We start from the raw sequence: 105,047 nt of genomic DNA, 5'->3' as shown, positions 1-105,047 counted from the left end.
GGAATCTTTTTAAAATCCTGATTTTTGGGTCTCTTCCTGAAGTATGGTAGCAATCATCTCAGGTAGAAACTATAGTTTAACTCTAACCCTGCGGTTTGGCTTCTGTACTTACTTGCTTTGTTTAACAATAGAAAAGTTATTTTGAGGGTGGGGTGGGAACTGGGTGGAGGAGAGCTAGAGGGGAAAAAAGAGGAACAACTGTAATAATCTGAACAATAAAGATTTAATTTAAAAAAATCCCCCCAAAAAGAAAAGTTATTTTGATTTTCTGAATTATATGAATCACCCCATTCAATTGAATACCCTATTGCCCTAGCCGGTTTGGCTCAGTGGATAGAGCGTCGGCTTGCGGACTGAGAGTTCCCAGGTTCAAGTCCAGTCAAGGGCATATACCTTGGTTGTGGGCACATCCCCAGTAGGGAGTGTGCAAGAGGCAACTGATCGATGTTTCTCTCTCATTGATGTTTCTAACTCTCTATCCCTCTCCCTTCCTCTCTGTAAAAAAATCAATAAAATATATATTTAAAAAAGAATACCCTATTGATTGTAATGTGAAATCCCATTTGTAGTGGTCATACTAGTCTTAGAAAGCACATTTTCCTTCACCTGGGAAGGACAGCACAGTTATCCCAAGGTCAGAGGGCTCCAGTTAACGTGTCCCTGTTGACTCAGTGTTCCAGAGACCCAAAAACTGTAATTTAGATAACATGCTTAAGTCTGACCAGGTTCCTCATTCCAGACCCAAGGGCTCTAGATAATGTGTTTCTGTCAATTCAGTGATCTGGAGACCCAAAACTGTAATTTAGATAACATGCTGCTTCTGCATCTGTAAACTGCTTTTTTGCAAACCAGGTTCCTCATTCCAAACCTTGAGATATAATCAATACCTTTGTGATCTTTGCCACCATCTTATCACTATGAGATTTGGGAAAGCAAAATGGCCCCTCATAGTCCCAGATTGCAATAAATGTGACTATTTAATTCAACTTCTTGAGGCGTCCTTCTGTGATTCTCGGGGTACATTACAACAATCCTCTGGAAATTCTGTTTCTTTGTTACTAATGTTGTGGCCTCACCCCATAACAAAGAAACAATTTCTGGAGGATGAGGCCCAGAAATCAGGATCTTAAAAAGATTCCCAGGTGATTCTAACGTGCAGCCAAGGTTGAGAACCACTGCGGTAGATGCTTGTGGGCCATCACGTGACGCTCCCAATGCCAGCAGGTCTAATGTGCTTGTTGGAGGAGCTGTGGGTCGTGCCCTGCAGCAAAGGAGGGAGCCCAGTGGCTGCTGCTGGGGGCTGGCCTCCACCGTGGGCACCGTGGCCTCCAGTGCCCAACTGGAGACTGGAGCTTGAATTAGGAAGTAGGAAGAAGAGCTGAGGTTAGAAAGGACATGCAGTGGTTCACAGCTCTGCTCGCTTCGGCTGGTAGACAGGTGGGAGTGTTCTGGGTTAGCTCAGCGAGATAGACCACCGACTCAGAATTTAAATTTAAGAGACTTTATTAAGCTGGCCAGCAGGCCACAGCGCGTACCGTCCCCTCTGGAAGCCTCAGATGGTGTTTTGAGTGGAGACATGAAATGATTAGACTTTCTTTTTTAAAGTCTGGCTGCAATGGGGAAACGTCGCTGTTGGCAGGCAAGGGTGGGATCGGGGAAACCAGTTAGGAAGCGATTGCAAAATCCAGGAGAGATGATAATACATGGACTAAGGTAATTTCCAAATATGCCTTAAAGAGTGAAGGTAGAGCTGTCAGTGTTTTCTGGATTGGTTGAGGGATGAGAGAGAGAGACAGGGAGAGAGAGAGAGAGGCTGGAGTCAAGGAGTATCTGAGGTTTTTGGACTGAGCAACAAAAGCATGGAAGGGCATATACGGAAGTAAGGGAGACTGGGAGGGCTGGAAATCAGAAATGGGGCTTTGCAACACATTAAGTTTATTAGGCACCAAGATGTTGAGCAGACAGTTGGAGATACATAAGCCTGGAGTTTTGGGAGACAATGGAGTTGGAGATATGTGGAGTTTTTTGTTTAGGGGGATGATCAGCGTGTAAATGGTATTTGAAGTCATGGGACTGTTACTGAATCACCTCCCCAAAATTCAGGTTCATGTACCTTCAATCTTTTTAAAAATATATATATTTTTATTGATTTCAGAAAGGAAGGAAGAGATAGAAACATCAATGATGGGAATCATTGATCGGTTGCCTCATGCACGTTCCCTACTGGGTATGGAGCCTGTAACCCGGGCATGTGCCCTTGACTGGAATCGAACCTGGGACCCTACGGTCCACAGGCCGACACTCTATCCACCCAGCCAAACCAACAAGGGCCATGTACCTCAATCTTTAAGGCATATTTGTAAATTACCTTAGTCCATGCACTAGTAGGCCTAAACATTGAGACTTCGGTGCTTGGAGACAGAGGAAGGTTTATTTGATTTGACAAAACTGAGAGGATTGGAGAACAAGATCTCTCAAATCCATCTCTCCCCAAAAGCAAAAAGTAGGGAGTTTTTATGTGGCTAGGGAGTAATGGAGGGGGAGTTTCAGGGAACTGAGAGAAGTCTGTGTTTCTTTAGTCACAGATAACTTTTTCCTGTATCAGACTCCTGGGTACCAGCAGCTGATTATAGCTACCTTGAAGATATTCTTTCCTTCTGCAAAACAAACTCATAAATTATCTTCCTGCCTCTGAAGTGGTCTCCTCCTGCATGGCAAAGAGATACCACATCAGCAACTTATTACTACATTCCTGAGAACTAAAGGGGTTGACCAAGAAGAATGGTTAACATTTGAACAAAGACCCAATTAAGAATTAAATTATTCAAGTCTAGCCACCAAAAATACTATGAGCATTAAAAGGGGCTCAGTTACAGGACTTCTTAGGATTATTAAGCGTATGGATATATGGGGGAGAGTGGTCCCCGTCAGTCTGCCTCATCATCCCAGCACAGTGACCTTGTGAGCACCTGCACATACACACACACACACACACACACACACACACACACACGGGCAAAGAGAACAGGCCCCACGCCTCAGAGCTGCGTGCCACCTTGGCCCTGACCCTTTCCTGGGGCCTCCCTGGATGCTGCCGGGACAGCAGACCCATTTGGGCCAGCAGGGCATGGAGAGGGGTAGGATGGGGTGGCTGAGGCCCCTTCTGGAACCTTCTCCCAGGAGCAGAAGCAGCAGGCAGTCCAGAGGCCCAGAGCAGATCATTACCTGGAGGTAGGGGCAGGTCAGGATGCAGCGCCTCCTTCCCCCAAAGTCCCCTACAAAGCTCCCAGAACCCTGATAGGTGGCCGGGTCCCCCTATTCCCTCTTCCAGGCTCTACAGCCAAGACCCTCCTGGTCTGTCCCCCACTCCCATCCTCTCCAGGGCACCCTGCCCCTTTCCTCTGCCTGCAACCTCCTCATCTAGTTTCTGTCTGTTCACCCTCCTCCACCACCCAACCTGGAGGAAGTTAGAAGGAGATCAGCTCCCCAGCCCTGCAGGCCCTTTCGGTGGCTCCTGCCGCCCTAACTCCTGCTGCCGGGTTCAGGAAGGAGGACAGACCACTGGGCAGAACAGCCAGGTCTGGAGCCTCAGCTAAACCTCCCCGTGAGAGGCAGCGCCTGGCTGGAGGGGCCGCTCCTGCTGAGTTCCTTGAGGGCAGGGGGCGCGGGGAGGGTGAGTGGGGCTGTCTCCTTTTAATTCATTTGGCCTTGTTTCTCTACACATCTGGTTTCCGCATGGGAATACAAGTCCCAGACCTGCTATGAAGACCTCTATACCAGCACTTTCAGGCACGATCTCAATTAATTCTTACTATGACCCATGACATAGGAATCATACCCATTTTACAGATAAGAAAACAGACTCAGAGAAGGTAAAACATTTGCCTGAGGTCCCATGACTAGTGGGGGCGAAGTCACACCCCGGCTTTCTCCCCGTCCAAGCTGCCTAACTCCTACCGCTGCAGATGGGAGCCGCGGACTTGGGGCGCGACCCTGGCCAGCGCTTTCCTCATTCTGGGAGGTTTCCAGGTCGGGGTAACCCGGGCTCACAACACGCCTGCGGCACCAGCCGGCGCAGTGCAGTCCCCCTCCACGCCCCAGAACCCCACCTCCCTGGGCTCGCAAAGGAGAGAGAGGGAGACCGTGGGGACCAGGCCTTTATTTCGGGGCAGCTGGAGACGCGCTGAACTCAGGGCCGCCTGGTTCTCCGGCTCCAGCCTCCGCCTGAGCGCCTTCCGGACCCTCGGCGGGCTTGTCGCCGAACACTGCGCGGTGCATGGCAGCCACATAGCTGCAGCCGCTGGGGTCGGCGAGGCGCAGCCGCACCAGGGGCAGGATGCGCTCGGAAGCGAAGTAGCGCAGGGCTGGCTGCGGGGCGCGCAGCGCGGCGAGGAAGACCTGCGGGGTGCGGAGAGGAAGCTGGGGCTGGGGGCGAGGACTCGAGTGCCGCCCGCTCCCGGAGCCCGGCCTGGCACCCACCTCTGTCACCTCCTCTGGGTCCTGCGCCGCTTCGCGGAAGACCTGCTCGAAGTGGCGCTGGTATTGGGAGAAAAGGTCTCGGGTTTGGGCATCTGCACTGTCCAGCGCCGCGTCGAGGCCGTCCTGGACTTTCCCCTGGAAGGCGGTGCGCACCGGGCCGCACTCGATGAGGCTCACACTGAGACCCGAGAGCGGCGAGTCAGCTGGGAGCCCGTGAGAACAGAGCCCAACCTGGCCCCCAGCCCCAGCCCCCAGTCCCCGCGCACCGCCAGGAGGAGGGTAGGAGGGTCTGCGCACTGGCAGGTGACGGGCGCATAAAGCTAACCAGAGCGCTTGCAAGCGGCTCACTGCCCGAAAAGCGCTCCCACTTCCACCTGAGGGTCTGAGAGCGACTCTTGCGTCAGAATTCCAACTTGGCTGGGATGCATCAGAATTTGAACTTGGCTGGGTCACGTGCTGTGTGACCTTGGGGCAGTCAGCTAATCTCTCTGGGCCTAAGCTTCCCAGTAATAACAGACACCTCACCAGGTAGGTCACCCGCATGGGCCCAGTACAGTGCCTGGCACACACAGATATGGGCCGCAGTAGGGAAGGGCAGGGAGAACGCCTGGGCGAAGCTCCACCCAGACGGGGTATGGGGGTTCCCAAAGTCAGGGTCAGAGGGTTCCATGGGTGGGCGGGGACTCACTGGATCCCGAAAGGGGGCAGCAGCACCGCCAGACTCTCGCATAAACCCTCGATGGCGAACTTGCTGGCACAGTAAACAGCGTTGAAGGGCAGCCCTTTGAGGGGAGATGAGGCTGCTGAGACTCAGATGGGAGCACGTCCCCGGAAAGCCCGCTGGGGCGCCTGGTGCCCGGCTCAGCCCCCCTCCACTCACCCTACTCACCCATCAGGCCTCCCATGCTCCCAGTCACTAATATGCGTCCTGAGCGGCGGCGCTTCATGTCCGGCAGGAAGGCCTGAAGCATCTGCACCATCCCGACCAAGTTCACGTCCAGCACAGAGCCCACGGCCTCCGCCGAGTGCACCTCGATGGGCCCGTGCAGGCCCCGGCCCGCGTTGCACACTGTGGGGAGAGGTTCGACCCCTTGTGCCTCCTGCACTGCCCTCCGTCCCGGCCGGTCCCGTGTTCCCTGAACCTCAGGACACCTTGGTTTGGACACGGGACAGGGAAGGCTCCTGTATGTTTTGGGGAGGCTCACCCAGCACGTCCACGCGGCCCTCAGTCACACGTGCCCTGGCAGCAGCCACGGAATCTGCGTCCTGCACGTCCAGCTGCAACGTCTTCAGGGAGCCGGGCGGGCACCCTTGGGACCCGGCGGCCTCCCACAGCGGGCCCTGCGTGCTCAGGTCCCGTAAAGTGGCATACACTGGCGGTTGGGGACAAGACGAGGACCGGACGTCCTGCTTAACTTACCGAGGTGCCCTGGGACCAGGGCTGCTCCCGTCCCAACCCCCGCAGATACCTTTGAAGCTCCGGGAAGGGTCTGCCGCCAGACGCAGGGCCAGGTGCAGGCCGATGCCCGAGGAGCAGCCGGTGATGAGCACCACTGTGCGGTCCATGGGGAGAGCGTGTGGGGGAGGCTCTGGTCTCGGGACTAGATATCACCCACTTGGCCCCGCCCCTGCCCCAGGGATCCTCACCTCTTGTTGTGTCTGCAGCACCACCTCAAGGCTGAACCTCCAGAGGTCCCTGACCTGCTCTCCCCACTCCGCTCTAGGTCAAGGAGAGATGAGGCCCTGCTTGGAAGGACCTGCTTTAGTTGCTGGTCAGAGGTCGGGCGAAGCTTTGCAAGCAGGAGGTGTGGGCTCCCCGTGGGCACCGAGTGCCCTGCGCGGATCTTTCCCTGGGCATGCCTCTGTCCCACGGGGACAGTGACAGTTTCCAAAGTTTGCTGCTGAGGGTATGAGAGCCCATGCTTTGGGCAGGCATTCTCAGTTCAAAGGTCAGGGGTTAGTATTAACAATGGGGAGACAAAAGCAGGGGACAGGGGGAACGGGCCTCACACCGGTGTCCATGCTGTAGCTCCGAGTCCTCCCAGGCACAGTAGCAGTGACATTCAGACAGACAGGCCCAGGTGATTCACCAGTTTATTAAGTTGTATTAAAACAGTACTTTGGTCCCGAATTTGGGGTGGTGGAGGAGGGCAGCTCACTTCCCCCCAAATCCCCTAACCTCGATCCGACCGGCAGGTCTTAAGTCCCTTCGCCCAGGCTCGGGGACCTCCAGTGACGCTTGCCCAGCTCCAGACCCCCGGAGCCTGCCCAGGCTTGGAGTTTGGGGAGAACATGGCCCAGGGGTGGTTAATCTGTCACAAGGAGCCAGCCACCCACCGGGGGTAATATTTGAGGAAGAGCTTCTTGGCCAGGTCCACAGTGTCGCCTTGGGGGTGGCTGGGATACCTCCGTGTGCTGAGGGCAAAGGTCTGCCCCAGCTGGAGGGCATGCGTCTCAAACTGGTGCTGCTGGAAGGGGATGCCTCGGACCAGGCTGTCGACCAGCGTCTCCAGGAAGAGTCGCCAGCGGGGGGTGTAGTAGTCGGCCACCAGTCCTGCCAGCTGCTTGTTGGCGTAGTCTAGAATGTTGCCCTCTGGCCCCCAAAGGGTTAGCTGGTAGCGGCTGTTCTGTTCATAGAAATGGGCCTCGGCCTCACTGACCGCGGCTGCCCGGGCCTGCGCCAGCCAGCTGCCCAGCAGGAAGTGGCTATCGCTAGCCAGTATGTTGTCCAGCGAGGGCAGAAGCTCGTAGGCCAGGATGCCTGCCGCCCTCAGCAGGGGGACCAGCTCCTTGTTCAGGTAGGCAGTCCTCACCTCCTCGTAGTACAAGCTGACCAGCTCCTGGACTGCCTGGCGAGTGAGGTCCACCAGGTCGTAGCGGAAGGACGGGCTGGTGGCCAGGGTGGGGGTGGCTGTCAGCAGCAGCCGCCAGGCCTCAAACACATCCGATCGGTTGTACCAGACAGTGGTTACCATCTGTAGGGATGGCCGCCTGACCAGCGGGCTGCGATTGTGGCCACTGCAGGCCTCGCCGGAGCAGTTGTAGACACTCCTGAGAAGCAGCCTCCACGCTGCCTCTGTGCCTTCGTGGGAGACCCCATACCGCCGGGCCGCAAAGCTGGTCACCCAGGCCCCCAGATCTGCCACTGGGCCCTTGCGCCAGCCCAGCTCAGCCATGAGGGCATAGACCACTTCGTTCTGGCCAATGCCTTCAGGGGCCATGCCCGTGCCTACCATGGTGGAGTTGGGGAAGAGGCGGGCGGCTGCGGGGCCTCGGTTCACGGCCTCCAGGGCCCCAAACAGGCCGTGGTTGCCCCCAAAGTTATGCAGCATGCACCAGATGAAGGGCTGGCCCTGGAAGGAGGCTGTGCGGACGTACACGGGCTGGCTCTCAGCAAACAGGTCCAGAACGAGGAGGCGGCCGCGGGGCACTGCCCTGAGCACGGCCTCCACCTGGGGTGGGCCCCAGAACTGGGGCTGGTGCTGGAAGAGCCAGCCTTGGAGGAGCCACACGGCGTCAGGGTCCACTGTGGTGGGGGTGAGGGACAGAGAAGGGAGGTGATGAGAAGGGAGGGGGTCAGAGGACCATTCCCCCCCATTCCACAGAGAGGAAACAGGCCCAGAGAAGTCAGCCGACTCTATCACAGGACACTGCCTTCCCCGGACCCCAGCCAGCAGGGCTACTTCATCCCACACACCCTTTCCATCCCCTCCTTCCCCATGGGAATTACCCAGAGGCTGGTTCACACACACATTCATGGGCACCGGCCCTGGGCTTTCTGACTCAGGAGGTGGGGGAGGGCAGGGAAGGTGGGGGAGGAAGGATCTGCAGACCTGACAGGCTCTGGGCTGAATCAGACTTGGAGCAGCACTGCTCACGGAACCCTGAGCCCATCAGTTCCCTTCCTGCTGACACAGAGGCCTCCCCACCACCATTCCTGACCTGGCTCCTCTCCCCCCTCCCCTGTAAGTGGCAGGAAGGAGTACTAGGTTCACATTTGTGCACCAGGAAGGGCACCTACCAGCTTTGGGCACATTCCCTAACCTCTGGCCTGCGTTATGTACCTCAGCATGGAGGTAGGGACCAAATAAAATACGGGGGGAGGGGGCAAAAGTAGGTGTGCAGTTGTAACAAATACTACAATAATAAATAAAGAATACAAGAACAAGCTGTGTTTCATGTACTCACATCTGTAGACCTACTTTTGCCCACCCGTCTTTTTAATACCCAGCACTTAAGGACACTTTCCTCTGGGCCAGGCATCATCTTACTTAGCGGGAGCCCCATTTTACAGATGAAGCCACTGAGGCCCTGGGAGGGAGGTAACTTATTGCAAGTCACACAGGCAGGAAGTGGCAGCTCCAGAGTGTGAGCAGGCTGTCTGCCTCCAGAGCTCACCTCTCACCAGTGGGACTCCATGAGATGATGTGTGTGTACAAGTGCTTGGTAAAGTGTCAAGCGCTAGGTGTCACAGTCAGGTGTTATGATGCCCAGTCCCTCCTCCCCTTCCCCGCCTCCCTGGCACCAAACCTGCGGCCATGGCCTGGTAGACGGCGGCAGTGGCTGCGGCGAGGTAGGAGGGCTCTGAGGACGGGGGCTGCATCTCATTGAACGTGTCGGCCCCGTAGATGTGATCTGTGCCGAACTCCTTGGTCAGCTCCCGCAGGAAGAGGCTCCCCACGACAGGGAACAGCGGGTCTTCGGGAGCCAGAAGGAAGGAGCAGGAGTAGGAGCAGTTGAAGTGTCCCCAGCTGCCCATCTGGGTGACATTGACCTGGGGGAACACCCTAGTTGGGGGTGGGAACAGTCCAGACATTTAGTGGAGGCTGACACAGTCATTGCCAGTTTCGTTAACTTATCTGCGACTCCTGGACCTCATCCTGGTCTCTCACGCCTCTGTGCCTTTGCACATACTGTGTCCCGTGCCTGGAGTCCTTTCCTCCTCTCTCCCAGCTGGTTACTCCTTGACATCCTGTAAGTTTCACCCAGCTTGGAAAACTCTTGCTATCTCCCCTCCCACTGGTTGAAACAAACAACACTCACTTTTCAAGGTCTGGCCCAGTACTGCCTCTCTCTGAGTCCCTGCGGCTCCTCTTACCCAGGCAGAAGTGACCTTGACAGAGAAGTGGGCCCTATCACTGTATTATAACCCCTGCCAACCTATCCCCCACCAGGGACAGGAACTCAGTGCACTGTTGTCGCTGCCTCCCAAGGGCCAGCAGAGCCTGGTCTGCCAGTCCCAGACCTCCGACAAGCGTTCACTGAAGGTGTGCATGAGGCTCCTGCCACCCGGCTAGAGAGACGAGGGGGCGGCCAGTGGGGCCAGCAGCGTGCGCGAAGTATGTGAGTGGTGGAAACCAGGGGCTCACGGGGCTGAAGGAGGTGGCGACCAGTGCTGGGAGCCCAGCAAGGCTTCCTGAAGGAGGGGAGGTCTCAGCTGGCCTTGAAGGATTTTCCCAGCCCCAGGAGAGGATGGGTGGGTGGGTACCACCGAGGAGCAGGGAGGACAGAGACCAGTGCATCGCTACTGCCACACACAAGAGCTGCCTTTGGCTAAGTCTCGGTGCCAAGCCATGTATATTCCGTAAGTGAGGCAACTGAGGCACAGAGCAGTCACATAACCTGCCTGAAGTCACATGGCTAGTGGATAGCAGAGCCAGGAATCAAGCCAGGGCCTGCAGCTCTTTAAATCATGTCTTTCAGGGGAAAATGAATCCCATCTCTGAGCTGAGTGGGAGGTGAGGGCAGGGGAGCCTCACCTGGTTATAGCCTTGGGGACATGCCCTGCGAATGCAGGCAGCACGGGAATCATGCCGAAGGAGCGCATCCGGTCCAGGATCCGATGCTGGGAAGAATGGGAGGGGGAGCTGGTGAGCACAGCCGAGATGGGAGGCCCTCGCTCCCTCAGGGCACACAGAGTCCCCCGGTCTAATTAGGAGCCTTGAGACTGGCCAAATACCACCCTCCCTAGCCTGTGACTGTCCAGGACCAATCCTATCCTTCCCTTCCCCTTTATTTTACCTGCAGGTAAAGCTGCTTGAGGTGCCAGGCGTGGGGCAGGGGGCCACCCCAGGTGTGCAGGTTGCCCATGCGTTCCCAGGCCAGGAAGGCAGGGCCAGTGAAGTACTCATCGATCTCTGACTGGGTCAGGCCCAAGGCCAGGTACACCTGAGGAGGAAGGCAACCCCCGCACATCAGCACATTTATCGCCTTTCCCCGACTCACTGACATTCACTCATCTCCTCTGTGCTGTGCCCTACGGCTACTAAGACAAAATGCAACCTCCGCCTGCAAGGAGCCCGCAGTCCAGGAGGAACAGGTGCGTGAACAGGTGAGTTTACTAACGTCACCCTTGCAGCACAGGTGAGGCGAGGCACAAGGGGGCTCTCCCCAAACAAGGAAGGGGCCTTAGAAGGCTTCAGGGAGCAAGGCTGACTAGAGATCAGCTCTGCGGGAGCTCAAGCAGCCGCAGGTGCAGCCAGCCCTCAGGGCGCAGGGACGCAGCTCCCAGGCCCCATGAAGGCTGGAGGCAATGCTGCGCTCCCGAGTGTGTTAGTGGGAGGGCTTGCCCAGATCTGCATTTCCGAAAGGAGTCCTGCTCAGAGGCTCTTGAGGGGGTGAAGGGCGAGGGCGTGAGAGCCTGAGTCAGGCCATGGCTAAGGATGGAGAGAGTAAGTGAGGTCAAAGACTGCTGATGACAGAGACTCTAGCAGCAGACTGACTGGACTTCTTAAGCGTGTATGGTGGGGCCCTGGGGCCCAGCTCTCAGTCAGCTCTCCTAGGGTTTGTCTCAGCCGTGGAAGCCCGTTTCTGGAGGGCTGGGGCCACTGTGCCCACCACAAACACTCTGGAGCCCTTATTCTGTGTGCCAGACACTGTGCTGATGTGGGCGGGGGACAGGGACACCCGCAGTGGCCCGTGTGGGGGGCACGTACCCGCTGCCAGATGGCCTCCTGGCCGCTCCAGGCCAGTGCCAAGTTGATGCCGTTCAGTGCCATCCAGTCAATCTCCTGTTCCCAGCGGGCCCAGTCCCACCACACGAAGGAGTAGCTGTGGGTGCACACGTTCTGGTAATAGCGGTACCTGTGGGCAGGGGCATGAGCTGGGGTGTGGCCTCCAGCGCAAACAGGATGTCCCTCTCCCTGACATCCATCGTCCTGGAAGAGCTCAGAAGGCCGCCTGACTCCAGATCTAGCCCAGAGGGAGGGGTTCCAAATGTGGTCTCTCTACTGCTTCACCTGGGGATCCCCCCAGGCAGAAGGCAGAGCTAAGAGGTAGGAATGCGAGGTGAGCCCAGCCGGTGGGGCTCGGTGGTTGAGCATCCACATATGAGCCAGGAGGTCGCAGTGTGATTCCCGGTCAGGGCACAGGCCCCGGCTGAACAATGATTCTTTCTCATCATTGATGTTTCTCTCTCTCTCCTTTCCTCTCTGAAATCAGTAAAAATATGTTAAAAAACATTAAAAAAAAAAGAATGCAAGCTGATTCTTTTCAAGAATGTACCTTTTACATCTAGGGCCATACCACCCTGAATGCTTCCGATCTGATTTGATCTCGGAAGAATGTACTTTTTACTCTAAGAACTCAGTTTTTTCCTTCTTGGGAACACTGACTATTGCGTCGCTGTGTTTCCGGTTCTCAGACCCTTGAATAAATCCTTATCATGTCTTTCCAGCCAAAGCCTAGACTTTTTTTGTTAGTCGGACAAGGCAGAGCGGGGATCTGAAGCCAGAGATGCGCGACCCCAGGGCTAGCGCTTCCGACCAGCGCCGCGCCGGGGTGGGGCGGGACTGCAGCCAGGCGAGCGCGGGCTGCGGGCAGGAGGCAGCCGCTGGGGGGCCGACGGGCGGTCCCGCCGGTACCTGTTGGGCGTGGCCTCGGTCAGCGCGTCGGGCACGGCGGGCAGCGGCTGCGGCAGGTGCAGCTGAGAGCCCGACCAGGCCACGTGGCAGCCGCAGAAGTCGCGCAGGTAGCGGTGCAGGCCGGCGGCGGCCGCCACGCCCGTGGAGCCGAGCACCCGCACTGGCGCCCCGCCGCCGCCGCTCAGGCGGTAGGTGTCCAGGCCGGACTCGGCCGCCAGGGCGCGCTGCACCGACACCGAGAAGGCGGCCGCCGGCCCGGGTCCCAGCAGTCGGGCCAGCAGCGCCCGCACGGCCTCCGCCTCTCGGGCCTCGTCCCCGGCCGAGGCCCCGGCCAGGAGCAGGAGCAGGAACGCCAGCGCCGCGGCCGCTGCCACCGCCTGCATGGTGCGCGGTCTCACCCCGGCCGCGGCCCCGCGGGGAACCTATCCGGGACTCGGGCCCAGGGGGCGGGGCGCCGCGGGCCCAATCCGTGGCGAGTCTTAGGTCACGTGGAAGCGAAAGCAAAACACCGCGGGCAGCCGGGAGAGCGGCTTCCGGGTCCCAGACGCCGCCCGAGGGTGTCTGCTGACCGCTCGTGGTGCCGGCGCGCGTGACCCCGGTAACCTGGGGAGCCTGGAGCCGGTGTGACCCGCGATCCTTCACGGGCGTCTTCAGCTCCGACGCGCTTTCACACGCGAATCGCTTTCCTCCCGTTCATCCAAACACCCAGTAAATATGCGGAGTTTGTTTAGTGCCGGGCACGCCACCCCTCTCCGGGGAGACCTAGAACCCATGGACAGCACTTACGGGAAGACTTACATTATGGCTGTGATGGTGTGAAGAAATGTAAGGGCGCCCAGCCTAAGGCTTCTTCCCAATGGAAGTGATGTTGAATCCGAGACAGATTGGTTGCCTCCCACACGTCCCCGACTGGGGCCAAGGAACAAGCCTGAAACCGAGGTATATGCCCTTAATCAGAATTGAACCCACAACCCTTCAGTTTATGGGCCAATGCTCTAACCACTGAGCAACCTGCTAGGGTTGTGTGCATCTTTTTTTAAAGGCTATGAAAACAGTGGTTGCCTCCCATGGAGTACTAGGATGCTGGGGGTGGGAGGACTTTACTTTTTCAATTAATGTGTGTGAAACAAGTAGGCCTGGCTCTCCTCTCTCCATCTCATCATGTCCTCTTCTGTTCCTGGCCCCTCTGCCTATGTGCCCCAGAATAGTGCCCAGCCAATGCAGTTGCCTGTCACAGCCCAGCTAGGATCATGCTCACGTTGCCAGTGAGGAGGAATGAGTCCTTCCCGGTCTGGCCACCAGGGAGCAGCCAGTGCCTAGGACATGCCTTGGGTAGGCCAGGGAGCTGGGAAGGCAGCCAGGTCTCTTGGATCTGAGGGGAGCTCCAATGCCCCTTCTGTCCAGGGCTCCTGGGACAGAAAGAGGCACAGCCCACCCAGGTCCCCAATGAATCGGACAGAGAGTGGGTCCTGAAGGTGGTGATGGAATTGTCCCATCTTTATAGCACTGAGCAGGCCCAAAGCCACCCTTTCCATGCTGGTTCTAGGACCGCAAGATGAGGGGCATTCACTGGACAGAGCACAGACTCACTCAGCAGATGTCGGGTCCAGGGATTCCACGAGAAGGGGATCTCCTATTTTAATCCTGCCCCCAAATGCATCCAGCCGCCAGTCCTAGGCAATTACCCATCTGCTTTCTGTCTCTATAGATTTGCCTACTTCACAGAAATGGAATCATATTATGTGGTCTTGTGTCCTGTTTCTTAGCATCATGTTTCTGAGGTCCATTCATAGTGTTGCAAGTAGCAGTACTTTATTCCTTTTTATTGTAGATTAATACCTATTATATGGATAGACTGCCTTTTGTTATCCAACAGATGGACATGTGGGTTGTTTCCATTGGGGGGCTACCATGAAAAATGCTACTATGAACACTGTGTACAAGTCTGCGTGCGCATCTTTTCATTTTTCTTCAGTGGATACCTAGAAGTCAACTTGCTGGGTCTTATATTACTTCTGTTTAACGTTTTGAGGAACTGCCAGACTGCTTTCCATTTTACATTCCTACCAGCAGGGACTAGGAGTTCCAATTACTCCACATCCTTGCTGGCATTTGTCATTAACATTTTTATAAACCTTTTTAGTGGATGTGAGGTGGTATCTCCTCACGGTTTTGATTTGCATTTCTCTAATGACTAGTTATGTTGAGCATCTTTTCATGGGCTTACTGGCCATTCAGCCTGGGGACATAGAGAGCTGACTGCATATTTACTGAAAAACAAACAAACAAACAAACAAAAAAACCCCAGTATAAGTGGACCCCTGCAGTTCACACACATCATCCAAGGGCCAACTGTATGATTTGCAGATATTGTCTCCTGGTGTGAATGTCTTTATTTTTCCTTTTGAACCAAAACATTTTTTAATTTTCCTAAAGCCCAACTTATCTTCATCATTTGTTATTTTTGCTGTCATATCTAAAAATCATTGCCTAGCCCAAGGTCAGCATGAAGACTCGTGATTTCCTCTTACGAGTTTTAGTTTTAACTCTTACATTTAGGTCCGTGATTCACGTTGAGTTAACTTTTGTACACAGTGTGGGGTCCTGGCCCAAATTTGTTTTTCACATGTGGATACCCAGTTGTACTAGGGCTATTCGTTGAAAAGACTGTTCTTTCCCCGTTCTTTTGGATTTTCTTGGCCCCTTTGTTGAAAATCAATTGATGCCCTACCTGGTTTGGCTCAGTGGATAGAGGGCTGGCCTGCAGACTGAAGAGTCCCAGGTTTGATTCTGGTCAAGGGCAAGTGCCCAGGTTGCGGGCTCAATCCCCAGTATGGGGCGTGCAGGAGGCAGCTGATCAGTGATTCTCTCTCATCATTGATGTTTCTGTCTTTCTCTCCCTATCCCTCCCTCTCTGAAATTAAAAAAAAAAAAAGTAAAAGTTCTAAAAGAAAAAAAAAATCAATTGACCATAAATATTAAGGTTTATTTCTGGACTCTCAATTTCAATTCTATTTCATTGATTCCAAGTATCTATTTTACTTATTTATAAAAAGTTATTTGTTGATTTTAGAGGAAGAGAGAGAAACATCAATTTGTTGTTCCATTTATTGATGCATTCATTGATTGATTCTTGTATGTGTCCTGACCTGGGACCAAACCCATAACCTTAGTGTATCAGGACGATGCTCTAACCAATTGAGCTACCCAGCCAGCACCCAAATATCTATTTCAGTTAGGCCTCCCTTTTTGAGTCAGTAACAGAGCAGAGGCTAAAAGCGCTCATTTACCTGAATTTCCACTCCGGACTTTCGGAGGAGACGGGTGGAGGTGCTGCACCCAGGGCCTATTCCAGGGCAGCTGGCCTGTTAGGGAGGAGAGGGTTTGAGGCTGGGGGGACAGGAACATGAAATGAACAGGGGTTTCCTGCCCCTCCCGGAGCCGCAGTTGTCAGCCTGCTGCTTGAATTCCTGCGCAGCCCCTGCTCCGGAGGCCCCGGGAGGGAGGGCCCTGGGAAAGAATGTGGATGCCTTACATGGCAGTGAGGAGGGCGAGGTGCCCTCCCTGCCCATGCCGCCTGCCTGGACAGTCTGCAGGCTCTTCAGCCACCTGCCTACCTCAGCACCTCACATTCTCCAGCTGCCCCAAACCACATGCTGAGCCTCCATTTACACCAAGGCCAAGGGCATCAGGGCTCAAAACAGCCAGGCTGCTGAGCCCCGAAGAGCACAATTGGAAAAGAGGGAGGGGCAGATGCCCAGACCCCCACAAGCCCCTGCTGTTTGGGGGTGTAGTGTGTGAAGGGGAGGCGAAGCCGGGTTCCTAAGACCCCTCCCCATCATGGGTAGTGCCTGCAAAGCCGCCTTGGCTCATGCGAGGGGGGAGGTGCCTGTGAAACTTGAGATAAGGCGAGAATTTCAAACGTACTGCCTGGTCAGGGCCCGGTAGCTGTGGCCTTTGATCAGAAAAGCTGGAGGCGGGCGGGGGAGAGGGTGCGGAGCAGGGGCTGTGGGTACAGAGACAGCCAGCCTCCCTCTGTAGACTCAAACACACTTTATTCAGCACGGGAATGTCTGAACAGAGGGGCCTTGGGCAGGGTTCCTTACACAGAGAACTCTACTTCAAGCCCTGCTGTAAACGGAACAAGGATCATCACATCATGTAAACCGCGGGGACCACAGGGGAGGGCTCTGCACATGGTGCGGCGGGGCAGCTGGGGCAGGCGGCCCACACCCAGGCCAGCCGCGCCTGGAAGGGTTGAGTGAGCAGCTCTAAGTAGCTCCCTCAGGAAAGTCAGGGTGGAAGAGGGCGAGGGCCTGGCCAACTCAGGGGATTATCTCGGCCACTGAAAGTGACTGGATCAATTTAGCTGAAGCAGCCAGGGCTGCTGCGTCAACACATGCTTAAAAGGCCTGAAGATCAGCTGGTGTGGGGGTGACAGCGGAGCCGGCCCTCGGGGCTGCTCGTCATCAGCTCACAGGCAGGGCAGTGCAGCTCTCACAGCCACAGGCCTGGCAGCCCTGCCAGTCGCCTCCAATCAGCAGTCGGTAAATGACATTGACCCTCCCTGCCCAGGACCTCACTCCCCCCACTTGGGCTCACTGTGGAAGTGGGAAGGGGCACTAGTGGCAGAGCACGGCTGGCCTGCCAGAGAACCAGCCTTGACAATCACCGCCATTCACTCAAGAGTCATGATTTGGGGGTAGGGGAAGGTCCTGGTCTGCACCAGGAAGAGCATCAATTTAATCCCTCTGCCCAGAGGACGTGTCAGTGCCAGGGCCCTCGAATGGGCTGAGAAGCAGCTAGCCAGGCCCTCTGTTTTGGGTCTCTCCCAGCTGTGCTATCATGCAGGATGCAAATGAGGGAGCGGAAGAAGGGGATTCTGGGAGGGAGGAGGAGAGGTCTGAGTATAGAGTGGAGGTTAGGGAGGTGGTGTTGGGAGCCCTGGGACCCTTGGGGGTGACAAGAAGCCATGCATGATGGCACAGTGTGGCCCAGCTGGATTCGTGATTAACAAATGTCTTTGCTCTGAAGACCGGAGGTGGGAGGCAGAGGAGATAAGTATCATCTTCCTGGATCTGCTCCTACTAACCCCTGGGAAGGGTGCCAAGAGCACCCCCACCGCAACCAGTAACTAGAGTGGCAGGAGCAGAAACTCAGAATCTGGGTGTGGATGGCGACGGTGCTCCTGGGCGTCGGGCTCATATGGAAATGCACACAGTCACCACCAGGTGACAGAGAGGAGGGTCTGGCTCGGAGGAGATGGGGGGCAGGCTGGTGCCCAGTGGTGTGAGTGACGGCCAGAGTCCAGCTTCTCTAGATCACTACACTACAATATGCACAGCTGAGGAGGCAGGAGACCCAAGGGGGGGCCGGATCTCACAAGCAGCTGGGGGAGGGTGGCAAGGATGACACAAATGCCCCCGAATCCAGGGATCACAACCAACACGCGAGAGGAGCACAGCTATCACCATGGAGTGGGTGGGGGAGGGCAGTGGGCACACGTCCCCATGCGGGCTCACTCGTCTAACTTCCCTTCCAGGATGTGCTCAAAGGAGAAGGGTAGGAACTTGAAACCGGTCCCGCTGTAGAATTTATTCTGGAACTCGACCCTGGGGAAAAGGAAGAGGGAAGTCATCATCCCACAGAAACTTTTTGGGATTTCACAGCTGGCCAGAAAGATGCCTGACGCACGCTCCCCGAAGCCTTACTCTCCTAGGTGAGCGTGGGAAAGCCGCTCTGCCTCCTGCTGCCTCTGCCAACCCAAGCCCAGAACTCGGCCTCCCCCCAGGGCACACAGCCCTGCCGCTGAAGCCCAGGGCCTGCCCTCAGCAAGCAGTGCACCAGTGCACCAGTGCACCTGCGGGTCCTCAGTCCTGCTCTGACCTGCTGAGCAGCAGAGAAGAGGAGCCCCCCAAACAGCGGTCGCCTGGCAGGGCTCACAGCGACCTGTGAGGGAAGCCCCAAGAAGCCCAAAGAGGCTGTGAATTCAGCACCGGGAGCCCTGCGAGCACCACTGTTTTCTTGCTTATTGTTCCCTTGTGGGGAGGAAGGAGAAGGGAGGCTTGGGAGTGAACATTCAAGGCTTTTGAGTTAGGGGAGGAAATTCTCAGGAAAGGGGGGAAGTCAGGAGGGGAAGTCTCCTCAAAGCCATGGCAAAAATATGCTCCAACTACAAAAACATTTGAGAAAGAATTCTTCTCTTGGGGACTGAAAGGAAAAACAGAGCTTCAACTCCCTTCCCAGGCAGCTCGGCGTCCATCCCTGCCCGTCTCCCTGGGGCCCTATCGGACGGACTCGAGGGAAGAGGAGCTCGCTCCTGTGAGCACTTGGCCGGGCTTCCCCCTGCAAACTCGCCCTGGATGGCTGCCCAGCAACCAAATCAGCACCAAATATGGGCAGAAAAATGCATGATTCAGAGGCTAGAAAAGCCAAGGAGAGCTGCCCTGAGGAATAGTTTCCACTGGGGCTGAGTGACCCTGGGGGCACCAGAACCGGCCAAGAACAGGCGGGGGAGGCAGGCTGCAGGCGATAGTTTACACACACGGCTTCCTCCTCCCCAAACCCAGAGGGGAGCAATTAGCAGAGAGGAAAGCTGGGGCGTGGCCTGGGCAGGCAAACCAGGAGGACTGTCTGCAGGTGGCACTGAGAGGCCCTCAGAGCCCCTTCAGCCTCGGGGTGCTGGCTGGGGACACTGACTGCAGAGCTTTCAGCTCCACACCTGGGGAGAAGAGGTGAACAATGTTCAGTGAGGCCATCTCTCCCCCAGCCCCACATTGCAGGGCCTGGGCCTAGGTCCCCAAGCATCCCAGACTCTGGCCAAGCCCCAGGTAAAACAGGATCCAGGACTCAAGTCAGTCATACCAGGACTGGATCCGCCCCACATCCTGACACCCCTGAGAAGCCCTTCTGCCAGTTGCAGCTACTGGGGAAGGTGGCGGGGAGGGAGCTAGGTTCCTGCTGGGCGCCCACTGCTGTCAGGTCTGCATTCTTCATGTTGGGTGGGCTGTGTCTGCACATGGCAAGGGATTGCTGGACAACTGAAAACAGATGGACTCGTCCCATTTTCATTCAAGAATATGTAGCCAGACAGTGGGTAAGTCCCCTTCAGGCCCATGAGGGATCAGAATTCTGACCTCCTGGCTGGCTAATCACACAAACAATTCCGATTCCAAACTGGGTGGAGGGAGACGTTTTCCGAGACCCGTGGGGTCACCACCCTTCTCTTGCCACCCCTCTGTGTGACTTAAAGACACCCTGGGCACCTCTGGGTTAGCCTGACTTCACCCTCCTTCTCAGTTGAGCTCACCCAACCTCCTGGCACAGAGCTGGAAAGCAGTTTCCCTGTCGGTCTCCCCCCCCCCTCCCTGTAAACCAGGGAAACGTGTGCTTCCTGAGAAAGTACAAACATGAAGTTCTCTGTGTGAGGGTGCAAGGGGGCCCCAGGGGCCGCCCTGCGAGTTCTTCCTTCCTTAGGGCTCTGCTCAAGCCATGCTCCAAGCCACTAAAACGCACCTCAGAATCCCAGTTGGGAGGAAGCCCCAGGCAGGCAGTGGGCTGAGCTTCTCTATCACCCCTTCCAGCTCAGCACCTGGCAAAGGCCACCTGTGACCCAGAGGACAACTGGGCGTCCAGAGAGAGATGGCTCCTGCTGTGTAACTGGAAACCTGTTTCCTGGAGTGAGTGAAGGGACTGGTTCCGGGGCCTCTTCCCTTTCCTGGCAGGGTGTGACTGAGGGGAGGCAGTTTCCGAAAGATGATTCTAGGCCCAGCTGCTGCTCTGGCCCTTTCTGTCGCTCTGAGCAGTTCAGGGCCAGGAGCACATGCCTGTCTGATGGTCCCAGTGTCCGGACAGTGATGTCAGCCTGGGACACATTTCAGGTCTCTGACTTCTGGGGCAGCCAGCCATTCACCCAGCTCTCCCAAGGTGTCCTGCTGTGGCACCACTGTATCCCTCACAACAAACTGGTCCCGGTCCCGTCCCGTTAGCCATCAAGCAGTCAGCGAGTGTGCAAGTGTGCACACCTACACACAGGTGGATACTGTTAGAGAAGAAGGTAGGCCATGGGCAACAGTCTTTCTGCTAAAAGCAGTTCAGTGGCCACAGTTATAACAACCAATCATATCCCCGCCTTTGCCTTTCCTGAGGAAGAAAAGACATCGAATTAGGGTGACAGGAAGGCCCACCCACTTTATAGGGTTGGGCGAAAAGAGAGGGACAGACGACTCAGGAGATGGAACTGGCAGGCTGGCACATTAACCTGCTCACTGTTGTTTTCAAATGTCACCCACATTCTTCTGACCCTGCACGGACCTCAGACTAGTGGTTTATATTTGTTATCAAATCGTGTGCTTTTCTTCTTGTCCCCATGGAAGAGACCCAGAGCTTGTCTAATGGGGCAGTCCTTGCATCAGAATCAGGAACCCAGCTGAATACCAGGGGTAGAGTGACAGATATGACGACGTCCAGGCTGGACACCAGCAAAAACAGCAACCATGTCCCTGCACCATTCTCAGCAGGACCAGCTGTTGCCCCCTCAGGAGTGGCCACAACCCACGACTGCTGCCCAGGCATCCTGGAAGCACATCCACATTCGGCCAGCAGGGGGTGCACCTGCACCAATTCCATTCCCTGGGCAGGGATGAGCTCCAAACAGGCCTTCAGTAAGATGGGATTTGAAACGTTGCTGCACAAGAGTTTTCGCTGTTTTTTCTCTTCTGCCCAATATTTCCACTACCAAACCCCACACGTGCAATGTGGTGGACCAGCCTATTCCTTGCAAACCACACCGGAGAGGCATTCAGATGGTATCACCTATCCGCCCACCCAGTGGTCTCCCCTCTCTCTAAACAGACTAAAAGCAGTTTCTTTACAAGCTACCACAAGGAGGTGCCCTTTCCACAGGGCACCCCACTTTTAAGCAGGGCAGCCATGATCTGCACCCGAACAACAGTTTAGATGTGCCAGGGCACCGTGAGTCCCTTGGTGTGCACATTCCTTCACGTTTAATCATGGCAGCCTCATCCTCTCTCTCCGCATGAGAGACAAGGAGGTTCAGAGAGGTAAGTGCTTCCCTCGGGGTCGGCCAGCCAGTGTGGGCAGAGCTGGACTTTAGACCAGGAAGGCGTGATTCTGGAGCCTGCTCTCTTGTCATCTGTCACTGCCTCGGGCTCATTTGTGTGGGGAGACAGAGGCACTCGAAGGCCACCGCTGAGCCTGAGAAAGAAGTAGCTCTCTGGCAATAACACACAACTTCACCAACTGGGGGCTCACTCTGGAGACAGGCCCAAGCCCAGGCGACCTTCCTTGACTAGAGTCGTGGTGCGCCTGCTCACTGCTCCAACTAACAGTGCTGGCCCAGCACCGCGGGCCCCATCCCGCCCGGGAGGAGGCAGCAGGCTCCCCACCTGGGAATCGCGGTGGGGTGGTAACTGTTCCCTCAAGGCCAGGGCTCAGGAGACAGGAGTTACTAGGAAAAGAAGGAAGCCAAGAGCGCAAGAAAAAGTGAGTCACCACCAGCTGGCTACACAGACGTTCCCTCACACCGTGAGGCTGAGGAAGTGTGCTGGGGAGAGGGGACGCTGATAAGCTAGGAACAGGGGAGCGGTCCGCAGTCTGAATCATGGGGAGCTCCTAACCTCCTGGCTCCACAGTAAACAGCTGGGCGGGGGCGGGGGTGGTAGGCAGGAGGGAAGCCCTGGTGCTTCTCAGCGGTGCACTGAGAAAGCATGTGCACCCACCAGCAGGACAGACTCCTCCAAAGGAGCTGGTGAGGGAAGGTAAGTCCCAGCCCATCTCCCCTCACGCGCCTCACTTTTCTCCTCTGCAATTTAGAACAACCAACAGTGGCATCCTTGAGGAGGCTCAACTACAACAAAAACAGGAGGAAAGTCAAAGATAAGGGTGGGAAGAGAAGAGGTTTCAGGTTCAGATTCTGGGTTTTCTTCAGGTTTGGATTAGTGATGAAAAGAGACATTCCAAGCCCCCTTCTGACTGTGAGATCATGAACACCACAGATGATGTCATCTAGGGGTTCTTAAGGTCAGGTCAGTGGATCTGTGACCCCTAAACTGGTAAAACTGTGTGCTCACATGGGGGGAGGTGTTGCTGTGGAGAGAGGGTCCAGAGCTTCCACAGCCACTGGGGTTTGAGACCCAAAACGGGAGAACCACATCCTAATGGAGGAAATGGAGACTCAAAGGGGCAGGGTAGCCAGAAGTAGCACAGGCTACACAGTTTTAGTGTAAGTATGTCCCATGCACATTTGGAAAATACTTACACTATAAGACAAAATCCCACCCAACTATTCACTGTTGATCTGAAATTCAAATTTGACAGGTGTTCTGAAATGTTTGCTGAATCTGGCAACCCTACTTCGAGGTCACAGAGTCGCAGTCCAGGCCAGACTCCAGCTCTCCCACTCCTGAGGCTGAGCTCCCTCCCCATGCAGGGCCATGAAGAGCCACAAACTACGGCAAAGAAAACAAACCCACCTCAAACCGGCCCTTCTGAAGCTGCTCCTTCGTGCACTGACATACACGCTAGGGAAGAAGGACCCCCCCCTGCCCCCCACGAGCTGTCAGGGGTCCTCCTCAAAGATGCCGGCACAAGGCCAGAACCAGGGGACAAAGCTGGGGTACACTGTGCTCCAGCATCTTCCTGGGCTTAGAACCTTCCAGAGCTGTTCTTGTTGCTCTGCACACAGGAGAAAGTTCTATGTCAGAGCAAACACCCCAAGCAAACAAAAAATAAAACCCCAGCAGATCTTTTAAGCTACGATCAGGACCACTGCAGAGTGAGAGGCAGGGAGAGGGCGCCTGACAACACCCACCGAGAATTCTCCCCGGAGGCTCTGAAAGTGAGCTGTGCTTATCGGTGGGCATTTCCGGGAGCTCACTCACTCCTAAGATAGGTCCTGGGTGTGATGATGTGAAAGCAGACACTTCCTAGTGCTCTGGATGCTGCACAGGAGCAAAGCTGCCCTCGGTGCAGCCAAGGACACGTCCCCAGATCGCCTCCCCCCGCCGCTGCCCTCACCAGTGTAACCGCAGTGCGTGGAGGAAGGCGGAGAGGCCCTCCATGATCAGGAGGATGGCCACGGTCAGGGTGGCAAAGGCGATGAAGATGAAGAACAGCGCCAGACTTCCTGCCAAACTCTTCACCTTCAGGCCCATGTGGATCACCATGGTCCAAAGCACCTCCGACAGCTCTGGGGACGGGAGAGATACGACCTCTGGTTTATTTTGGGGAGCAGCGCTGTGGGCCTGGCATTTTGCTCTGCTACCCCTCCCCTGGAGTGTTCCTTGCATTCTGGCTTCCCACGACCTGAGTGGGACCACTGTGCATTGCTAACCTGGGAAAGCGCTGATCCTCCCATCTGGACATCATTCTCTCTGGACTCTGGAGTCTGAATAATCCCAGAAACTTTTTGTAACTCCCACTCTCTTTAAGGCCCCACCTGAGAGAGTGCCCAGAGAAGGGGAAAGCCACCATTTTTGATCTGAGAGAAATACACTCACGTGCGTGGGCGAGGCTGAGGGCCCAGAGCCGCAGGTACGAGGCAGTGTTGGAGATGCAGCCCAGGCAGTACTCGATGGTGTGGATGGCCTGGTGCACCATCGTGTCTCCAAAGTCAAACTGCGGTGGGGAAGCCAGAGAGAAGACGTAAGGCTGGGGGATGTGTGGAGTCTGGGCTGTCCCACATGGCCCTTGGCGCTCCATGGGCCAGGAGCCCCCAGTGTTGAACTCCAGTGGTGACTTCAGCTATGCCGTCCCCTGAAATCCTGCCTGGCTTAGTCCCCAACGGGGACACCCCCATTTCCCTCAATACACTACATTTTAATGAACTACGTCTTCATGAGATTCTTCTCAACACATCTGTTTTTCTCTCCTGGCTAGTCTGTGAGCTTAAGTGGAGTGTCTGTGAAGTTGAGAGCGCTCGGAGAAAATGGTGTTCCGGACTTTAAGGACCTTCCCTAGCCCACTCCCACCTGCTGGTGTGTGAAGTCCCCAAGTGGGAACACCGCTGTGAATAATCCAGGGGAGCAGGAAGCCCCCCTGGCTCTCAGCTGTCAGGCCCTAAACCTCCAGTCACTTCACTTAATTAGCTTAACAAACAACTGCACTCAAGATAACGAACCTCCTTTGATTGTTGACTTCTGCAAAGATGACATGGAAATTTTAGCAAAAGTTTTACCAATTCCACCCAGCTGGTGTGGTTCAGTGATTGAGTGTGACCCATGAACTAGAGGTCATGGTTCGATTCCGGGGCAGGGCACATGCCCGGGCTGTGGGCTTGATCCGCAGTAAGGGGCCTGCAGGAGGCAGCCGATGGATGATTCTCTCTCATCATTGATGTTTCTCTCTCTCTCTCTCTCCTCCTCTCCCTTCCTCTCTCTGAAATCAATAAAAACATATTTAAAAAAAAAGTTTTACCAATTCCTACTTGGACAGTTGATTAAGACCAGATAGAATATCGTTTGGTTTTTGTTTCTGTTTTCATCACACTCCCTTTCTCCCTTTTCCTTCAACATCCAAAATCATTTCCAGGATAAAGGGGTGGGGCTGGAACAAGCTTCCAGGAGTTCACATGTAGGACGTTGCATGCTCCGGAGAAGCAAGCATTTTCAGGGGGAAGAACACAGATCCTCTGGAAGCACCCGGTGCATTGCGTGGCCTCCCACTCTCCCAGGTGGAGAAACCAACAGTCACTCTAGAACAGGAGGTCGCTCCATCCTGGGGCCTCTCCCCACAGCCCAGCCCAGAACTCTAGGAGCAGAGGGACTCCCCAGCCTTCCCTGCCCTGGGTCAGGGTCTACTTTTCACTAGTTTCTTTCAGGACGTACAGGACTCCACACCCAGAGTACACCAGAACTGCCCTGCAAACACATGAGGGCAGGGAGAGAGGGGGCTGGCCCCACCAAGATGCACTTCCAGGCCAAGTCTCATGTCTAACGGTGTCACTACTCGTCCCCCAGGAACCAAACCTGCCAATCAATCTTGACTGCCAATCTTCGCTAAGGGACTGGAACCTGTAGCTTTTACATTCTTAGCCTCTATTGGCCCTTCCTTTCTAACTCCCCCTGAAAATGCTTGCTTCTCCCAGGCCTCCCAATTTTTTCCTGACTCATAGCAGACTAGCTGGTCCCCATGCCTCTAGACTGTGCCCCCTCCCCAGTCCAGTATGTCCTCTAACATCTACACTTCAGCAATCACATTTGTTGTGTCACTTTCAGCTTTACCACCCCCTGATGGCCCCTTGTTGTCCAAACAATCTGTGGCTCATTTCTGCCAACCTCTAGTCTTACCTCTCATGAGTCCCCCAACTCCTGACTCTGAGCTTCAGCCAAGCTGAATACCCGTTTAATCCCTAAGCGTGATGGGCTTGCAGGCCTCTGTGTCTATGATAACTGTTCACACTGATGGTTCTGCATCTCCCTCTCCCTCCACAGTTATCTAAGCTTAGCAATAATTTCCTTAGGGAGCCCTCTCCTGGTCTCCTCTTCCCATTCCCACTCTGTTTTTCAGGTGCCCCTTTCTGTGTTCCCACAGCATCCTGGGCACACTATGATCACAGCATCTACCGCCCAGACTGTTTCCTCAGTTAGTTTGGGAACTCCTTGAAGGCAAGGACTGTGTTTTCCTTCTCTCAGTTCCTGTAGCATTGAACAGAGGCTTGACACGTGGAGGGTGAATGGATGGATGGATGGGTTGGATGAGCACACCTGGTGAGATGACACAGTAGGGAGAGGTGCCACTGACCCTTGCTGAATGGCTACAGTCTTCAAAGGTTTCCTAGACAATCACATGACCTGGCCCTGGTCTGCAACTGTACTGAGTGCCCCCCCCCCCCCCCGGGAGAGGGACCGCTGCTCCCACTGGGCTGGAGCAATGACCTGTATGCGGCAAACAGGTTTTCACAGCCAAGCAATATGGGAAAGTTCTAGGAGAAGTAGGCTGGATTTTTTAAGAATTCTGTTTTGTTTGAAATCTTTAGATAACTGTGACAGTTATCCAAATTTGTCTGTAGCAAACTAAACTGTGTATGTGTTTGATAAAGTGTTATGACTACTTAGGAAGCTATGAAAACCAGAACCCTTAGGGATCTGGGGGGCCAGAGACTAGGGCAGCTGAATTACAGTCCATCTTGTTTCAATGTTCAACTCCCGTGGGACATGGCTACAAATAAGGACTTTTCTGGCAATGACCATGGCATTTGGGTGCTCAGTTAGTATGACATTTAGAAAGAGCAGTGTTGTCGAGGAGATGTTACTGGGAGGGGCTGGCTCCTCACTAACATGGAACACACTCCCACATCCCTTCCAGGCGGCCCAGCCAGAGACTGCACAGGTGAGCGGTCCAGAGGAACACGCAGCTCCTGGGTGCCGCAGCCTCTCCGCCTTTAGGAAGGCTGAGCACTGTCTGTTTTTACACAACACAGCAAAGATTTTTCCCATTCCTATCAGCTGCCCCCTTACAGAGACCAGGAGAGCCAGGGAAGGGAAGGTCTTATGGGTCTAAGGATTTCAGAGAGAAATTTGGGGGGAAGATGCAAACAGTGCAGCATGGCCTTTAAAAACCCGATTCCAAACTTGTATATCGCTAAGTGAGTTCTTGCTGAGCCACAAGGCCTTCTCCAGATGCAGCCTGAACATGTCGCCAACTTTCTTTCTATTCCGTTACGATGCTCTGTGTGTGGCTAATATCGCAGACGGGTTGTTTTTTACTGGGATACATCTAAGAGGCAAAGCCTCCTTTTGAACGCTACTTCCCACCTGGGTCACACAGAGGTAGAGCTGACCCCAAGGTGAGGGCCCAGCAACTGTCACTTCAAGCACCATCAAGCTGATGAGGGCAGCAGGAAGAGGCTGGCTGCATCTCAGACAGGGAGGAAGGGGAAGCTTTACTCATAAGCACTCAGAGGACCAGGGAGGAAACAGCTACTCCCAGTGGCAGAGCGACCATACATAACATCACAGGAGAGGCAGGCAGAAGCCAATGGGATTTAACCCCCAAGGGGAGTCACTTCAAGAATGCCAATGTAGACATTACTTGTAGCTCCTTACAAAGCCATTCTCAGAGGTATTAGATCAGCGAAGTCAATGAAACAAAGACAGAGGTGGCCCACATGAGATGCAGTTAATGGAGATGAGCTTTTCAGAACACAGATTCACGGACTGGTTAGAAATGCCAGTGAGATGCAGGATACGCGGGTGTCATGTGTGGCCCCCGGATGCAGCAGGGTCAGCAAAGTGATCACAAGGACGGGAAGACAAGCCCCAGATAAACAGGAAGGCAAAGCAGCTTGTTTCTTACCGCTTCATCCTCGGTAGGCTTGAAAACACAAAGTTACACTTAGTGGGAAGCCGTGGCACACACAAGGTCAAGTCACGAGCACAAGACTACCATTGCTTCGTGGGGAGGACGGGTAATGTTAAGTGGGTCTAACATGTCGGAGGCAGCCTCCTCAGCATACAGGAAAGCAACATCAGCAGGATTCAGAGCAGTAAGACATATTTTTAAAAGGCACCCCAACCCCTTGCAATTTCTTTTTAAAAATGTTATACACATAGTGAAAGTGGTCAGTCAGACTAAAAAGTCCAGTCACCTGGGGTCCTCAACTCCTATTTGCTTTAAAAAGAATATAATGAATAGATGAGATCCAAAAGTTCAGAGGCTTTGTGCTATGAGTGGTTAGGCAAAGACTGTGAGTTTAAAAAACTGAGCTTGGCGGTGGTGGTGTAGGAAAAGTCTAGCTTAGCCTTCCATTTTTCACTCTCCCTATAAAAAGTAGGCATTTTTAAAAGGCTCAAATGAAACATCTGCAACAAGAGCACTTCGGTGGGACGGGACTTCCAAAGCATCAGGGGTTACAGTTCCAACTGGAAGCATCCTTGGAAGGCGCAAGGGATGCGGATGCCTGCGTGGGCTGTGTTCCTGGTAATAAGAGCTGGGAAGCTGGGGCCGACTCTGCCTCGGTGCCCAGGAGAGAGAGCAGTGGGTAATAGAGATCGGCATGCAACGCAGAAGTTAAGAAGTGGAACAACAGAAAAAACTGCTGCGGGCTCTGCCGGCAACACCTGGAGTTTACGGGGGCCCCTCGGAAAAAGCTGAGGTGCCCTGAGAGGTCCAGAAGGCAGGCTGATCATTAGGTTAGATTTTCATTTTTCAAGGAGAAGACTGGAGCGAAGCCACTTAGGGACACAGACTAGGGCTGACCCAAAGTGGAAGGAGAGGAAGCCCACACCGCTGGATCTTACCTCTTCTGCATCTTCTGAATGGGTGGAGAGCTGGTCATGCTGAATAATCTCAGCATCCTCCTCTGTCGGTCCGTTGCCCACCCTGATCCCACCAAAGTTGACAGTTCCCTACACACATGAACAGAAAGAGTAGAATTTGCCTGGGCTTTAATATGACATTTTGTGAGGTGGGGAAGGGCGATGGTTAGTACATACAAACCTCAGAAAAGTACATATTCTAACAACAAAAGCAAAACCAGCTGGTCAAACAGCTAAGTAAAAACAAACCACTGTTCCCACCCCAGCCACCACCGCCCTAGCCCCAGCCCCAACTGCATTTACCAACTCATCCTGATGGGAGGAAATATGCAGTTTTGCCTGCTGCACCCAGAGACACCAACCTTGCCTCGGTCAATGCTAATTAAGAATCCTGCTTGAATGGAAAAGCTTAATACGAACAGACTCTCACAGCAAGTGTAGCTCTATCTGCAAAGCTTTCAATGGCCTAAGTTTTCTTGAAACTGAACTAAAGAGTAGACTTTCTAAGAGGGAGGGGCACGGAATGACATGACGATTGTAACCTGGTCTGTCTGATAAGCTTTCAACAGGAGCCCCGAGAGTTCCAGCCACCTCTCCCAGAAATGTGCTAGTGCTGGCCTCTGCTCCGGAACTAAGGGAAGGGAAAGAAGCTTCATGTACGTCAGCTTCCTGCTAGAGAATACTGAGTTTACAAAAAGAAAGAGGCTCCTTTCCTTCCGTGGAGGACTCTGGAGTGAAAACAACTCTTTCCGGGCCTGTGGGCAGATGCTGATGGGTGTGGCTTCTCACTTCCCAGGCATAGTTTTTAGTAGGGTCTCCAGAACCTGAATTTCTTACGTCAACCTGATTTGGAAAAGCTTAGGTTTATTGAGGCAAAAGGACTCTGTGGCTACAAAAACTAGGCAGTACTGGGATTAAGTCTGACCGATATTAATTAGTGCTAACCTGCCACAGAGTGAAAGGAGCTGAAGAAACAGCCCCTGGCCCTGGCCGGTGTTGCTCAGTTGGTTGAGCCTAGTCCCACGCACCAAAAGGTCGCTGGTTCGATTCCCAATCCGGGCACATGTCTGGATTGCAGGCTCAATCCCCAGTAGAGGGCATGCTGGAGGCAGCTGATCAATGTTTCTCTTTCCCTCTCCCTCCCTCTCTAAAGCCAATAAAAACATATTTTTAAAAAAAGAAATAGCCCCTAGGCCCACTTCGTATGGTTTCTGTCTGGAGAACCAAACAAGGCAAGAGTTGGAAGATTGCTCTCCTGCAAAACAGCCTGGGCAAGCAGCACAAACAATGTGTAAGCAGGTTTGGACAACTGCTTGGAGGTCCCCACGCACACCTTCACCTGTTCTCAGTTACTGACCACCAGATCCCCCTGTGTGGACAAATGCTCTCTCTCCTAGCAGCGGTTCTCACGTGCTGGGTAGAGAACCATTGCATCAGAGTCACCTTACAAGCTGCACTTCAGTACACAGAGACTCTCAAATACTATTCCCAGAAAGTGCAAATTCAGTAGGTCTGGGGTGGAACCTAGGAAATCTATATTAAAAATATATACCCTCAAGTACAAACTGTATAATCATTTTGATTGTTTATCAAAACTGAAAATGCATGCACCCTTTGAGACTCAGCAATCCAATCCCACCCACTATTGGGAACTTGCGTGTGAAATTTTATCAAGGATGTTCCCTGAATTGCTACTTGTAATAGCAAAGAACTAGGAACAATGAACACATCCATTAGTAAGAAAGTGATCACATAATTTTAGCAGATTCAGTAGAATGACCTATGGAATGCTGGGCAACTATAAAAAAGAGTAAGAATAACTATGACACAATCTCCAAGATACACTAAATTTTTAATAACTTAATCAAGGGAAAAAATAGTGCTACAGTTTAAACACAATTCTGCTGTGTCTCAAAAAATATATGTACATCCACATATGCACTTATCTCAGAAGATAATAAACATACACAGAAAAAAATCTGGAGGTAAAATGCTGTTAATAATACCCTTAAGGAGGAGAAGGGTTCTGGGGACAGGCAGGCTTTCGCTTTCAGTATTATTTGCATTTTCTTCCCCCCCCCCCAAATTTTTATTGGAGCCAAACTGACAACATATGCCGGGGAGCAAGATCTCAAATGTTCCCTTATTTGCATTTTCTAACCAAGGTCACCTATTGCTTTAATTGTATTTTTTAATGTCAGTAGGGGATTCTCTGAGTCATAGGATTATAGACCATTTTTATTTTTTCTTCCACTTAACTGTTTTAATACCCTAAAAAATAGATGTCAAGTTCACCAGGTAATTCTGATATGAAGTCAGATTCAGGAACCACTGAGGCCCTGGGCACCTCCAGGTCACACAAGTATTAACCTGACAACCCTCAAAAGATGAACTGAAAGGGCAACGAAGGGCATGGGTGACAGGAGAGGACTCCTGGGATGGGCCCTAGGGTACAGGAGGCAGGCTTCAAGGCACCAAAGCAGAAGGCCAGTTCTGAAGCTTCCCCCCACTAGAGGATAGAGTGAGGGGCAGACAGGTTAAGCCTCCCAGCTAGACACTAGCGACTGTCCTTTGAGAACACAGGGTATGAGAGTTTTAGGAAGCGGGATGAGACACACACACACCAGCAGGAAAAAAAACAAAAACTAAACTGTGACACAGGCTTACAGGCAACCAAGAGGACACAGAACAGAACAAAAACAGATCTGTGTCATATCTTCAGCACTTGGGGTCAAGAATCCAGAGTCCTTGTTAGAGAGTTATCATCCTGATGCCTTTAGGCTGCTCTCCAGATGTGGGCTAAGAAGACCCTATGAATGTGGAGGTTTCTAGACTGGGGACTTTTAACTTGCATAGTATGAAAGAAGAGGATGCCAGATTTAAAAGCATCAAGATTGATGCATCAGAAGCACACCTTAAAAACATTAAGACTAGCAGAAAGAGAGCCCATAGAAAGAATGTAAATACATGGATAGTTTGTATTCTAAGGGTTTTTAATATTTTTTTCTTATAGGAAAAGAGAAAGTTCCTACTTGATAATAATTTAAGTAGCAATATTAAAATATCTTCTTATTCAAAATATCAGCCCTCTTAGACTAGTTCTAGAAGGATGATCATAGTTTTCAAAGTTTAAAGTGATCAGAAACACCTAATGAAGGAAATGGTTATCCATCTAAATATTTCATTTTCTTTTAAAGGAGTACGATGCTACTAGAACACAACAGTACATGAGTGATCACTACTGGTGAGACTTAAAAATCCGATAGATTCATTACATAGAATAGACTGTACTAGTTTAATATTAGGGCATTATAAGATTTTGGTTAAGTGATGTTTTTAAGGACAGATATTGAAATGCTTAACATTCAAATTGCTGATACTGAATTATAAGCTAGTATTGGAAGAAGGAAAGATCAAAACAGAGATGACTCTGGTCATTACCCCAGATGTACAAGACACACAAGACACACGGCAGAGCAGAGTTCTCACTGGAGCAGCTGAGGACATGAGGGTAGACATGTATAAGCTTCCAATGGAAGGAGACTAAGTCACAGCTAAAATGGGCCAAATGTCCAAGCATCTTTGGAAGCAGACCTTTAAGTGTCGGGAAATCAAGAATCACAGAGATGTTTTTGCTCGGGGCTGAAAAATCACTCAATACATGGTCACAAAATACAGACATGAAAGTGAATGGGTCCAAGAGCGCCATCTTGGATTAAGACGATGGGACCCGGAGAGGGTACAACAGCCACGCTGCTTCCATGACCATGACGGTGCTTACATATCTGAATAGAAACTTAGTAGACCAAGGGTAAAGATGATATCAGAATCTACTCATAAGAGGTGGAACTCTCTTCTATCATCTCAGTGAGTAACAAGAGCACACATGTCCCACACTCTCAATATAGTTAACAAGAATTCTGCTGCACTGTTTGCCAACTCTTTACACAAAATGTGATGGTTTGTTGGTTTAAATTCACTCACTGTTGCAGCCGCTGCTGCCTCTAGTCCCTGTTGGCTCGGGGTTGGGCTGACTGGGGCCTCCACAGGTTGCCCTTCCTGATAGTGAAGGGAAGAAAAGAGGAAGGGAGAAGAAAACAAAAGAGGGAGGGAGTGAAGGGGGAGACGAATGCAGGGGACATGGAAGGGTGAAGATGGTCAGAAAAGGGAGAAGGAGGGTCTTGTAACTCAGCTGCTCTCCAACAGGAATAATAATCTAACAGCCATATGAGAGTCATGCAAAAAGATCTTTTGGATTTTACCACAGCGTAATAAGTAAGCATTACTGCATAGCTAGACGTGAACATTTGGCAACTTAAGCGTGTGTGTGTGTGTGTGTGTGTGTGTGTATGTGTGTGTAGAATTCACATGCACACATACATTAAGTAAACACAAGTATGTATGCTGCTTTTTAAAAAGAAAAAACAACATGCTTCAAGCCAAATCTTTCCCCCGGATGTTTTGGTTGGTGAGAGCATCACGGTCTTATTTCAAAAGAAAATGTCTCAGTGTCAGCCCTGTGGTTGCCCAGGCAAACCACATGAGTGGGTTCACACGGCTGCAGCTCTTGCTGCTTTGTTGTGTCTGATGCTGCATCTAGACAGGCCCAGACCTGGATTTTGCTGAGCACAGCATGAGCAAAACATGACCAGGAAAGGTAAACACTTATGACTTATTCTCTATACCCGAGCTACTCAAAGCTGAATCCAGATGTCCAGGCAACAAAAACACTTTTTGATTTCAGCAGGTCCAGTGCTCATGCTGGGATATGACACAAATGCACTTAAAGAGTATATAGACTTATGCACAATTCATTAGATCCAATGAGGAATTATCTTGATCTTAAAAAAATATATAGTAACTTTCAGCAACAGAAATATACCCACCAAATGCTTCCTCCTCAAATACTGATGGCGAAGGACCAGAGGTTTAAACAGTAGCATCCATGGTACACACAGCAATGCGACCACAACTAGGAAACACTGAACTCCTTTCTGCAAAGAAGGACAAGGCACATCACATTAATCAAACATGCAGTTTCCAATTCCAGCACAAATTACCCCCCAAACAGTACTCTCTTACTGACTTGTGAACAATGCTATCCAGATTCTCAAAATAATTAGCAGATGTGGCAAAGCCCAGGAATTGTCCCATAGGACGAGTTATTATTCTATCCTTTCTGTTACAAAAATTATAGTAGACCCTCCCAAGTAAGGAGGACAGGCTGAATTTAGATCTGGATGCATGAATTGAAAACCAAATCCTACAGAAAGGGATTTAAGTTTTTTTTAGGGTAATAGAAACATCTAACTTCCTGACCTAGGATAACCACCTAAGACAGTCCACTTCTGGGCTGACGCACCTGCCCAGAATATAGCATTGAATTATGAATGTCCTCGTAGTTAAAGACGAACATGTTTATGAAATGGATCAGAAGGCTTGGTGCTTTCTCAGATGTAAAAGCATCATAAGCCGTCCACTTGTAAAAAATAAGGATAACCAAGTAGCCAAACAAAGAGGTCATGAAGATTATTTCAGGAATAAACCCAAAGTAGATATTCAGGGGCTTCTTGAAATAGCTAAAAAGGAAGAGAGAAAAAAAAACGTGAGAAGTGAACAGACCCAGGGCCACCCCTACACCAAGTGGAGCCCTCACTAAATTTTCTCCTACGGCTCCCTCAATTGTGTCTTTATTACTTTAAGAAGCAAGAGCCAGAAGCACTGGAGGCAACAGAGACAAACAGGATTAACGCTGACTTCCAAACTTTTGGACCTTGAACAGTTCCAGTACCATCCTCTCCATTCTCCCATGAGAGAGAGATTGGAAAATCTAGTACATTCCAAGACACAGTTCAAAATTTCATGCGAGTTACACATCAAGAAAAAATAATAATTCACTCATTTTGATGAAAATTACACTAGGTTCTCTCAAAGATCTTCACTGCAATTGTAAATTTTTAAGGGACTAATATTAAGTAAGCCCCATTTCTTAAAAGCACTTTTTTTTTTTTAAACACAGAACAGGGTTCTGAGTTACTAATCCCTCCCCAAAAATGCCATGAATTTCTTAGGCAAAAGCATTACCTAAACTAGGCACATTCTTATGACAGAAACAGAGCGACTCACATATGGTTGAAAAGGCTCAGACCTACTCCAAACATCATGTGGATGATACCAAGGATAACGGACATCTTCATCTTAAAGGAGTTGAGGAAGGTCAGTTTATTAGTAGCAATGTTCCAAATCTGTCACAACCCAAGGAAACAAAAGGATATTACAAAGAGTGCTCCAATGGAAAAATAGTCACCCATTTAAAAAATAGGGTTGTTTTTTAATTATGGAAAATTCTAAACACATTCTTAAGTAGAGAGAATAGTATAACAGACAACTCCCACATGGACATCACATCATATTTTCAACAATTATTATTCACCTATGCACTCTTGGTCAATCTGGCTCCATCATACCCCCAACCCACTCCCCACCTCCATATTATTCTGAAGCAAAATCCAGGTACCATATAATTTTACTGTAAATATTTCAGTGCAGATCTCTAAAAAGGATTCATTTTAAGAACATGACCACAATACTATTGTCACACCCTAAAACAGTAACAATGATTCCTTAATATCATGAAATATATAGTCAGCATTCAAACTTCCCTGGATTGTGTCCAAATACTTTTTGATAACTTATTTATTCAAAGTAAGGTCCAGACAAGGCCTATACACCGTGACTGTTGATATAGCATTAAAGTCTTAATCTACAGGTTTTCCCTCCAGCTCTCATTTTTTATTCCTTACAAAATATTTGTTGAAGAAATTGGGTCAGTTACCCGGTTATGTGTAGATGTTTCCACAATCTTGTGTTTTACTGATCATGTCCCTGCGGTGCTGTCGGTCCATCTACCTTTTTTTTTTTTTTTTTTAAAGAAGCTTTATTTGTTTATTTTTAAATATATTTTTATGATTTCAGAGAAGAAGGGAGAGGGAGAGAGAAACCATCAATGATGAGAGAGAATTATTGATCAGCCTGCACTCCCCCTACTGGGGATCGAGCCCGCAACCCAGGCATGTGCCCTTGACTGGAATCAACCGGGCCCATTTAGTCCCCAGGCGGACACTCTATCCACTGAGCCAAACTGGCTAGGGCAGTCCATCTACTTTTAAAATATGAATTGCCTTAAGCTTTATCCCCTAAGGCCTGGATGTCTGTAATACTTTCCTGACAGTTCTGCTGCCAGATAACATGGCCATCAGATAACATTTCCTAAATTGTGACTCTGACGCAGTCATTTCCCTGAGCCGAAACCTCCCCCTGAATCCCCACCATCATCTCTAGGCTAAAGTGCAAAATCTGTAGCCTGACAAGCAGGATCTTCTACCATCTAGCCTGGCATCATTTTTTTCTGAACTGGCCTCTTCGTGAAGCTGATTCTCAGTGACCTCTAACCTGAAAAGTTGTGACTCGTTCTCTCTCCAGCCCCAATCTCACCTGAAATTCAGCTCTACAACTCCAGCTGCCTGACAGACATTTTTCTGAGTGTCCCCCACAGTCACTTCAAACCCAATATCTACCCTGTAAGTATCCAATGGAATATCTACAAAAAAATTTTTGTAACTACAGAAACTATATAAATGTGAAGAAATATTATTAGACTCTAAACTACTTGAGGGGAGGAATTATGTCTTAAAGCTCTGTGTTTCCCCCGGAAGGCACTATGCCTTGCAGACAATAGAGATTCATAAACATTTGTTAAATGCATATGTAACATGCTATTAAACTTCTCCAAGCCTGTTTCCTTATCTGTATAATAGAGATAGCATCATCTACCCGATAAATTAAGGATAAATCAGATATGCTGAGGGCTCAGGACATATTTCTGGCTCATAGTAAGCATTTCAGTAACATTAACTTCTCTAATAATTAAAATAATCAACTCTGTATCTCCCCACTTTTTTTTTTTTTTTGCAAACACTTCTCCTCACCTAACAATCTAAAGTATTTTTAAAGGAAGATTATTTCCCATTTTATTTTATTATTATTATTAATCCTCATCTGAAAATATTTCTCCATTGAATTTTAAAAAAATATGCGTGTGTGTGTATATAAAATATTATATTATATATATAATATTTATTGGTTATATATATATTGATTTAAATATATCTTTGTTGATTTCAGAGAGGAAGGGAGAGGGAGAGATAGAAACATCAATGATGAGAGAGAATCATGGATCGGCTGCCTCCAGCACCCCCCACCCCACTAGGGATCAAACCCGCAACCCGGGCATGTGCCCTTGACCGGAATTGAACCTGGGACCCTTCAGTCTGCAGGCTGACGCTCTATCCACTGAGACAAACCAGGCAGGGCTCCATTGATTTTTAGGGAGAGTAAAAGAGAGAGGGGAAGGCAGAGAGAAACATGGATGTAAGAGAAACACATCGATTGGTTGCCTCCTACAGAAGCCCTGACCAGGGCCTGCCTGGGTTGGGGAGGAGCCTGCAACCAAGGTATGTGCCCTTTACTGGAATTGAACCCTTTGGTCTGCAGGCCAGTTGCTCTAGCCACTCAGCCAAACAAGGTAGGAACAATTTATTTCCCATTTTAATAAGAAACCTTAATCTCTCTGGGCCATAATGTTTCCCACCTGAAATTTTATAATCATTACTGTCTAACATTTATTCTTCAGTTCCTCTACCCCCTTTCTTAGGCACACAAAACAAAAGATTTAATCACACTTATTTGCCTAAGTATTTGAAAAAATAATTAAATTCTGGGATAAGTTCTTATAGTATGTAAAGATAAGAATAGAAGTTGAAACCCAGAGGAAGAGCTATTTCTGTTCTGTGAAAAAGACAAACAAATTAAGTTAAATAAATTAAACTGGGAAGAAGTCTTGAAAATCAATCTTCCCAGAGTAAATATTACTAACCACCTCTGAAATTAGCAATGCAGGAAAAATTATTTTGGCTTCCCAAGGCACTTGGGTCTTTTATGGCTTTGAAGTACACTGAACAGATAAACCAAGGTTTTCCAAAAATATATATGTCAACTAAAAACCAAATAACTATTTATCTTCACTTTATTCTCTCACTTTAGGGTCACAATTTAACATTTTAGTGTTAGACATATAGGAAAGAAGTGCTCTTACTGGATCGATGCCAAAAGGGTATGGTCCACCAAAAACTCCAGGGACAGCTGGGTCCAACTGGAGCACAGGGTTCCCCCGAAGCGTCTCCTCCCTGAATTAGGAGGAAAGTTGCATTTATTTTTTTATCAACAGAAACTGACCCCAAACTATCTCTTCAATAAAAAGAATAGGGATGAGCATCTGAGATGAGAGGGGATCAGAGATAACAACAACAACAAACTTAAACACATACACACAACCAGGTAGGGAATTTGGAGAATCTGCTTTTAATGTATAAAAGAACCAATGTGCCTATTTTAGCCTCAGCTCCTTGATACTGCTGAGCAAACCACAAAGTTTGTGGAGGATAAATAAGAGGAGACGCTGCATTCTTCTGAAACAGAGACGTCGCCAACCAGCTCCTGAAGAAGTGTTAGTTTACCACCTGTCTGGAAAATCAGAGGTGAATATGAAAGGAATAAGCTTTGACTTTTAGCTTCTTTTGCAACTTACGTCCAATTAGATATGAACATTGGCCGTACGCTCCAGGACGATCCAAAGATATTGAGAGACTTGGAAAAGCAATCATTGTAGATGAGGCCAGTGTAGATGGAGAACACACCCATCAACAGAATAATGTACCGTCCGCTGAACACAGTGCTAAACATCTGGGAACCAGAAGAAAGAAGTCAATGAAATGTACTTGCTGTAGCTCATGTTGGGACAATGTTGTTTAGAAAACACTACACCCTTCCCTTCATACTACTTAACCCCATCCTGGGTCAGAGAGCTTGAAGTAAAGATCAAAATACAATGCAAATAAGAAATTTACTTTCACAGTATGTGGTTCTTTAAGTGTTAAAATGAATATAATGTCTCTATAAATCTCTATAAATTCATGACAGAAGACTTCCAGATCATAATTTTCATAATGAATACTTGAGGAATTATAAAATTTCAGTCTACTGCAAGATATAACTTAAACATTACCTCATTCTCATTCTTCTGGGAGAGGATCCGGCTCTCCCTTAACACCATCCATACAGCAAACAGGGTCATCAAAATGCCATGGCCAAAGTCCCCAAACATCACAGCAAATAGGAAAGGGAAAGTGATGATGGTATATGGAGCTATAAAGAAACCAAAGGATGTCAGATGGGTACCAGACTTACTGGGATGATCACTTTGTAAGGTGTATAAATGTCTAATCACTATGTTGTGCACCTGAAACTAATATGGTGATGTTTGTCAACTGTAACAAAAACTTAATTAATAAAAAAAAAAACAAGGGGGAGAGAATGGGCGATATCTATAATACTATCAACAATAAAAAATATCCTATATAATAAAAGCCTAATATGCTAAGTGTCCGGTCATCCATTCAACCAATCAAAGCATAATATGCTAATGATATGTTAAGGCAGCTCAACCACTCACTATGACATGCACTGACCACCAGGGGGCAGACAGTTGATGGTCGACCAGTTGCTATGCTGCACACTGACCACCAGGGGGCAGATGCTCAATGCAGGAATGCCCTCTGGTGGACAGGGCGCTCCCATGGGGGAAGTGCTGCTCAGCCAGAAGCCAGGCTCATGGCTGGCCAGCGCAGTGGTGGTGGCAGCGCTAAGGATGTCTGAATGACAGCTTAGGCCTGCTCCCCTAAGCTGTCAGTCGGACATCCCTGAGGGCTCCCAGACTCCGAGAGGGCGTAGGCCACGTTGAGGGACACCCCCCACCCCCGCAGTGCATGAATTTTGTGCACTGGGCCTCTAGTATTAAAATAAAGCAAAGAGGGGCAGAATGGGGACATCTGTAATAGTGTCAACAATAAAAATAAAAAAATTTTTAATTAAAAAAAAAAAAAGGAGGAAAAAGACAAAGCACAGAAAACTGTAACAACTCCCAACCCATCACATTCCTCTCTGTAAGCTAAGGTCAATATAAGGTGACTTTGCACTCCCAGAGAAAATCTTCCCTGGCCCTGTGCACCTCACCAAGTAGCTCTGATAACATCTGAGCTACAGCTAGAGTTTGAAACAAAGAACACAGGAAGTGAAAGCTTTGCCTCTAGCATTGGCAACAATGTGGTTTGTTCTCTAATTCCTTTTTTCTTATCCCTGGGACACTGCTCCTGGAGCAGGCAGCTTTCTTCTCTGTGCAGCAACCATTTCCCAGCTGAATAAAGCTACTGGGTGAGCAGGAGAAAGCCCAGCACCCGGGGCAAAGCAGGTCCGGAAGAAGGCTCCAGCTGAAAATGAATTCTGACTCTTGACTTAATAATTAACTCTCCAAACAGAGGAGAAATCTGCTTTGTGCCTAACATGGTCAATAATTGCTATATTTTCTCTAACCTGGAACAGGGAAGCCATTTTAAAATGTCAGATATCTTGGGGAAAAAACTTTTGCTTAAAGCAGTTCCTACAAATGGTGTGCTAGAGAAAGCCAGGTGTTTTATATCTGTAAAACATATACACAGAAAAATCCAATCCACAGAGCTCATGCCTATAAAACCACTTCTTTTTTTAATATGTAAGGTTTTTCTCCTTTTGATGGGAACTTGAATGAGGTAATTTTTATAATTCAAATCAACACTAATAAAAGAGAAAAATGGTAATTGGCGTACGAGCTACCCTTTTCATTGGCTAATCAGGGCTATATGCAAATTAACTGCCAACTGAGATGGCAGTTAACTGCCAACAAGATGGCGGTTAATTTGCATATGTAGGCACAATGCAGGGAGGCCAAAGGGAAAGCAGGAAGAAGCCCCCTGCCACTGACAGTGATCAGAAACCCAGCGGGGAGCTAAGAGGGCCGCCTTTGCCCTGCCCCCCAGCCATGATCGGAGAATCAGGTGCCTTTTCCGCCCTGGCCAGTGATAGCAGGAAGTAGGGGTGGAGCCAGTGATGGGAGCTGGGCACGGTCGAAGCTGGCAGTCCCGGGAGCTAGGGGTCCCTTGCCTGGGCCTAAAGCGAAGCCCACGATCGTGGGGCCGCTGCAGCTGCGGGTCCCCGCTGCCCGGGCCGAACGCCTAGGCCAGAGGCATCAGGCCTGGGCAAGGGGCCGATCCTGCGATTGGAGGGTGATGGGGGTCAACGCCTGAGGGCTCCCAGTATGTGAGAGGGGGCAGGCTGGGCTGAGGGACACTCCCCCCCCACACACACCCAGTGCACGGGGATCAGCGGAGCCGCGAGGCCTCCCGGCACCGGCATCAGTGTGACAGGGGGCAGTGCCCAAACCCCCTGAACCCCCTGATCGCCCTGCGGCTCTGTGTGTGACAGGGGGCGGGGCCACAACCTCCCTATCCGCCCTGCTCTGTTCGGGACAGGGGAAGGCGCCCCAACCCTCTGATCAGACCTGCTCTGTGCCTGATAGGGGGGAGCTCCCCAACCCCCTGATCACTCTGCGGCTCTGTGTGTGACAGGGTGCAGTGCCCCAACCCCCTGATCGGCCCTGCTCTGTGTGTGACAGGGTGTGGTGCCCCAACCCCCTCCCCCCCCCCCCCGACCCCCCAACGGGTCCTGCTCTGTGTGTGACGGGGTAGAGCCATAACCTCCCCTTCGGCCCTGCCCTGAGTGTGAGAGTGGTGGCGCCCCAACCCCTCTGATGGGCTCTGCTCTGTGAGTGACAGGGGCCAGCGCCCCAACCCCCTGATTGGCCCTGCTCTGTGCGTGACGGGGTTGCGCCGCAACCTCCCCATCGACCCTGCCTTGAGTGTGACAGGGGGCGGTGCCCCAACCCCCCAATCGGCCCTACCCTGAGAGTGACTGAGGGTGGCATCGCAACCTCCTGATCCTCCCTGCTCTGTGCATGACATGGGGCGGTGCCCCAACTCCCCAAATGGCCCTGCTCTGAGCCCGACCAGGGGCTGCACCTAGGGATTGGGCCTGCCCTCTGCCACCCGGCAGCAGGTCTAAGCCAGCAGGTCGTTATCTCCCGAGGGGTCCCAGACTGGGAGAGGGCACAGGCCGGGCTGAGGGACCCCCCCTCCCTCCCCGAGTGCACAAATTTTTGTGCACCGGGCCTCTAGTTTTAATAATAAAAATTATGAAAATTTTACACAGTCAAATTTTGCTTCATAATCAACGAAGTTCTCCAAATAACCTGTTCTATAAAAAACAGAGAACAGGAGTTAAATGGGCACCTCTTCACAGGAGTTACACTCGTGCTGAGGTCTTGACATCTTTCGTTTTAAGCCAGTTGTTAACAGCATTTAAAGTGAGGCATTAATATAAGCATAACCAATGGACATAAGACACTGGGTGATAGGGGAGGCTAGGGGACTGTCTAGGGCGGGGGGATAAAATGGATATATATGTAATACCCTTTGTAATACTTTAAGCAATAAAAAAAAAATAAATAAAATAAAATAAAGTGAGGCATTAAAAGATAAAACAAACAGCCAGGCTGGCGTGGCTCTGCGGTTGAGCGTAGACCTATGAACCAGGAAGTCATGGTTCGATTCCTGGTCAGGGCACATGCCCATGAGTTGTGGGCTTGATCCCCAGTGTGAGGTGTGCAGGAGGCAGCCAATCGATGATTCTCTCTCATCACTGATGTTTCTCTCTCTCTCTCCCCATCTCTGAAATAAAAAAATATATATATTTAAAAGTATATATATGACAAGCAAAAAATAAAACCTCTGGAGGGAAACGATGCAAGCTTTTTTTACCTGGATTTATCTCTCGGTAAGTTCCAATTCCATAAGCATCTACTATGTTCTGAAAGCCATATGTGAACTTGTTCGTTTTGTTATAGGTTGGGGGAGTCTGGTTTGTCTGCATCCTGTTCAAAATGGAGGGCACGGTGGACCCACTGTGCTCCTGGCAAACATTAAGCACATATATCAAATTAGGTCATGCTCCTAAATGTGGTGATCTTACACAGGCATGCATATTATCAAAACCCATCCACCTGTATGCATAAAATGTGTGTATTTTATTTTATGTAAATTGTATCTCAATCTTCCCCAGTCTTTGGGGAAACTGAAACTAGGTATAAAATTTACAATGAAAGATTTAAATTAAGTCTTGGGAAGAAAATCCTTACTGTAAAAAAAACATTTAATTCTAAAATGTGTAACCAAAGTAACCATGGAACCTCTTTCTCTGGAGACATCCTCACCTGCCTTCCTAGGACTATCATTGTTCTCTCCTCTGTTTATGGAGGAAGCAACGTACATTCTCTGACTTTCCTCCCTCACCACCTGCTCTAAACTCCTGAATCCTTGCGGTCTAGCTGAGCACGCTTATTCAAAGTGGCTGCTGGTCACCAGATCCAAAGGTCTTTTCTCCCATGTGCAAGCCCCTGACTCTTTCTGGGTGAAACCTCGATTCCACAGGAGTCCCCTCCTGCTCACTAACCACGCTTTTTATGTCTTTGCTGGCTTTTCCTCCTCTGACTATCCCCAAACAGTGCAGGGCCCCCAAGGTCCTGTCTTTAGCTTCCTTACTTTCCTTCTTTGAGGTCTCACTCCCTTCCAGTCTCATGAATCCACACCTTTCATTGTGCCTTTTCTATCAAGAACCTCTCCTACTACCTGCTTGACATTTCCATGTGGACTTCTGTCCAGCCTCTCGATGTGATTGAAACTGAACTTACCATTTTCCCCCTAAGTTTCTCTTGCTGAGCTTTTACTTCCATTAATGGAACCATTATCCTACCAGGCACCCAGCTTTGATGCCTCAGAAACATTTATGTTTATTTCTTCTTGAACTGCTCCCACACGTTGCTAAAAACCAAGTTTACCTAATTGGTTCTTCCTTCAGAATGTCTCACAAATTCATCATTATTTTCTTTTCCTATTGTCAGTTCTTACCTCAGGGGCCCTTACAGTTTACTTCTCTGTGTTTAACATAACTTCCTAATTGACCCCCACCTGTAGACTCTCTACTCCCCAATCCAACCAAGATACTATCAATAGGTTATTCCTTTAAAACTGCTTTGGTCATGTCCTTTCACTGCTAAATAACTTCTACAGCCTCTCCATTCCTTTTGAAATAGAATTTAAAAAGTAATCTGGTATTTTAAAACCTTTCTCAATTAGGTTCTACCTAATTACGTTCACATCCTAGTATTTCAGTTTGCCCATTATAATCCCGTTTTTGCCCAACCATGAATGTCGTACTGTACTTCCTGCCTTTGTCCATATTTTCTTCTCATCATTGTAAATCGACATCTCGCCCATTCTTCAAAGCCCCAGTGCCACCTTCTTGAAGCTTTTGTTCAATCATCTTAGTTGCATATACCACTCTGAGTACAGACTGTCTTCTGTACAGTCTGACTGTATGTTTGCCTGTCAGCCTCTCCAAGGAAATTGTAAGGTAGTTGAGGGCTTATTTTTTACTAGTACATCTCTAACTAGATCAGCGCTTTGAACAGAGCAGTACTTCTAACTACTAAGTGAGTCTGCCAGGGTCATACTACAGGTTATACTAATGGACCGAGAATGTGGATTAGGAAATTGACATTGTGGTCATGAGCTACCCTGAAGAATCATGGATACATGATTAAGTTATTTAGCCTTTTTTTTGAAAAGTACAATTTCCACATTTGGGAAAAAAGGACATATATGCAATATGCATTGTCAGGACACAAGATATGTATATTGAAGAACTCTGAAAGTAAAAATGCCATAAAAATGTGGATAGTTAATGTTACTGTTGATGGGAACCTCTTTTCTTAGCTATAGGCTGCACTGCTTGCTGTGGGGGACTCACCGTGCCCCTTCTGAGTGCAAACTGGATGGAGTCAAGTTCAGTGACAGGGCACCAGACCTCTGCAATCAGACACTTCTGGGTCACGTCTATGTTGCACAGGTTCAGGGTGTGGTAGATGGCCTTCATCTTCCGCACTTTGATGAACCAGACACGGATGTTCTTAGCAGCAGCCTGCAGAACCCTCTGGCGGTGATCCTCCGTTTGATTCAAAACCTTTGAGAGAGAAAGGAACATGGGAGGGATCCTTCTAACACCAGTCTTAAGTCTCAGGATATGAATGGCAAAAGGCACAACTTTCTGAGAAGGGTTGCTGGGAATCTGTTCTGTTTTTGTTTTGTTTTTCTTCCTTTGATTAGAATGACTTTTTTTAAAATATATTTTATTGATTTTTTACAGAGAGGAAGGGAGAGGAATAGAGAGTTAGAAACATCGATGAGAGAGGAACATCGATCAGCTGCCTCCTTGCACACCCGCTACTGGAGATGTGCCTGCAACCAAGGTACATGCCCTTGACCAGAATCGAACCTGGGACCCTTCAGTCCCCAAGCCGACGCTCTATCCAGTGAGCCACACCGGCTCGGGCTAGAATGACTTTTTTTTTAGGGGTCAAATTACAAGAAATTAGAGTTCTAGTTATTAACATTCGTTTTTATTTAGCTCCAAGCTCAAAAGAAGCCTGATAAAATGGTTTCTACCTTTACACTATACCTTTAATCTTACCACCAAATCTATGGCACAACAATGTAGGTCATTGGCTTTTACTTGGCCCATTAAAGAGTGGTGACTTTCCAGGTGGAGCCTGTAACTCAGACTCAAAGAAGTCAGCATCACAGGTCCAGGCATTGACAAAGCAACAGATCCACACTGAAGAAGAGCAAGCTGCCGAATCCCCTGAACGTAAGCCAGCAGCAGGGAATGATGGGAAAGAGGCATTGCTGAACACCACTGTCTGCCTATGCCAAGGGAGACCCCATAACCGGAGACAGGAGACTGGGGTCAGGAGGATCCAGAACCTTTAGAGGGAAGTTAGCCTGCCACATACCACTGTCATCACGGGACAGATAAGGCTTTATGTTCCTGTGAGGCTGGAGGAGTGGAGTGGGGGTGAGGGGCTGTTTCAGTGCTGATTCTCTAGAAACCAGGACAGAGTTCCTCAGAAGAATCACATTTGCCAAGACGACAGTGTGAGAATGGGGCAGGGACACTTTACAGTTACTGCCGTATTTACCAGCAAATATTTAAGATTTTAATAGCAGAAAAGAGGCTAAGCCAAAATTGGACAAGCAACCCGCCACTAACATTTCTGCATGAAAATCTATCTTAAATCTCTACATTATTTTGAAGAGGAAAAAGCTATATACTAATCATTTTAGCACAAGTGTCCATCATAGTCCTTCAAGCCAGTTCAGAAAAAAAGTAGTAACTACTTCTTGACAAACTTTCTTGAGCAGTAGAATGTGACTTACATAGAGAGGTTTTAAAAAAAGCTGGCCTTGCTGGTGGCTCAATAGTTAGATTATCGGCCGTGGTACCAAAGGGTCTCAGGTTTAATTCTCAGTCAAGGGCATGTACCTAGGTTGCAGGTTTGATCCCCAGCCCCAGTTGATGTGTCTCTCACATATTTCTCTCTCCTTCTCCCGTTTTCTCTCCCTCCCTCTCTCCCTTCCACTCTCTAAAAATTAATGGGGAAAAAATATCCTTGGTTAACTCCTAAATCACTTGAGAATAAAGGAACAAAACTACTTTTTCTCCTTCTGGCTGTTGACAATTTCACAATTACTATTACAACTTCTGGGAAGCAATGTTCTATTTGCTTTTTTCTTTCCCTATCTCCCACCCCCCCTGGTATTCAATTTTAAAGTTTCAGTTCAGTTCATGTGGGTTGCACCTGCTCTTTAAAATCTACCCATAATCCTGGGAGGGGATAAGACAGTCCTAGAACCCAGAACATACTAATATGTCCTATGGTCCACCAGCAGTTTGGGTTAAACAGATAGTAATATCTCAAAGGAACTGGAAATAGGTCAAGTCGGTGGGTCACATACAATGGGGGTTAGAGGGAAAGATGAAGTTGAAATGGGAATTACAACATATCTCTGACAATTTTGCCACTGGAAAGAAATGCCTTTGGGATTGGCATGTTTATTAATGTTTCAAGGGGCACTCATCACATTCTTTCAACAGGAAACAACACTCCAGCTGGCCACCCTTTTCCTTCCATGTACTCATAAATCACACACACTGTGATTTTGGGAAAATCCAATGCAGTCTCTTCCTGGGTACAAGGGTTACACCAGGACACTTTGGCTAGACTGTGTGGTTGATATCCAGGTGACCAGAGGGATACACACCAAGCGGTTGAGAGTGGCTGCCTCTAGAGGTAGAGAGTGTGTGGGGGACAGGGCGGAACTGACTTTGTATATACTTCTGTATTATTTGATTTTTTTTTTCTTAACTAAGCATACTTTTGACTCATGATGAGGAGAAATGAATACTCTAAGCAACAGCGATTTCGGATGCATAGCATTCCTGTCTCCTTTGAGAATGATTAATGCTTTTTTGAAGCAGTCATTCCATGAAGCTTTTCCCCAGCTCCCAAGGAGACGTTTCCTTTTTTGGTATCCTGAGCTACTGCAGGTGCCTAATAAACTGTTTGTGCTTCAAGGAAGGAGACTGGCCTTCTATTTCAGTATTGCACAAAAACAAATTCCCGTCAGCCCTCTGCGTACCATTTGGAGATCCTCAATCCTGGTGTTAACTCCAGAAGCCATTTCCTTCCTCTCCTGGGGTGTCTCAGGGCAGGGATAGAGAGAGGCCCGGAACCTGAAACAAACAGACACAGCCTGAGGAACACGGATATTTCTTAACCTATCCAATTTAAATAATCTCAGGAAGTAATCCTAATTTACTAGAAGGACCAAGATACTAGTAGGATTCAGACTAGTGTAATAATCAATAATAATTATTTATGGTAAGTAGCCTACAGATAGAGCAGTAACATTTGAACTATCTTGGTATTCTCTGTAGCTATTAAATTTCCTTAGATTATAAAAACAAAACCAGCCCAGCGGTGTGGCTCAGTGATAGAGCATCCACCAATGAACAGGAGGTCACAGTTTGATTCCAGTTAGGGCAAATGTCCAGGTTGTGGGCTTGATCCCCAGTAGGGGGGGATGTAGGAGGCAGCCAATTGATGACTCTCTCATCATTGATGTCTCTCTCATCATTGATGTTTCTATCTCTCTCTCTCCCCCTCTTCCTTCCTCTCTGAAATCAATCAAGATATTTAAAACAAACAAACAAAAAAACAGTAATACAAATTATATTAGGAAAAATGGCACTGAAGAAAGATCTTATGGGCAGAATTTCAGAAAAGTGTAAGGGTATGGGGCCTGTGGCACACTGCTGGATACACAGAACCACTGTCCTAGAACAATGTAGCATTTATAAATTATGAATCCTAATTACTTTCTTCCAAGAAAAGGAAATTGTGTTGTGTTTAAAAAAATATATGTGTATTGATTTTAGAGAGAGAGGAAGAGGAAGAGAGAGAGAAACATCGATGTAAGAGAGAAATATCCATTGGTTGTGATCAAACTTGCAACCTGGGTATGTGCCCTAATTGGGAGTTGAACCTATGACCTTTTGGTGCACAAGATGACGCTCAAACAACTGAGCCACATTGGCCTGGGTGGAAATTGTGGTTTTGACAGCACTTTAAAAACTGAACTTGGGCCATTTCTAATTGTTTAAAATAGCCCCCACCTTATTAAAAGATATATTCACCAGGTGAAGGTAAAGTAAGGGTTTGTGTTTCACTATTCTATAGTCTAAGACTTAGGAGAGTTAGCCTGCACCCTCAGGGGAGGCACGTTTCTCTTACCCTTCGCAGATTTTCTTGACCCTGTTTTTCAGCTGATCACCTTGGAAGAAAATGATGAACACAGACTTGTGCACGTAGTCGCCCTAGGCCCCAAACCGAAAACCAAGACTTCAGACTTATAACCCAGAAAAAAAGTCTCAAGTAACTTACTTTCTTGGTGATACAGGAACAACAAAAATTCTTTGAGGATACGGCAACCGTGTACTTGAACCACTATCCTCCATCCATTTCTTAAGCTCCACTACAAGAACATTTGCCCTGTAATTACTAAGTCACAAAAAACTTCCTGTATGTGTTTTTACACTCAACCAGGGGCTTGACACAGACTCTAAGATGATTCTTCTCTTAGTACAACTTAGCCCTATTTACCAATTCCACTTTAAATCTTCTATTGTCTGAAAGCTATAAGTACAGAGAAAGAGAAGAAAGACATTCCTGTCTGCTCCCATGCTTAGAAATTCCCAGATAAAGAGAACTGGATAACTACAAGGAACCGAGTAGTTGGGGAGAGTGTTGATGTAGGATTTCATGATTCATTCCGATTTAGACTTTAGGGGGCAAGGCAAAACACAATCTATTCCAAATACCAAGTTTACACTTGAAGTATGGAAGGAATGATGAGAAAAATAAGCTATTCTGAGTGTTAACCAAGATTGTCTCTATTTTCTCATATTCCTATGGAGCTGGTTGAATAAGAAAACAAAACTTTAGAAGATAAAAGGGGATGACGAGTGAAGCAGATAAGGCTTAAGACTTAAATTCCTAAATCCTCTAGAAATAAACTGGTGCACATTCTTGGTGCAGCTGCTCTGCTGTAGCTACGAGATACCCAGGCACCCTTTCCTCAATTTGTTGATAAAATGGTTTCTGTTGCCCAGACACCTGGCCGAACATTCCTGAGAACAGGTCCACATTAGGTGTGATTGCACATCACAATGTCTTCACAACCCGAGGCCAGCCTTCAATAAGACTGTACGACTGCTCCTCTGGGTGAGGGGACTCACCATAACCTAAGTGTCACTACGCTCCTACTCAATACTGAGGATAAAAGTCATATACTGTCACTGGATTATTTTTAGCTGCAGGACCCACCCACTCTGAGAAGTCTCACAGTTCAATCTCTCTTCTTAGGGCAAAGAATACTAATTTAAGAAATCCAAAAGATAATTTAGAACAACAAAGAAACAATAACTCCAGGCTTCTAAGTAATACTAACACAAAAGTGAAGTAAATTTTTTTGCAGAACATTTAATCTTCTTTGCTTGTGATCCCTGAAATCAGAACTCACCATACTTAATATAGGTTTATGTTAAGAACTCTGTCCCACTATGTCAAATGCTACGATGTTACGCTATTCTTACTTTCCAGAGCATTGGGTGGGAAGATCATCCTACCTTGCACAATATGTATTTTTAAACTAAGTTTCTAAATCTCCCAACAAACAAGCAGACAATAAAAAACCTTACCAACTAAAATCTCATCAACTTACAGAGATCCACAATGTAGGAACTCTCCTTTTTACATATGATATTACCAAACTGGGAACCAGATGCCTTACTTTAAGTTAACTTTCATAGAAGGTTACTTTTTTGTTGGTCCCAGATAAGTAACACAAAACATATAAAGCTAAAGGTTAAAATAACTGGGGGAAAAACATGTTTACATTCAAAATAACACACAGGCATAGCTTTAAAATGTACATGCATATGTCATATGTACATCATATGTACACAAATGATGGAAGTTAAGAGGAAAAGAGCCGTCTCTCAAATCCCCAGATCAAAGCCGGGATGAACGGAAGGGCTCCTTTGTGGGAGGTTCAGGGTCAGGGGGCGCGAGGCTGCTCCTGCTCTGAACTCCCTTTACAAGACCTACTCCATGGGACACAATGTCCTTGTCTTACAGTCACAGGATCCTCCAGGGGGTTCTCGATTTCAGCCTGTCGCAGGAACACGTTCCCCCGGCACACCCGCCAAAGCATGCGCTCAAAAGTAGGGATGCGCTCCCGGTTGATCACGCCAGCCACGAAGCTGTGGGAAGAAGAGCCAGGTTGGGAAATCATTCCAAGCCAGGGGCTGGAAGGCTTTAAGACAAAGAAGGAAAGTGAGGAGAGGTACGAGGGTGACAAACATGACTACACATTGTTATGTCAAAAAAACTAAAGTTTTACTTCTGGTCCCAGAAGAGAGTTGAGAGAACACAATCCAAATCAATTGAGGAGCGCCTCTCAACAGGCTCAGAGGAGAGTGCATTCTAGAAGCAAGTAAAGGCCAACCTTTTGCTCTTCTGAACAGTAAAAATGAACTTGACCCCACTGAGTATGGAGGGTTGAAGTGGTACTTACCCGAGTCTTAAAGGTGTGCCTCTTCCTATCTCACTTGGCTCCAAGAGGGATGAGGACTCTTCCAACAGGTCTGGATCCGCCATCTGCTGATGATGCAATTCAGCCTGAATTCACAAATCAATTAATATCTAATGAAAATAGTTAGTGGCATGCAGGGAACGAGGAACCAGGAGATAAGTTCAGAAAATAAAGATGAGAAACAAACCACCAAAAAGAAGATGTACCCACAAAAAGAAGATAAGAACAATAAGGAAAGAAAACAAAGAAAAGAAACAAGAGGGAAAGAAAGCATAATTGTCCCAGTAAATCATCTGGGGAAATGGTTTAAGAAATAAGGAATAAAAAGAACAAAAACAAACATTAAATGATGGTGACATGTATAAATCTTACTTGGTGGAAGCCATTTTTTCTCTTATATTTTCCTAAATGAGCCATGAAAGTACCAGGAAATACCTTTTCATGTGGATAGAAGCTGAAGTGTTTCTTCCTTCTGAGCAAAAAGGAGGCAGCTCAGCAGACTCAACATCCAATTTCCAGGCAGTTACAAACTAGAATTGTCCCTGCGTGAGAATGTGAAAGATGGAGACTCTCTTTCCAAGGAAGAACGCCAGGCAGCGTCACTGTCTTAAACACAGTGTGTGATCTGGAGAAAGGCAGGGGAGGCCTCTCCAGATACCTCGGTTTTCTGTGCTCTTAGAAATGCGGAATGTGAGGACTTTCAGCCATTGCATAAAATGCTCCATGGGATGTAAGGAGTACTTCTTTCTCCAAAAGGATAAGAAGTACACTAGCTGGACAGGCCTGGGCCTCCACCGCATCCATAAAGGGAAGAAAAATTGAAAACATATCAGAATGTCCTAGCTTCTGAGCAGGAATCTAGGAATATTAAAAAGCTCATGTAGGCTTTACAGTTGCAGGATGCTTGAGAACATAGCTAATCCAATAATCTGCATCAAATGCAGTGAAGAGAGTAGAGATATTAAGCCAATATACAGTGTGTGGGCTAGTTTAATTGTTTAGATTTAAAATGATTTCCACCATGACAGTTTATACAATGAAATGAAGGAGGAAAGGGACCTTTTCAGATGTGCTAGGTCTATATTTCCTAGCCTCTCTTTACACAACACTTCTTACCTACCACCTTTTACTCCCATCAGGAAGGGAAACTGCCCTAAAAAATAAAGGCCCATTGATTTCTCCACAGCCTGACCTCTCCAACTTTAATATCCATGCCCTTCTTGTTTGACCAAACAAACAAAGAATCAGTAAAATTGTTCTCCATCATTTTCATTCCAAATTTCAAGATTCTACTCCTGTCAACCCATTATAAACAAAAAAACCTCATGGGAATGTCAAGTGTAAGTCTGAAAGCCTTAATATGTGAAGGCAATTGCTTTGAGAAGTAAAATTTTGAAAGCGGGATCAACTTTGATTTTTTTTTAACAAAGGGAAGGGCAGAGAAATACTGTCATGAGATTTGGAAAAGCTTAAGATGAGATAATGGGCCACAGGTTACCAGCTGCTGTCAAATGGCAGTTTAGAGGTTGTTCTTGTTTCTACTTAAGGTCAAACCAGCTCACTACAAGCCACAGGCAATTTATTTTGAGGATCCAGATGACTTCCACATTTCAATGTGCTCTTGGAATGTCCCTTAGCAAAAACCAGTGAAACTTGCTGCTATTCACAAGATTCCTGCCTACTTCCCTGTACGGTTCATAAGACTTGGTTTAAATAAACCCTAAAGATCAGACTCAAAGCAAACATGTACTCTAAGGGGACAAAGATGAAACAGCAATTAGACTACTCCAAAGACTGTATCTGGGACTCTCTAGGTATAAAAAAACAGAATTAAAGTTAAATAGAAACTTGCAATAAGCTTCTTATTCATAATTACACTATTTCATACTTACAAATCCCAAGTCTTGCCCTGTCTAGGCGGCTCCATTGGTTGGAGCATCGTCCCATGCACCAAAAGTTTGCAGGTGCAGCTCCCAGTCAGGGCATATACTTAGACTGTGGGTTTGATCCCTGGTCAGGGTGCACACAGGAGGCAACCAATCGATGTTTCTCTCTCTCTCTCTCTCTCTCTCTCTCTCTCTCTCTCTCTCTCTCTCTCTCAAATAAAAAACAAAAAACAAGCAAAAAATAAAACACACATATCCTCAGGTGATGATTAAAAAATGGAAAAAAATCCTAAGTCTTAGAGAGGAAAGTAAAAGATTTTTAAATAAAATAATCGTGCCTCGTGAGAAAATAGGATGACCAGAACCACTAACTGAAGGCCTTTAAAGCAATCTCTAAAACCATGTCGTCAAGTAGCAAAATCCTAACCGGGTTCTCTAGTAACAATAACGACACTGCCGATGTTCCTCTAAGTTACTTGCTATGCCCTCTGGTTTACCCCCAATTAGAACACTGAAACCATGCCTTGAAAAAAGAAGTAGCAGAGCTTCAGTAGGTCTATTTCTACTCTTAAGTATAAGCAGCACAAGTCCAGTTCAAGCTACTTTAATTACCAAGAGCAGACACTTTTACTTCCATCTATGTTAAGAAAGAAATTACACTCCCCTCTTCTCTCTCTAAAAATCAATTTAAAAAATAGAGATAGAGAGACAGAGAGAAAGAGAGAGCGAGAGAGAGTGAGAGATTATACTTCATCACCTAAGGTATTTACCCAAACCCCAAAGGAGATGGCAGATGGGAAAGAAAAGTAAAGAAAGCAAATGAATGAAAAACTCAGGAGGAAAAGGAGGCAGGGATCTGCATGCCATTAACCATTACTTTTCCAGTCTTCTTTACGCTCTCATATGTTATGGTGCTTATGGTAAAGATGCAGAGAAATCTCTCCAGCTCTTACAGTTCTTCATAAGCAAGAAGACTGAGAAAAGGATAATCATTAACAAGTCATTTTAAATGCTCTGGATAAGAAATGGCTAAGTCAAATTTGTAATCATCTTAAATCATAAGAATATTCAATGTATTTACCTTTCCCCTTCTACACCCCTCACCAATCAGAACCCCTATACCAAAAGATGAAAAGAATCATTCTCTGATTTAGCCATTTTCTGCTAACTCATTATTACAAATCATTAATCATATTCACCAAAAAGAAGGCTTTGAAATTGGTAGTGTTTTAGGCCATTTGCAAACCTTCTAGTTGTAGGCATGGAAGATAATCTCATGAAAAAAAATCTATGTTTCCAAGATTTGAGGGTCTCAAGTTTCCTTATCTTTTGCATTCTTTAAGTGTGCCCTCCCACGTGCGCATGCACTTATTCTGTGAGGTCTGGTTTCCTGTCATGGCCTGGACACCTGAGGTTGCTGTTTAGTGGCAGCAGGGCAAGGGCTATTGAAAGGGACCTGGCTGAGGTTACGAGCTAGTGGCAAGAACAGGCAAGGCACGGATGGTGCAGTTGGAGAGAAAAGGCAGAGTGGTTCTTGCCAGATTTCCTGCACTGTGGTGAGAGTGCTAAGAATGAGAGGGACTGATAACGAAAGCAGTGGAAGAACCTCTCATAGTCAAGGCCTTGTGTTCAAAAGTGAACAACTCACCATAGATTGGGCATGAAGGTCATGAAGATTTAAGCCTGCCTTCTCAGCATGGGCATTTCATGTTTAGACTTATTAAGCACAAAGAAATTCCAAAATCCATAACTTATGATTTTAAAATCTTATGTCATTTTTCCAAGTAGTTCCTTTTTATATTTTTACTATTTTTAAAAATTATAACATTAAAGTTTGAATAACTATTTCCCTTAAGGGAGTCCATTTGTCAATCTTTATTCAGAATTTCTCCCAGAATGAACTAGACTAAGAAGCCCATTTCAACTCTTAAATTTGGGAGGTTATGGAAGACATTTTCATACTTTTCAGCAACATCTGAGCAGTAAACAAAAGACTATATCAAAAGGAAAAAAGAGGGGGGGGGAATTAAGTCCTAAATGATGCTAAAAGTAGCTGAGCTTTGATCCTGAGACCAGGTTTACATTGCATCTGTGGGAAGCAGCTTGAACACAGTGAGAAAAGCACACATCTGGGAGCACTGGAGGCACTGTGTTCGGGATGTTTCCTCATAACTACGGATACGCTCCTTGAGCATAGGGACCAGGTCTTACTCATCTCATTGTCTCACAAAGAGTAGGTGGTTTATCAATGTTCTGTGAATTAATGAAGATAAATACAATGTGTAGGCAGTGAGCATACTGGAATTCCAGATTACGTGTTCATTAAAACCATATGCCTAAGTGGTCATGCCTGTTGCAAAAGACCTGAAACACTTGTCATGAGTTAATCACACTGTCCCACACCCTCTAATGCGACGATAATTGCAGACTAGTGAAAGAAGTTATCAGTGGTCTCAAAATTCTCTGCTCAGTGAGCAAGCTGAATATTCACACCGAACCTCTCTTGATAAATACTGCCAGATTCTAATCCTTAGGAGGATCAGGCAATTAAATTCATAAGACCTTTCCCCTTTTCCCTCGCCCCAGCAGATCTTTTTAATTAGCATGGCTTCTCTAAGTCAAAGCCTTAGCTATTGAGGAATGTATCACATCTTCAGCTGACTTTCTCTAGCCCAGTGGTTCTCAAGCTAGCCTGCCTCCTGATGATCCTTGAAAACAGATTGCTACGACCACTTTCAGACTGGTAATTTGCATTCTGACAAGTTCCCAGGCAAGGCTGATGCTGCTGGTTGGAGAACCCCTATTCTAGTGTAAGAACAGTGGGAAGTTGTTCTTTCTCCAAAACACAGAAATTAAAAGTGGAACTGAGAACAAGAGCAGATACTAACTAAATTGGGCCTTCTATTTTTTAAAAGTTTTGCCACACAAGAAAGTTTGTTTTGAGCAAAGGAAATAAAGAACTTTATGGGAAGGCACACTGAACGGTGACCAGAACAATCTCTGAAGTGTCTTATGTTGCTAAGCAGGTGGCAAAAACACCTGTAAAAAGAGAATTATCCAGCCTGGCCCGTGTGGCTCAGTTGGTTGGGCATTGTCCCCGTGCAGGTTCGATTTCTGGCGAGGGCACATGCCCTGTTTCAGGCTTGATCCCTGGTAGGGGGCATGCAGGAGGCAGCCAATGAATGTTTCGCTCTCACATTGATTTTCTCTTTCTCTCTCCCTCCCTCCCTCTCTCTCTAAAAATTAATAAAACTATTAAATTAAAAAAGAGAGAATGACCCATATTTTAAGCCATCAGAAAAATCACGTCCAGGCTGAAAGCTAAGGCTCCTTCCCAGATTTAATTAGGAGAAGGAAGCTTTCTGAAAGCCTTGCTCCAAATCCTTTCCACGGGGTCACCTCAGCAAGCTGTTGGCAACTTAGTCACCTACATTTCTAATCCAGGAACTTATTAACATTTTTCCCTACCTGGTAATGCAGTTGAGTTTATATGAAAATCCAGGAATCCCAAACAAGCATCCTACCAATATTTCCATATAGTATTTAAAAAAAAAATTCAAGTGTGATATGTGCTATCTAAAGTAGTTAAAAGTGTGCTTGAAGGTTGATGGGCAAACATAGAAATAAAATTAAAATTTGATGACAAAAGGTTTGGAGATTAAACCTTTGTTATAATTTCACATGTAACTGAATGTTTCTTGTTGCTTTGACTTTAACCTCGAACATTTACTTACCTTAAAATATAATGTAAAAATTTTAACTAACTATGTTAATACAACTATTGTAGGGTTCCTTTCCCCATCTTTAGATGAAAAATTACAGAAAATGCAAAAATATACAAAATTATGTCTGGCTATGTACTGCATGAAAAATGGAACATAATCTGACAGTTCTTCAACTAAAACAGGGTGTGAAGATGGTATTGCTTTCAAACTAGCAAATTAAAATAATTATTGGAATAAAAATATGGCCCACTTGTGCAGGTGTAACATCAGCTGCTCAAATACTAAAAGAAATAATAGTCTGACCTCATCGAAAAACTGCTGAGTTTTGCGAAGTATAAATTTTAATTCAGTCAGTTCCAGGAAGTTTCTCTTCAGAGCTTCCTGGTTGGTGTTGATTTCCTTCAGTTCATTTTCAATCTTCTCAAAATTAGCCTATAAAAAAGAAAAGAAATCAAACTATTAACTCAAACTAAGCTCAATGAGCTTGCTCTGAAAGACATGAATTCATTTATCCAACAGAACTCTAGCTACTATGACAGATATCTTATATCTACCCTGCAAATATGTGATTTTATCAGGGCAATTTTCTTCATTAAAATTTTTGTTTAAAATCGTCTTTGTTTATATATTCTATTATACCCTTGGTTGAATTCTCAGGAGACTTCAGATGGATAAAATAAATATTGAAATCCATTGGCTATTCATTTATTTAGACGATGAGATTAATAAATTAGTAGATAAATTGACATTAATCCAATATAGTTTCAATAAACCAATAAACATTTATTTAGTGGCACATGATACTGTTCAACATGCTGTTCTAGGCCATAAAAAGGAAGCTTCATTTTAATTCCAGCTACAAGAAACTTACATCAATAAATAATGCTGACAAGGACAGCTAGAATTACTCTACTCTCTATCCACTCAGAAATTTCTACATTTAAACAGCAAGACACTTATTTGGCATCCTCAGAATTGTTTACCTCTAAGTCAATCATGTCCCGGGGGAAGGGCACCTCTGGATTTTCGCCAGTGTCCATAATTGGGATATTAGCTTTTCTTATCTCTTTCTCAACAAATCCTAAAATGACAGAATCAAAACATTCATGTATAGCATATGCCTGGAATTGCCAATATTTGAGGGGGTGTGGAGGGGTGGAAAGAGATGCCAAGCCTGGCTAAAAAGCTTCATTCTAAGAAAGATACTTTTATACAAAAGAAGCAGAACATGTAAATCCTTTTTTCTCTACATTCCTCGTCCTCCTACCACACAATCTCTAAAGCACAGCTTCCCCAGAGAGGGTTATCATTCCATCCTGTCTTCATTTCCTCTTCTGGTCTTCAAACTAGTCCAACCTGCTTCAGCTCTGCAACCCCTGTGACTGCTGCCCCAGAGTATGATGTCCTCATCACAAGTACTGCGAGCTGGCAGAGCAGAGCTATGGAAGAGCCAACTCAATAGACTATTTGACAACTGACATACTAGTGAGACAACTCCAGATCAACAGGGTTTCATTACATTTAAAGGAAACAAAACAAATAAGCAAGAGGCAGAATAAGGCTCCAAGACACCAGAAAAGAAAAGTGTTTCAGGTGACAACTACTGACTTTGTTTTTTAGGATGGGAACCAAATTCACCTATCAGCTAACTGAGAGCTGGCATAGTATACTAGCAAGATCTTGGGTTTTAGAACCAGACAGAACAACCTGAATTCAAATACTGATTCCATCACGGCCACTTACATTCTTGGACCATGTCACTTAACCTCTCTGATCTTTGGTTTCCTCACTTATTAAATGAGGTTAACACCCATTTTGAAGGGATGTTGTAAGAAATGAATGAAAGAAAGCATATGAACACCCTAACTCTCAATAGAGCCTTAAGTGTTAGTTTCTTCCCTCATACATAAATAGCACAGATTAAAAGGTGGCTATGCTGACATCTAAAATTGATGGTGGTCTGGGTTCCATCCCTCAGAATTCTATAATGTAATCTATACTAATAAAAGGGTAATATGATAATTAGACCAGGAGACCTTCCAGGAAACCTTCCAGACGTCCTTCCAGACAAAGTGGGGCCGAGGCAGAGGAGGTTAGGGGTGATCAGGCCAGGAGGGAAGGGCAGTTGGGGGCGAGCAGGCCGGCAAGCAGGGGGGCAGTTGGGGGCGAGCAGGCTGGCATGAGGGGGGGCTGTTGGGGCAAGCAGGCCGGCGGGGGGGGGGAGGGGGTTGTGGCGGGGCAGTTGTGGGCGAGCAGGCGGGCAGGCAGAGTGGTTAGGGATGATCAAGCAGGCAGGCAGATGAGTGGTTAGAAGCCAGCGGTACTGGATTACAAGAGGGATGTCCAACTGACAGTTTAGGCCCGATCTCAATGGGCCTAAACTGGCAGTCAGATATCCCCTGAGGGGTCCCAGATTGGAGAGGGTGCAGGCCAGGCTGAGGGACACCCCTCTCCCCCGCATGAATTTCGTGCACCGGGCCACTAGTTCTGCTATAAAACCCTTCCCACACACACACACAAAAAGCAGTGTTTTCAGCTTACAGCTTTGTCATCTCACACAAGGTTTCCATTAAGCATCACCAGGCCCAAACACTACAAAATCTACTTGTATACCAGAAATTCATCTTAACATCAGGATCACAAGATTTTTCCTCCTTTCTTTTTCTCCTGTAGGGTTTCCTCCCTTTATTAAGAGCACTGGTGTCTCTAATTTAAGATAAATGACTCATTATAAGAACACCATCAAGACCAAAATGCACATACGAAGCTTTCGATCCATTTCTTCACATCTTCTAACTTCATTCACAAATTTCCGCTGGAAAACATTCACATCTGGATTTAACTGCAAAATAAGAACACAATACCAAATATTCAAACACTGCGCCTATTTCCTCTGTTTCACAAGCAGCACATCCTGCAAAGTCAAAGCCTAGTATGTCAATGCATGATGCAACACTAATAAAAACGGTCTACTGACCCACGTGGGAGCCAGCTACACCAACTAAAGATAAAAACCGCTTCCTTGCTCTGCAACATATTGAAATGGAGGCATATTAGAGTACAAAATGCTCTTCCTAGGCCACAAGTCTCAGTGAACCCCCTCCTCCACCACCGCCAAATAGTGGGCCCACTAATATAATAGCTGCTCTGCCGGCTTTCCCTCTCTCCTTCTTCCCAATCAGAAGAAACAGAGGCAAACTTCTCTTGTTCTTCTGTTCCTGGTTCTTCACCTTCTAAGTGACAGGCTGGTTCATTCATTAAAGTAATTTTCAAAGCAATGTGAAATATAAAACAAGAATAAAACAAAAGTTCCTACAGATTAAGAAACTTGCAATCTAGTAGAGAGAAAACATGAACATAACCAATAAGATAGCATGTGATAAATTCCATAAAAGTAATAGAAATAAAGAACTACTATAGTTCCTTCTTCGATGTTTATGGAGCAAGCACCAAATATGTGCCATACACTGTATTAGGCACTTGTGTAAATATAAAGAATAAAATATGTCCTAACTTTTAGGAGCTCAATTTCATGTATAATAAATACACTTTGTTGTGACAAATGCTATTAAAAAGTAAGTAAAATATTGTTGGCAGTTTCTTATACAATTAAACATTCCCACCCACCACATGTCTGAGCATCTACTACTAGGTATTTGTGTAAGAAGATGAAAACACATTGACAGAGACCGTACAAGACTGTTCATAGCAGCTCTTGCATAATAGCTCCAAACTAGCAATGATCCAAATGTCCATCAATAGGAGAATGGATAAAGACATTGTGGTATATTCATACAATGGAATATTACTCAGCAGTAAAAAAGAATCACCTATAGCTATCCACAAAACCAGATAAATCTAAAAAACATTAGGCTGAGGAAAAAAAGTAAGACCTAAGAGTTTGAAAGTATGACTATATTTACATGAAGTTCAAGAAAAGGCGAAACTAATTGATGATGCTGGAAACCAAAACAGTGGTTATCTAAGGGAGGGTGGGGGTTGACCAGAAGTGAGCACAAGGTAACTTTCTGGGCTGCTGCAAATATTGTCTTACCTGGGGTGGTACTTACAAAGGTGTATAAATTTACCAACATCATCAACCTGTACTCTTAAGGTCTTTGCATTTCACTGAATACAAATTTTACCTCCATAAAAAAGATGTGTGTGTAGGGAAGAACACTAGTTCCACCTAGGGCAGCAGTTCTCAACCTATGGGTTGCGACCCCTTTGGCGGTCGAACGACCCTTTCACAGGGGTCGCCTAAGACCATCCTGCATATCAGATATTTACATTACGATTCATAACAGTAGCAACATTACAGTTATGAAGTAGCAACGAAGATAATTTTATGGTTGGGTCACAACGTGAGGAACTGTATTTAAAGGGCCAGAAGGTTGAGAACCACTGACCTAGGAGATAAAGAAAAAAAATGTGCAAAGGTAACCACTTGAGCTGGGCTGATGGGGAATGAAGCCAAGTTCACCAAGCAGAAATACACAGAATGGAAGGAGGAAGACCATGACATGCCCAGCCGGTGTGGCTCAGTGGTTGAACCAAGAGGTCACAGATTCAATTCCCCGTCAGGACACATGCCCGGGCTTTGGGCTCGATCCCCAATAGAGGGCATGAAGGAAGCATGATTGATGTTTCTCTCCCATCAATGTTTCTATTTCTCTATCCCTTTCCTTTCCTTTCTCCATAAAATCAGTAAATATATAAGAATACATATATATACAAGACAGACCAAATGATCTGACTTTTTAAATATACTTTTAAAAAATTTATTGTTTTGAAGAATAATATTGTGTGTGAAGAATGAAGTGTAAGAGAGAGATCGATGACAGAGAAACTAGTAAGGAAATTATTGGTATTATTATATTAGAAGGAATCTACAGCAAAAAGCATTATTAGAGATTAAGAGAAATGCTACGTAATGATAATAAGAAAAATTCCCATGAAGGTGCACAATTCTAAACTTGTGGGTCCCTAATAAATTGTTTTTCACCGAGCAGGCAGTACTTCGGCTTCTCATTCAGAAATTTCCACTTCAATAAACATGAAGTGAACTACTGGTTTCATAATCAAAGGCAAAGTTCAACTATGGCCACCTACAACCTGTTTTGGACAAGGCATCCTAACAATATTTCAAACAAAAATGAACAGAAGTACAAGGAGAAACTGACAAGCCTGTCTATGTAGTGGGAAATTTTAGTGTAACTTTTCTATTACTGATACATCAAATCTACTAAATAAGGATAGAGAAAATTTGAACAACATAATTGGCTTAATCTAATACATACACAGAGACATGTACACATCTAATCCCTTCATCCAACAGTTTTCTCTTCAATAATTCATTTACAAAACTGACCACAAAATAGATCATACAGCAAGTCTCAGTAAAAAACTGGTACTATACAGACAATGTTCTTTGATTACAATGCAATTAAATTAGAAAGTCACATAAGAAATACAACTTATGATATTTGGAAATTCTAAAATAGTTCTAAGTAATTCATGACTCAAAGAAGTCATGTTTGTTTGTTTCTAAATTGCTGATTTGAATGGTGATATGACTAGTTCCAAATGTATTCAGTCATGCCCACATTTGAAAGAGTAAAACTTACAACAATCATGTTTGCCATGAAACAGTGTTATACTTATTTTGTATTTAATATAATGAGAAGTGATTTTCATTTTTCTAAGCAACTGAAAAAGTCCAGTTCAATTGATGCTACAGATGAACTAACACATGGCTTTCTCCTCCTCAAATAACTACAAAAGAAAACCAAATTATGTTATTTCATTTAAGTAAATTGTGCTTAATGAGTGACACAGATGTATGTTTAGAGACAATATTGCTTCACATTTGCAAGGCTGAGTAGTTGTTTACCATGGTCTGGGAAAAGCCTAGTAACTGCCTATAAAAGAACCATTTCTGCTAACTCTTGTCCTTAATGAGTAATATGTGAATCTTGATGCAATACTTCATTCATTAGAATAATCCTTCCCTCACAAAATTGCAGCTTATGTATAAGTTTAAGGATTTATTTGTAAATGATGGCAATAATTCCCTATAAAAGATCTTAATAACAGTAAAAAAATTAGTATTTAATGACTGACATATATGAAGCAATTTAAATAATTTATGAAATGATAATGAAAATGCTAAAGATCAAACTTTGTAGCATGCAGCTAAAGTGGTATTTAAAGGAAAATGTATAACTTTAATTGCATATAACAGAAAAGACTAAAAATTAATGTTCAAATTCAAGACATTAGAAAAAGATAATAGAATGTAGAAAACAACAAAAAGGAGAACAAAACAAGTCCTAGAGAAGATGCCCCAGATCAAAAGCTGGGTGTTTTTTTAAATTAGTATTTTATTTTATTATTTTTCTTAGCAGTTGGTTATTTGAAAAACCAAAATGGCCAAAATGTTATAAGACTGAGAGAAGGCATACATAAATATAAGAATAACAAACAGGTAACTACAGCCCTAGCTGGTTTGGCTCAGTGGATAGAGCGTAGGCCTGCAGACTGAAGGGTCCCAGGTTTGATTCCAGTCAAGTCTCTCTCATCATTGATGTTTCTATCTCTCCTCTCCCTTCCTCTCTGAAATCAATAAAAATATTAAACAACAAAAACACTGTGAGAATACCACTTCACACCCATTAGGATGGCTATAAAATTTTTTTAACAGAAAATAACTTGTGAGGATGTGAAGAAATTAGAACCCTCATACATTGCTGGTGTGAGTATAAAATGGTGTGGTTGCTGTGGAGAGAAGTCTGGAGGTTCCTCACAAAGTTAAACATAGAATTACCATATGACCCAGCAATTCCACTGCTAGTTATATATCCAAAAGAAGGAAAAACAAACTACATATTGTATAATTCCATTATATACAGGGTGGGACAAAGTAGGTTTACAGTTGTGAGTACCTGAAACACAGTTTATTCTTATATTATTATTTATTAATTATTGTATTGTTTTCCATACGAACAACTGTAAACCTACTTTTGTCCCACCCTATGTAATGCCCAGAATAGGAAAATTCACCAAAAAAGGCAGATTAAGCGGTTGCCAAGGGCTACGGGGAAAAGGAGTGACTTCTAATGGGTACAAGGTTTCTTTTGGGGGTAATCAAATGTTCTAGGATTAGGCAGTAATGATGGTTTTGTGAATACACTAAAAACCATTGGATCATATATACTGTAAAAGGGTGACTTGTTTGGTATATCTCAATTAAAAAGTAAACAGGCAGTGGAATCAGACAATGCTGGGCACTAATTTGTATGTCCTTCAGGTATTTATTTTCATCTATGCCACAGGTTCCTATTCTGTAAAATGAGAATGGTAGGCTCCACGAACCAAAAGTAGGTTCTACTGTGCAGAGTTGTTGTGAGAAATGCCTGCAATAATAATACAAAATGCTCAACACGGTATCTATTAAAAATGTAAATTATCATTATGATTGTGTTAGACAGTAAGGAATTGAAGAATAGGAAAGAGAGAAGGAATAGATGAAAGAACATACAAAATTTTGAACAAGTTGAGTGAGGGAACATGTCTTACTCAATATCTCTCTAAAACTGAGAGTGGTATCTTTACAGAGTAGATAGAAGATATCAACTACTTCTTATATTGAAACCACTCATTTCAATATGTTGCATATTTTCATATCAAAGAAAAAGTGCAAAAAGACAGAAAAGTACAGATACATGTTACAACACAGATGAACCTTGAAAACATTATTCTAAGTGAAAGAAGCCAGTCCCAAAAGATATGTTGTATAATTTCATTCACATGAAATGTCCAGATAGGCAAATCCACAGAAACAGAAAGTAGATTAGTGGTTGCCAAGGGCTGTGGAGGGAGAGGAGTTGGGGAGTGACTGCGAATGGGTGCAAGGTTTCTTGTTGGAGTAATGAAAATGTTCTAAAATTAATTGTGGTGATGATTGTACAGCTCTGTGAATATACTAAAAATCACTGAATTATACACTTTAAATGAAAAAATAATATGGTAGGTGAATTATATCTCAATAAAGCTATTAAAAAATAGTAGAAAAATAACCTGGACATGTAATTCACCAAATTAATAGATTGAGCAGAAGAAACATAGTAACATCAATAGATGAAAAGGCATTCAATAAAATTCCACAACCATTTGTAACAATAACTTTAGAAAATCAGAAATTGAAAGAATGTGCATAATCTAATTAATAGAATTTTCAAAATATGTAAGAGTAAACATCTTATTTAAATTGTGAAACATTAGCCCTGGCTGGTGTGGCTCAGTTGGTTGTGGCTCAGTTGGTTGTAGCATTGCCCTGTACACTGAAAGGTCTCAGGATTGATTCCTGGTCAGGGTACATACCCAGGTTGTGGGTTCGATCCCTGGTGGGGGTGCATGCAGGAGGCAACCGATTGATGTTTCATTCTCACATCAATGTTTCTCTCGCTAAAATCAATAAAAGCATGCTCTCAGGTAAGGATTTAAAAAAATTGTGAAACATTAAAAAGATACCCCTAAAGTCAGGAGCAAGACAAGAATGTCATTTCATGGACACTTAGCATTTTGCTGTCTTCCCTTAGTAACAAAAATCCCAATTTTGTTCAGGGCAGCAAATGCTCAGTTAAAAAAACACATTTCCCAGATTCCTTTGCAGCTAGTGTATGCCATAATCCTGGCACCAATAATAAATTTTAAAATTCTACTGAGAATTTCTGGGAAAGAAATATGTACCTCTCCTTTCTCCTTGCACTTCCTTCAGTGATATGCCTGGAGATATGGGGCTATCTGTAAGTACAAAAGCCAAATGTTCAAGGATGGTCAAACAGAGATACAGAATGATGACAGCGCGGAGCTGGGCTTCATGTTACATGAGAAAAGTACACCCCTATCATTTGGGCTTTTTGTTACACTCAGCTGAGCACAACCCTAACCAGTATTAGCTTGCTGTTTCTCTTCTTCAACATGTTACTGAAGGTCCCAATGTGTATGGTGAAATGAGAAAAAGAAACAAAAGGATAAGGATTTGAGAAGAAGAAACAGCTTACTCTCTAAAGGTAAAGTGAAAAAGATTATATCAAATGTGATAAAATGTTAACAACTGGTGAATCAACATAGAAGTATTCAGGCTTGAAATTTTTCAAAATAAGAAATTTAGGCAAAAACACACCAATAAGCAAAAAAGAAAAATAAACTTTTTGTATCACCATAAATGAAGGGAAAAGATAAGGGACAGCCTAGAAGAATTTATTAGTAAAGGAGTAGAAAAAGATTAGATTCCAGAAGACGTGAAGAACTTTTACAAATCCTACAACTTAACAAGCCAAAGACCAGCAAACCATTAGTAAACAGGCAGGGGATATGGACAGCCGCTCATGGAAAATGAAACCCATTCTGTCCAATAAACAGATAAAAAGGTATCAAATGTCTTAATACTGAAAATGCAAACTAAAACAACAATAAGATACCACTTTGCACCCATTGTGTTGGTGAATTTCTTTGAGCACAGAGGTGTTGACATTGTTCCTGACACTGTGGCAAGACAGGAACTCTCAACCAGCCATGGGAGCATGCACAGGCACGTGCACTGTGAAGTACACTCTGGCATCCTCCAGCTAGAGATGCACACTACACTCAGCAATGCCCCTCCCACTTATCATCCCTGGAGTAGCAGCAGGTCCATGTGATCAACACCATTTTCGCAGTAACAGTAAGACATTATTTGCCTTTTTCATTCTCATTGTCTCATGAATGTTTCAGTGACATTTTCCAGAGTCTCATGACATACATCACAGCAGACTGACTGCAGAGGCAAATGAGAAGCCAGCTATCTTCTATTAATTCAGACACTAAAAGATTTTCAAAAATGTAAAAGCAATACCATTCTTCTCATTATTTTTTGTTTGTTTTGGAAAATATAGCTATTTTTCACAAATATGCTATTATAACGTAGTGGGTTTATATTATAATTTTTTAATGAGTTAATAAATATTTAAAACATTTCTCAGCTTTAATTTCCAATTTAATAAGTATAAATAGTTGTAACTCACATAAAAGCCCGCTAGGGTTCTCAATTTTATTTTATTTAAGAGTGTAAAGAAGTCTTTAGACCAAAATGTTTGAGAACCACTCCCCTGGAGAAACTGTAAAAGATGCATGCCAGGAGACACAGACAAGACTCTTCATTGCAACTTGTAATAGCAAAGAACTGCAATCATTAGAAGGAAAAAATGATAAATTATATATTTTTACAATAACTATATAGCAATTTAAATAAATGAACTAGGGCCTCCTGTACCAACATGGTCAAATCTCACAAATGTTAAATTTAAAAAATACCTGCTGAAAGATACATACAATATGATACCATGTAAAGCATACAAAATTATACTATAAATTACTTGGTGATTCATACAAACATAGCGAAAGTAAAAAATAAAAACATATGGCAATAATACTGTCAACAATAATAAAAATAAAGAAAAAAACACAGGTAAGGGCAAAAGTCACTATACAAAGTAACCTCTAGGGAGGAGGGGAGAGAAATGAAACTCAGGGAGGAAGGAGAGGCAGGAACCTTCAATTATATGTGGAATGCTTACCCCTGAAGTAGATAATATAAATTACATAGGTATTCATTATACTATTCCCCATAATTTTTTGTATGACTGAAATACATAATAAGTAAAAGTTAAGAATGCTGAATGAACCCAAATGGGTATTAGAAAGGGAGATGCTATATAGGACCAGATGAAGAATTGCAAATTAAGGGTGAGTTAAGTTTGATTTAGGTTTTAAGTCTGAAAAACTGGAAGAATATCAATGCATTAGCTCGAGTTTAGGAAGTGAGGATGAAGAAAAAGGAAAGGTGTTGGGATTTACATGTATTAGCTTGAGACGTATTAGCAGAGATGACAACAAGCTTAGAAATTTGTATATTCAGGGAAGGTATTTGGGAAGTCAAGGCCAGAGATATAGATTTGGGACTCACTGAATAAAGATGAAAATTTTGAGAATGGATGAGATCGCCGAAAAAAAAAGGTGATAAAGGAAGATGTTGGTGTGGACAGGCTTATCCAGGGAGCACAGAGCTTGGGAAACACTGACACTGAGGGCAGAGGTGGAGAAGATAAAAGAGAGGCCGGTGGAAGAGCCTCAGAAAGGTAAAAGAACACTCCAAAAGAGATGGCATACAAAGGTTCAAAGAAAATAAGGAATAAGACTATCACTGGGTTGTATTTGTGCAGTTTCAGCTCAGACTGAGAACTTCCTGAAAGCTTGCCAATTCCAGGAAGTCAGTATTGATAATCCCACACCTTTCTGATTACTCCTCTTTATCCACCCATTCCAACAAATATTGATTATCTTCTATGTGGGCACTAAGGATAAGATAATCACTGTCTCTGTCTTCATGGTACTTGCACTGATGAATGTAAAATCACAACTATAATGAATGTTGTCAATGAGAGGTACATGGACCTTTGAGATTGCCTAATAGGGAATTGTTTACTCCCCACTCCTTTCAGCAGCAAATATCAGACTGTAAGCACCATAGGGCATACTTTTTACTAGTATACGCTTATACTGTCCATTTTGCTTTTATTGATTTTTTTCTTTTTTTTAGAGACGGAAGATGGAAGAGAGAAAGAGAGAGAAACATTGATGTGAGAAAAACACATCAATTGGTTGTCTCCTATATGAGGCCCCTCTGGAGATCAACCTTGCAATCTAGGTATGTGTCCTGACTGGGAATCGAACTTGGGACTTTCTGAAGCATGGGACGATGCTCCAACCAACTGAGCCACATTGGCCAGGGCTGTCCATTTTCTTTTCTTTTTTAAAAAATATATTTTTATTGATATCAGAGAAGAAGGGAGAGGGAGAGAGAGAGATAGAAACACCAATGATGAGAGTGAATCATTGATCGGCTGCCTCCTGCACGCCCCCCATTGGGGATCAAGCTCACAACCCAGGCATGTGACCTTGACCCAAATCTAACCCGGGACCCTTCAGTCCACAGGCTGACACTTTATCCACTGAGCCAAACTGGCTAGGATTGTCCATTTTCTTTTGATATCTTCTCCAACTTCCCAGCATAATGCTTCAGCTTAATAGGTATTCAGTATACGTTTACTTATATACCATATATCCCTAACTGCATGCTTCAGATCTTATAATACATATGACCTGCTGTATGGAAAAGCTATGAAAATATTTTTAAGATCCTGCTATGGGTGTTAAGGAGCCCAAAAGTAAAGTGGAAGCCTTGAACATGTTAGTTTGCTGTCCTCCGTTTGCATCCCAAGCAATTAATTACCTTGAGAATGCTTAGGATTATTCTCAAAGGGGAACCAATAAACACATGAAAGGATTGGCCCACGACAATCTCACCTCTAGAAAGACAACTCAAAAAAGTGTCAACAGTAAGCGTGCTGTCATGTTATTTTTGCAAATAAAAAGCAAAACATTCATCATAAGGCAATTGGCCATGACCAGAAAATGACAGTTCAGTGGTAAAATCAAGAAGCAGCCCCACAATTACTTACATCACGAAACTGAACCTTTCCGAGTTCTCCTAATTCGCTGACACAACAGTAAGCAGCTTCTGACTGTAGGAAAAGCTGGGCCAACGTCATCTCCTCACTCCGGAAAAGCTCCCCCATGGCGGCAGAAAGGACATCCACTGAGTACAGGGATTTCTCTCCAACCTGAGGCAAAAGGGGAAAACTCATGACCTTGGAAATTACTAAGAGGGCTAAGAGCAAACAGCACTCAGTAAGGCTCTTCCGTTTTGCATTCCATGTCTTTCACCTCGTGCTGACAGGTCTTTAACAACTGTTTTGACATCCTCCTTAGAAAGATGGAAAGGAGAAATTGCAAAGGCTGCCACTGAATCCTCTCCCACAGAGTGCCTGATGAAAAGTCTCTTCCTTTGCAGTCAACATCAAGATCAGATGACAATATTTTGGGACATCTCAATACATAAGAATGTGTCCATATTAAAAATAGGAGCTGGGGATCCCAGACAGCTTTTTAATACCCTGGACACAACATTCTGAGGCAGTGACATCCACACTGCTCTATCTTGGTTTCCACTTGTGTCAGGAAACAGAAGAGACCTCACCATTTTCTAACCTGTACTGCCCATTTCTTCTTCATCTTTTTTTTATTCTCACCCGGGGAATATGTTTTTCATTGATTTTAGAGAGAGGAAGGGAGAGGGAGAGAAAAACATTGATCAGTTGCCTCCCAGACCCACTTACCCTGACGGGGGATTAAACCCTAAACCTATGTAAGTGTTCTCATCAGGAATCAAACCACCATTTGGTGTACAGATGGTGTTTCAACCAACTGAGCCACCTGGCTAGGGCTACTGCCCATTTCTAAGAGCCAAACTGCCAGCCTTACCCTCAAGTTATGACTACCTTAAAGGGTTTAACCTTCCAAATTCCTCAGAAAGCACCATCTTCTCACTACAGAATCTAACTACATAATCATTATCTTAAAAAAAAAAAAAAAGGAGCCAGCTTGCTTATTAAGCTCAATATCAAGTCAAGCATGGCAGGAATCCATTGATAATGACAAAGCAGTTTTATCAAGCCACAGAGAATAAGCTTTCCACCTCGGAAGCCTTCTGTTTCTTATCCCCACCTTCAAGATGAACTACATTGTTCCATCCGTTAAAGCTTCTCCTGCACGCCTCCATAAAGGTTTGATTTTAGGGTTGTCTTATCACTGCCCGGTAATAACGACCAGTGGCGCTATCAGTGGTCCTGAAACTGCAATTATTTATTCTCAATCAGCTATTGTGAGGCACAGACGGGGCAGTATCTAAGCTCGAAAAAACATAGGGTATTTTTAGTATCATGAGCGCATCCATAATGATAGGTGAAACTGGCATGGAAGGAAGAGTTGCTCTCGGGGAAGGCTGGGAGACATCTTGAAAAATTTGAATGACAAGCCTTTGTGCCTTTGATGTTCAAAGCAGCAGAACAACACACTCGGATACAAGCAAGGATTTTTCAAGAGATGATGTAGCTTGACTTTATACCACCACCACCCCGCCCCCCAACACACCTCGCTCCTAATTATGGGACAGAGTCCACAATCTCTAAACACATAATATTATGCCTGATCAGCATAGTTCAGGGGCTGCCAATCATGACAGCCTCCAATGAGTTACCTCCCCCCTGTTTTTTAACGATTACAAATCTCCCTAAATGCATCTCTCCGACGAACCAAACAGAAAACCAAACTGGCCAAAGCGATTAGGGGATGCGGGGGAGTGGTGGTGGTGGCGGCGGTGGTTGTCGTGGTGTGTGTCACAAAACAAATTATAAAGAAATAGGAATTCTGCTGCACAAGGTTAATCCAAACAAGGCGTCCCCGCGCACTGCCGCTGTCACCCGGTCCTCGCCTCCTAACGAGGTATTTGGATTCACCTGCTTCGTTCCTGTCCACCCGGCGAGCATCGGCACACCTACCTCCGGGAGGAGGGACTAGAAGGGAGAAATTCTCCCATTGGGACCCCATTTAAGAAGTCTCCCCCCAATTTTTCGGCCATTCCAATAACCTTCAGTTCCTCCGCCGACCCCTTAAGTGGCGGCAGGGATCAGGGCCTCCAAAGGGGAGTGAACCTCCGGTTCTTCTGCCCACAGAAGGGGCGCCCGAAGAGAGGTGAACCCCATTTCCTTTCAGAGACCTCGGATCCCTGCTACTTCCTTGGACAAGTGAAGCGGATGTTAGGGTTCCCGGTGCCCCTTGGAGGCCGCTCCCTGCCGCGCCATCCCCGCTCACCTCCAGCCGCCGGCGGGGCCACTACCAAAGGCGTCGCCGCAGACCCAGCCCGCAGCCTCCCCGGCTCCGGGTGCCGCGGCTCGGACGTGCCTGCGTCCGCAGAGCCACGCCCCCGCGCCGCCGCGGCCTCCGCCCCAAGATGACCTCATTGCAGCCGGCCAATGGGGTGCGGCTCGGGCGGCGCCGCAGTGCGCAGTCGCGGGCCCCGCGAGAGCCGGGGCGCTGGCGCCATCTTGTTCCCCAGCGCCCGGCGGAAGGACGGTCGTGGGCGGGGCTGGCGGGCAGGTGCGGAGCCTTCAGACCCTGCTCTCCGGCGCTGACGGTGAGCGAGGCCGCCTGCCGTCTCTGTTTGTCTGTATGAACCCGAGGATTCACCCACAAGTTCCTCTCGAGGGAAGTAGCAGGAAGGAAGGGAGAAACATGAAATGACCTGAGAGCTGGAGGGGAGCTTGCGAGCGCTTCCAGTACTTTCATACACACACACACACACACAGACACCACACACACAGACACCACAGACACACACACACACAATCATACCCACCACACACACAGACACACACATAATCATACCCACCACACACACACACACAGTCATACACACAGACACCACAGACACACACACACAATCATACCCACCACACACACAGACACACACATAATCATACCCACCACACACACACACACAGTCATACACACAGACACCACAGACACACACACAATCATACCCGCCACACACAGAGACACACACATAATCATACCCACCACACACACACACACACACAGTCATACAGACACCACAGACACACACACACAATCATACCCACCACACACACAGACACACACATAATCATACCCACCACACACACACACAGTCAGACACACACAGACACACACACACCACAGACACACACACACAATCATACCCACCACACACACACACACACAGTCAGACACACACAGACACACACACACACACCACAGACACACACACACAATCATACCCACCACACACACAGACACACACATAATCATACCCACCACACACACACACAGTCATACACACAAAGACACACACACAATCATACCCACCACAGACACACACAGTCATACACACACAGACACCACACACACACACACCACACACACAGACACAATCATACCCACCACACACACAGACACACACATAATCATACCCACCACACACACACACACAGTCATACACACACACACACACACACACACACCACAGACACACAGACACAATCATACCCACCACACACACAGACACACACACAATCATACCCACCACACACACACACAGTCATACACACACACACACCACACACACACACACACCACACACTCAGACACAATCATACCCACCACACACACAGACACACACATAATCATACACACACACACACAGTCATACAGACACCACAGACACACACACACAATCATACCCACCACACACACAGACACACACATAATCATACCCACCACACACACACACAGTCATACACACACAGACACACACACACACCACAGACACACACACACAATCATACCCACCACACACACACATACACACAGTCATACACACACAGACACACACACACACACCACAGACACACAGACACAATCATACCCACCACACACACAGACACACACATAATCATACCCACCACACACACACACAGTCATACACACACAGACACACACACACACACACCACACACACCACAGACACACAGACACAATCATACCCACCACACACACAGACACACACACAATCATACCCACCACACACACACACAGTCATACACACACAGACACACACACACACACCACAGACACACAGACACAATCATACCCACCACACAGAGACACACACATAATCATACCCACCACACACACACACACACACACACACACACACACAGTCATACACACACAGACACACACACGGAAACACAGACACTGAGACACACATAGACACACACCACAGACACACAGACACAATCATACCCACCACACACACACAGACACGGAGACACACACAGACACCACAGACACACAGACACACAGACACAATCATACCCACCACACAACACAGACACGGAGATACACACAGACACCACAGACACACAGACACAATCATACCCACCACACACACACAGACACGGAGACACACACAGACACCACAGACACACAGACACAATCATACCCACCACACACAGAGACACACACATAATCATACCCACCACACACACAGACACACACATAATCATACCCACCACACACAGTCATACACACACAGAGACACATACAGACACACAGAAATAGAATATACCACACACCGCAGACACACACCACTCATACATACACACCACACACACACACCACCCAGACACACACACAATCATACCCACCGCACACAGACACACACACAGACACACGCACCACACACACCACACAGACACAGAGACAGACACACACAAAAATACCCACCACACATACAGACACACAGATGCAGACATACTAGTACACACCACACACACACACACTACTCAGACACACAGAGACATGCACCACAGGCACCACGCACACACACACACACACACACACACACACACACACACACACCACTGTTCTCCTTAGTTTACAGAAAAGAACATTTGAGCCCTAGGGTGCCGAGCGACTTGGGAAAGGTGCTCACTGTGCTAGATCCTGTAGTAGAGCCTTGAACAGGGAGGGGCTCGGCACTTAACTATGGGAAACTCCTCTCAGAGGGTGCGGTCACGGTTTGATTCCCGGTCAGGGGGCCATGCCTGGGTTGTGGGCTCAGTCCCCAGTGGGGGGCGTGCAGGAGGCAGCCGATGGATGGTTCTCTCTCATCATTGATGTTTCTCTCTCTCCCTCCTCCCTTCCTCTCTGAAATCAAAATAAAAAGGTACTTGGTTTAGTTCCTCAGACAACTGTACAGGGTCTATTTTTCTCCAGTTAACAGTGTGTGTGTGTGTGTTGGGGGGGACTCTAAGACTGTTTGTGAAAGTATATTTGTATCTTGTTTGGTGGATTCCTGCGGGCCCATTTGACCACATAGGGGTTTTTATTCCTCAAAATTTTTAAAAGAATAACTCGTTTTTTAAAACGCGCGTGTTGCCTACCTGTTTTTATAAAAATGCCTTTCTCAAATATTGATCTCAATTCCTTTTTCTTGACCTTCTTTTAAAGAGGAGTAGGGATCCCACGTCGTTTGTAATAACCAAAACTGTATCAGGAAAAACTGGTTATTCGGTCTCCGTGGGAGGGAGAACACAATGGAGATTCAAGTGTAATGAAGGAGATATTTCAGATAAAAACCTGCTGCTGATCATTGTGTCTACCTGACAGTAACATCATCAACCCTGCTTTACCAGCCTAAACAAAATAACGAAGGGCAAAAATACACATTTCATTTGATTTTTCTATTTCACATTGTGAGTGAAGATAGAGCTGAACTGCATTACGATTTAGTTGAGAAGTAGCACCTTGGAGAGCCCCGACCCCCCCTTTTCATTTGTGATCTTGAATGCTCCCTCGCTCTCCCAACTTTCCGGGCAAGGTTGATACAGTAGAGACCCACATTTGAAAGCCTGCCAAGCTTTAGAAATTACGCAATGACTGTTATTTCCTTCCTCTGAGTCTTAAAAAAACACACACAAAAACACAACACACACACATTTAAACCTCCGAGTCAGCTGCTTGCTAACCACAAATTTTCATACTTCACCTTTAAGACAGCCTTTCATCTGGACTCAGCGCAATTCCCTTGAACTCATTTTTTTTCATGGCTTCCTTGAAAGTAAATCCTCCAGAGCTCTTTTTCTGTCTCCTTTCATTTCCTGCTGTCAATCTTTCTCAGGTGTCCTATTTCTTTTCCCTCCCAGACCTCTTCCTTAGCAGTCCTGCCTGTTGTCAGGTTTAAATGTCTGTGTGTGGGACTCAGACCTATTTTTCCACTCACCTCTCTTCTCCAAGACTCAGAGATGGAATTTCAGGCTGCTTGAATAATGCCATCCAGGCAACAAATGCTTGCTGAGGACCTACTGTGGGGCAGACATGGTGCTAGGTGCTGGGGATAGGAAAATAAAACAGACACACTTCCTGTCCTAGAGGAACTCATAGAAATAAATAAAGTTCTAATAATTGAGAGAGACAGAGATAGATAGAGAAAACAGAGCTCTGAGTGCAATGATTAATATTTATGATGTTGCCGAAACCGGTTTGGCTCGGTGGATAGAGCGTCGGCCTGCGGACTGGGGGGTCCCAGGTTCGATTCCGGTCAGGGGCATGTACCTGGGTTGCGGGCACATCCCCAGTGGGAGATGTGCAGGAGGCAGCTGATCGATGTTTCTCTCCCATCGATGTTTCTAACTCTCTGTCTCTCTCCCTTCCTCTCTGTAAAAAGTCAATAAAATATATTAAAAATATATATATATTTATGATGTACTATGCCCTTTTGTAAATGCTTTATGCATATGAACGCATTTAAATAACCTTACAACAATACTGGGAGGCAAATGGTGATGGTGAAACTGAAGCACAATAATTTGCCCAAGGCCACTCAGCTAGTAAATGGCAGAGCAGGATTCAAACTGAGCCAGTTTGGTGACATTTCCTGGACTCATGTATTGCGTTGTCCTGCCTTTGGTAAGAGTGCTGTCTCTGAATTCAATTCTTTTTTTAAAAAAAATTTTTTTTACTGATTTCAGAGAGGAAGAGAAAAACATCAATGATGAGAGAGAATCACTGATTGGCTGCCTCCTGCATACGCCACACGGGGGATTGAGCCTGCAACTCAGGCATGTGCCCTAAAGGGGAATTGAACTGTGACTTCCTGATTCATAGGTCGAAGCTCAACCACTGAGCCATGCCGGCTAGGCTGAATTCTCGATCTACCATTTAATATCTGTAATCTTAAAACTTTGTAGGCCCCAGTTTCCTCATCTATAAAATGGGGTTAATAATACTTCACATGGTTATTTTGAAGAGTAAAAGGAACCTAGCACATGCTTGGCACTCAGCCTGCATTTAAAAAATGTTAGCTGTCATTATCATCGTCATTATTATTGTTGTTGTTGAAATATAAAATACTGTATAATGGCCCTAGCCCATTTGGTTCAGTGGGTAGAGCATCAACCTGTGAACTGAAGGTTCCCAGGTTCGATTCCAGTCAAGGGCACATACCCGGGTTGTGGGCTTGATCCCCAGTAGGGGGCATGCAGGAAGCAGCGGGTCAATAATTCTCTCTCATCATTGATGTTTCTCTCTCTCTCCCTTCTCCCTTCCCTTCTGAAATCAATAAAAAAAAATATTTAAAAATACTGTATAATGTACCTGAGGATGTCAAAAAAATTTACATTGAGGAGATGACATGAGAGCAGAGTTTTGAAGGATTAGAGCTCTCACTGAATAAAAACTGCCTCTTTTCCTGAGATCCTTGATCCTGTTAATGGTATCATTGTTTTTTTGTAATTACCAAGGCTCAGAGCTTAAGCTATTTTTAATTCCACTCTTTTCCTTTCTTTCCACATTTAGGTAGTTGCCACATCATGCTAATTGTGGGTCCTGCATTTATTTCTTGCCTTTACCACCTTCCTCTTTTTATTTTCATTGCCGATAACGTAGTACAGGTTCATTTGCCCCTCTCATAACTAAAGCAGTAACCTATGGGAGACAACATGGTGCAGTGTGGCAGACCACAAGCTTTTGTACCATCCTGAGCTAGGCTTGAATCTCAGTTCTTCCATTTAGTCCATCTGGTATCAAATGGAAGAGAAATAAATTTCAGCTCTAACAGTTACAAGGTGTGGAAACTTGAGCAAGTTAGTTCACTTCCTTAAGCTTCATTTTCCTCAATGGAAATCTCATGAGACTTTTTAGTTTCTCTTTTATAAAACACAGTACTTTCTCATGACTTTTTTTTTTCTATTACCAAACTATAAACTCTTTTTCTCCCCTAGCATTGGGCCTACTCATTCAATTGTACCATTTCTTGGCTGAATGAGTGAATGGATAGATGATCCTGAAAGAAGTGGGGGCCTTCTACGAGAACTCTGCTACCAACAAAAGAACACAGGCATCAGATAAAAAGGAGTGTGATCACATCCTGTCTCTTCTGTCTCTCCCCTTTGTTTTATAAACCTCATTATCTGAGGAGGAGAGCTCGTGACAGATGCTTATATTCTTAACAAAGAGGACAGCTGGGAAAGGTTCAGAGCAGAAGCTAGAATCAGAAAGTGTCTGTGGAGTCCGTGAAAACTGCAAGGTCATCACCTTTGATAATATGATAGTGCTGATGTCTGTATTCCATTTACAGTTTTTAAAGTTATTCTATATCGAAAGATACCTATGAGGAAAATGCTCTTTAAATTCAAGGAAGAGTACTTTTATAAAAAAAATCCAAAATCATCAAAATCCAACATTCTCTTCAGCAAATATCTATTATGCCAGACTTAATACTAGAAATTGGAAATGCAAGGATGAACAGGAGCTCAGAGTCTATCAAGGAGTCTATTAGACGAACAACTAACTGTAATATATAATATGCAATATAGCAGAGACAGGAACAGAAGTGTATGGAAACCCAGAGAAGAGTCATATTAATCCTGTTTGGACTTAGGGAAAGCTTTGAGAAGACATGACATTCAAGATGGGTATTGAAAGGTGAGTAGAAGTTTTCTCACAGGAGGAGGCAAAGGCTATTAGAACAGAAATAGTACAAATACTAGATTTAAATCAGATTTTATTTTTATCACAGTCAGGAAACATGCTAATTTAGCTCAAACTTGATTAAAATATTTTGATCCAGAATAATCAGGCATTTATGTTGATTTTATCTATGGTTACCTGTATGCTTCTTTAGGAAGAAGGAATCTTCTATGCTATATCTTTCTCTCACTTGAACAAGCACAGCATATGTTCAACAAGATCAAGTATAAAATGCTGTTGACCAGTTGCCCACATAGCCCTAGAAGACGAGCAATTCCATATGAGGACTGCAGTTCTGGGTGTCTGAATGGAGCTATCTCTTAGCATCTGTAAAAATGTCTAGTTGATTGTTATAAAAATGAATATTTTACTATCAAGACAGAGCAGAGAACAGGCAGTGATCTAACAGTCTCAAAAACTTTTAAGAATTGTCATTATAGCCCTGATCGGTTTGGCTCAGTGGATAGAGTGTTGGCCTGCGGACTGAAAGGTCCCAGGTTCGATTCCATTCAAGGGCATGTACCTTGATTGCGGGCACATCCCCAGTAGGGAGTGTGCAGGAAGCAGCTGAATCGATGTTTCTCTCTCATCGATTTTTCTAACTCTCTATCCCTCTCCCTTCTTCTCTGTAAAAAATCAATAAAATATATTTTTTTAAGAAGAATTGTCGCCCTAACTGGTTTGGCTCAGTGGATAGAGCGTCAGCCTGCGGACTCAAGGGTCCCAGGTTCGATTCCGGTCAAGGGCATGTACCTTGGCTGCGGGCACATCCCCAGTAGGGGGTGTGCAGGAGGCAGCTGATCGATGTTTCTCGCTCATAGATGTTTCTAACTCTCTATCCCTCTCCCTTCCTCTCTGTAAAAAATCAATAAAATATATTTTTAAAAAATAATTGTCATTATAGTGGAATAATTAAATGGTTTTCCTCTATTTTTTAGTTGGACTGCACAGTAATTGTCCAAATTTCCACAAATAAAGGATCAGCTGGTATTTGCTCATCCAACTTAAATTCCTAGATGGGACCTAGAGGAAAATATGAAAGTTAAACCAACTGTTTTTTTTTAATATATTTTTTTAGTTGATTTCAGAGACAAAGGGAGAGGGAAAGAGAGAGAGAAACATCAATGATGAGAGAGAATCATTCATCGTCTGCCTCCTGCATGCCCTCTACTGGGGATCAAGTCCACAATCTGGGCATGTGACCTGACCAGGAATCGAACAGTGACCTCCTGGTTCATGGGTTGGTGATCAATCACTGAGCCACACTGGCCAGGCCAAGTGTTTGTAAATACATATTTGCTCAAGTGATCCTCTTTTCCATATGCTTCTTGTATTAGTTTCCTAGGGCTGCTGCACAAATTGCCATAAACTGGGTGGATTAAAATAACAGACATTTATTCTCTTACAGGTCTGGAGGCTAGAACTCTGAAATCAAGGCATCCACAGGGCCATGATATTTCTAAAGAATATATAGGGAAGAATCCTTCATTCCCTCTTCCTAGCTTCTGGTGGTTGCCTGCAATACTTAGTTTTCCTTGGCTTGTAGATGTATCACTCCAAGTACTGCCTCCTTCACAAAACATTCCTTCCTCTGTATGTCTGTATCTGTGTCCAAATGTCTCTCTTTTTATAAGGACACCAGTCATTGGATCAGGGCCCACCTTAATCCAGTTTGACCTCTTCTTAACTTGTTTACATCTGCAAAAACACTATTTCCAAATAAACTCATATACACAGGTTCCAGGTGGACATGAATTTTGTGGGAATACTGTTCAACCCAGTATCTCCCTTACTAATTTTTGGAAGGAAATTTTGCTCTGCATAATTTTCCAACTGTTCACCTGCAAATAGTTGGGAGCATACAGTAAACTTTGGTTTAAAATTTTACTTCCTCTTGTCTGAGATATTTGAGATGATAGTAGCTCAGTTTAATGATTGTCTGTCTAGTCAAATATTTCTGTTTGTCTTTCCCTTTTATGTAAAAAGAAATTCTAATTCTTAAACTATTCTACCAAGGATCTGATTGAATGTTGGATGGGATAATTCTCCTGCCACAACCTGTAGGTGGCCTGTAATCACTTTGGCCATCATTTGAAATGTTGATTTGCAGTTTGCAGTTTCAGTTTGAATTCCTCAAAATAACACTCTGTTTCTACCTTCAAAGCCTGTCAATGTTTAACAGAAAGTATTTTGGTAATAAGTAAAATTCTCTCCATAATAGATTTTGAGGCTTCCTTTGGAGTTTGAGGAATGCCAGCTTCCTCTGTTAATGATTACATCCATAAGTAGATAAGAATGAGCTTAAGGCATGTGACATTTTATGCAAACCTCAAGGCTCTTGTGACCAACACATGAGGCAAAAAGCCTTTAACTCGTGGAAGTTAAGAAAGCCATGAAACAGGCTTCTTAAATAAAATTTGGGGGTGAGGGGTGAAGGGAGCCTAATATATTGTGACAGAAGATGACTTTGGGTGGTGAGCACACAGTGCAATATACAGATCTTGTATCATAGAAATCTAAACCTGAAACCTGTATGATCCTATTAACCAATGTCACCCCAATAAATTTAATAAAAACAAACAATTCTAAAAGAAATAAATTTTAGAAAACATGAGAAAAGTTGAGATGGGAATAAAGGAAGGCTTGATTGACACAGGGCAGAGACCTAAAATATTTGCCCAGAAAAACAAAAAACTAGTTCAAGGAGGTTTCTGAAAGTAGATAATCTGGTAAATGTTTCTATATTGGGTTTCTAGTGACTTGGGGAAAGGAGGTGAGACCTGGAGTGAATAAATACATTGGAAAATTACAGTTAAAAGGATCTGATTGATTCAATGGTCAAGAGATAGATCTAACTTGAACTGTTATATTTTCACTGCCTAGCTTAATGACGGGCATTCAAATATACTTAATAAATATTTTTGAAGGAAAGAAAACAAAACTGAAATGTAATCACAGGGGGATGGAACCCACCCACAACCTGGGTATGTGCCCTGACCTGAATCAAACCTGTGACCTTTCAGTTTACCAACCAACTGAGCCACACTGGACAGGGCAATTGCATTGTATTTTTAATTTCAGTTTCCATGTGTTTACTACAACTGTAGAGAAATACAATTGATTTTTGAGTGTTTATTGTATATCCTATAACTTTGCTGAACTCATGTATTCATTCTAGGAGTTTTTGTTAAAAAAAACAAAAAACTTTTGTAAATCCCATCCTTTGAGATTTTTTTAGATAGACTATAATGCCATCTGCACAAAGGTAGAGTTTTATTTCTGTTTTGTTCAATTTGTATGCCTTTTATGTTCTTTTCTTGCCTTATTGTGCTGGCTAGGTCTTCCTATGTTGAATAGGCGTGATACAAGCAGACATCCTTAACTTGTTTCCAATCTTAGGAAAAAAGAATCCAGTCTTTCATTATTATTTTTTAAAAAAAATATATTTTATTGATTTTTTACAGAGAGGAAGGGAGAGGGATAGAGAGTTAGAAACATTGATGAGAGAGAAACATCAATCAGCTGCCTCCTGCACACCCCACTGGGGATGTGCCCGCAACCAAGGTACATGCCCTTGACCGGAATCGAACCCGGGACCCTTCAGTCCGCAGGCCGACGCTCCATCCACTGAGCCAAACCAGCTAGGGCCAGTCTTTCATTATTAAATATGATGCTAGCTGTAGGGTTTTTGGTAGATGTTTTTATCAAGTTGAGGAAATTCCCTTCTATTCCTCATTTTCTGAGTGGTTTTTTTTTTAATGTATATTTTTATTGATTTCAGAGAAGAAGGAAGAGGGAGAAAGAGAAACATCAATGATGACAGAGAATCATTGATTGGCTGTCTCCTGCATGCCCCCTAAGGGGGATCAAGCCCAAAACCCGGGCATGTGCCCTTGACCGGAATCGAACCCAGGACCCTTCAGTCTGCAGGCCAATGCTCTATCCATTGAGCCAAACTGACTAGGGTAGAGCTGGGTTTTTAAAATTATGAATAGGTGTTGGATTTTTGTCAAATGCACTTTCTGCATCAATTGATAGGATCTATTTTTTTTCTTCTTTACCTTGTTACTGATAAATTATACTGATTGAATTTTAAATGCTGAATCAGCCTTACAACCCTAGAACAAACCCCACTTGGCCATGTATATAATTCTTTTTTACATATTGTTGAATTCTATTTGCTAATGTTTTGTTAAGGATTTTTTAAAAATATATTTCCATGAAGGACATTGGTCTGGGTCTTTCTTTCTTTCTTCTTCCTTTTTTTTTTGTACTGTCTGTCTAGGTTGTTTGTTGTTGTTGTTGTTGTTGTTTGTTTGCCTGGTTTTGATATCAGGGTAATCTGGTCTTATAAAATGGGTTGGAAAGGGATCCCAACTCTTCTATTTTCTGGAAAAGATTGTGTAGAATTGGTATTAAATTCTTTAAATGTTTGGTAGAATTCTCCACTAAAACCATCTGGACCTGGAAATTTCTTTTACTGCGACTTTTAAATTACAAATTAAATGTCCTTAACTGTTATAGAGCTACCCAAACTATTTCTTTTATCTTGGGTGAGTATGATAGTTTGTGCTGTTCAAGGAATTGGAATGTGGAATATTTGCTTAGTCTCAAAATACCATCCTACAAAATAGTTCTAGATGATAAAGAGGAAAAGAGTAACTTTACACTGGAAAAGTCCGATAGACACCACCTCAACCAACTGATCAAGGTTAACATCACTAACAATGGGCAAATCAAAATAATGTACCACCAGATAGAGTACAATGAGAAGAACATAGCATCCCTTTTGTGCTATTTCTGCCAAAGACAACTATCCTAAATCCAATCACAAGGAAATATCAGACAAGCCCAAACTGAGCAACATTCTACATAACTATTCTTTAATCTTCAAAAATGTCAGACTTATGCCCTGGTCCACGTGGCTCTGTTGGCTGAGCATCGTCCCATGCTCCAAAAAGTTTCCAGTTCGATTCTCTGGGGTTAGGGCACATACCTGGGTTGTGGGCTTGATCCCCATTAGGAGGCATGTGGGAGGTGGCCTATTGATGTTTCCTCTCTCTCTAAAAATTAAAATATATTTTTTAATGTCAAAGTTATGAAAGTTAAGAAAACAATGATTCCCCTGATGAAAGGAGACTAAAGAGAGGTAACTGCTACATTCAAGGAGGGATCTCATATTGAATAATTAAGCTATAAGGACACTTTTGGGACAAATGATGAAATTTGATGGGCTGAGGAGCAGATGGTGGTATGCATCAATGTTAATTTTCTGATTTTGATGGATGTACTAGGCTATATATCTAAACATCCTTTTTTGTAGAAAATACATGATATTTGGGGTGATGAGACATCAGATTATCACTTTACTCTCAGATGGCTCAGAAAAAAAAAATCTTTTTGACCTAAAAAACATTTTCTGTAAATTTTAAATAATTAAAATATTTTGTAAATGAAAATTTTCCCCAGATATCCTCTTCCCATTTTGATCACTCTATTATTCTAGTGCTCCTAAACGTTAATATATTTTGCATATATTTGTATGAATATCATCTACTTATTTTGAAATCCTTCTACTTCTTGAGTATTTATTTCCTCAATGAGATCATTAAACACCAATAGAACATAGATTATGCCTCTATTTCCTTTGTAGTTCCTTATGGTATCAAAAAGCTGTTCTTAATAACCACTTATAAACATTAAAGGTTTTGGAGCATGAATTATCTAGATAATTGGATTGCCTCTTTCAATTTAAGTCATGGAAAAACTTTAAATCATCTCTCTGAAGTCATATAATGGATTCAGGAACCAATTCTGTGCTGATGGCTCATTCACACCAATCAGTAGCCCTGATGATTCATAGAAATACGTGTTTTGGTGGAAAAGTGAGTCATTCCACCAACACACAGCTGGACTGTCACGCCCAGAGCACAATGGAAATGTGGAAATCTGAGTGGAGCACAAAGAATCTATATCTGAGCAAGCGTTCACACTCTTCCTGTTCTGCTACATTGTGAAATGGAAATCGTTTCCTGGGAAAACGGCCAGATTCCACAAAGCAAATAGTTTTGTTGCGATGTGTACAGCTGCTAACCACTGTTTTGATTGAGAGTGTCTTGTTTTAAAGATCTGGTCTTGCTTCCAACTGGAAAGTTGAAAGGAAAGCGGGGTGAGGAGAGGCATCCTCTTGTGAGCAACAAATTAGTTTAACAGAAAGTTTTCTTGAATACCAGTTCTTGACTGGTTCAAGTGCGAGAAAGGGAAACGGGTTCTGCACATTTCTTGCCACCAATGGTGTATCAACCATTCTGACTTGTCCCTTTGTATGTATGAACATATTTCATCCTCAAAACAACCTCACTATTTTTTATTATGGGAAAGTTAGGTATAGAGAGAATAATACAATGAATCCCTATGTACCTATCGCTTTGCTTCAACAATGGTTAACACATGCCAACCTCATTTTATCTTTATCTCATCCACTTCGGATTATTTTGAATCATACCCTAGATATGATATCATTTCATCTGTAAATACTTCAGTATGTATCTCTTAAATATGAAGATTATTTTAAAAAGTATAACCACAATGCCATTATCACACCTTAATAATAATTCCTTGATGTCATCTTCTATTGCTGGGACTTTTCAGTAGCTCCTAATAGGGCCCTCTCCCTACTCCCCCTGTTTCTAGTCTCAGCCCCATTCCCTCAAATCAATTTTCTTTCTAAAATTCAAATCGTTTCCTCTCCCTCTTTTGGTTACAATCATTAAGTAGTGCCTTCTAATCTTTAGGATAAAGTCCAGCATGACTTCCAGGATGCACTGTGACTGGGCAACTTTTTCTTGCCCACCCTCACCTTTAGCCATTCTACTTCCAAACATCTTATACTTTAGCCATGTGGACTCAGACATCCTCATGCCTTTACCAAGATCTTTCCTCTGCTTAGAATCCCAACCCCAAGCTACTTTTTTCTACTTGGCAAATGCCACAGCTCAACTCTGAAATGTCCCCTGACACTTTTATGTAAACAGAAGTACTCTTTCCCCTGCGCTATCATTGTTTATTATATTTGGTGCTTTTTATGGCTGTTATCACATTAACTTGTAGTTGTTGAGCTACATGTCTAGCTCTCATATTAGATTCTAAGTTCCTGATAGCAAGGACCAGGTATTTCCATCTTTGGGTCTCCATCTCCTGGTACTGGGACGAGCACTTGATAGGCTCTCCATAAATACTTGTTAAATGTTTGTTTTAGTGAATGATGTTCACAATTATTTTTCTGAAATACTACAAATTCTCAAAGGACTTTTTTTTAAAGTATCAAAGATTAGTTTCATAGACTCACTGAATATCAGAACTGGAAGGATCCTTAGAAATCATAACCCCCCACTTTTTTCATTTACAGATGAAAAAACTAAGAACTAAGAGAGAGGTGGAGAACTAAGAGAAGAAAAGCCATTCACACGAAATTACACACCACGAACAAACGTTCTGTTCAACAGGTGTTTAATGTAAGCAGTGATATTGAATTTAGTTTATATGTATTGAGTTGGGATGATGGTGGGATATCCAGCTATGCTGTAAGCAATGGGAGATGAAATCCTGGCATTCAGGGGAGAGGCTGACATACTGGTAAACAATCACGGCTCCTCCCAGCCTCATGGGATTCAGAACTACTTTAGGACCCTGGGTAATGCCAGACACAGCAGGGACGACCAGAGCTCTGCTTCAGCATGATAGACTGCAGCATCCCTTCTGATGAGTTGATGTCTCCCTCTCCCTTCCTCTCTGAAATCAATAAAATATATTTGCCCTAGCGGGTTTAGCTCAGTGGATAGAGCGTCGGCCTGCAGACTGAAGGGCATGATAGACAACAGCATCCCTTCTGATGGGTTGAGGTCTGACTGTGCCACTGGTTTTAAATATTTTTAACATTTAAAGGACCAGAGACCTGATGTTAGAGTCATTGCAAAGAGGATGCCAGGAAAAAAAGATGAAAAGAAAAAAGGGAAAATGACTGGAATCAGAGCAGAGGGCTGGAGACAGAACCCATGTTAAATGCCTACATTAAGAAGGTAGCAGAGGACTAGCCAATGTGGTTCAGTGGTTGAGCACCGACCCATGAACCAGGAGCTCGAGGTTTGATTCCCAATTAGGACACATTCGTGTGTTGCAGGCTTGATCCCCAGTAGGGGGCGTGCAGGAAGTGATCAGTTATTCTCTCTCATCATTAATGTTTCCCTCTCTCTCTCTTCCTTCCTCTCTCTCAAATAAATTTTTTTTAAAAAGTAGCAAAAAAGAAAAATAGCATGAATATTCATAGCAGGATTATTCATAATAGCCAAAAAATAGAAAGGACCAAAATGTCCATTAACTGATGAATAAACAAACACCATGTAGCATATCTATACAATAGAATTTTATTCAGCCATTAAGAGGAATGAAGTACTGATATATGTTACAACATGAGTAACCTTGAAAACATACCAAGTGAAAGAAGCCAGACGCAAAAGGCCATATATGTATGATTCCACTTATATGAAGTGTCCAGAATAGGCAGTCTGTAGACAGAAGGTAGATCAGTGATTGTCAGGGGCTGGGAAAAGGGGGAATGGGAAGTGACAGCTAATGGGTGTGGCGGTAACAGAGTTGAATTTCACCTGAGCTCTGTATTCCTGCAAAACATTGAAGTTTAAAGGCATCTGCCCACCCTTTTGTGTTCTGGAAAATAGCTTACTGCAAAGAACCACCCTTCTCCTGGTGAGTCACAGATGCCACTCTTATTTACTTATGACAAAGACAAACATAGACCCTCCACATTTTCACTCTTTGCCTCATAAATGACCATTGAACTGCTTGTCCCTCTGGTCACTTCGGAACAAAATGCTTCTTAACCAAACTTTATTTAAGCTTTTCTTCTTCCTCCAGGCCCCTGATCTTTGGCCTGCTCTCAGCCGCAGCCAGCACACAAGTCCTCCTGAGGATAGGCTGGCTTCAGGGAAAAGTATTCTCTTACCTACTCTCATACCACCCCTTCATCCATTCCCTGCACCTGGTCCTTTTCAGCTTTGTTTACTCCTCTCTGTAAAAGAAGCCCCCCTTTTGTCCAGCCCTTGAGACACTTGCAGATCTTATGGTCACAGCGCTGTGTCCATTACAATAGACCCCCTCCCCTGATTGTAATAGTCCCTTTCCTCCCAGGCAACAATCCTTTCAAATAAAGTCTCCCTTTGCTAAATCCGGATCTGTTTTTTATTTGACAGGTGTTTATTTTGGGGATGATAACAATGTTCTAAAATTGATTGTGGTTGCCAACTCTGTGAATGTACTAAAACCATTGAATTGAACACTTTAAATCGGTGAATCGTGTATCACATAAATTATGTCTCTATGAAGCTGGGGTTTAAAATATTTTTTAGCAGTTTTGAAGGCTGTTTTTTAAAAAGGGAAGAAAAAAAAAAGTTAGCAAATCGGACTAGAAATAAATAAAAATAATATAGCCTCCCAAAAGACCATAAAGGAGACTCTCAATGACAGCAGTGCTAAATCCTGCTGAGTTCAAATAAAATTAGAAAAGGAGAGATCATTGGTAGAAGGCTCTATTACTGACTTTTCAATGCTCTTTTGGTAGAGAGAAAGCCAACTTTTTGGATAAACTGCTAAAGTTTAAGGACTGAATTGGGGGTAAAAGCCCAGTAGCCGCAGTTCTACAAAACAATTGAATTTGAACAGGAAAACAGACGGACCCCACCTTGAGGAGACAGGAAGGTAAAACCAATTACAACTGCAGTTTTTGTTTGTTTCTGGTTTTTATGTGTAGGATAGGAGACCAGTGTATGTTGAAAGCAAAGGAGGAAGGGAGGCTTGATGGCATTTTCATTAATGTATTTTCTTGATGTTTTCTCTGTGTTAGTCTGAATTTAACACTCTCACCCAAACTTCCTGTATGCTGTGGTTTCTAGCATAAATTAGCACTTAACAAGTTTTTTTAAAATTATTATTGTTTTCTGGTTCAGAAAACCAGAAAATGTTTGAAGGAGAAAGGAAGGAATTTTTGAGGAAAAGAAATATACAAACATTGTAGGCACTTTTCATGTATGTCAGAGGGACAAGAATAGTGTCTGTAAATCTGGGGATGAACACCTGTGGCAACTGTGAGCCAGCTGCTGGGGACTGGTTTTCTGTGCAGGATGTTTGTTTCTCTGATGTGAGGACACGTAATTCATCCCAAATGTTTATTATTATTATTATTATTATTATTATTATTATTATTTTATTGTTTAAAGTATTGCATATGTCTCTATTTTCCCCGATTGACCCCCCCCCCCCGGCCATTCCCACCCCTGAGGACAAGCCCCCACTATTATTTTTTTTAATATATATTTATTGATTTCAGAGAGGAACGGAGAGGGAGATAGAAACATCAATGCTAAGAATCATTGATCGGCTGCCTCCCGCCTGCCCCCTACTGGGAACTGAGCCCGCAACCCAGGCATGTGCCCTGACCAGGAATTGAACCGTGACCTTCTGGTTCCTAGGTTGACACTCAACCAATGAGCCACACTGGTCAGGCCCAAATATTTATTATTAACAAAACACACTGTTTCCCTAGGATCTCTCCCAGCAGGGATCCAAAACCGAATGGGACATATTACACGTGCACCCCTCACACCTTGCTCAATCTTCCTAAATATAAACCAATAAGACTTACGGCAGAACCACAGTAAGAGATGAGCAATGCCTGGCTACCCACCCCTCAGCCCTGCACTTCCACACCTCTACCCTCTCTCCTCCTTTATACCTAGAGGCCCTCCCTCTGCGAACCCTTCCCACTCTTCCAGAAAGTGGCAACCTTCCTTTAGCTGCTGGAGAACCCTCCACTTTGTACCTGAAACTATGCATCTGCCTCTCCTGCTATGCTATGAATTCCTCAATAGGAAGGACTGAGCTGTAGTCATCCTCCTTGAAGACCCCAGCCCCGCAGTTGGCTCAGGGTAAGCAGTCACACTTTGTTGAACACGTGGGCGGATGGAGGAATATGATAGAGTGCTATGAGATTCCAGCTGCTGACATGGTTGCATCCTGGTGTTCTTTTTCTGTGCCAAAGGGTTGTTTGTTTCCACCTCTTTATCCCTTTTACAGTCGCTGAAAGCACGCAATGGAACACTGTGCCTTTCAGCAAATAAGAGTGAGCAATGGAAAATGCAAAGCGTCAACCCTTAATGCAAGCAATGGCATGCTGAATGCAATTCCAAACGAAGGGAAACTGCTTATTTTCACTGAAATGAAGTACTCTGGGAAGTACTTCCCTCCAGTTCTGGGAGTCCGCGGTGATAAAGCTAGTTCATCAAGGCTTAGCACGCCCCCTGTTGGATTTAGCTGGCATTTAGTAAGAAGAGGACAGGAGAGAAACTTGTTGATACAGATCATTTCTTGGACATAGGTATGTAGGGGTAGGGCCCTTTCTGCAAAATTCTCTGTTAACAAGGCATGAAATGAGTCATGTACTTACTAGACTATCCCTGGAACATAATTTGACTAATCTCAAAAAGGTCACTCCTTTTTGAAGAGTAAAAATATTTTCCTGATGGGAAGTCAAAATGGCATGGACTTAATTCCTTTTAGCAAGCATGCAACCACAAAAATCAAGTCAACCACTAAAATTCCTCTTCAGACACCCCCCCCCCCCACCAAGTGAGGTTTAAATTGTAATCTCTAAATGTCCATTGATAGAGAACTTGTTGAGTAAGTATAGTAAGTCCATAATTTGGAATACTGACATGGAACAATCTCCAAGATATATTAGTGACTGAAAAAAAAAAGAAAAATGCTGAGCAATATGTAAATTTGATCATATATGCAGAGACTTTCTATAGAAGATTCCACCAGAAAATAGTAACAATTGTCTCCTGGGGAAAAAATTAATTATTGCAGACAGTGATAGAAAGAAAACCTCTTTTCACTATATTTTTGGTTGCTACTCACAATTTGTATCTTGGATGCTACCTATGGAAATAATCTAACCAATTAAAAAATGTAAGAACCTTATGAAGGCCCAGTAAAATTCTCTACTGTCACTCTTCTTTTTTCTAGAAATCTTATCAATCCTCAATGGAACAACTTAAACTGCCAAAATACATTTTCTTTTAAATTCTAAAATAAATGGGTAATCTTTCAGATCATATATATATATGATTTTATATATTATGGATAATTTTATATACCAGCTATGATTTTATATACCAGTTATAATTTTATATGTAAAATTATATATTCTACTTGAATCACAAACAAGATAGCCATTTGTTTCTGAGAAAACATCTACTGAATCATTGGGGGAACTATTCATTGGGACTATCCCAGACTATCCCAGACAGTGAGCTCTCCAGCTCCTTTCTGGGTTGGAGGACTCTCCAACTGGGTTGATGGAGCCCTGGGTTCCACCAAGCAGTTTTTCACTCGTCCTAATGATAATGCATGCCAGACTAGCATAGATCTTTTGCCAAGACCATCATCTATCCAGCTGGGGAAACCCAAGCTTGGTTTCCTAACTAGGGAAAAGGGTTGCAGCTTTTCTGGGGGAAAGGGGGCTGGTGCTGCTCCAGCAAACTCACAGCCCCAGGGCTGTGCTAGAGAGCAAACTGGGGTTTGCCTGGGCAGCCTCTCTTTCCCTGGACTTCTGAGCTCAGGGTCCTCCTTGGTGCTGCTCCTTGGTACTCACTATGGTTGAAAGTATGTCAGTAATTAATCTTCAGGCCCACAGGCTCAAAACCAGCACATGCGGATGGCCTCGTGTGCCCACCCTGTACTGATGAAAGGTAGAAAGTGTGAGAGGAGGCCAGGGACCTGGTTTAAGTGCCAAGCCAATGCCAACCTGCAGGACCTCGGGCAGGTCACTTGCCTTTCCCACGTGTTTGTTCTGTCAAATGAGGAGGTGGGAACTGAAGATCTCTGATTGCTAAGCACTGGCATCTAGGATCTAGAAAGAAGGGGGCATTCCTAGATCCTGCTCTGAGATTAGTGTCAGCTAGGTCTCTGGGGCAGGGATGAACACAGGGAAAGCTGAAGTTTAGGGAAAGTTTAGAAGTGGGTAAGGGCTTTACTTTTTACTTTATTGCCTGCTTTAATCCTATTCTGTTAGGATAATCCTAAGAGGAACCTGGAGAAGCTTTGCAGCCCCTCACCACCACTGCGACCCTAACTTAAGTTCCCTCTCCCTTCCTTTCCCAAACAACCCCTCAAGCTTTTAGAGCAGCGGTTGGTAACGAGGGGTGGGGTAGTTAGAGGCTTCTTCGCAAAGACTGTGGATAACTTTCCCTTTCAAAAACTGGGCACAGACCGACACAACCTTTCGCATAGAACTTCAGGAGCTCGTGTTCCACTTGACTTCCCGCTCTAGAACTTAAAAGGCTGAGGTAGGCTTGCAGGTGAGCAGAAAGAGAGGGAAAAGTGAGCAACAATCTAGGACCGTTTCCTCTCCAGCTAACATTCCTCTGCCCCAGTCCCGCTCCTACCGCCTCCGCTGCCAGAGGCGGCCCTAGTCTCCGCTCCAACTATTCCAACCATCCTGGGAAGGGTGGGGCGCGCGGCTCCTGGGTCTCCCTTGGTTGCCCCCCCCCCCCCATCATCGGTTTTCCCTTCTGCCCCGTCCCTCCTTTTCTGGGACGGGTCCAGCCAATGGGCGACGAGACTCCCGGGTTTGGCGTGGGAGCGGGGGAGCTCAGAGATCCCCCGCCCCACAGTTCTGGCCACAGTCCCGGGGCGCACGGACGTGGCTAGAGTTTCCTCCGCTCTCCGATCGCTCTCGCTCTCCTCCCCCCTCCCGCTCTTCCTCCTCTCCCGGTCTCCTACTCCAGCTTCAGCTCCACCCGGCCGGCCCCGCACGGCTCCGGGTAGCCATGGAGGACACCCAGCTCCATATCATCGAACAGCCGCTTTCCGGGTACCCTGACGCCGAGGACCCGGCGTCCTCCCTCATGCAGGCGCCTGCGGCCGAGGAGCCGTCGGGGGCCGGCTCCGAGGAGCTGATCAAGTCGGACCAGGTGAACGGCGTGCTGGTACTGAGCCTTCTGGACAAAATCATCGGCGCCGTCGACCAGATCCAGCTGACCCAAGCCCAGCTGGAGGAGCGGCAGGCGGAGATGGAGGGTGCCGTGCAGAGCATCCAGGGCGAGCTGAGCAAGCTGGGCAAGGCGCACGCCACCACCAGCAACACGGTGAGCAAGCTGCTGGAGAAGGTGCGCAAGGTCAGCGTCAACGTGAAGACCGTGCGCGGCAGCCTGGAGCGCCAGGCCGGCCAGATCAAGAAGCTGGAGGTCAACGAGGCCGAGCTGCTGCGACGCCGCAACTTTAAAGTTATGATCTACCAGGTGAGCTGGCGGGCGGACCTGCCCACAACTCCGTGCCCGGCCCGCGGTCTCAGGTCGGGGCTGGGGGTGGGGGACCTGCCCGCGGCGCAGCGCGGCTCTTCCCCGCCAGCCTGTCCGCTAGCCTGTCCGGGCCCCGGGACCAACCCTCCTGCGGACGAGCGCAGCTGGGGTGGGGTGGGGTGGGGTGGGGTGGGGTGGGGTGGGGTGAGCAGCGGATTCCTGGAGCAGCAGAGGGGCGCACTCTGTACCCCGCATCTCCTCACCAAGCTCCCTCCCTCCCGTGTCAAACACACAGTGGAACAGAGTTAGGGGGCTGGCCTCGGGGACACGGCCTCCGGCCTCCGGCAGACAGCTCCTAAGTGGGCTCGGTCAGCAGCCTTTCTGCGCCGAGGAAGTTGGGGGGAAGCCGTGGGTGCCTGGCGGCTTTGGGGACCCGCTGTAAACGGACACTGGCGGCGCGGCCCGAGTCTGGGGCCTCAGGCGCTGCCCGCCCGATATAGCGGGTGATTCAGGGCCCAGGCACGCACCGGCGGGGGCTGCGCCAGGCGAGGCCGCCACAGCCTGCACCGCCCCGCGGACCCCGCGCCCCCGCCCCAGCTCTGGCGGCCTACCCGGTCCCCCCGGTGCTACCTGCCCCTGGCTTCCCTGCACTTTCAGGTCCCTGGGGACACCCTAGCCGCGGCGCGCCCGCATCCCGGGCCCGCTGGACGCAGGCAGGCTGGAGCGGGGGCGGGTGGGGGAGGGCGGGAGGGGCCGGTGGCGGGAGCGGACAGCCCCCGCGGGTCCGGCGGCCTGGGCGCCGTGAATCACCTCGCATACCTGCGGGGGCGGCGGGGGAGCGGGCGCGCTGGCTGCAGGAGGCTGGCGCGCCCCAGGCTCCGCCCAGGCCGCTGGCGGCTGCCAGTGCACCTCTCTCCCCATTCCTCCGGTCAGGATGAAAATGTAGTTTTTAGTATCTTAACCCCAAATAAACCTGCCCCTTCTACCCCCCCTCCTAAATCCCATTAAGGTGGGCCTCCGCTGAGGGCTTGGTGATCTTTGCTTGGGTGCGAATGTGCCCAGCCTCACCTCCTCTCCGCTCCCTCAAGGAGGTGAGATCATGGGGGGTGAGGGGTGGGGGAGAGGAGGGGCAATTCTATCAAAGGGAGTGGAAAGGAAAGGAAGACTAGATTTCCCACACTCCCTAGGTGAGGAGACCCCTGTCAGGGAGCTTTGTTTTCACTGAGGACTCTGGGGCCTGGTCACCTGGCTTCTGAGTGACCATCTGGGATGCCATGGGGTCCTAGGGTTGGTCTCACTGGAAGGAGCTAAGAAAGATGCAGATTGGGACAAGCAGTTTGCAGACACTGTTTGGAGCAGCTGGGAGATGGGTGAGCTGGCACTTATCTGAGGAGGGGGTGGTAGGACAGAGGCAGAAGTGGCACCCCTACCCCCCTGCCCGGGGACTCCTCCCAATAGGCACTTGACCTTTAAAAAGCTTTGCTTCTCCCCAAACAGCACTATCTGATAGAAAATGCTTGCTCAGAGTTGTTTCCATTTGATCTAACTGTTTGGAGGGAGCAGAATGTGTGTGTGTGTGTGTGTGTGTGTGTGTGTGTGTGTGTGTGTGTGATTTTTAAAGAGATCTACATAGCACTGAGGAGCTTCAAGGGACAGAGAACAAGACAGAGAAGCCCGCCAGCTTTAGGTTTAGGTGGAGGGCTGAATAGGTGACCCTTCTCACTTTAAATAGCCTGGGCTGTAGAACTTGGGGAAATTCTTGGTTGGCATAAACCTTCCTATGTTAAAGATGGAGATTCTGAGAGGATGGGTATGGAGGGAGAAAGACGTCCTTGCAGAGACCAGTAGCATCCCTCTGTTACCCCCTCTCAGCAGTTGGCAGGGATCTGTGGCTGTATATTGTGTGTCTCAGGGTGGCTTTGACTGCATCTGTACTAACCCAGGGCCAGCGGGAAACAGAGAGTTGAGTAGCAGGAATAGCTTAAGCTGAGCACCTCGAGCCCCCTAAATGTCAGGGGAAATAACTAAGAACTAAAGTGGTCCCCATTCTGAGAGGAGCTGAGAGATAAGGAAAAGATTCCAGCAATAGGGTGGGGCTCAGGGAAGCAGAACTTCCCTGAGCTGTAGAACAGATGTTCTAGGTGGGGGCGAGCGGGTGGGGTACTCCCATGCTGGAGGAAGGCAGAGGCTACTCCTCCCAGAGGTCTGCAGGCCTGGGAAGAGAATGAGGTAAAAATAGCTCTGCGCCTTGGCAGACCTAATAGGGAAGATAGGGGGCGGCAACATTTATGGTAAAATCAGGCTGTTGGGGTAGGATGCTTGGTTTGGAGAAAGGCCTCCCAGGATCCTGTGAGTTCTCCAGCGTGGGAACAGGAGGAGATTCAGTATTCCCCACTGCCGACCTAGGGAGGTGAAGATATGGCAAGGGGGGCAGGGTGGAGGGAAGCCTGAAAGGGTGGGACGGTCCCAGCTGTGGGATCAGGTCATCTGGCCTCTCACACCTCCTTCCTGGGGGATAAAGGAGGGAGTCCCTTGCCTGGCCCCACCCTAGATTCAGGGAACTATTAAGTTTGATGATGACATCACAGGTTAAGTTTGCATTTGTGTACACAACACACATACAATTCAGCCCCTCTCTACAGGCAATCCCCTGTCTGCACTGAAACAAAAAGTGGCAGTTTGGCATCCCATCCTAGCTAGGCAACAGTTAGCGAATGAAAGAAGTGAATTCTACTAGTAGTTTGGGGTCAGTGGATTGAGAACTGCTGGGAGGATCAGGCAGATCGTGGGCACCATGCAAACAGGGGGAGCTGTGATCATTAAAGAGCCAATTCTCTGAGACAATAATTTGGATATTATTAGAGTTCTTTTGGAACCCAGAAAGGGAATAAATGTTTTTTGGAGCAGTTTTGATGAGGCAGTTAGTGACTTACACATGGACCCCTCAGACCTGCTCCAAGTGCTTGAGGTTAAGACAAGGAAGCATTTAAAGGATCAAGCAGATCATGGGCATTAAAGGGGAGGACACCTAGGCTGGAATGAGGGCTTGGTGACTTCTGCCCAAATCCTAACCCAACCTATAGCTTCTTCCTGGGCCCAAGGCAAATCAAGGTTACTTTGTTCCGGAACCCAAAACAGTTTTTTAAATGTTTTTATTGATTTTAGAGAGAGAGGAAGGGAGAGGGAACGAGATCTAGAAACATTGATGAGAGAGAAACATCAACATTGATTGGCTGCCTCCTGCACGCCCCCCGCTGGGGATAAAGCCTGCAACCCAGGCATGTGCCATGACCAGGAATCCAATTGGCGACCTCTTGGTGCATGGGTCAATGCTCAACTACTGAGCCACATGGGCCGGGCCAGAACCCCAAAACTTTGTAAACAATATTCCCAACTTGGGGTTCTGGTCCTTCTAAGCCTAGTGGCCATGGAGAGACTGCTTATCATCATTTTCCTCCAAAAAACCGAGGTTTGGGTTGTTTTTCCTGGTCACTGGATCGAAAGCAGGGAGGGCACTTTTAGGGGTATTTCTAAGACTAAAGAAAATCATGCTCCTTGCTCTAATTTTTTTTTTTTTTAATAAAGTCTGACCATTGTAAAGGTCAGAGTCAAGAAGTGGGGGAGATGGCACAGGGTGGGCAACTGGGAGGGCAAGGAGAAGGATTATTGTTGCTAAGCAAGCAACCTCAGAGATGAGTGGTGGCTTGTTCTATTTTAAAAAATCATACCATAGTGAGTGTTCATTGTCTTGTCATGAGAGATTTTTTGAGCTGGAAGATGCTTCAGAGATAATCAACTGCAGTTTCTTCCTTTTGTAGCGGAGGAAGCTGAGGCCCAGAAAGGGGAAGTCACTTGCCTATTGTCACTCGAGTGATTGGGGGGGGTCAAAGCTGAAACCAGAACCCAGGTGTACCCCCCTTCTGCTACACTTTCTGCTCCCCACCTCCTCCTTCCATCCCTGGCCTCTGCAGCAGAAACCGGAGTGGAGGGTAGCCCTAACAGAGGGTTAGTTCTGGCTCCTTCGTTCTCTGAGGGAGCTAGCTTAACAGTCCGGGCACTGCGGCTGCTTTGTGTGTTTGTGTGTGCAGTGGTGGCTAACAGTGGCTAAGGTTGGTGGCCTTTAGCTGCTCAGCCTCACAGTGCTGAAGAAGAGGCAAGGTGTGATCACCTGGCCCAGTGATGGTGGGAGTGGGAGGCGGGAGAAGAGCAGGTATAAGCTTCCTGGAGCTCTCTGGCCAGTGTGGGTGTCTCCTGGCACGGCCCCTGCATCTGTCTCCTCAGTCTCCCTGCCACTCCAGCCTTCTCCCTGCACCCCACAGGGCAGGTTGGCACCTGCTGCCTTGTGTTTTTGTGGCTGCAGGCCATCACTCAGCTCTGTTGTCACCGGAGACTGTAGTGACCCCAACGGTCCCTTTCCCCTGACTTCTCCTGATTGTCCAAAGAAAAAGTGGTGGCTCAACCCTTCAGGAGGGAGAATTGGGAGCTGCCGCTGGGTACCCCAGAATGTAGGCCCACCTGTCATAAAAATAGCTTCTTTTTTTTAATCCTAATTTCTCTGTGCATCTTGGTAGCCCAAGCATGGGTGGCGGGAAGGGTGACAAGAGAGGCAGGAGGTAAGGACATGGCCAAAAGGAAATAGTCAGGATGTCCCTCTTCCATGCCCCTCCCTCTCCTTGTCCGGGGCGGCACCCTGTGCCCGCCCTGCCCAGGGGAATAAGGAGAACTGGAATCAGCAGTGTCTGGCTCTGAAGACAGTGAAGTTGTTCGCCTTCTCTTTTACTCATTGGAGCCTCCCCAGTTAGAATCCAACAACTGGCCTCTTAGAAAGCTCCTACTCCCAGCAGCCTCTTTCCCTCCAACCTGGTAGGGACAGAAGGTAGGAGGCCAAGGACAGGGCTGGGGAAGATTCTAGAGGGAAGAAGGGAGGGGGTTCCGTTTAAATTGTGTTTATTAATTCATGGGTCTGGATTTGTTCCACCCCATCAGCCCCAGGGCCCTCTTGATGAAGCATTTAAAATGTGGTTTCTTTCCATCCTAATCCATTGTGTACTCCCTTCCCCACCCTACTCACCCTTCCCAACTCTGCATGCTCACCAAGGCCTTTCTCTCAACCCTCTCCACACCCGTTCCAAACTCTGTTTAAACCCCTTTTCCTCATCTTAGCCCAAGAAGAAGCTGAATGCACCCTCTGACCTGGTCACACCCAAGATCGTGCCTTTTGACCTTCTGCCTGAGACTGAGCCCTTTGACCTGAAGCCTGATACAGTACCTGAGCTCCCACCCTTTGACCAGACGCCTAGGGCACTGCCCTATTACCCAGATCCTGAGCCTCTGCCCACCCCAAAGGAGCCGACAGCCGGTGGGGGCGCTTAGGGTCTCCTGGGCCCCATGGGGCTGTGGGCATGGGGTGTCACTATAGTCCACCATCAGCTCACCACTTAGCCGTGGTCAGTGTGGGATGGTCGGCCTCATCCAAGCCACTGCTCCATCTTGGGTGGGTGATGGGTATTAGGAAAAGCTCTTGCATTAGGCAGAGTTCAGGCGAATGTGGTGTGTGCAATGGGGTGGGAGGTGAAGGGAAGGGGCCCTCCTCTCCTTCTTGGTTTCTTTCTTCATAGTGACACTCCAGGCACCATACTTGAGCTGCACCCAATGCTGCCCTGCATGACATTGCATGAAAATGAGCCATGGCTTCAGATTCTCCCTTCCCATACCCCTTCTGCCTCCTCCTCAGGGCCAGGCCAGTTTGGCTCAAAGCCTCTTTAAAGAGAGCCCTCGTGAGGCCCAGGCCTGGGGTCTGTTCTGTGCCTTCTCCACCCCCTCCCCGCCCCCCCGCCCCCATGTAGCTGGAGAAAACATTTACACTTATTTTTTCCAGTTAAAAAAAAATGTTTTGCAAAGAGATCCCTTATGTTTGCCAGATCCTGCCTTGGGCGGGGCACTCAAAAGCTGCCAACTCGGAGAGGCCGGAAGGGGGTACATTTTAACTGGCTCTGGCTTGGCTCTTCTGGCCTCCCTATAGCACAGTTTTTCCCAACGTTTTTTCTTTTTCATAATCATCCCCCTGAGGAGTCCTTTTAGACGTTTCCCCCCCAATTGTCCCCTCCCCCATGACATTTTAATCTTACAGTTATACTATATATCTGTTTATGTACTGGGGCTCTTTGGAGCACCTCAAACCATTACAATATCTAAAATCTCCCCTCAATCCCCAAGAATCAATTTCCATCTTCTTGGGGACAATATCACTCCTGCTGACAATATCACACTGTGGCAGAAAAGAAGGACCCTCTGACTTCGGTTTCTCTCACTCCCTTGTCTTGGCAGTCTAAAGCAGAGTGCCTGAATTTTAAAGACCTGGCCTTTCCTTCACCTCTTCCCCAGTCTGCGCCTTCTTCTAACACCCTCTCTGAACAGATCCTAGGTCTCCGAATTATCTTCCCAAAGTCTTCTCTGGCCATTCCCAGACAGTAGTTGGGGACAGAGCTGGTTCACTCTAAATCAAGAAAAGCTCTTATGACATTACCCCTTCTCCCTGACAAATGTGAAGTGCCTGGCCAAGGACCAGACACATATTAGGTGCTCAATTAAATTATACTTTCTTCCTAAGCCAGAGGATCTTAAGTTTATACAGCAGGGTTGGGGAGTGGTGTGGGAGGGGCTGGAAGCTTCTCTGGGGCTCCTCTAAATTCATCCTGGACTGGTGCCTTCCTGGGTTGGGGAGCTGTGTGTGTTTGGTGGGGGGCGGAGGAAGCTGTGCATGCTTTTGTTCAGACCTGGTCATTAAAGGTAACTCTGGAAACCAAGCCTGTTGGGAGTGGTGGTTTTGTTTAATAAAAAAACCTGAAAACAGAACAAGTGGAGCCTTCCCTCCTTGCCACCCCCTAAGGCCCCTCCTTTAGTTCAGGAGCTGTGCCAGGGAAGTAGGGGTGGGACAAGGTTGCCTGGCCTGTGTCCCCAGGGTGGGGGGGAGGGGCTTTTGGATTGTGTTTATGGTTGTTGTAGCAACAGGCAGATTGGGTGGGCCCAAGATAGCACTCCAAGGCTATGAGTCATAGAGGAAACCTGGCTTGGAAAGGGGAAGAAAAGAGAAAATCCATTAATGGAGGGGAAAAGCTAAAGTCATGGCGGTATACCCTCTCCAGAACCAGCCTACTGGTTGTTCAGGAATTTGGGTCAAGTTGTTTCTTACCCTAGTACCTCCTGCCTTCTACCAAGAAGGGCAGCTCCTCTGGTGGAAGCCATCATTCTGGGGGAAACCTACAATGAATGTGCTTATATTCCCAGGTACTGGGAGAGATGCCCCCAAATCCAGAAATAAACCTCCCCTCACTGGGATTGCTCCCTGGTGTTGTATTTGAGCCCTTTCATCAGGTACTAGGAAGATGGGATTGGCTACAAGAAGTCTGCAACTCTCTCCCCAGCCCTGTTCACTTCCAAGCTCAGTTGGCAAAGACCTTTATCTAGGAAGCCAGAGGCCAGGAAAACCAGCCAGCTCAGCCTTTAGGGGGTGGGGTGGGGCGGGGGGAATCAGGAATGCTGGGAGTGGGGCAGGGAGACAATGTGGATTTGTTTTCCAGCAGCTGGGACCGTTTCCTGACTATTCCCCGCCCATCACTCTTAATCCTTCTGAGCCCATCCACATTGTCTGAGCTTAGTGAAAGGAGGGGTTAACCTCCACCCTTTGGTGTCACGCATGTGGGTTTTTATTCTGGGAGGCTGTAAAGGAGAGATCAGAAATGAAATTTTTTTTGGATACAAGACTGCAGGTAAATTCTGGGTGGAGATAGATGAAGAGGCCGTGGAGAGTTAGATCCTAGAGAGGCCTAAAATGCTGTGAAAGAGAGGACTCAGTAGTAGACAGGGAGAACTAATAGTTAAAGGAGACCCAAGGACTACAACTGGAACTAAAGGAATGCTGAGAGGTTGGGACCCTCCTATACTCAGAGCATGGAAAACACCCCTTCAATGCCTCTGTAAGTGGGAAAAGGCAGAGGGATGAGCAAAATAAAGTAGGATGCCCATAACAGTACTAAGCCAGCTATGGCAAGTAGAGACTACAAGTCCCAGCATTCCCGGTGCCCAGGTCATCTTGCCTGCTGGGAGGTGTAGTCAAGTAATGAGAGCTTGAGGTAGCTTGATGCCCAGAAGAGCTGGTGCCCAGTTTGGGAGAAGAGGTGGAGCCAGCATTCCCTAGTTGTCCCTGCTAATGCTATTGACAGGGAGGGAAGGAAGTTGGGAGGGGTGTTCCTAGTTTTCAGTGGAAACCAGGAAACCTGGGGGGATTTGGATGAGAGGGAAAAGGAAAGAGGTTGAGAGCTGGGGAAGGAATGTCTGTAGCAGGTGGTGCAGAGATACCAGGTGGCCAATGTATGTGTTTGTGTGTTTCTGAGAGGGCTCAGCTCATGTTGCCTCATTTTTCTCAGTTGGGATTTTCTTACAATTCTGGGAAACGATCTTCAGAAAACCCTCTAGAAATACTCTCATTCCTTTGTCTAAAGTCTCTAGTCTAGAGAGTCTGCACCAAAGAGGAGACACTGTTTATGTTCTGGGTTATGCCTCCTTTCCCTTTCTATGCTCAGCCTCCCACGCCTTCTGGTGTGATCCTGGGATTGTGAAACGTTGGCCCAGAGTCAGGATCTTGGAAAATCTTTCCAGAATGGAAGACAGTGCTGATGCTAGGTCCTCCGAGAGGAAAAGGGAATAACTGGCTCTGAACTTCAGGGTCTCAGGGAATGTGGGACCCCCATCCTACTTGAGCTCCAATCTGGAGGGAAAAGCAAAAATGGAAAAGTAATCCCTCTCTTCCATTCCAAAGCAGGGAAGTCAGACCAGAAGAGAGATACGTGCTGGGGGGAAAACATGCCCTTGGCTGCCAGCCAACTGTTTCTTCTTTCTTCCCTGAATTTCCACATGGGGGAAAAATGCACTGGTGGAGCCAAACATATGAGGAGGTCAAGGGGGTGGGGGTGGGGGGTTAGGACATGGGCCTTCTCCCCTAAGACTTGTTCTGAAATTATTTGAAATCTGGAAAACGCACTCCCTTGACCTTGCCTTCAAGCTACCTTACGTGGGGGCAGCCTGATATTGGCTGTGTGTTCATCTCCCCTCTCTGAACCCTCAACCTGAAGAAACAGTTCTCAAACCCCTTTGCTTTTAGGCCTGGCTCGGGCAATGTGTGACTTAGTGCACCAGAGGGCGCTCTGTCCATTTCCAAAGTTCAGTTGTGTTCACATGGCAAGGCGTGGTTTATTGTATAAGAAGGGTGAACATAGGTACTAGGACAGAGTTGGGGGGCCGCAGAGATTTTTAACCGAAAAGCAATGACACTACACGCCAATCTCCGATCCGAAGCTCTTTTCCCTCCTTGCCCTATCATCCATTCGACACATTTCTGGGGTGCAAACGAGGCCAGGCTCTGGGGATACAATGCCAAACCAAACAAGTCCAGGTCGATGGCAGGGGTACCACGCACGCTCCAGGACCCCCGCCACCCTGCCTCGGGTTCACCCAGCGCCTCCCTCCCCAAGTCCCCGCTCAGCCCCACTCATCTCTTCCCCTCTGCTCTCCCGATAGGATGAAGTGAAACTCCCGGCCAAACTGAGCATCAGTAAGTCGCTGAAAGAGTCAGAGACAATGCCGGAGAAGGAGGGCGACGAGCTGGGCGAGCAGCCCGAGGAGGACGCGGCGATCGAGCTGTCCTCGGACGAGGCGGTGGAGGTGGAGGAGGTCATCGAGGAGTCGCGCGCGGAGCGCATCAAGCGCAGCGGCATGCGGCGCGTGGACGACTTCAAGAAGGCCTTCTCCAAGGAGAAGATGGAGAAGACCAAGGTGCGGACCCGGGAGAACCTGGAGAAGACCCGCATCAAGACCAAGGAGAACCTGGAGAAGACGCGGCACACACTGGAGAAGCGCATGAACAAGCTGGGCACGCGCCTGGTCCCCACCGAGCGCCGGGAGAAGCTCAAGACCTCCCGCGACAAGCTGCGCAAGTCCTTCACCCCGGACCACGTGGTCTACGCGCGCTCCAAGACGGCCGTCTACAAGGTGCCACCCTTCACCTTCCACGTCAAGAAGATCCGCGAGGGCGAGGTGGAGGTGCTGAAGGCCACCGAGATGGTGGAGGTGGGCAACGACGACGAGGAGGGCGGCGCCGAGAGGGGCGAGGCCCTCGACCTGCTGCGCGGGAGCAGCCCCGACGTGCACACGCTGCTGGAGATCACCGAGGAGTCGGACGCCGTGCTGGTGGACAAGAGCGACAGCGACTGAGTGGGACGCGTGGGGCTCCGCCCGGAGGCCCTCCCCCCCGCCCCCCGCCCTTCCTGCCCCCACCCTGATTTCTTTCCCTCTTGAACTTTCTCTTTCGCATTCTTTCTCGGCCCCAAGCCGGGCTGACGTATTTCTAAATTGAGAACACCTTCCCCTCCAGAAAGCACCTTCCAAGTCTTACAACTGTCACTGAGATGGGAGCGGGAGGCAGCCCCCACAGAGAACAGCCCCCATTGGGGCATCGTCTGGGTGGGAATGGAAAGGGCAGTGACCCATGTGCTGGCTGTGCAAGTTGGGGATCCTACCCTTTGCATAGTCGGCCCCCAATGGGGCAGTCTGCCTTCCCCCTACCGCCCCCTCACACACCCAGCTGCTGTCATTCCTGCTCACTGAGCTCTTCTTTCTTATCCTGACCCCTGGAGGCTTCAAAGCCGAAATTAACATAAGAGCAAAGAGTGAATCCCCAAGGAGACCTTTGCCCACGTGGGAGGGCCCATACTGGAAGGACTTGAGAGCAGCTTTTGGGAGGACGTGGGCTGTGAAGGAGTGAGGGCAGAGTGAGCCATGAGCCTGGATGAAGGTCTGGCAGTCTGCAAAGGGTCCCAACATGAAAAAGGCTGGAGCCCAGCAGAGCCCTGGGGGAGCAGGGGTGGAGGTGGGCACACTAACATGTTGATGCATCTGCACACAGGAACTCGTGGCTATGGCTTTGGGAAGGAGAATAGGAAATAGTAGAAGGTGGAAATGGCTGAAGAGAGGAGCATTTGCCTCATTTGCAGCATGAGAAACACGGGACAAGAATCCTATCTTACTGGGGTTCTCAGAAGACGGCAGGACCATTTCAGGATAAGGAAGGATGATTAGAAAGCGATGATCCAAATAGAGAAGTAAGCCTCACCTCATTCCTCAACTGGGATCTGGGTGGTTCCCCAGGAGCAGTCCATTTTTCAAAGCCCAGAAAATTAGGGTCCCAGAAGGGGACAGCACCAGGCAGTGGAGAGCTGGGAGTTATGGGGTGAGGCGGGTGGGGAGGGAGGGCAGACTAGAAAGAGATCAGAGTGCTAATGGCCAGGCCGCCAAACAGGGCCGGAGGGGAAGTGAGGAGAGTATCGTGACTGTGTAAGGAGCAACCCAGCCTTGCCTGACTCCCGGCAGATTCTTCTCAAGTTCCTTCCCTAGAACTAGTGTAAGAGCAGCAGGACTCGCCAAGACCTCCTTGCCCGTTTGGGTTCCTCTCCTGAATCTTTGGGGGTGAGAGGGTCGTTGCTGCCAGGTTCTCCTCAGGATACTGAAGTCCCAGTAAAGGGGTTGTCAGAAGCAAGGACAACTTCCCTCCCCTGCAAGTCACTTGTGGCATGGCTCACAAGTTCCCTTAAGAAGAGGCCGGAAGCCCTGGCCAGTTTGGCTCAGTGAATAGAGCATTGGCCTGCGGACTGAAGGGTCCCGGGTTCGATTTGAGTCAAGGGCACGTACCTTGGTTGCAGGTTCCTCCCCAGCCAGGTCCCTGGTCGGGGCTTGTGCAGGAGGCTACAAATCAATGTGATTCTCTCACATTTATGTTTCTCTCTGTCTTTCTGTCTCTCTTCCACGCTCTCTAAAAATCAATGGGAAAATATCCTCAGGTGAGGATTGACAAAGAGGCTGAAGGATTCCTCCTCCCGGCCTTATCTTCCCTGCTCTGCTTTTTAGAATCGCAGCTAATTGCTTTAAGGGGGGGAGGGAGGGAGGGAGCCTGGGGACAAACCTTTTTTACAATACAAAGCTTTGCTTCCCCCTCCCCTTTTCTTGGATCCCTTCTGTCTTGGGAATGCTGGAGACAGGTCAGCTGAGGGAGGATGGGGATTGGGACAAGGTTCCTAGGTGCTGAGGGCCGAAGGGGCCTGAGTTGTGGGCAGACGCAGTTTCCTGCTGGCTCTGGGGAGTCTCTCATATTGCTGTGTCCTGGTGAGCAGCCCGACCAATAAACCTGCTTTTCTAAAAGGATCTGTGTTGGACTGTATTCTCCAAAGGCAGTTATATAGAATGAACTACCGAGGACAGGAGGGAACCATGGAAGGAGGGAGGGAGGGAGGGTGGGAGGGAGGGAGGGAGGGGAAAAGAGAAGACTGTTGGTTTAAACTTGCCTTACTTGCCTGAGGTGTGTGGGGGAGGCATTATTATCTCCCCCATTTTAGAGATGAAGTAGCAGAGTGACTTGTCTAAGGTCACATAGCTGGTAAGCAGTGGAGCTGGAATTGGAAGCCAGGCATCCTGGCTCCACAGTCTAGCTGTTATAGTCTGTAACCCAGTCTGGATCCACTTTCCAGCTGTCAGGGCACTAGCCCTCCAGACATGCTCAGTTAGCCTGAGCTTCCCCCACATACACACTTCAGAGGTCATAGGCCTAGAGGAGGCAGTTTCAGCAAGGGGAGAAATCAGAGGCCCTGACTCACAGGGCTGAATGTCATAAAGAAAGGATTCCAACTGGGCCGGTGTGGCTCAGTGGTTGAGAGTCAACCCATGAACCA

The 105,047-nt window shown here is 46.6% G+C and overlaps 4 protein-coding genes and 1 long non-coding RNA gene across 9 annotated transcripts; 2 read left to right on the top strand and 3 right to left on the bottom strand.

Moving 5' to 3' along the window:
- Positions 1–4,140: 4,140 nt before the first annotated feature.
- HSD17B1 (hydroxysteroid 17-beta dehydrogenase 1) lies at positions 4,141–6,413 on the bottom strand. Its single transcript, XM_059670217.1, has 6 exons — positions 5,949–6,413; positions 5,685–5,852; positions 5,369–5,548; positions 5,168–5,261; positions 4,480–4,657; positions 4,141–4,398 (listed from the first exon to the last, which is right to left on the bottom strand). Exons 1-6 carry the CDS (start codon positions 6,043–6,045, stop codon positions 4,159–4,161), a joined length of 957 nt encoding a protein of 318 aa, XP_059526200.1. The 5' UTR covers positions 6,046–6,413; the 3' UTR covers positions 4,141–4,158.
- Positions 6,414–6,555: 142 nt separating this feature from the next.
- NAGLU (N-acetyl-alpha-glucosaminidase) lies at positions 6,556–14,620 on the bottom strand. Of its 2 annotated transcripts, none has more exons than XM_059670214.1 (6): positions 13,140–14,620; positions 11,415–11,562; positions 10,501–10,647; positions 10,239–10,324; positions 9,010–9,266; positions 6,556–8,005 (listed from the first exon to the last, which is right to left on the bottom strand). In XM_059670214.1, coding segments are annotated over exons 1-6 (1,851 nt in total). In that variant the 5' UTR covers positions 13,142–14,620; the 3' UTR covers positions 6,556–6,794. The 2 variants fall into 2 exon arrangements, with proteins under 2 accessions (XP_059526197.1, XP_059526196.1); XM_059670213.1 differs by lacking the exon at positions 13,140–14,620 and adding an exon at positions 12,342–13,085.
- A 1,759-nt stretch (positions 14,621–16,379) lies between these two features.
- On the bottom strand, positions 16,380–71,275 carry ATP6V0A1 (ATPase H+ transporting V0 subunit a1). 4 transcript variants are annotated; one of them, XM_059670189.1, is made up of 22 exons: positions 71,141–71,275; positions 68,890–69,051; positions 59,090–59,168; positions 57,310–57,407; positions 56,630–56,758; positions 50,698–50,801; positions 50,257–50,383; positions 48,354–48,436; positions 47,200–47,293; positions 44,471–44,683; positions 42,424–42,574; positions 38,742–38,881; positions 38,265–38,419; positions 37,773–37,863; positions 34,745–34,863; positions 33,981–34,197; positions 33,505–33,612; positions 28,601–28,708; positions 27,657–27,674; positions 23,861–23,978; positions 23,379–23,550; positions 16,380–17,953 (listed from the first exon to the last, which is right to left on the bottom strand). In XM_059670189.1, exons 2-22 carry the CDS (start codon positions 69,004–69,006, stop codon positions 17,860–17,862), a joined length of 2,535 nt encoding a protein of 844 aa, XP_059526172.1. In that variant the 5' UTR covers positions 69,007–69,051; positions 71,141–71,275; the 3' UTR covers positions 16,380–17,859. The 4 variants fall into 4 exon arrangements, with proteins under 4 accessions (XP_059526172.1, XP_059526175.1, XP_059526173.1 ...); XM_059670192.1 differs by having other exon boundaries at positions 50,698–50,780; XM_059670190.1 differs by lacking the exon at positions 27,657–27,674.
- Positions 71,276–71,346: 71 nt separating this feature from the next.
- LOC132218657 (uncharacterized) lies at positions 71,347–88,206 on the top strand. Its single transcript, XR_009449236.1, has 3 exons — positions 71,347–71,462; positions 85,308–85,413; positions 86,831–88,206. It is a non-coding gene; the product is annotated as an uncharacterized LOC132218657 (long non-coding RNA).
- Positions 88,207–91,617: 3,411 nt separating this feature from the next.
- CAVIN1 (caveolae associated protein 1) lies at positions 91,618–104,608 on the top strand. Its single transcript, XM_059670216.1, has 2 exons — positions 91,618–92,271; positions 101,848–104,608. The coding sequence occupies exons 1-2, from the start codon at positions 91,801–91,803 to the stop codon at positions 102,538–102,540; spliced, it is 1,164 nt and encodes a 387-aa protein (XP_059526199.1). The 5' UTR covers positions 91,618–91,800; the 3' UTR covers positions 102,541–104,608.
- The last annotated feature ends 439 nt before the right edge of the window (positions 104,609–105,047 follow it).

This window comes from Myotis daubentonii, chromosome 16 (assembly GCF_963259705.1).
Source record: "Myotis daubentonii chromosome 16, mMyoDau2.1, whole genome shotgun sequence".
Lineage (NCBI taxonomy): Eukaryota > Metazoa > Chordata > Mammalia > Chiroptera > Vespertilionidae > Myotis > Myotis daubentonii.
Note: the sequence above shows the minus strand (reverse complement) of the source record. Positions and strands in the feature narration are given on the sequence as shown.

Coding starts and splice junctions, on each gene's coding strand:
- ATP6V0A1 (XM_059670189.1), bottom strand. CDS start 69,006: ATGGGGGAGCTTTTCCGGAGTGAGGAGATGACGTTGGCCCAGCTTTTC. Junction 57,408..59,089: donor AGAAATGGATCGAAAGCTTC/GTATGTGCATTT, acceptor CTGTCATTTTAG/GATTTGTTGAGAAAGAGATA. Junction 48,437..50,256: donor CCCTGGAGGATCCTGTGACT/GTAAGACAAGGA, acceptor TTTGGGGCCTAG/GGCGACTACGTGCACAAGTC.
- NAGLU (XM_059670213.1), bottom strand. CDS start 12,724: ATGCAGGCGGTGGCAGCGGCCGCGGCGCTGGCGTTCCTGCTCCTGCTC. Junction 9,267..10,238: donor GTCCCCAAGGCTATAACCAG/GTGAGGCTCCCC, acceptor ACCCCCAACTAG/GGTGTTCCCCCAGGTCAATG. Junction 8,006..9,009: donor CTACCAGGCCATGGCCGCAG/GTTTGGTGCCAG, acceptor CCCCCACCACAG/TGGACCCTGACGCCGTGTGG.
- CAVIN1 (XM_059670216.1), top strand. CDS start 91,801: ATGGAGGACACCCAGCTCCATATCATCGAACAGCCGCTTTCCGGGTAC. Junction 92,272..101,847: donor TTAAAGTTATGATCTACCAG/GTGAGCTGGCGG, acceptor CTCTCCCGATAG/GATGAAGTGAAACTCCCGGC.
- HSD17B1 (XM_059670217.1), bottom strand. CDS start 6,045: ATGGACCGCACAGTGGTGCTCATCACCGGCTGCTCCTCGGGCATCGGC. Junction 5,853..5,948: donor CCCTTCCCGGAGCTTCAAAG/GTATCTGCGGGG, acceptor CCCAACCGCCAG/TGTATGCCACTTTACGGGAC. Junction 5,262..5,368: donor GAGCATGGGAGGCCTGATGG/GTGAGTAGGGTG, acceptor CTCCCCTCAAAG/GGCTGCCCTTCAACGCTGTT.